Source organism: Diospyros lotus, chromosome 5 (assembly GCF_014633365.1).
Source record: "Diospyros lotus cultivar Yz01 chromosome 5, ASM1463336v1, whole genome shotgun sequence".
Classification (NCBI taxonomy): domain Eukaryota; kingdom Viridiplantae; phylum Streptophyta; class Magnoliopsida; order Ericales; family Ebenaceae; genus Diospyros; species Diospyros lotus.
Window position 1 is genome coordinate 13,767,307 of NC_068342.1, and position 144,179 is coordinate 13,911,485.

The 144,179-nt window shown below is 35.8% G+C and overlaps 7 protein-coding genes and 1 long non-coding RNA gene across 10 annotated transcripts; 5 read left to right on the forward strand and 3 right to left on the reverse strand.

Moving 5' to 3' along the window:
* Positions 1-16,616: 16,616 nt before the first annotated feature.
* On the forward strand, positions 16,617-18,888 carry LOC127801952 (uncharacterized). Its single transcript, XM_052337501.1, has one exon. It carries the CDS (start codon positions 16,721-16,723, stop codon positions 18,632-18,634), a length of 1,914 nt encoding a protein of 637 aa, XP_052193461.1. The 5' UTR covers positions 16,617-16,720; the 3' UTR covers positions 18,635-18,888.
* A 3,912-nt stretch (positions 18,889-22,800) lies between these two features.
* Positions 22,801-37,470, forward strand: LOC127801954 (uncharacterized). Of its 2 annotated transcripts, none has more exons than XR_008023234.1 (3): positions 22,801-24,266; positions 30,204-30,274; positions 37,329-37,470. It is a non-coding gene; the product is annotated as an uncharacterized LOC127801954 (long non-coding RNA). The 2 variants fall into 2 exon arrangements; XR_008023235.1 differs by having other exon boundaries at positions 22,801-24,239.
* On the reverse strand, positions 37,129-40,606 carry LOC127801953 (LOB domain-containing protein 19-like). The gene is made up of 2 exons (XM_052337503.1): positions 40,172-40,606; positions 37,129-37,685 (listed from the first exon to the last, which is right to left on the reverse strand). Exons 1-2 carry the CDS (start codon positions 40,493-40,495, stop codon positions 37,320-37,322), a joined length of 690 nt encoding a protein of 229 aa, XP_052193463.1. The 5' UTR covers positions 40,496-40,606; the 3' UTR covers positions 37,129-37,319.
* A 6,953-nt stretch (positions 40,607-47,559) lies between these two features.
* LOC127802461 (LOB domain-containing protein 18-like) lies at positions 47,560-50,478 on the forward strand. The gene is made up of 2 exons (XM_052338295.1): positions 47,560-48,195; positions 49,926-50,478. Exons 1-2 carry the CDS (start codon positions 47,821-47,823, stop codon positions 50,265-50,267), a joined length of 717 nt encoding a protein of 238 aa, XP_052194255.1. The 5' UTR covers positions 47,560-47,820; the 3' UTR covers positions 50,268-50,478.
* A 79-nt stretch (positions 50,479-50,557) lies between these two features.
* Positions 50,558-62,551, reverse strand: LOC127802460 (pentatricopeptide repeat-containing protein At1g01970). The gene is made up of 4 exons (XM_052338294.1): positions 61,818-62,551; positions 51,073-51,940; positions 50,889-50,994; positions 50,558-50,759 (listed from the first exon to the last, which is right to left on the reverse strand). The coding sequence occupies exons 1-2, from the start codon at positions 62,277-62,279 to the stop codon at positions 51,149-51,151; spliced, it is 1,254 nt and encodes a 417-aa protein (XP_052194254.1). The 5' UTR covers positions 62,280-62,551; the 3' UTR covers positions 50,558-50,759; positions 50,889-50,994; positions 51,073-51,148.
* Positions 51,980-60,643, reverse strand: LOC127802459 (uncharacterized). Its single transcript, XM_052338293.1, has 4 exons — positions 56,941-60,643; positions 56,023-56,826; positions 55,822-55,940; positions 51,980-55,725 (listed from the first exon to the last, which is right to left on the reverse strand). The coding sequence occupies exons 1-4, from the start codon at positions 57,689-57,691 to the stop codon at positions 55,222-55,224; spliced, it is 2,178 nt and encodes a 725-aa protein (XP_052194253.1). The 5' UTR covers positions 57,692-60,643; the 3' UTR covers positions 51,980-55,221.
* Positions 62,552-80,141: 17,590 nt separating the features above from the next.
* On the forward strand, positions 80,142-128,476 carry LOC127802853 (brefeldin A-inhibited guanine nucleotide-exchange protein 2-like). Of its 2 annotated transcripts, XM_052338907.1 has the most exons (12): positions 80,142-81,603; positions 102,233-102,550; positions 103,044-103,393; positions 103,503-103,921; positions 103,994-104,286; positions 105,364-105,637; positions 106,265-106,764; positions 106,860-107,181; positions 107,310-107,691; positions 107,826-108,511; positions 127,182-127,813; positions 127,964-128,476. In XM_052338907.1, exons 1-11 carry the CDS (start codon positions 80,393-80,395, stop codon positions 127,794-127,796), a joined length of 5,370 nt encoding a protein of 1,789 aa, XP_052194867.1. In that variant the 5' UTR covers positions 80,142-80,392; the 3' UTR covers positions 127,797-127,813; positions 127,964-128,476. The 2 variants fall into 2 exon arrangements, with proteins under 2 accessions (XP_052194867.1, XP_052194866.1); XM_052338906.1 differs by lacking the exon at positions 127,964-128,476 and having other exon boundaries at positions 127,182-127,911.
* Positions 128,477-129,706: 1,230 nt separating this feature from the next.
* On the forward strand, positions 129,707-130,814 carry LOC127802408 (probable calcium-binding protein CML23). Its single transcript, XM_052338199.1, has one exon. The coding sequence runs from the start codon at positions 129,714-129,716 to the stop codon at positions 130,443-130,445; it is 732 nt and encodes a 243-aa protein (XP_052194159.1). The 5' UTR covers positions 129,707-129,713; the 3' UTR covers positions 130,446-130,814.
* Positions 130,815-144,179: the final 13,365 nt, after the last annotated feature.

Consider the following 144,179-nt stretch of genomic DNA (forward strand, 5'->3'; position numbering starts at 1 on the left):
AAAATGAAAGAGTTTATCAGAAGGCAGTTAGCTTTGCAATCTAAACGTACATCTAGATCTCGTCTGGCTACAATCTGCCCCTTGTAAATGCTTGTAAGAGTGAACTGATAATCCTTCCAGAAGCCAATTTTCTCACATTTCTTTGTTGTTCTTTAGTTAGGACCGCATATAATGGAAGAACAGGTGAATCAGTGGATTTGCCGGAGTTGGGGAGTGGTGGAGGGACTTGTAGCGCAGATGATGAATGAGAATCATGATCCAAAACCTTCTCCCCGTCATGAACGGGTTGATCCCTCCCCCCCCCCTCCCCCTTCACATCAAGGACTTGAGTGATCTAGCCTCGATGATATAATGCTTAACGTTAACTTTTAACAAACCAGCATAGACAAATATGATTTATGAAAAATGTCTGATGAGTTTGGTTCCATCGTCACCACGACCAAACCTTCTCCATAGAGCTAGTTGATCGCTAATTCTAGAAACAACTGGACTTTCTCTTGTTTTTGTACATGATCATCCATTAAATCATAAATAGAATCAACAAGAAATAGGAGGGTCACCACAACCGGGGGACCGTCAGAGTGGCCTCGTACCCAAAAGTTGGGGAGGCAATGGAGTTGGACTCTGGAGTGCCATTTTGCACACATTCATTGAAGGTGCTGGCTGAGCATTTGATGACAAGTGTACATTCATTTGAGCTTCTCTTCCGCGGGCAGACATACCATGATGAGGTTGTTCTCTAGTGGAGGCGGCATATCTGCTGGCGGATAGTAATTGTCAAGTTGCCTTCGAGGTGGCACGTAAATGAGTATTAGCTCCATAGCCAGGTCCTCCACCAGCACCTGGAGGAAAAGCCTGAGGTGTTGGACCCCTTGATTCCCGTGGAGACATGGGTTCCATCTGAGGTTTTGGAGCTTGCATCTATTGAAAACAGTTTATCAGTTGGACCAAAAACAATTTATTCAACTTGTCACTAGTTAAGTTCAACTTCTTCCATTCCCATGGCAAATTAAATAAATTAAACTGATAAAAAAGATAAAAAATTAAACTCACTTGCATCTAGAAGAAACGAGTAAATTTTCCCCAAGTGAGAAGCAATTAGTTCAACGGCCTTGCGTACTCCTGCAGGCTCTGCTAGTTCTTCAACCATCCTACCATCTTGAAGTGCAAAGATGGGTAGGTCTTCTGCTGCAATACATTTCAACAGTTAGAAAGGGTAAGGCTGCCAAGCTCAAGTAACCTAATCACTGAAGAAGTAGACAAAAAGCACTGGAAACATAGGTATGATATGACTATTCCACAGAGGTGACAAGAAGATTTTGACACTATATAAATGAAAAAATTGGGTAAGTTCAACAAATAAGAATACGAGATGATGTACATGCATGTACAAGACAAAAGTAGTAGGCATCGATAGCATGGATCATCCTGTTGAGGAAAATGAAATCCGGGATATATAAGGAATACTGATCCATTAAATCCTGATGATTTATGAGAAATACCTGATGATTTCGGTTCCACTATATCCTCATCAGTTTTGCCAACAGAAGGAAGCACAGGATCGTCGAACCTTCTCCTCGGGAGCTGGTTGATTGCTAATTCTAGAAACAATTGGACTTCCCCTTCCACATTAAGTAAATCGTCAAGGGAAACAACGAGCAATAAGAGAATCACCACAATTGGGGGATCGTCAAAGTCGGAGAGGCCTCCTCGTCCGAGCCTTGGATTTGGAGTTGTCCAACCAAAGTCCGATCTACATACCAGGAACAAGGGTTGGTTGCCAAAGCTGCCCGTCGTGATGGATAATGAGGGGTCCCCGGAGATCAGCATTGTTGTCTCGCAGGAGGGAGATCGATCTACACGTCCAAGTCCATTGACAGGGGAGAGGGTTACTTTCAAACCTAACCCTAACCCTAACCCTAACCTTAACACAGAACAACCCTCAGACTCACGGCACGTTGAAGTCCATTGTTGGGGCCGAGGGTTCCTCTCATACCATGGGGGCCAAGGTTCCTCGTCGGAGGGCATTTCCTTTGACCGGAAGTCGCACTCTGCTCGGCGGCCGCCGCTCTCTCTCTCTCTCTCTCTCTCTCCTCTCTCTCTTCCCCTCTCTCTAACGTTGAATTCTTATATAACCCTGCCCAGCACCCTTTCGCTGCTAAAAGGATACCAAAATAGACATAAATAAATAAATAGCCCCTACGCTACAAAAACGGTAAAGTAGTCAGAAGCCATACAATCCAAGTCACTTTTTATTATTTGTTATAAATTATTATTTTAATTTTTAAATAATTCTATTTGTACACAGAATTTGTATTTTTTTTGTTTACTTAATAAATTAATACTTTTATAAAAAGTAATATTACATTTTCAAGTGATTAATGAGACTTCTTAAAATTTTTGTTGATATTTTTCGATAAATAGAAATCAAGAAAATTAAATAATATCTAATTTAGTAAATTTCACATGCAAAATTCTTTTTTTATTTTTTTAGAATGAAAACAAACTCTATTTTAATCCCTTTTTCTCCATGATAAATTCATAATTTGTAAGAGTCACTAACAACTAAAAAAATAAAAATTTATTTATTCATTGAAAAGATAGTTAAAATAATATGAGATTATCTTATCGTTATGCAAAGACGTCATTAAAAATTAAGTCAAGATTCATCCATCTGCATGCTCTCACGATGATATAATTACTCTTACGTAAAAAATAAACTTTAATTACAGATCGAGAGTCATTTAACAAGACTCCATTATCATAGATACATATAACAAAACTCTAATTATTTATTATCTTTTTAAAAAAAATTGATTTTTTTTAATGAAAATGAAAATAAATATATATCATTCTTCATGTTTCTCAATAAATTAGATATCTGTAAAATATCTATTGTCCCATTCCAACCCAAATAACCTTTTAAGAAGAAAAGGAAAATAACATATAAGTTATTTCTATTTATTATCGAACACTTCTTTATTTAATTTTTTTTCTTTTAAATCAACCTTCTATTAGTTATCAATCTATTTCTTTTTATCTATTATCTACAATTATTTTTTTAGATAAATTTCTCTTACAAAAAAAAAAAAATTGGTTGAAATGCACTAATAATCTTTGTATTTTAAAAAAAATCATTGACCTTATTGAGATTAACTCTCATACAACATATTCTCTAATTGTTAGCAAATATCAGTTAATTGTGTGAAAATTCCTAAATTATCCTTTGTAAACATTAATTAAAAATTAAACCCAATAGGGGATCTAGTGATGAGTTCACAAATTATCGAATCTCGAGAATAATTTTTTATGAAAATAAAAAATAAATTAATAAAAAATAGGGCATAAGAGTTATTCTTCCAAAGTGCTAAATGTGTCATTTTCTCTAAGTTAATGAACCCAATTTGGAATCAAAATTTGAGCAAACTGAATTAAATTGGCCTTAGTCCATTACTAGGTCTCATAATAAGATTCAGACAAATTTGTTGGACTTCGTTTCATTGCAAATCGTTGAGTGAATCAAGAAATATTTGCATTCATTGGAACCAATCTTAGACGACAAAACCACCAACTTGACTTTGAGCTTGAATACAATATAGAGGGGGCTAAAATGAACTCAACCAATAAAGCACTTTTGAAATAGAGGTTATAGCTAGTTCAATGGTGTTTTTGGCTCCCAAATTCGATTAACTAGGTTTAAGATATCAAGCACCAAAGTTGGCTGAAAAATATGTTCGAAATACTAAATTAGTTCTTGATGCCTAAGTTGAACTCAATTTCAAAATGATCGATCATCAATCGGAACAAACAGATGAATGGGTTTCAAAGACTACACGAAAGAAATTAAATAACTCCATAATTTTGGTACAAAATTTCAATCACAAACGAACGAAAAATTAAGGATCAAAGATTGAACGAACTATACCACAAAATAACCAAAAGAACACCAAACAACCACTAGTTAAATTAAGTCTTGCTTGGATTTGATCCAAATCTAATCTAGTTCATTTTAAAACCATAAATGGGAAGAAAATTGAGAGAAAACCAACCAAATTAAATCGATAATGGAAAGAAAATTGGTGATATATATGCGACTTAGATTCATTATAAAATTGATTCAAAATCACTACGAACTATGAAACTAGACTATGGGAGATTATTGATATTTATAATGTCTACCATTTCTTTTCCAATTTATCAATGGGAAAGAAAATATGAGATAATAATATTTTTTTAAAAAATACATTCAAGGTACCGTAAGTCATCTAATTAGTCACTTTTATTTGTTATGAGTAGGGGTGTCAATGGTTCGAATTGATCCGGTTCTATAAAAATTCAGTAATCGAACCATTTTTAACGATTGCGAAAAAATAAGAACCGTAACCGAACCATTACATATATAAAACCAAACCATGACTAATCCGTCACACCGGATCGGTTTCGATTCTATCCAATTAACATTTAGCTTCTAAACATTTTTGCAAAATATGAAATTACAAACAAATTTGTTAATTAATTAAAATAAACCCATAACTTCATTAATGCTTCAAGTCTTGAAATAAAAGTAGAACAAAATAATTCATAGACTACCTTATTAAATGATATTACATCGACCATTTAATATAGCAATAACGCATAAAAGTCTAGAAACTATAAATAAAAGAGTTCATGAATAACAATAACCAACAACAAAAAATTAAGAAATAAACAAAAACTAACAGATTAAAATTGAAGTAACATATATATACTTAAAAAATTATATAATATATATATAAGTATAATATAGGTTTCGAATCGGTTCGAACCACAATTTGAAAAACAAAAATCAATAACCAAACCAAATATATCAGTTCTTAATTTTTTAGAACTTGAACCTAATCTTTGAATCATAGAACCAATCCAAAAGGCACGGTTCGGTCCGGTTTGGTCCGATTTACCAATTTTCAGATATTTTTTGACACCCTTAGTTATGAGCTCGATTCTAAGAATTTAACAGCTTTAAATTATTTTTCTTACTTTTTCTTCAAAATAATTAATTTCCCAATTTAATCCATTATTTTAAAATAAGAGAAAAGATTACGGTCGTTACAATGTTGGCGGTGGCGATGATCAAATTCTTGAGGATTTCAAATGTGACCTGTGTTAGGACAAGGGATGAGCTTCACCTATATATATATATATATATAAATAGCGTTTATTATTCGATTTTAAAGCACCAATTTGCAAGAAGAAAGACATAAGAAATTAGTTTGAGAATGACCAAAAGAAAGTGAGAATGCAATAAGAGAGATCGAGCTAGGGAGATATCTGAGGGTGGCATCACTGGCGATGAAAGCAACTGCCCAAGTAGAAGACGGCATATGTGTAATTTCTAAAAACTCTAGAGGAGGCAGGCACAATTTTAGAAAGTTTTTGAATTTTGCTAGCTGATGCTTTCACCCTAGCTAAAACTTTTATTTTATTATAGTTTTATCCAAACAGATTTGAATTTTTTTTGTTTGTGCGCTCTAATTTTATTCAAATTTTATCATGACCTACAAGTTATTATTTATTGCATATGTGACCTTACTTGGTATTTAATGGATATTTGACTTTATAAAATTGCATATTAATCCCAAATTATTGGAATATTAACATATTTGCTTAAAATCTATATTAAATACATTAAATCTCAATTTAATGTCATTGAACATACATACATGATCATGTTATTTTCTATTATAAGGCGAGGTTCTAATTTGTTATCGATGAGTAAATGGTGTTAATTACCCCCAATTATGGTGTTACATTCAATTGATAAATGAATTAGTTTTTTTTTTTTTTGTATCATAATCCATGGATCTAATGTTCACAAGCTTGCATGTGCATGAAAAGGGATATGAGGGTGTCATTAAGTGTTTTAATTTATTACTTACTAGCTATTTTAACATGCATATAATCCAAATACCTTCAAGAGAAAGGAAAAGATTCAAGAATAAGGGAAAGATCGACCTATTTAATAATTGACCTACTTTAATTATAAGTGATTTTTAATAATTATTTTTTGTATGACGACGCTTATTTCTTAATATCTTGTATAAGTATGATTCAATTTTGGTTATTAGGTTTTGTAACCATATATATGTTGCGAAAGCTTTGATGAAATAAGAAAATTTGATAATATTAAGTACGTATAAAAAACTTATTTTGTCCCCACATGTATGGTACAATGGTAAAATATTTGGAGTTTCACATGGAATATCGATACTGAATTGATGCACTGAGTTGGAAGGTAGATTTATTGTTAAAATGCAACATTTAGCTAGAAAACAGTAGTAACGTTGGAAGGTAAATTTTGCATAAAGTGCACTGAATGTGTATAAATTGTATCCGCATCAAAATTTACCCGAGAGGTACATCAGAGGGGAAGGTCACCCATTCGTGAAAATTAGTCGGGCGAAACTCGAACACTCTAGATAAATAAAATAAAATAAAAAATATTTTCTCATAACTGCATCAATCTCCTATATTTTTCTAAATATACTAAAAAAGAACTACCATTCGCTTGGTCATGGTCGGTTTTGACTTTGCAATTTTCAACCTAAAACAGATTTTGCCAGAACCTAGTTTCATTAGTTTTGATGAAACCCAATTTTGTCTTTTTTGGAACCCACTGGTTCTAAGTTTTGTGTTTCACAAAAATCTACCCACGTGTGTTTGAACAGATGAACCCACATAGAGTGGGTCTCGGTCCTAAGATAAAGAGAAAGAAAGCGTCTTACCACTTTCTATTGTTGGAGATCTACCAAAGACAGAATATTGCCAAATATGGGGCAGAGAGGAATACATAAGAGGGACAACGGGAGAGGAAGAAATGAGAAAGATAAAGGAGGAAAGAGAATGGATAATTTTATTTTATTTTTGTAAAATAATAAAGATAAAATGGTCAATTTATATAGTCAATTAACTATAATAAAGATCAATGGTATTTTTAAAAGCATATGAATTATGAGTATATAATTTGGCCAAATCTTAAATATAATGTATGAAAGTTACTCTTTTTTTTTTCTCAAACTTTATATGTGTTTATTATTATTTTTTTTTTATGACCCATGTATTTAAGTTCGCTCAAATAATCCTGTAGAGGGTGGCAATCCTCCCTGATTCGTCATCCCAATAAATTCGAATGCAATCATAATATATACACATTTAGAGTAAATTTTTAAAAAATAATTACATTTTTTGTGGACCCCACCTTTACGTCGTGCGAACGAGACCCTGTAAAGGTAACATAACACATCATGAACTTGTCTCTACGTGGGCGACTTGTCTTCTAGTTAATACTGTATTCCAACAATAATTTTGTCTTTCAAGATGTCATAAAAATTCGAACCTCCGTTAGTTATATTCTTCTTGTACTTTACCGTTGCGTCATACCCATACCCATAAAAGCTTATACGTGTTTATTTTTTTGTTATATGTGTGTAGAGTTTAATGTAAGTTTAGATATTTAATCTTTAGACATGTATGCTATACGTTGGGTATGAACAATGTCATAACTATAGGGTATTTGATCTGTCGACAGGTTATAATGTACAAGGACACAAATATTGATTTTTATATTTTTTAATGAAAAGTAACAATTATTAATTCAACTAGGGATCTTGTGGATTTTGTGTCCACGCCTAACATTGGAGCTCTTTCCCAATGTGATGAGAAGACTCATAAATAGAAAAAAAAATATTTTAGATGGTATAGTATTATGAGATTTTTTAAATAATAATAAATTTAAAAGAAAAAATTCATCAACATTTGGCAAAAATTTTTATCAGTAAATTGCCCAAATTCCCTGTGGTTTGGAGGTTTTTGAACATATGCTCTTTGTAATTTTTAATTTTTTGTAAATAATTATTGTATTTCTCCATTGTTGCTATGACATTTTATTAAACAATATTAACAAAAATCAAATCAAACTAAAATTATTCATATTTTTTATATATTTAAAAGTCCCAAACAAAGTATTGGGCTCATGGGATTGTTAAAAAAATATAGAGAGAAAACATGATAGAAGAGAAATTTGTTCGTATTATAATCATAAAAAAAAAATTTTATTGTCGTTGTCGTAAAATCCTTATCTCTTTTTCTCTTCATTCCTTTTCTTTTTGACGTCACGACGACATTAGTGGACTTGTAAGTCTCTCTTTCTTTATTTGGGTTTTCACTATCATTAAAAATAAAATTAATTTAAATAAAAGACAACTTTTCTCTCACTATTCTTTAAATAAAAGTGTAAGAGCAAGCTAAGAGAGTAAGTTCGGAGGAGTTGGATCATTTATTGCCAAGGTGGGAAGTGAACTGATTTGAAGTCAATTAGTTTAAGCTCGTCCTTGTAAGTCCTCTATCATGACATACTGTTGGTTTGCTGCTTGGGTGCATTATTGTCTCTTTATTTTGTATAATTATCATGGAGATATCTTAAGGCCAGTCTTGAGATTTTAGGGTCCTAACCAAAATTTTTTATGGGATCCTTTATACTATATTTAAAAAAAAAATTATATGAATAAAAAAAATTTATTATATAAAATTTACAATGTTTCACTTTAAATTTTGACAAATCACTTCAACTTATTCCTCAAAGCATCCTAATCACCATAATTATTTAAATAAATATTAAAACCTATTTCTTCATAATTTTTGATATTTTCTTTAATTTTCTTTCTATTTCTTCCTAATTATCCTCAATAACTTTAAATTAAATATTTCTAAAATATTTTCTCAAATATTTCACTACGAAAATTCATAAAATAATATTCTGAAATTTCTAAAATTTTCTAAAAAATTTTACTTACCTTAATTTTATCTTCTTCGACTTCCTCGATATGCGTGCCACATCCTCGAAATGCGTGCCCAAGCTAATTTCCTTGTTAAATTCTCCATGATATTACCGATATTACCGAAACATAATTTCTTATTTTCTGAAATTTTTCTAGCATTTCCTCTATTTTTCTCCATTTCTTTTCTTTTCTTCCTTTTCTTTTTTCTTCTCCTTCTTCTTTCTTCTTTCCTCTTTCTTTCTTTCTTCTTCTTCTTTCTTTTCTTCTTCTTCTTTCTTTCTTCTTCCTCCCACCTGCGCGCTGCCTGCAACTCGCGCATGGCCGCCCGCCACCGCCAGCTCCAGCTGCCATCGCCGGCTGCATCTCACCTCGACGAACGCCCTCAGCCTTGCTAGACCGCCGCCTCCTCGCTGGTAGCTTCTTGCGGCTACCGGCCGCTTGCTGCCCCTGGCCCTCCTCGCTGGAATGTGCTGCCATGGCAGCCCCTGCTCGAGCTTGCGGCTGCAACTGGCCAGCTTTCAGCCTCGCCTTACCGGCCTCCACGAGCTTCTTTGCTCGTTTATGCTGTCTGGATCTCGCCCCAGCTGCTGTCAGTCGCGCCTTGCTTCACTCGAACTTGCGGGTCGGCCATGGCCGCTTGGTGCTCACTGCCATGGCCGAGTTCAGCCATCTCAAGCTTGGCCTCCGCTTCAGCCTCTGATCTCTCCACCTCTCGAGCTCTCGACCAAGCTCTCACGAGCTATCTCTCATTCTCTCTCTCTCTCTCTCTGCTATCGACCACAGCTCCTTGCTGCAAATGGCCGATTACTTCCTCTCTATTTATAGGCACTCAACCGCTCATCACCTCACTGCATCTAACGGCCATTCCTCTTAGCGTGAAGATCACTCAAGTGGCAACCATCAGATTGCAGGATATGGAGCTTGCAGGGCATGGCTGATTGAATTTGCAGAGGGCGTGGCCTTGCGTGCTACCACACGCATATATATATATATATATAATTATATATTAAACTATAATAATAAAAAATTACATATTTTAATCTAGAAATTTATTCCTATTTCACTTATAAAATACCCTAATTGCAAATATGTCCTCAAATACTGAATTAAATTACATTATAATATCGAAAACGCAAAATTAATAACTTTAAAGTTACTCGATTTAAACGATTTTGTCTCAGTATCCTTACCGGGCTATCGTTTCCTCTCGAAACCACTAAAGAGTTGCTTATTACATAAAATCGGAGCCCCCTAGGATTCCGTTGATTTTTTGGGAGTCTCCCATAGCAATTTGATTTTACAGCCTAAATGACAGCTGTATTTTAGCTGTACCGAAAACTGTTTCCAATCAGATTTTTTTCGATACCATAAATCCTATCTCGATACGCTCGTCGAGACCATATAATTTTCCTTAGATAATTTCACTCCAAGGCATTCCCTGCAGTCGATTCGGTACTTGTAACCAATTTTTCGATATTCCAAACTTATCGAAATTACGTGGCAACCTTATCTAAACATGGGGTATTACAAGGCGTAGTTGTGAAATCGGTTGGATTGAGGACCTATGCCTGCAGAGATTGATGACAGATGCTAATGACAATGGATGGATACAAAATTGAGAAGAAGAGGAACTGAGAAAGACGATGGAATCGCGACCACTACCAGGCGCATGAAAACAACTGTGATACAATCATACAAGGAAGAGATTGAGATTAATAAAAATACATGGAATAGTTGTGAGGGGATGGGTGTCACTGCCAAACGCATGGAAATGATATTGATTATTAATAAAAGAATATAAGAGATTGAGATTAATTAAAAATTGTAGTGATGCTTATGAAATTGATTAATTATTGATAAAAAAAAAGACGAAAGATTAAGACTAATTAAAAATTTACAATGATTTGAAATGGACATAAGCCTCTAACTTCTCTTTAATTTTTAAATATACTGTTTTTAATTAATTTTATTTTTTAATTAATTTAAAAATTAAAATGGGCATGGTCCCTAAGCGACTGCTTGTATAGCCTATACCTAGGATGTTAAGCTATGCATATCTGAAAATGTTCAAGAATAAGAGTTGTTATCAATAAAGATTGGTGTGGGATCTCAAAATAAAAGTGCCCAAAATTATGGATCGTGTCGATAAGAGATCGATATGTAAGAATTCAGGATGAGAATATTCGAGGTTAGACTAAGTCCAGTGAGCTTGCCAAATTGCTCATTGGGCCAAATAATAATGAGCCAAACAGAAATTTTCACCTTCAACGTTGCTCGCCATCACCAAAATCACTAGCCAAAATTTTGCATCTCCATTATTTTTAGATAATTGTGGAGATGTAGAGAGTTCGAAAACTTGTTAAAAGATTATTATTTATGTTTATGTAATGAAGACATCTTGTTTGTTCTTAGTTGTTATATTTGGTGTATGATAGAGTTTTGATAATACTGTTTTGAACTTTGAAAGGGTTACTTTTGTGAAACTTTTGGCACAAAAATTATGAGAAAATAATTTTTTTTATAATTAATTATAAATTTTCTGGTAAAGCCTATCTAAATAGTCCAAAATGAAACAAGACTATACTTCAACATTTTTGGTGAATCCGTGGAAATTATAGATGACATAAAAAATTTTAAGAAAATTTCATGTAATGTAAAATTAAGTCTAGTTTCTAACAAATATAATCTCATTGTCATTCAAATTTTGTAGATAGATATATGGCTTTGCTATGTTGCCCACTGCCGGGCAACATAGCATTTGCCCGACAATGAAGGGGGCATGGGCCCCATGCATGTGGGGGCTATGTGCAGTGAGCAACGTAGCAAAATTGGATAGGTATATGTCTATTTTAATAATGATTGCATAGTACAATTGTTCAGTTAGAGTAGTTAATTTTGAGACTAATTTGGAAGGATCAAACTTTCATGAAATAAAATGAAATTGGGATATGTAGTAGTTCATTGACAAAGTTACCCAATGGTGTATGGATGATAAAAAAAAAAAACAAAGAATTGGCCAGCGAAATTTTAAAAATACAAAAGTGCATTGTAATAGAAACATAATTGTGAAGGACCGATTGGTTGAAATCTCTTTTAAGGGGTCAAATGTTGTCTTTTATAGTTGGTGTTTTTCACAAAGTTGGATTATGAGCGTTTTAGTTGTTATAAAATTGTTGGGAGTTTTAAAATGATAGTTTTGCATACTTTTTCATATTTTTAAATGAGTGTTTTAGTTGTTACATATATACATATAAATTTTCATATATATATATACATATTTTTAATTCACTTAGGGTGTCTGAGCTTCGCCCGATTAATCCTCGGAGACGGGTGACCTTCTCTCGTGATATACTCTTAGAGTAAATTCGGATGCGGACACAGTTTATATATATTTAGAACTGGACATTCAGTGTAATTCATGCAAGACTTAAATCTTTTAACAAGTTTTTACACTAATTCAAACCCTGATACTTTATATGAAATTTTAAATACTTTACCACTGTAACATGCCCATAAAGCTATTTTTCTTTATTTTTAAATTGAAAACAAATGGTGAGTGTCACATCACTCACCATTTGCTTTGCCACTGTTTGGCTAGTTTTTTTTTTCCCCTTTTAAAGCCACTTTTAAGTTATGGTCAACGCTAAGGCCTCTACAACTTTATGTATTGCTTTAGGATAATGAAATTATGTGGATAGAATGTATTTTAAAATATAAGTTATATAGACATGTGTATGGCAAAACAAAAGTTTAAAGTTGTTAAAAATTATCAAGATGACCAAAAAATAAATGTCATTTTCATTTATATAAATAAATTCATTAAAAATAATTGTAATGAGGAAACATAATTAATTATACTTGGTAACAAAAGTGTAACATATATTATGACTTTAATTAATAAAATTGTATATATCAAGAAATACATTTACAAAGACCATTGCATTTATATAAATAAACTATATATATGTATGTATATATAAAAAAAATATATTTCCATGTGTGTATATATATAAATAATTATAAAATAAAATAAAAATTCTAATGTCTAGTGACGACTGGAATCAATTTCATCATGCGTAAACAACTCAATGAAACCATAGATAATAGATTTGGGGAGCAATGGGGAAAGCATTCTAGTTGTCGGCAGAATCCATAGTCAATGTGTTTTGAATTGTCGAAATATGGCAATTTGGAACCTTAAGAGGAGGAGAGAGAGATGATGCCGAGTGGCAACTACTATTTCTTTTGATAATGATACGAGAATGACAATAATGATGATAATTTCTGACAAAGAACAAGGTCAGGAAGATAAAGGGACATGAATTGAAAGTTTTAGATTTGTTTGACAGTTTTTGTCCGTATCACCTTTCAAAATCGGGGACACTTTTACAACGTCATCTATCCATCTCCTTTTAAATTTAATAAATTTTTCTCACATCTTATCTTATTTATTATAGGGTGTTTGGCTAAGTTTTAAAATTGATCAATACTCACTTTAGAATTGTTTATTGGTTTCAAAAAAAGACTAATGGAAGTCTTTGGATAACTATATCATTGCCTAGCTTTATAGTTATTAGATCAATAGTTAAAAAAGTTTGGGGGGCTAAAAATAGAACCCATCCCCGGTTTTGAAAGCTGATGCATCTGATGCCTAGTTTTTATAAATGACAAGTAATATCTATTTTATTATATTTGATTGGTGTTATGTATGTATAAAAAAATTAAATTTTATAAATAAATGTTTATTGGGTGGTTTTTGGCAATCATAATTTTAAATAAATAAATCTTAGTATAATTTTTTTTTATAAAAGGTGTACTTTGGATGATTGTATGATTCTCTGTTACTCGTATTCTCGATTTTGACAGAAAAGATAAATCATAGATGAGCCTTTGACGCTTACTAAGTCAAGTATCAAATTTGTAATCTATTAATATTAATGTCAGTATATCATTTATCCGTTACTTAACTTATGTCTGTGAGAGTTACAAGGGGTGTAGTTAGCCAATGACAAAGTGCATCCTAGTGCAAAGGCTAGGCATGCACTTGGTCATCGCCAGTATGCCTTCTCGTATATGCCAAGTGTGCAGCTAGCAAGCCCAACAAGTGGCTGGCTGAGGCCAACTCTTTTTGATCAAACAGACAAAGGGAACACTTTGGTTCCCTCTCTCTCAAGTGTATTTTAATATTTTTTTTATTTTTATTAATGAGAAAATGTCGAATTTAAGAATACAATTTAAATAAAAAGACAACTTTTTTCTCACTATTTTTTAAATAAAAGTGCAAGTGGAGGGAGAGTGAGTTTTGAGAGAATAAGATTGAGGTTATATTTTAAGAGTTTTTCTTTTGGAGTTGATCATCTATTGCCAAGGTGGGAAGTGTACTGATTTGAAGTTAATTAGTATAAGCTCGTCCTTGTAAGTCCTCTATCATGACATACTGTTGGTTTGTTTGTTGGGTGCATTATTGTTTCTTTATTTTGTATAAATATTATGGGGATATATTGGACTTTATATATGAGATATTGAGATGAAAATGCTTGAGATTAAGAGTTGTTATCAATAAAGATTGGTGTGGGATCTCTAAACAAGAATGCCCAAAGTTATGGATCACGACAACAAAAGATCGATATGCAAGAATTTAGGATGAGAATACTCGAGATTAGGTTGACTCTAACGGACTTGTCAAATCGCTCGCTAAGCCAAATAATGGCCATCCAAACGAAAATTCCCACCTTCAACTTTGCTTACCATGGCCAAAATTTTGCATCTCCATTATTTTTAGATAATTGTGGAGATGTAGTGAGTTCGGAAGCTTGTTATAAGATTACCATTTATGTTTATGTAATGGAGACACATATTGTTTGTTTTTAGTTGTTATATTTGGTGTATGATAGAATTTTGATAATACTCTTTTAAACTTTGAAAGGGTTGTTTTGTGAAACTTTTGGCACAAAAATCATGAGAAAATGCATTTTTTACAATTAATTATAATTTTTTTTTTGTAAAGATTGTCTAAATAGTCTAAAATCAAACAAGACTATACTTTAGAGTGTGTTTGATTGTACATATTTACCATAAAAAATATATAATTATTACATATATTTTCTATGAAAACAATCAAACACTCTTAACTTTTTTATAAAAAAATATGTATGGTACAAATATTTAAAGTTTATTTTCATAGAATTTATTTTTTAAGGAGGTGGGGTGATTTTTATTTTCTAGACAATTATTACTTGGAATTAAATTTTAACTAATGTAATCAAACATTTAATTTTGAAACTAGTTTTATGAGTGTTACAACATGGACAAAAAGACTATTTGGTTAATTTTTTCTTTTCTTTTCTTTTAAAAGCACAAAAAGACTATTTGGTTAATTTTTTCTTTTCTTTTCTTTTAAAAGCACTTTAAGTTATGGTCAACTCTAAGTCGTCTACAACTTTATGCATTGCTTTAGGTTAATGAAATTATTTGGATAAAATATATTTTGTATTGCTTTAGATTAATGAAATTATTTGGATAAAATATATTTTAAACTATGAGTTATATAGATATGTGTATGGAAAAATAAAAGTGTAAAGTTGTTATAAATTATCAAGATGACCAAAAAATAAATGTCGTTTTCATTTATATAAATAAATTCATTAAAAATAATTGTAATGAGGAAACATAATTAATTATACTTGGTAACAAAAATATAACATATATTATGACTTTAATTAATAAATTTGTATATATCAAGAAATATATTTATATAATTAAAAACTTTATAAAGACCATTGTATTTATATAAATAAACTATATATATGTATGTATAAAAATATATATTTTCATGTGTGTGTATATATATAAATCACTATAAAATAAGAAAAAATTTAATTTGTATTGATGAGTGAGATCAATTTTATTATACGTAAACAACTCAATGACACCATGGATAATGGATTTTGGGAGCAATGGGAAAGCATTCTAGTTTTTGGCGGAGTCCATAGTCTATGTGTTTTGAATTGTCGAAATATGACAATTTGGAACCCAAGGAGAGAGAGAGAGATGATGTCGAGTGGCTATTGCTATTTCTTTTGCATAGTGATGATACGAGAATGGCGATAATAATGACAACTTCTGACAAAGAATAAGATGAGGAAGACAGAGAGACATGAATTAAAATTTTTAGATTTGCTTGACAATTTTTGCCTGTATCACCTTATAAAATCGGAGACACTTTTACAACGACATCTATCCATCTTCTTTTAAATTTGATAAAATACCTTATGTTGTTTGTTATAGGGTATTTGGCTAAGTTTTAAAGTTAGTCAATACCAATTTTTGAATTGTTTATTTATTTCGAAAAACTAATGGAAGTGTTTAGATAACTACACCATTGCCTAGCTTTATACTTATTAGACCATTAGTTAAAAAAGTTTGGGAGGCTAAAAATAGAACCCATCCCGGGTTTTGAAAGGTGATGCATCTGATGCCTAGATTTTTATAAATGAGAAGCAATATCTATTTTATTATATTTGATTGGTGAATATTTAATGTCGATATTTTATTTTTTACTAAATTAATTTATCAATTTTTTTTAAAAAAATTGTCACAATGCTTATTCATTAATAATAAGGATAAGTAAATTAATGGTATACCTTATAATTTTGAACTTTTAGTCTAGAGGTTTTTAAAATTTTATTTTTTGTGAAAATTATTGTCTAAATTTGTTTGAAATGATGATGATGGCAGCTCTTGTGTTTGTTAAACTTCGAAGTTGGGTATTTAAATGGCATTTTCTGTAAAAAGAAAAAGACAGAGAAGGGGAGAAGTGTATGAGTCAACACTTGTAACGCTCGAACTGCGAGGAAAGGCAGAAAGCTTAGAGAGAGAGAGAGGGGGAGACAGAGAGAGTCGCCGCCATGAATCCAAGCAAAACAGAAGACGATTTGTTCCACAATCTGGACCCTCCGATCATAGACCACCGGAGCGAATCACAGCCTTCGATTATGCCCTTCCCCCTTCCTCCAATGTCCGAGATCGTCCTCTACCGGGACGACGACGACGAAGAAGACGATGACTCAGTCAGTCAAAATTCATCTGACGCCGACGACGCAGCCGGAAACAACTGCTGCCTCCTCGGCTCCGCCGTGGCGAACGAGGCCAACGAGAATAACCCCAGGGTTAAGCGGCCAGGGTACGTTGATCCCCTGCCACATGTATCGACACAATTCTACACATTCAACAGTGAATCTCACGCCCTAATGATTCGCTGTGTGCTGGATGGGCGGGTAGCGAGCCCAGACGAGATCCGAGCCGCGACACCGAAGACGGTGCTGGCGAGCTGGCGCGCCGTGTGGAAGGACCGGAACGAGGACACGGCGTACGTGACGGCGTGGAAGCGGATCCAGGAGAAGCTTATCGTCCACGTTGACCCAAACGGTAACCAATTCTTGTGCTTCAAGAATAATTCAAGTCAATTCGTTTCGCACATTGACCAGTGGCAGGACATAGTCACGAGTTTCCATGGCGATGCTGATTTGAAACACTTAGGGCTTAAAGAAACCATAGAGAGAATTAAGCAAGCGTGGACCGTAGGCGCTAAATTTTATGGAATTCCCGAGTCATTTATTAGGGCTTGTGTGGCGGAATGCCCTGTCTGCTCTGATGCCTCGGGGTCTATGCAACGGACTAAACGTAGGAGATTTGAGTACACTGAGTCATTTGATGTGCCAGCGAAGGAAGTGCCCCGCAAGTTGCAACAATTGGCAGCAAAACACAAAGTTGTGTTATGCATAAGACAGAAGTACATAAGGTATAAGCCATTTATGGCAGAGGTTAAGGATTATGCATGCCACCGGGCAGGAGAGCCAGCATCCTCAAAGAAATCAAGGATTTTGAAGAGGGAACCATATGTGTCGAAGCGGTGTGGTTGTGGGTTTCGGATAAGGGCAATTGTGCCCATTGCTAATTACAACGAGAAGGATAAAACATTTGTGTATCAAGAAGAGGGGATGGCAGTGTTTAAGTTGTATGCAGTCCATTCGGGGCATGAACCTGGGCCGTTGGATGGCAATGCTAGGATTATGCATAGAGTCGTGGGCCATAAAGGGGCATATTTGGTGGATCAAGAAACCGTATATGGAATGAGTGAGGAAATGGAGAATGGAGGTTTTGGCTTTATGGGGAAGGACGGAGGGGATATGCACCTTTCAGTTCTACAACAAGTGCAGGAATTAAGGAATGTAGTTGGAATGCTCGAAGGGAGAATTGCAAAGCTCCCCAGCCAGCAGTTGAGTTTAGTATCACAAGAATTGTTTGATGTTGTAAATAAAGTAAAAGCCATAGGAGAATACAGCTCAAAGCCAGTTGAATTTCTTTCTGACAAGTTGCATTCAGATGATGTTCTGTTGGGAGAAAGTGATTTAGCAGATTGGGATGATCATCATCATGAAAGAATATATGGTGATGGCAAGGATGCAGAATTGATTGAAGACGATGAAGATAGCTTTGGGCGAACCCTTGGGGATGTTGCATCCTGGAGTCAGATTGGAGCAGAGCATAGGAGTGAGAAGGATCTGCTGGGTGATGAATGCAAACCTGAAAAGTGGCTGAAATGCAGTGAGTTCGCTGACAAGAGCATTCTTGACTGTGAGGCTTCCAAAATAACCAAGCACATAAGGCATGATGAAAATATAGCATCTGATGTAGGTCTTACTGGTATACAGGTTGATAGCTTCTTCCCGGAGAATCCTAAATGGTATGATTCCCCTTGTGCATTGGACTCTGGTACAGATTGTGGTGATAATGGATTCAGGGATGGGGGGATTGTTTAGGATCTTATAGAGTTGGGATAACCCACTCTAATATATATAATCATAAGTACATTAGGTATTGTTCGTACCGTTTTCACATTTGAAGTGGGTTGTAAATTTATGTATGCAGAACATTGGAGTCCTCTAACATGCATTTAGATATCCATGCTGTATGTGGATCTGTAAAGTATAGCCGCTTGGCGTCTCTGCGTGTACCCTCTTTTCTAACTTTTGGTGTCCATTTTATGGCCTTCAACTTTTAAAACTTCTCAGTATTCTGGTTTTAATGTTCAATGAGATTGTTGCATATTTAAACATGATCATCAATCCAATGCATTTTAAGATACATGGAATTTTATTTCCTTTACTCCCTGAAAATTGGGGTGTTTGGAAAATATGTAGGTGATTCTCCCTTCAAGTTCTACAGATCCTTAGAAAAAAGGAAAAAAGAATTGCAAATCCTGATTGTTCACTTCTTTTTTGTTTTATAAAAGATATTAACCTTTTGATGCTAATTAGTCTGCAGGCTGTAGGTTTTTGTGCTAGCATTCTATTTGTTGGTCTCTCTTGTTTTAGGAAAGTCGTGCAAGCTGTCTTTGCTTCTTCATAGGTGATACTTTGTGCTTAAAAATTTGGTTGGTGTCTTATTTAGCTTTGCTTTTTAGGCCACCAAGAAATAATCTCGTCTTATTTGGTGCCTGCTTATTTGTTAGGAAAGAATAGAGATGTTAGATGCTGCTTGATTATGTTCATACCATCAATTTTGTACATGCTGTTTGGATGAAATTCTCTTGTTAGATAGACATGCCAAGAATTTTTGCCACTTTTTGTATCAACCCATGTTGATAGTATTTGTGTTGGAGGTGTTATGTAATCTTGCCATTAATCACTGGCAAACTCTTTCATCTTGCTGATGTTTTATCTCATCTCTGGCCTAGGTTAATGGACCTGTTAGGCAGCTGTAACCACTGGCTTCTTGTTAGAGTTGACAAAACAAATTTGTGAAGATTGAATTTTCAGTAGTTCCAATGGGATCCTTTTTCTGTTTTTATTGAAGTCTGCATTGGCTATAAGCTCTTCCATACCAATATTGCTAAAATCCTAAAACTATAAGCGAGGTTTCAACTTTCAATATCCCCTCAGTTGATATAATATGAGGAAACTTCAATGTAAATGGGACTATTTGGTTCATTGTTTTTCTGTTCTTTTCTTTTGTTTGAGGTGCACCCTTTCATGGTGATCCTCTAATTTGCATTTTTACTTAAAAAATGCAGTGAGATTCTCAAGATTCATATATTGCAGTGGAATTTTTTTCATATTTGTGAAGGTGCTTGTTGAACTGGAATGTTATTTTAATTTTTTCTTTACCAAATGAAGTGATATTAGGAAAAAAAATCTTAGGATTGCCTTGAGCTTTAAATTAACTGCAGTTCATTTATATCTTCTCTGTTCTTTATGAATAATGCAAAAATGAGCAACGATAAGTGGGCTGTTGAAGGGAGAAAATTAGCTCTTCCTTCTCTGTAACGCATTCAAAAGTTAGGAGAAGCACACTGATGATGATTTTGGACTTCTTTGGTGTTTGTTCTAGTATTTTGAACAAAATCAAATCATTACCAATACAACTCATCCAAAAAAGGAGGTTCATTACTATGATGCTCAATCTTCTCTTGTTGGCACACCAAGCATTTGACCACAAACCTTGCCATGCTCTTACCTGTTCACTAATATTGTTGTCTCAAGTCAATGTATATTCTGGTACTTCCAGAATGGATGATGTACCTTGATTTGTGAGCTTCCTCCAAAACCTTGTCATTTAAGTCACCAGGGATGTAAAACCTTCTTGGAATCTCCCTATGCTGTTAGATGATTGCTCAAAGTTAGGCCCCCCTTAATTTTCCCAATTTAGAATCTTGTCCTAGTCACCTTGTGCCTGTTGAATTTCTTCCAAGTAGGCAGGTTGTACTTCTAAGCTTGTCATCTCTATTCCTTGCATATCATCAATTTCCTTAATGCTTAGCTTCCTAAACTCTTCCATCAGCGCCCACCTTTTTGCTCACCAATCCAGCCAGAAACCTTGCTTCTTTCAGCTCAATGTGTCAGCCACCAAGCCTTGCTTGGATAATATTGGATGATACTGAATGGTGCAATCAAGGTCTTTAAGGAATTCCAATCTTTTCCTTTGTCTTACATTCAATTCCTTTTGAGAGAATGTATGTTTCAGACACTTGTGTTATCTGTGCATACCTCAGAGAAGACATAATAGTAGATTGGAAGATGAATTGAAGAAGGATAAAAAAAGAGGAAAAGTGCAAAATAGAACAGAAAAAAATCAAGTCAGAATGTGAAAATGAACTTGCATCCTAACCGAGTGAGAGTCATGGACCGACTAAACTCATAGGACTCGTAACTATGCAAGATCTAGTCTGGGGTGATCGAGATGACACATCAGAACTCTTCTGATATCAGAAATTCCTTTCCTATCGTGTGTACCTTGGTCAAAGATTTCTACAATCACCAACCAACCGAGATCGCATAGGATGTTCACCTCCATTTGATGGAGGACAATTGATCCTGTCAATGAGCATCTGCCTCCATACACAACTGCATAGAGACCACATAGAGTGTATCCCCATCTCTCACACAGGATGGTTTCGCTCAACTATAAGTCCCCGACACTAGTGCACAAGACAACTCTGTCGCTTCTAGTGCAAAGATCAAATACGCAATCGAAAGGCAATAACAGATTATTAATCCTCTCAACTATGTAATCTGTTACAGGTGTCACATTCGGTAGATGCTCTACTAACACCTAGTCACATGTCTACTATTTGCATCTCATGCAATATGGTACGTGATTCACTATCATTTTTCATTAGTATCTCATACTAATCAAATGTACCGTCTATGTGCTAGTCCATAATCAATTAATCTTAGTCCTCTTCAAAGAAATCTTAGGACTAGGAATACCTTTAAGAAATTTTGTGATATAAATCTTTGTCACATATTCTTAACAACTTAAGAATAAAGATCATCAGGATATCTGGAGACTCAATTCATATATAAATGGAGAGCTATGAATGAAGATATGACCATTTAAATAACAAGCAAAATTATATCATTAGGCCCAATACACATAGGTTACAATTCCTAATGGCATTAGGTTACAATTTAATCTCATTAAATACTTGTAACATTCATTCATTCATCCATCCATTCAATCACATTGAATCTGGTCCATGATCACCCATTTGATCTCATCAAAACAACATGCAACACAAATAATATAAAACTATGTCTATGTAATGCATGCCACTTTTTGGACTATTGACATCTCATGTCATACTTCTTTCGGTTTTGCTATCCAATGCAATCTCATTGCATTTTGGCACCTATCGAAAGATTGCAACTGTCAAACTGACAGTGTTCATAACTATTGAAGGTTTTCAAGCAGCCACAAGAAACGGTCTACTGATTTCTCAAAATGTTTGACAGTTTCTCCCGTTGCAATCAAACGACCAATTACCCGTAGAAAACTGTCGAATGTTTTTAGTGGATTTGCCAGGATTGGTTGACAATTTCCAGCATTGGTTGACTCCTTCTCTGGGTTTCCCAAAAATGGTTGACCCATTTCGAAAACGATTGATTGTCTCTCAGGGCATACACCAGAAATGGTCGATAGTACAGACAATTGGTCGACAATCTTTGCAAATCTCACAAAAACAACAAGCAACATCCACGTTCGAAACAAGCAAACCATTACACAAACACACACATAGGCTGAAATCACTGAGTCGAGGTTTTGATACCACTGAAAGGACGCAACGATTGGCAGTAGACGTAAGAACACAAACCGATTTTTAAAACTTTTTCAAAAACCATACAAATATGCAGCGAAAACGGATCGTTTTTTGCTTGATTTAATGATAACAGCCATATGCATATAAAAGTTACTGTTTATTGCATTTTATGGTTATGTTTTTATATGCATATGGTTGCTATCACTGTATCATGCAAGAAACGATTCGTTTCTGCTACATATTTGTATGTTTTTTGAAAAAGTTTTAAAAACCGGTTTGTCTTATTGCATCTATCGCTAACCATTAGCATGTGCAATCGTTGCGTCCTTTCACTCTATACCATCATTTGACTGCCTTGTTTTATTATACCCCCCCCCCCCCCCCCGGGGCCGCTTGCGCGCGCGCACACTTTTGTTTCATGGTATAAAGTTTCTTCTTTCATTACTTTGAAACACTACCCTTTCTCATAAGCAACTTGGTTTTTGTGACCTAAGTATTGTCTTTTCATGCTATTCACATTCTTACAACTTGTTTACACTATTGTGTCATTCTAGATTCCTTTTCTCCTGATGTATGTGTCGTGCAATATTGGTTGGATATTTCTTAGGAACATTCTTTAGAAGTGTACTTGCAGCAGACAAGTTAATGTTGCTTGGCAGATGAGTTAAAACTAAGGCTATATTCTTATCTATCTCTAAATTTTTATTCTCTTTAAAGCACTTGGTATTTGTTTGTGAAAGACACTTTAACAAATTAGTTACTTAGAAAGTTAGAAAATTCTATTAAAATTTGGAAGCTAAAACACTGTTAAAAAATTTCTGTGTTTGAGCTACCTTGGACAAAGTTATCTAGCTGAGGATTTGTTACATTAGGAGGCTGAGCTAGCTGTTCCAGGAGGCGAACAAGGGCTACCCATCAATTAAGTGGAAGTTATTCAGATCAGAAGCCTCCATTGGTGCTATGTACTGAATTTTGGATGGATTCTTAGAACTGGAAAGGTTCATTATGTACATGGTGCATATCATCAATCTGATGGCTTTTGATGCATTGTTTCTTTAGTATGCGTGCTAAGTAGCTCTCTATGTTTTGAATAAAGTGAAAGCTTTTACTGGTAGCTTGCAACTTTAAATATGTTTCAATCTTGTGGAAAATGTTGAATAATAGGTTTGGGAGTTAAGAGTTTGGATGCATTGTCTTATGGTTTACGAGTCACAAATTGAGTTTAGGCCATGGCTGTTTGGAGAACTATCACATGCTCCCTCTGTTGGGTTCCTGTCTCTAGTGTTTTTGTCACGGTAATGGCCATAATACATCTGCTGTTGTTTTCAACCTTGGGTTTATTTATCATAACAAGTATTGAATTCTAGCCAAGGCTTTTCAAGGGTGTTGCTTTTTTGAGTTCATGGATTTCCAACTATTTTACTTTGGCCTTTTGTAAGCTTGGAGCTGGTTTCTTGCTGTTGCCATTAAGCATCCTCAAGTTTGTATTCATTATTTTCAATGCTTTGTTGTTGATGCTAATGTTGTAGCTTCTCTTTTTTCTTTTTTTTCCTTTAATTTTAATTTTGTCTTCTTTTTTTTTTTTGGTTTTGATGTTGAGACTTTCTTTGTACCGAAGGTACAATATGTTTACCCTGTTTAATATCTCAAAGTTATGCATTTCACTAAGTATGTTTTGATCTTCTTACATTCAGTTTGTACTAAAATGTCACATTGTTGAGGTCACAGACTGCAAAATTGTATTAGCACCCAGCTTTTTCAGCTTTGAACAATTTGCACCGTGAAAGGATACTGCATATTGGAAGGACTGTGAGGATTTATGGCAGGTTCACTAATCTTCCACAAATTTACTGGTTTGTTTCACCTTGTTTCTTATGGGATTACTTATTGTGAGAATGGAATACTTTCATTCATAAATTTACACACAACAATACAACCCTAGTTATAGGGATGAGAAATTACAACATAGGAAAGATCACCTATACAAAGTTTAGGAAATTATCCTAAACTAGAATTAAGAAAGTATCCTAAACTAATTTTAGCAATTTCTAAAAAACCAAAGATTAGATCAGTTTCAAATCTTAATCCTTCCTTATCCTTTCCTTTGGGTATCTTATGGGAATCAACACTCCCCTTCAAGCTGGTGAATGAATATCTATCATTCCCAACTTGCATACAAAGTCTTCAAACCTTCTAGCAGCCAGCCCCTTTGTTAGTAGATCAGCCAATTGATTTTCAGAGAGAATATAAGGTATATGAATTAGACTTGCTTCCAATTTCTCCTTTATAAAATACCGGTCTATCTCTATATGCTTTGTTATGTCATGCTGGATAGGATTATATGCAACACTAATGGCCGATTGATTATCACAAAATAACTTGATTGGTCCATTGGTAGTGACTTTTAGATCCTCTAAAACAATTCTTAGCTATAACAATTCACATAGACTAAGTGCCATGGTCCTAAATTCTACTTCAACACTAGACCTGATCGCAATTCTTTGCTTCTTACTTCACCAAGACACCAAATTCCCTCCTAGAAACACACAATACCCAGTTGTAGATTGTTTATCAGCTAGGGAGCCTATATAATCCACATTTGTGTACCCTCTAATATCCAAATCCTATCTTGACCTAAACAAAATGCCCTTGTCTGGTGTTGTTTTCAGATAGCATGGGATCCTTCTCGCTGCATGCATATGTTCCTCGGTTAGACTATGCATAAATTGGCTTACCAGGCCGACAACAAATGTAATGTCTAGTTTGGTATGTGAGAGATAGATCAAACGACCTATCAATCTCTGATATCTCCCTTTGTCCACCGATTGACTATTAGGATTTCCTCCCAATTTAATGTTAGGCTCTACAAGGGTGTCAACTCCTTTGCCTCCTAGCAGATCTGTTTCCTTTAACAAATTTAGGATATACTTGCTTTGGAATAGAAAAATACCTACCTTAGAATAGGCCACTTCTATTCCTTGAAAGTACTTGAGTATACCAAGATCCTTAATTTCAAAAATTTGGGCCAGACTTTTCTTTAGGACTCTTTGTTCTTCAATATCATTACTTGTAACAATTATATCATCCACATAAACCAATAAAGTTGTCACCTTCTCCTTCATTGAGTGCTTAATGAATAGTGTATGATGAGCTTTGGTGATATTCCATGTGTCTCATTACCTTAGAGAATCTATCAAACCAGACCCTCGGTGATTGCTTAAGGCCATAGAGTGCCTTTTTTAAGTTTGCATATTTTACCCAAGTCTCCTTTATTGAATTCTGGTGGTGGTTCCATGAACTTTTTTCTCTAAATCCCCATGAAGAAAAACATTCTTCACATTAAGTTGTTGTAATTGCCACCCATAGCATGCTGCTAGAGATAAAAGTATCCAAATTGTTGTCATCTTTGCCACAAGTGCAAAGTTCTCTAGGTAATCGATTCCATAGGTTTGAGTGTAGCCTTTAGTCACTAACCGAGCCTTATATCTCTCCAATGTACCATCTGCATTGTATTTTAGGTGAAAAATCCACCTACACCACTGGAATAACCCCTTTTGGTCTAGGCACTAGTTCCCAAGTCTGATTCTTCTCCAAAGCTCTCATCTCCTCCCACATAACTTGCTTCCAATTTTTATCTTTTAAAGCCTCATCAACTGTCTTAGGGATGATAATGAAATCTATAGAAGTCAGGAAGCTTTTGTGCTTTTGGAAAAGATAATAATAGGAAATATAGTTAGCCAACACATGTTGAGTACAGCTTCTATCCCCTTTTCTGACAGCAATAAGAAGGTCCAAGTCATTAGGAATAGGATTAGAAGGAATCAAAGGATCAGTGATTTCAATACCTGGGCTTGAAACTAATGTTGATCCAGGTTGAGGATGCAAAATAAGTTATGATCTTCTCTTGAACACATAGGGAGAGCCTTTAAACTTAACTGGAGATGTCAGCTTAGTCAATGGTTGCTCTGCTTGGTTAGGTGAGTCAGATTGAGCAACTACTTCTGTCTCACTAGATCTCATAGGAACCAAATCCAAGCTGGGAAGAACACCTTGGTCACCACACTGTATATTCTCCCCCTGGGGACCAAGACTAGAGTACTCAAAAAAGGATTGAGATTCCACAAAGATAATATCCTTAGACACATAGAACTTTCTAGATGAAGGATGATAGCATTTGTAACTCTTCTAGTAGGGTTGTGCAAATGGTTGGTTTAGTTATCAAACTGACCGAAATTCACTAAGGGTGTGTTTGATTACATTACCTAGAATTTAATTTTAGGTAATGATTGTCTAGAAAACAAAAATCATCCCACCCCCTTGGAAAATGAATTTTATGGAAAGAAGTTTTAAATGTTTGTACCATACACATATTTTCCATAGCAAGTTAAGAGTGTTTGATTGCTTTCATAGAAAATATATGTAATAATTACACATTTTTTATGGTAAATGTGTGCAATCAAACACACTTTAACCGATTAAACCAAACCAAGGAGCAAAACCAAACCGAACCAACTGATTAACCCAAAAAATTGAACTAACCGATAACCGAAAAACCTGAAGCCAAACCATATAAATCGAAAAAAATGCAAAAAAACTGAAGTAACCGATAGAAAACACACACAAAACCGAAGGAAATGACATCATTTTATAAACATCAAAACAATATTGTTTTAAAGTTTGATCCGTTCGGTTCTTCCAACCAAAAAATTGAACCAAAAATTGAAAACCAACTTTTGAGAAAAAATTAACCGAATCGAACCAATGCAAGGAAAAAACTGAACTGAAACAGTCGGTTAGGTTCGGTTAGTTAGGGTAAACTTAACTTTTGCTCTTCCCTACCTTCTGGGTAGGAGAATAGCCAAGAAAGATACATTTAAGGGCCCTAGGATCAAGTTTATCCCAGTAATGCTTTGGAATATGAACAAATGACACACAGTTAAAGATTCTAAGAGGAAGAGGAGTGTGCAAACCAATCTTAGGAAAGTAGGAAGATAAACATTGAAGTGGACCTTGATGGTTTAGGAGTTTAGATAGAACCCAGTTGATTAAGTAGGCTGCTGTTAAGACTGTTTCTCCCCATAAATGTTTAGGAACATGATGATGGTGGAGAAGGGCTCTAGTAACATTGAGAAAATGCCTCATTTTTCGTTCGACCACTCCATTTTGTTGAGGGGTATCAATGCACGAAGACTCATGAACAATTCCTGTTTGCTAGAAAAACTGATGCAAGTATTGATTAAAGTAATCCCTTGCATTATCAGTACGAAATTTTCTAATTAGAGAGCCAAATTGAGTAGAGATCATTTTATGAAAGAGTGGTAAATCAGTACTAATAGTAGCCTTATCCTTTAAAAGATATATCCAAATCATCTGAGTACAATCATCAATGAAAGATATGAACCATTTAGCCCTAGAACAATTAGGGATCCTAGATGGTCCCCAAACATCAGAATGGATTAATGAAAAAGGAATAAAGGATAATTTATTACTAATGGGATAAGACACTCTGTGATGCTTTAACATTTTACACATCACAATGAAGATTACTAACACTTAAATCATTGAATATAGAAAGAAACATAGTTTTCAACAAAGTAAAAGGAGGATGGCCAAGGCGATAGTGCTAAAGCCATATGTTATTGAGAGTAGAAGTAGATTGAGATGAACAGCAAGCATAGGATGATCCCCTTTAGGAAAAACTCTATCCCTCTTTTAAGTAGCCCATTTTGCTTTTCAGCAGCACCAATCATCTTTCCCATTTCCAGTGCTTGAAATTCACATGTATGAGGAGAAAAAATAACATGACAATTAAGATCTTTAGTGAGCTGATGGACAGAAATTAGATTGGTAGATAGGTGGTTAGGTACATGCAGAACCTGTTTAATAGGAAGAACAGGACTAAGGGTTACCCTGGTTATAGGAATTAAGTTTCCATTGGCTATAGTGATTCTTTTGGAAGTTCCCAGCGGCTTATAGGTTTCAAACACATTTAGATCATAGGACATATGGTTAGTAGTCCCTGAGTCTAAAATCCACAAATCATTCCTATCAGTTTGTGAGGCAGTAAAAGATTCAGAGTGAAAACAAGTATCTGGTTGTGCTAGAGAGCAAGTCCCATCCTGAATAGTCCTCAATAAACTTTTGAGCTTACTGATTTCTTCGCATTCAATTGACTTAGGTCAAATGTGGTAGCCGAATCTGCCTTATCTGTGGTGGTTTCCTTCTTCTCCTTGTTTGTGAGATAAGCTTGGTTTTTAGAAGATAGACTCCTGAAGCCACCTGTCTTACTCATTATTCCCTGCTTCCCATGTAGTTTAAAGCATGTTTCCCAAGTGTGCTTTGGCTTCTTACAATAGGTGTACCACAATCCTTCGCAATTTTGTGATCTTGGCTGCAAGTCAGACTTCCCCTGCTGAGACTTGAACCTGGTTCCTTCCCCTTTATTGTCACCATGGTTGATCCCTCAAAATTGGACTCATTGAGTATAGCTATCCTTCGATACTCCTCACTTCGAATTATAGAAAAAACTTTATTAAGGGATGGAAGTTTCTCTCTTCCAAGAACTTCCCTTACTTGATCATACTCGGTATTAAAACTTGCCAAGAACTCTACAATTTTGTCTCGTTCAAGTATGGTATTAAAGGTTGTTGCATCGTCACTGCACACCATCTTAATATCCTAATAGTGATCTGGTTCAAGTCAATATCCATTCATCTTGTTATGGTAATCAGTTACCATCAATGACCCTTGCTTAGTGCCACTTATTTTCGTCTTAATCTCAAATATTACCAAAGTATCTTGTACTTTAGAATAAGTACGCTTAACAGTTTTCCAAATATCTTTTGCAAAAGATAAAAACATGTAATTTCTACTTATCTCAGGCTACATAGAACTCCAAAGCCAGAACATGATTATTGAATCCCTAATATCCCATGCTGTGAATGTGGGATCTGAAGTCTTGAGGGCTGGTTCAGTTAAATGGGATATCTTCCCTTGACCTTTTAGGAAGGTCATTATAAACTATGACCATTGAAGGTAGTTCCTACCATCTAGGTCGGAATGATGCATTCTCAGTAGCTCACTGTTAGGAGGATTTCTGGTTGGTTGATTGAATGAGAGCCTCTCCTGTTGCCATGGACAGAGTAGTCTCAGAGATTTCTGACATATTTGGAGGATGAAAGGAGATAATACGGTGCAATGAAGTTGCACTGGGATTAGGTCAAAACTAGAGGATAACACAAGTCAATCATGAAGGTTCTGATACCATGTGAGAATGGAATACTTTCATTCATAAATTTGCACACAACAATACAGCCCTAGTTATAGGGATGAGGAATAACAACATAGGAAAGATCACCTATACAAAGTTTAGAAAAGTATCCTAAACTAATTTTAGCAATTTCTAAAACACCAAAGATTAGATCAGCTTCAAATCCCAATCCTTCCTTATCTTGTCCTCTCTGTATTCTACGGGAATCAACACTTATTTTATATGCTAAAAACTTGAGCAAGCCTTTCTGTAGACCGTTGTGGACTTGTAGCATTAACCTAGCTTAAAAACCAAAATCTTCCCTGAGGAGTCATTGCCTGGTATTTAGGAACGTAAGAAGTAAAAACTACCATATTTTCTGTTCTAAAAGAATAAAAAGTCAGAAAGAAATGCACCATGGTGCATGTCTGCAAAATTTGGTGTAGTTGCTATGCTTTAATGCTGTGTTAGTAAGAAGATTTAAAGATACGTTTAGTCATAAACCTGCAAACATGTTGCCTGTGGGTTGTTTTTGTTGCAGAATTGATGATGGTGGGTTTGTCTTCATCAGTATGTATCCAGGGAAGAGAAATGGAGCTTTACCTCAACAAGGTACACTTATTTTTGTTGAGTATAGGCCTGTCAATGGTCTGGATTTAGACCATATCCATTAAGGCAATAATTGTAATCCAGATCCATTTGTATTTGGACTGTATCTCACAGATCTGAATTTGGATCTGGCGGATCTAATCCACTCTAGTTCTGCATTTGTATGTAAAATATTTATATAAGATATATAAACCATGACCATATATTTTACATAGTTTTTGAAGTTGCTTATGTTAAATAATATACACATAGAGCCATAAAATATTTTATGGTAGAAAAGTCAAATACTAAAAAATTTCACACTGTTTTGCAAGTATAAATGTGATTTCTCGTTTGAATAATTAAGTTTTAGTTTTGTTCTCAAAATCAAAAAAGATTTACCAAAACTTTCTGAGTCTTTTATATTTTGATCTAAAGTATTTGCTTTAAAGATATTTTATTTATCTTTGTTATCTGAATATTTTAAAATAAGTAAAATGTTTTACCAATAAATATTTTATGCCCAACCAAATTTTTAGGAAATAAAGTGAGAGATAAAGTACAGGAGGAATGCATAGACAGAACTTTTATACAAAAATTTTATTTAAGATGATGTGACATTCATATTCATACATTCATAATGCAAAACTCACTAGAGTTAATTTTAATAAAAAATGTAACTGCCAGGTAATATTTGGGAATTTTAGATTTAAAAATTATATACAAACGTTATTTAAAAAAACTACAAAAAAACAAATAAAGCTAGTGCTCTCTTCATCAAACATTTAAAGAATACTATGCCAAACATGTAAAAAACAATGGGCCAACTCACTAGTAGGACAATAATGGAATCAAAAAGATAATTTTAATGAATGGGGAAAAAATATTTTAAAATTACTATGTGAAATTGAATATTAAAATTAAGAAATATGGGATTATGTTTTTATTTTTTGCAAATAGCTGGTGGTTATGAGAATGTGTCTATAATAAGATATTTATATAATAAATCTAGTTGAATATCAAATCCCATCAGGGAGATCTAGATCCCTTGATTATAAATGGTTCTAGATCAGATCTAGCTGTAAACGAACTGGGTTTTACAGATCAAATATGTTTCGGTTTGGATCTGATTGAACCAATTGATAACCCTTGCTGTGCACATGTATGTGTGGTGTTGTGAGTGGTGGTGGTGCATTTGCTTCCACAAGTATGTATCCAGGGAAGAGAACTCAAGTCCTCTCTATGCAAATCTTTCTCAACTAACTGCATTCTGCCCCCCTATTATCTTGTTATCAATATGGTTACTTATGTTTGTTTGTTAATCTTTTTACCATGACTATATTCTATTTTCATTTTTGGCCATGGCTAATTTAGATGGGTTTCGGTGTTATGTTTTTTCTGTTAAATTGTTGATCATCTCATCCAAAAGTTTAAACTAGTAGATAAGGGATAACTTTATCTTTTTATATTATTATTTTTACTCTTAATATGCCCCTGCACATGTGACTTGGCTTCAATGCATATCTGGTCCCAACATGTGGAACTGTTTAATCTTGGGTTAGCATTGAGATTTGAAATCAAGACCTTTGCTTGTTCTAATACCATGTCAAGTTGTTAACCACCATCTCATCTAAAAGCTGAAGTTGGTAGATAGAAGGTTAACTTTATCTTTTTACATTATTATTATTTTTTATCTCTACATTCTTGTCAAATTATGCAAAACCTGCATCACCATTAGAACCTATTTACACATTGGGTCAAATGTGTGAATAATATGACACTTCATATTTATTTATATTTGTTAGCACAAGATAGAATTTGCTAACAGTTTCATCTTCATGGTTGTAATTTGAATATTTGGAAAGTGGCTTTACTGATATATAGTTTGTCTAGTCAACACATATAGGAGAAAGAATACAAGAGTCTCTTGTCTAGTGCAGGGTCTTCTGGAGGAAGCCATACCCCTTGGCAGATTCAAGTGTTGTTAGCTTTATGGTAAGAAGGGTTGGTATCGTAATGGGAGGTACTGGAACTAACTTGTGGCATGCTAATGAAGGTGGGTTGGGTGACAAGTGAAGGCAGTAAGATGATCATGGAAGTGTCTCTATTTTATAGAGGGTAATTGGGTCATGAAAACCAGCTCCTCCTGAGCATACCAGAGGGCATATTTGTAGAAGGGACTTTGGGGGGGGGGGGGGGGGGGGGGGTGTTATGCTCCCATTTGGCTTTGCAATCTATAGTAGAAGTGGACAGATTTGTCATGTTGGTTTTGTATGCCATCACCATGTATCTTTTCCTCAATATAGAGTCTCTTCTTGGACAGGTCCGTCTTTAAGACTAGGCAAGATAAGATCCCTGGAGACAGGATGGCATCAGTACCTTGTCAATCAGTCAACTTTAGTCAAATGAGCCACATAATGCAAGAGATTTATATGATATGATTAGGTGGGCAGACATTTTATGTCACAGTGCCATTCTCCTGGGGGTCCCTAGGCCTTGCTGTTGACCTAGGTTGGTGAGGAATTGCTGCTTCTCTAGCAGCAGTTGTTGTGGCAGGCAGGCGCCAATAAAGAAGAATAGCTGCTGCAGCCACAGCAAAGAAGAGGAAGAAGAAAGAAGAAAGTTATTTGGTGAGGCTGGTGTGCTTGATTGGATGTTAGCAGATAGCTTTAGAGATCAGCTAAGAATTTCATCTTAGATTGAGAATTCCCTAATTTCTCAAAATTAATGTGAAATCCCTATTTCTCAAAATATTTCTATGATGGGCCCTTGGGCCTTGTGGCCGAAAAAACAAAAAAGAATTATGATCTTGCTTGATCCTACTAAAATCATACTGTAATCCTGCACAAAAGTATTTTTTGTGCAATCTGGATCAATTCAGTGAATTTGGATCCATATTGCAATTTTGAATTAAACCATCCATGAGAGTGTACTCAAACCGAGAATAACTTGGTGGGGCCCATGGTTTGGTAGTCTTTGCTGAAGCAGGTATAAACCATGAGAGTATGCTGGGAAGGAATTATAAGTCTGTCATGCCAAGAAAGTCCAAACAAATTGGTGAGAGGGAGATGGCCGCTTGGGTTGAGAGTTTGGTTTTATTGTGGAAGGGAGACGTAGAGCACTCAGGAGGTCTTTGGAGATTGCCTTCAAATGCCTTTAGTACTGGGCAGCAAACTGCTTGTAGTATCTTTGACTGAGACCCTATAATGGGGAGAGGATTAACACATGGTTAGGTCTCATTGCTAGATGTGTTGGTGTCACCTCACAAAGTTGACTGTGGGGCGAAGGTATATAAAGGAGGTGGAGATATACTTACACCTTGTGAAACATTTTGAGCATCAGTTATTGGTAAGCAGAGGTTGAGTGCACATTCTGGCCTCATCTTTTAAGTTTTATCCCGATGATCAGCTTTGATCAATTGGCAATACTTTTGTGAAAGCAAAGATTTTCCCAACGTGTTCTTCTGTTAGCCTTTAAAATAGCTATGTTTTTTATCAAGCATCTTTGGCCCTGGAGGTTCTGCTGTTGGCTTTCTTTCCGGCCTCATCTTTTAAGTTTTATCCCAATGATTAGCTTTGATCAATTGGCAATACCTTTGGTAAAGCAAAGATTTTCCCAATGTGTTCTTCTGTTAGCCTTTAAAATAGCTATGTTTTTCTATCAAGCACCTTTGGCGCTGGAGGTTCTGCTATTGCTTTTCCATGCATTCATTAATTTTTTCTTTGAAAATATTGCTCGTCTTTAGGCAGGTTGGAATGGGAACCAACAAAACAAAATCAATTTTGAAAATACAAAAGGAGGGCCTCTATTTGAGTACAAGCCTTGGTAGCAATCGTAGATTGCTCCTTTGTGATTAGAAAGTTATGAATTTAAGTTGTGAAAACAACCTATTTGCAAAAATAGTAAGGGAAAGTACAAATGTTAGACTCCCTCAATTCTTACAAAGTGGGAAGTCTTGTGCACGGGTATGCGCTTCTTGAGGGGCTTTGTTTGATGAATTGAATTGTAAAAATGAAGATTTTCTTAGGGTGTTTTAGATGTACCAATTCTGTGATAATATTAAGCCCTTTTATTTGTGTAGTACTTTATTTGGAATTTGTTTCCTTCTATAATTTGATACTCAAATTACATTTCTGCCTTTATCTACAATATATACATTTTTAGCCAATTTTCAGTTCCACATCAGACATGTGTCCATGTGCATCTTCATAAGTTATGATCCAAATCGTCTTAATTCATGTTTATAGCATCTGGATCCAATGTGGGGGCTTATCTGAGTTAGATGGGGAGTAGGTAACACTATGTTTTTGTTGCTCTAATATATCCCGTTACTAATTAAAGCTTTGCCTTCCTGTCAAATTATGCAATCCAGAACTTAATGCTAGTTAGCCTGTCTCTATTATAACCACCTAGCTTCAAAGTACAGATGTTTACCCCCTAAATCAATCTTTTCTTACCCTGAATCCATGATCTACTTAAACTAGTTTTGTGGGATCTTTCTAAAATCAGAAGTTCTTATTTCTTTCTTCCCTAACAATATCTTTCCTTATTCCGTAAATCTGTTGCTTGTCCATTTATGCTGCGTGTGAAATATTTGGTCTGGTACAATCAAACAGAGAGCCAGTGAATTTGGAAAAAATTATCCTTTTGTTTGGTCAGAATCACAACAATTTAGCCTGTTTTCTTTACTTATATCATGTAGGGTGCATTTGATTGACCAAAATTTTCATGAAAAATGGCTATTTTTCACCTGAATTTCAGTTTTTGAGGTGTTTGATTGGCCAAATTTTTTAGGCAAAATATTTTCTACTTTTGGTTACGTGATCAGATTTTCCATAAAATACTGGAAAATGTTTTCTTTGGGGGGGGGGGGGGGGGGGGGGGTAGATTGGATTTTTCAGGGAACTTTGCATGTTGTCCACCACATTTTCTATCAAGTTTGTCTTTAGTCGGTTTTTCCACACAACACTTTCATATCATCTTCCACGATAGGTAGGGTTTCTTCGTTGTTGTCCGTCGCCAACCCTTCCCCTTCGTCTTGGTCGTTGTCTTTATAGAATCTATGTTTCGATTTCGAGTTCCCCTTTATCTTCGTTCACGGTAAAGTTTCCAGCAACCTCTTTTTTTGGATTTCGTCGATTCTAAGTTTCACTTCGTTTTATATTGTTAAGCCATATGAAGGTTATCATGATCAGGTTCCGAGTTTCCCTTCTATTCTGGTGAGGTTCGATTCCCCTTCGATTTGTTCTTTAGATTCCAAGTTGCCTTTCAATTTGTTGGTATTTCATCTTGGGTTTGTGTTATTATGAGTTTGTTTACTAAATCTTTATTACTTGTGCATTCTACGTATAAGCCTTCAAAATATTTCCCTTTTGATTTGTCTATGCATGTCAAAATATTTCTCTTTTGATTTGCCTATGCATGTCGCTTGGGAATTGTGAGAATTTATCACGATGGGATTTCATCGTGTGGGTTACGTCAAATTTTAAATTCAAAAGGATACAATTTTCATAAAAAATAATGGCTATCAAAAAATAAAAGTTGAAAATTTTGACTAGTTTTATGAAAATTAATGATAATCAAACACTAAAAAATAAAAAGTATAATATTTTTTAAGTTAAAATTAACTAAATCAAAACTTTTTTTTAGAATTTAAAGAAAATATTTTATTTCCATATAAATTTTATGCTTGTAATTAAATGCACCTGTGATGTTTTATGTGAAATGCTGTGCATATTTTTTTACGGGAGAAGTTTTTAAATTCTTAGGATTCATGATTTTTGGAAATGTACTTGAAATTTTTTTATTTTTAGGATTTATGTAATTTTATGTTTGGTTAAATTTAAACATTTTTAGGAATGTTAAGTATTTTTTTTTATGAATCTTATGTTCTTATATTTGCTTTAAATGCAATATCCTTGAGAATTTATGTTTTTTTTTTTAATTACTTTTATTTTATTTTTTGTTTAAAAATGATAAAAAAAAATTTACTATATAAAATATTAAGACCTACATTTTTAAAAAATAAAAAAAAATGTCATTTTTTTACATATTATGTATATATATCCGTGCGTCTATATATAATATATATACATATATATTTATATGAATATCTATTTTAATATATATAATATTTTATAATAAATAATATAAATATATTATAATATATATAAAATATGTTGATATGGGATATAATACATATTTATATATTATAAATATATAATATATTTGTATGGAGTTATAAAAGGACAAGGGTGTTTTAATCTTTATTTTTTGTTAAAATATTCTTAAGTCCATGAAAAATTTGGATTCTCAGCCTCCAATGAAAATTTTTTTGTGGACAAGTTACTTAAAAATTATTTATAAGAATTTTATTTTTTAAAATCTTTTTATAAAAAATTATACCAAACATAAGAATATATATAAAAATATACACTTCCAACTTAACATTTTCAAGAATTTTAAAATTTTTCTACGCCCCCTAAAGTTTGCCGCTTGGCATAGTGATTGTATGTAAAAATTTTAGAGAACAGTAAGGGAGTTGCTAACGATAAGTACCAGATGCATGAAAAATAATTATTGGAATAGTTATCTAGACTGATGTATTGAGAGATTATAAATAATAATGGGTGTTATTCGAACATTTTAAATTTTGTCATTTTAAAATGACACTAATTATGGGTGTTTGTTTTTTTAACTTTTCTAATTTTTGAGACCAAATCCAAGATGAATTTGGACCATATATATATATATATATATATAGTCTTTTAAGTAAGTTTGATCAAAAGTGTATAAAAACAGTGACATGAATTTGATTGATCTGTTATAATTTTCTAATTAAACACAAGCATGGCATGGCATGGGACTTGGAAGATAGATAAAAGAGACACCTGCAGGTACATTTGATTCAAACATTAGACTGGAAGCAAGCAACATATTATATGGCATGCATGCATATGCAAAATAACATGTCCAATTGATGTTCATGCATGGTAGGTGGGTAGGTAGGTAGGTAGGTTACAACAGTCAGTCTTCTGATTCAGGAATTAGTTTGATTTTATTTTAATAATCAATGCAGACACTTGGAGGCAGCAAGGATCGACGACACACTAATAACTCCTCCATCGCCATCGCCATCGCCATTTTGCTCGCTTAATTCTTGATTGATAGGGTTGCAGAAACCACCAGCGGCGGCTGCCAGTTCAAGTTCCATGGACGAGGATGAAGGATTGAAAAGTGCGGACGATCCATCGCATGCGCAAGCGCAAGCCGACAGCATGAGAGATAGCGATGACTGATGAAGATAATTATCCGTTGTTGGCCCCCAAGAAGAAGAAGAAGAAGAAGAAGAGGAAGAGGAGGAAGACGCACGCTGCATCTGCCATGTAAAAAGCTGGGCTTGCACCAACGCTAACTCTGCCTGCAAATTCACCACCTGCATGAGCCCACCCCAAAATTCAAATTCAAATTCAAAATATTTATCAACTCCGTATCTTATTGCGTCCCATCACACACTCCAAATTAAGTCCAATCCAATCATACAAATACAACTAGACTGCGGGTGATTTTTGATAAATTTAAAAATTAGAGTAGAGTTTATTTTCACAATTTGAATGCACACACCTAACATGCATGCATATATACATGCATATATAAACGATCAACTCTATTACTTTATATAAACAAGAAGATAAGATAATCAATCTGTCTTCTTTAAACTTTCAATCCCATCGGGGAAAATCTAAGAGGCTGCACCCAATTTCAAGTCCACGTGCTTTGTTTTTTTTTTTTTTTTTTTTGGGTGGGGGGGCGGTGGTAGGGTCTTTTGTAAGGATAAGGTTTATGTTTATCTTGCTAGACTAGATTTAGATTGTGATGAGACAATCATATAAATTAAAGGCTATACATATATATATATATATTCCGTGGCCACCAAAAGGTACATTCTACTTCTTCTAACATCCTTAACAACTAAAATTTTTATACAAAGAGTATTGACTATATATATAAAAAGGAAAAGGTGTGATACATGCAGCTAGCTAGCTAGCTAGCTAGGGTTGAGATAAGAAAAGGATAAAGTTCGTGTAGAAGATAAATAAACAAATATATACGAAGCTGGCAACTAATGGTTTCTTGCCTAACTGGTGTTTATCTGCCAAATTTTTCAAATTAAATAAGAAGAAGAAGCAGAAGAAGAAGAAGAAGTAGAAGAAGAAGAGAAGACGACCAATCCAAGTGCAATTAGGTGCTTGTCAGACTCTTTAACATCTGATCAATTAACTTGTTCAACCAAGATTCAAGAAACAACTGATCTTTCAATCATATCTGTTCTTATGCAAAATGAAAAGCCATCAACCATTAAATTCAAACATGCACCCTCTTAAAAACAAACCCAGGCCATTAGTTTAATCTAGTAATTGACCTCAATTTATTTAACTTGCGCGCCTATGAATATATATATATATATATATAATATTGTTTCATTTATTTTAGTAATATTATAATCATCTTCATTGACCATATTAATTATATCGTATCTACTATGATCAAACTACCTAGCTAACTAGTTACTGCGATGTGGTATTGTATATATAGAAGAGAAGGAGAGAAATTAAACACCACCCACTGAAAGTCTTAATTCCTTTGAAATTAAGCACTCTACATAGATTAAAATAAGAAGAGATGGGTAGCTACATCTTAATTCTAGTATATATATATCACTTACCAGTTTGATGCAAGAAAATTTTAATTATATACAGGCCATATCAGATATGAAAATGGTATATATATAGAGTTATGCATATATATATATGTGTGTGTGTGTAAAAAGAAATGATTGTAATATTTTTTGTTTAAATTCGAGCAGTAACTTAATTATTATTATTATTTTTTTTTGTTGATTTCTTAAACTCTTAAATTTCGTACCCTTTCTAAGAAGCCAGGAAGCAAGTTCACCTTGGAGGGTCAAAATGAATAAACTACAAAGAAAGTTGACAAAAGCGACCAAACCACATTGGTTTCTACGCGTGGAAAGACCTTCACTGCCTTAATCGCCATCTAGATGTACCATGTAATGCTTTTCTAGTTCTAGTAAATATGGCGGCCAAGGCGCATATTAGCACGAACCAGACTGAGTTTGACCACAGTTGTTATATATATATATATATATATCTTGTTTTTGGATTTACAGTTGTTGGTAGAGTAGATCGAGGAGAAGAACCCAACCCCTCTGAACTTAATTAATTAAGCTCACGCAACTATCAAAGATTTTAGACCGGAAATTGGAAAAACTTAATGAGGCGTACATTAGCAATGATTAAGGCAAACTTCTCCAGCACCCTTGTTAATTTTCTTGTTTGTTTTCTTTTTTCTTGGCCTTTTGCCTTCTGAACTCAAAACATGTTAGCAATTCCTCATAAATGCTTCTAAATCTACAAGCAACACCCGGACAGGCATCAAAACCAAGTATTCAATTACCGGCGTACGTTAGCAAAACAGCAATATATATATGTGTGTGTATATATATAATCCTCCCTATATAAGCAACAGCTTCTTTCGTCTCCCTATCCTGCAATGGTTAAGGAAACAAAATGCCAGAACTGACACCCTAAATCTCCCGAAAGAGAACTACATGCAGGGAGGGAAGTTTCTACAGTTCTTTTTCAGCCAGAAACCACAGAAGAACCAACAAACCACAGCACAAGTTAGCAAGAAAAGTTGCATATACAAGATATATATAAAATGATATACATACACAAAAAATTCATAAACATACATGATACTCTCATTTTAGGTTTTGAGTAGAAAGATATGAAGGAATTCATTCATCGTAATGAATTAAATTCTACATGAAATAATTAATTAAATTAATATATGGGTAGAGAAGACATAATTAATTTGGGGAGAGAGAGAGGGAGAGACCTGGTGTTGGAGGTCGAGGATGTGTGCGGCGCAGCCATAGACGGGGTCTCTGAGGCGAGCGAGAGCCTCGTAGCAGAGGGTGAGGGCAGCGTCGAGGCGCTTCTGCGGTGGAATTCTCAGCAGCATCTTGGACGCATTGCTGGCGCCGAACACCTTGTGCACCGCCGCGAACTGTGCGGCGCCTTGCTCCGAGTCGAAGAATGGCGCAAACACGCATCCTTTTACGCACTTCCGCCGAAGGAACTTGCAAGCGCCGCAAGGCCCACCACCACCATTACTTGATGATGAATTACCACTTTTAGCTTTACTACTACTACTACTCATATCTCTCAGCTCTCTGCTCTGCTCTCTCAAAGAAAGGGCTGTATTAATTGTGAGAGAATTGGAGAGAAGAATTGAAGGAAAGGTGGGTATATTTAGAGAGAGAGAGAGAGAGAGCGCAAGAGGGGGAGGGAAGTGTCGTAACAGTGTTATATATATATATATATAAATTATGAGAGGAGAAATGTAATGGAGGATTTGGTGGCGGGTCATTTGATGGACTTGTTAGCTGCTACGTCGGGAGTTTATCTATATAAATATATATATATATAAATTAATTTAAATAAATAATTTAAGACACTATAACTTGAGAAATCCTAACACTCCTTAATTACATCACAAAGCCCAGCATCAATCACCGTCGGATCCACTTGAAAATAGAGATTACCTAATAATCTAGATTATTTTATTTTATTTTTAGATATAATAATATTAATTAATAAAAATGCTTACTATTTGAAAATAAGATATAATAAATATACATATTGTTTAAAAATTAAAATGTATTTATTTTATGCCACCTTGTGTAAAAATAATATTACATATCATTTTGAATAAGCTAATTTGACCTATACATCATATTTATTATTTAAAATTTAAAATTCATTTTTTATTATTATATATATAATTGCTTGAATTAAACATTCAAATTAATTAAACCCAAATCTAACTTCAATTTAGACCCTAAAGAATACAATGATCTGAAAAAATACAAATATTTCTTCAAAATGACAGAATTTAAAGTCCAAATAAAACTATACATAATAATATTATTTTATTTGCAATTACAAACCATTTTAATGATCTTTTTGATTAATTAATTCCTAACATACAAAAGTTTATGTCTATTGGTATAATTAAAATATATAATTTTCATTTATATATAGAAAAAACATCATCTAATACTTACTTATATATATGCATATATTACTAATACTTCTTTAAGCATTATTTATTATGTCCATTAAAAACCCATAAATCATTCATATATTAAGTTTTTATCAAAGATTTCATACAAAATTAGCTGCCAATTCATATTACGCATTAATATTCATACTTACCTCTCTCCTCCTCTCATATCATATGCAGACAGACAGACAGAGAGAGGCTTTAAAGCCACGGCAAGGGAGGAGGGGGAGGAAGAGGAAATTGGGGGGGTTGAGCGGCTGCTTGCGTGAAGCAAACACCCAAACACACGCATGCATGCATAGTTACATACATAAGAACAGCTACATGTTTCCAACCGCCGCACGCACCGTCACTGACCACCCATCATCAGTAATGGCTATATACATATATATATATATATATTTGTGTGTGTGTGTGTGTGTTGTAATATTTTCATAAAAAAATTGGTGTTTTTAACATTTACGCTATACATATGAATGTCCTGTCAGTCGCAGTCTGAGAGTCTGGGGGGCATGGAGGTGGTTGCGGTGGCGGCCGGCCCATGTGTGAGTTAAACATCCCATCCCAATCCCATCTCTCTCCCTTTCACCTGTCATTTCCATCATCTCTTTTTATTCACAGACTTTGATTGTTCCCGACTGAGCCACCAGTCCACACACATTAACCCAGCAGCAACAGAGACACATTTACGGTCATGATATTGTTGTGTATCTGTTAATTCAGCTTTCCACGCTTTCCTGGACATCTATACATGTAATGTACTGCTTACCTATAGCCCTTAGCTACCCTCATCATCCTTACCCACAACTTAATTAAATAATACATATGTATATAATATATGTAAAACAAATAACATCTTTATTGATCGAGAATACACCAACTAATTAACTGTTACTTACAGAGTAGGAACTGAAATTTGATGTAAGTTGCTATATAACATACGCTGGCCACACTCTGAAAAGGGCCCATTAAAATACTTCTTTAATTTTAATTTCATCAAAGGTCTCTGTCCCTCCCTCTTATTTAATTTTAATTACTTCTTTTTCTTTCACTTCCTTTCCCCACTAGCTAGCTAGGTTTAGACGATTCTCACACCCCTTTAATTAATTCAATTTTATATCAATACAAGCCGTGATGTGGAAATTGCACCATCAACTTATTAATTATAAAACCATTACCTCCATCAGTAGTATTTATTTAATGAATCAAAAGTAGACTAAATATCTACTTATTGTGTGAAGGTCTAAAGTAGTGTCTTATCAATTAATTAGTTTGGTCCAAACCCTCTCTTTGACTCCCTCACTTTTTTAAGTTTCTGGTCTTTTGCTTCCATCTGATTTTAAAAGGTACGTACCACCGAAACAAATCTAATGCAATCACACAGAAGCTTAATTTACCGTATGTTGGAGGGGGCGACATCCCATCATTTTAAATGCATTATCTATCTATCTATCTCCCACCAAGTTTAAGATCAAATAACAACTTAATTATGAATCACAAGTACTATATATTCCTAGGTTATATATGACCACACGAGTGCAGAGAACAATCCCATTAATTGGATTTGGACCCACCTTTTCAAATATATGATTACAGCCTTTTGAACCAGTGAAGTGTAAAGCTAATTAAGGCCAATTTCACATCATTTATTTGGATATATAATTTTCGGAACTTTTTAATCTAATAATTTCTCAAAATTAACTCATTTATATACTATTGATCAAATGAGCTTTTGAATGCGACTAATCTTGTTGACAATATTATAAAAATAAATAACATTAGCCAAGCTAGTTAATTAGTTTAGTGATGGCAATGGAACTACTTGGACATATATTAATATATATATATATATAGTTGGCTTGGTACAATGAATGAGTAAATGAATGAATGAATGAATTAATAAACGTAATGTTTAATTATTGTTGAGCTTGGGTTAATTAGTTTTCTTTGCTTCCCTTAGAAAGGAAGGCAGTGCCAGTGGGCAGTGGGGTGTAGTGCCTTACAACACACAGACACAGCCAGAGACACAGACACAGAGAGAGTCACAGTCGACGCCGTGTGTTGGGGTGGGGATCGATGCACGTGTTTTTGCCCCTCATTTCCCATCCTTTGAATGAATCTTCACCCTCACTCACTCGCTCACTCACTCACTCTTTCTTAATTCATCATTTTCTCAAAATTTAAATTTAATACATCATTTCGTCACGTCCATCTCAGGACACGTGTCGGTCAATGCAGACCAGCGCCGTTTGCTTCCTGGTCACACCACCACCGCCACCGCCAGACAAACCAGCGGACGGCGCGGCGACTCACCATCGCCGTTGTTCACTGTTACCCCGCTCTCTTAACACCCATTTTCAATCTTTTTTCCCAATATTCATTCAATACCTACCTCGTATAATAATAATAAATGCGAAGGAAATTCTCCAGTTCGAAGGAAATAATAATAATAATAATAATATTAAAATGTCGGAAAAGGCGGGTGGGACCCACGGTACCGGCCGTCGAGTTCGCTCTCACGGCGGAGGCGTGGCAGGGTCCCACTGGTTGAGTGTACGTTTTCCTGGCCTTGACTTTTGTTAGCCTGCGTCCATGGATTTCTGTGCACTCATTGATTTATCCCTTAAGTTTTCGTGTTATTTTAGATTTCATTGATTTTTTTAACTGAAAATGTTAAAAAGAAGATTAAATAAATTTACCCTATTTGAAAATACGATTTTGCTAATTAGAACAGTTTTTTTTATTTTTAAATTTTAAATATTTTATTAGTTAATAAAATATTTTAAAATAAGATTTGCTTGCTGAGGTATATTTTATACATATTGTTTTTAGTATTGAAATATTTTATTAATTAGTAAAATATTTCGAAATATAATATATTTATTACTAATTAATAGGAATATTTAATATTAAAATGAATTGCATTTTAACTTGTTAACAAAACCCTTTATGATGTGATATATTTTTCACCAATTAATATGAGTTTTTTTATACTAAAAATAAGATACATTGAATGCATCTTAGGACATTAGTTAACAAAATCTTTAAAAATAAGATACTTATTACACTTTAATTATTATCCTTAAAGCAATGATTAAGACTTTATTTGACATGGTCCTTGTTGGCTTCTGTTTGGGAGCCATAAAAAGTTCTTTTTAAGTGTTTGGTACCTTTAAAGCTAATTTTTTAATGGGAAATTCAAATCATTTTTTGGACTTTTAAAAATACTTTGTATTGGGCTTTTAACTTCTAAACTTTTTAAAAAATAATTTTTTATTATAAAAAAAAAAACCAAACACCCTTATTAGTTAAAAGAACACTCTCAAAATATTTCATAAATCTGATATGCTGCCCGGACTAGCCAAAGATAGTGTTCACGCCCCCTCTCTTAAATTGTTCGTATTGGACAATTGTTATATTATCAAACTCGGATAATATAAAAATTTTGAAATATTTCATAAGTTGACTTTTTAAAAATATTTATAAGATTAAGACAAAATGTAAATTTAAATTAACTTTCATCGTAAATCATATTAATTAAACAAAGCTTAATATTACTATCCTATATAACTATATATATAGAGAGTATATATAATATTTAAATTTCATTTGGTACCATCCTAGAAGAAGTCTTAAGTATATTCTTGTTGTTTGAACAGTCACTCTCAAGTGTTGCTTATGTGATTTATATATGATGTCAGCCTTATGTTATAAATTGTCAATATTAATTTGCTACAAAGGGGTGTATACATATATACACATATATATATAGCTAGATAGGTTTCTGCCACTGTGAATAATTTCTTGGGATGATTATAAAACTATACATGAAATTTGCTGCAATATACAGTATAATGTTACAAAACTATACCTTAATTATTAGCTTCTTTAATCTAATATACAAATTTACCTAAAGTTTATATAAGAATTAATTAGCTGAAAGCAAATATATATATATATGAAACTTAAAACATTTCTACAAAAGTTGCATAATATATAATCAGATATCAGTCGTTGATTTGAGATTACCGTAACCCACAGGATCAACCATTTAAGTGGAATAACTATAACGGGCAAGCAATGTTCTCCTCTTTTTCTTAATTAATTATATAATTAATAATTATAGTAATTAAAGACTATTATACATGCATAGTGTATATATATATATATGATGATGATAGAGAGTTTACATAGTGCACGTAAATTATCACCAACTTTTCCGGCATTTGAGGGTCTGTGATCCGTAAGTTACATCATGCTGAGTGATTATCTCTTTATGTTGGGGGGTGGGGTTAATTGAAACATAGCTTAATTAATTGCTAGCTAGCTAGCTAGGGGTGGGACATATATAAATTACAAAATTTAAACAATTTTTATACTTTAAGAGCTAGCCATTTATATATTTTAATTACCTCTTAAAGTTAAATATATATACCTTAATAGAAGAGACTACGTTAGAAACTCCAAATGATTATTAAAATTAATTTTAAAACATATATTAAATATCACCATATATATATATATATATAAACACGTTGTAATTATTATTAATTACACTATTAAGTTAAATTTCTATAAATATAGATATCGTTATCCTTACCCGTATATGGGGGGTTTATGGGTTTAATTAATAGAGCATAAGGTAGGTAGCTAGGAGGCCACAAAATAGCTTTAATAAGATCGATCCATGCATGCTTATTCTCCAAGCAGCTTAACCAATTTCCTTAATTTTCACCAGATTGCCAACCCGCCCGCTGGCATATGTAATAATATATATACACTGGAAATTAATAGAACGTGTAATGAAAATAATATATGATCTTTTCATAGTTCATTCTTTATGTTTTTAAAAACATATATACAATGATACACAAAAATATTGACCATCATGTGCATGCATGAATTATCATGTTGAAACTATGCAAAGGATTAGGTTGAGTTCCCTTTATTATTTTTAATTTATTTTTATTTTTTAATTTTTTAAAATAATAAAAACAAATTCTCTTTATTGTTTTAAAAAATATACTTTTAAAAATATAAAAAAATTTATAAAGAAAACTCAGAACAACAAAAAGTTGTTTTGAGTGTTTTCATCCAAAACAAACTCTAAATTCAAAACGCATTTATTTATTTATTTATTCATATTTTATTATTGTAATGGAAAAAAATATTACAAAATTCATTAACTTTAAAATGTATATATTTTTTAATAATATTTTAACATTAAATATTTTTAATTTACTTAAATATTAAATTTATTGAATAAAAAAATCATTAAAAAATTATTTTCAAAATTTCAAAGAAAACGCATTTTCTAATTTTTTTTGTTTTGAAAAATAGTTTTTCAAAATGATAAAGAAAACGTGCTTTCAATTTTCTAAAAATAGACTACCAAAACAGAAAATTAAAAATGAATTTAAAATTCAAAATTCAAAATTAAAAAACAAAGAGAACATAACCTTATATTTTGAATTTGTTCTCCATTTTGATATATTGCCGAATTCCATCCCATGTTGTTTCAATATTGAAAATTAATTATTTGATGATTTATTAATAATAATGTGCTTTTAGTTATAACTTATAATAATAAAAATATTAATAATTAATAAAGACATATACATTATCTCTTTTTTCACTACTCTTGTAATCATTCTGATGCCCCAATTTCTAGTTAGAAGAAAACCCTAATTAACCCACTTTGGTTATCTACATCTCTCAATCTCTCGTCTCATTCTCTAATATCCTTCCTTCATATTTAGATCGATCGGTGATCATTATTGGCTAATTTTCGTCATCATCAACTTGTCGATCTACGCCTACGATATATGTTGATTTAACCACCGTAGCCACTATCGTTGCCTCATTGCAAAGATTGAACTCATTAGAGTTCGAGATTTCTTGAAAGTCCTCCGCTCTTAATCCAACCCAAATAAATACAATAATACTCTTATTTTTTTTATGTTTATGTAGATTAAAACTCATAGAGAGAAGGCAAAAATAGACCGTTCTACTAATTAACACATTGTAAATTCTTTGTTTATTTTTTTCCATTCAAAGGAAGCACACCATTAGCTAATGTATAAGAGTTCCAACCAAGCTTACATATATGTGTGTATGTATAGAGAGAGAGAGAGATGAATAAGGAAGGATAAAATAGAAAAGCAGTTGGCTAAATCCCTTGTTTGCTTCACGCAAGGAGAGAGTAGAGAGGCCTTTGCTTCTTCGCGTGGCTTTAAAGGCCTCATTTTTACTTACTTCTACTACTACTACTGTTGTTTAAATTCCCAAACCAAAACCCCACACAAAAACAATCCCCACCACCACCACCACCACCACCACCACCAAACCCTAATAACTCCCCCTCTCTCTATCTCTCTTCAAACACCCTTGTAACCAAACCCTAATTAATTATGTGATCCATGTCCGGAGCCAAAACCCAGAATTTCCCCCCAAAAATGAGCCAAAACAACCCCAGCAGCAGTAGCTGCGCCGCTACCACCACCAGCTCCGGCGGTGGGGTTGGCGGAGGAGGGCCTTGCGGGGCTTGCAAGTTCTTAAGGAGGAAGTGCGTGGCCGGCTGCATCTTTGCGCCCTACTTCGACTCGGAACAAGGCGCAGCCCACTTCGCCGCCGTGCACAAGGTGTTCGGAGCCAGCAACTTCTCCAAGCTGCTCCTCCGCATTCCGGTCCACAAGCGCCTCGACGCCGTCGTCACCATCTGCTACGAGGCGCAGGCCCGCCTTCGTGACCCCGTCTGCGGCTGTGTCGCTTACATCCTCGCACTCCAGCAACAGGTACGTTAGAAGAAACGCGAGACTCAAAACGATCAAAACTGTATGGTTTCGCATGCATTATATATACAACTATCGTACAGAACTATTATTTACACAGAGGCGTGACAAAATCAAATTCAAGCTCAAAATCAAAATTAAACTCAAAGCTAATCTTAATTAATCCTTAAGATCGATCTGAAGCCCTAATAATCCTTAATATGACACTAATTAACAAGGTACAATCTGTATCTAGTTACAAAACTTGTGCGTAGAAAGTTTTATATATATATTTATGAAGCTTCACCTTATTTCATACATATATACAGGGTAACTGAACTTAATTTGTATCACCAATACATATCTGATCTGCTCATGTTAATTAATTTCATGAGTTCAATTTGTATAAATCTTTTCTGGTCCTTTTCCCCTCTGGATTAATTTCAATGATAGATCTGTGTGAAAGCGTTAAAGTGCACACATATGTGAACAAAACTTGAAGGGAAATAGACAAATCAATTAAGCCATCAGATTACTGTAAGGAAGAAGAAATTAAGATTTTAATTAACAACTCACAGTCACAGTCAAAACTTCTGGCTGCTAGGAGTGTGTCTTCACAAAGAAAAAAGAATCACAGTTTAAGTTGTGGAAGCAACGTCCTTAAGTAGCGGAATTAATTATCCCTTCCAGGTTGACAAATTAAATTGCTTCCTGCGCTCCAAGTTTTATCCAGGCTTTATTTATTAGTCAAACTCAAGAAAACAAGCAGCTGATACTCATGAAGCTTACTAATGCCATAAAGTATGGGTCTTTTATTATTTATTATACTGTAAAAAGAAAATTATATATGTAATATAATTTCTTTTACGAAAATATATATAGAAATGACTTCTTTGCAGTCACATATATGAAGCATTTTTATGGGTTTTTTTTTTTCTTTTTAAATCAATAACCATCTGTAGTTCTTCATTACATATAAAAACTTTATTCCGAGACATATCACATTATGTACGTATCATTTCATTTGATTTTTTACATATAAAGTAAACATTTTGTATAAATACAAATGAATATATTTGACAATTGAAAAAAGGTGACACACGCACGAAAGTGGGGACCATGAGTTTAAATTTATAGCCTGCTGAAATGTAGAGACGTTGATTGATGAAGTTAGGATGCATGTGGTGGCCGATTTCATCCCCATTTTGTGCAGCATGATCAGTGGATGTTGCTGAATGCTGCTATTAAGGAAAGGGTCTGCTTTTAACTTTTAAGCGACTCAATGGCTGTTGCTTTGCCCAGTCAGTCACACACACACAAACACGCTAAGGTGCGACCAGATGGTTCATGCAAGATTTGTTTTTTAAATAAAATTTAAATTAAGATAAATTTTAAGTGTTGTGATAAATCAAATATTAAGAATCATGCTTGACTTCAAATTTTATTCATACTATTAATAATATGTTTGTTTATATAATAGAGTTTATGAAAAAATTAAATTAATAATATTCTTGGCTTTATAGCTTATTATATATATGTTATGATTATGAGGAGGATTACAGATTGAAACAGTGCATGGGGGGGGGGGGAGGGGGGGCTTTTTGGGTATTTCCTCTTTTTCCAAAAGAAAAATATTATGACAGAGACGGGGGAAAGTTACTTTGAAGCCATTCCTGTTTTTTTTTTTTTTTTTTAAATTTTCTCATTTTCCCAACTAATCATACAGAGAAGTACTCTGTTAATTTTCATCACAGGTGGTGAATTTACAAACTGAGCTTTCATACTTACAAGCCCACCTTGCAGCACTGGAGCTTCCAACGCCGCCGCCGCTCCTCTCCATAGCAGACCTCCCACCGGCCTCCTCCACGCCCGCCACTTATGACTTGTCGTCGCTCTTTGAACCAATGGCTCAGCCTCCGTGGACAATGCAGCACCGCCACCTCGACCCCCGACAGTTCGGGGGAACGTCGGCTGCCTCCGCCGGCAACAGCGCCGCCGGAGACCTCCAAGCACTGGCAAGAGAGCTCCTGCAGAGACATGGATCTCCGCCATTGCGAAACAGCGAGGGATCATCTTTGCCACCACGCTCCAAGTGAAAATCTCTGAGACTGACCCTATTTGACTAAAAGTCCTTCACTTTAATCTCCCTTTTACTTCCTAATCGACAAACCGACTTTAATAACTTTTTCTTTTCTTTTTCCAATTCAATATTGATTACTTGATACTTCATTCTGTTATTTTGTACCAGAAGTTGATTAATCTGGGTTTCCTTATAATCTTTCAATCACAAAAGAGCACAATTGCCATTACTACCTGATCATTTCAACAAGGAAAGTAGAAGATAGGGAAAATTAAGGCAATTTTAGATGCCCAAATAAGCAAGAAGAAGAAGAAGTGCAATCAAAATTTTCATCAATCACAGGCACAAAGCTGGCCTCGAAGCTAAAATCGAGTACCATAATTGGAATCTCCACATTAATCAGTACAACAGTTCCGATCATATCTACAAATTGTTCTCCATCTTCTTTGGTTGGGCACCATCATTCAAGTAAAAGTCAGTTTCATTGTACTGGTAGCAGCATATATCCCTGAAACACCACCAAAGTAGCCAAGTAAGAGATGTACTGGTTGTGTTTTCTAGTGCCAGAAATGGCAGTTTTTCTCTCAGACTCTTGTGCACAGAATCAAAACAAGGCGGCAGTTTAGCAACATTGTACCATTAGGAAACAGCACGATTTCCAGTTCTAGGCAGGAGTATAACAAACTCTTCAACAAGCTTCGCAGGTTGCAAGCAACAACAAACGTTCATTGCTGGATAGATGCCTAGAACCAAAGAACAAGTTTAAACCAGAGATCCAAGACAGTAGACAAAACCCAATTAGATAAGTAATCAGGGAATACCTCTAACAAAAAGGGCGCAAGTTACGGAAACATATGTTTCTTGAGCAGACAACAGAGAACAGAGCTTCAAGCAGAACTAGAGAGCAGGTTCCTTGCATTTGACTTGCTTTAAGGCATATTCTTTCAACACAAGCTCGATTTCTTCCACCACTCCTAACCTTCGGAACCACCCAACTAGTACTTGTGAAGATTCTTTCCCGAGCATGATACCATCGCTCTCCAAATTTATCAGAAAATCCAGTGCTTTGCTAAGCTTGTTCTCCTTTTCGTAAGCAGACAACATCAGACACAGACATTTATCATTGGGTTCAAGACCAGCCCGTCTCAGATTTTCAAATGCCATAGAAGCCTTCAGACTTTGACCTGCCACCACATACGCATTTATGAGGAGACCACACAACTTGATGTCAGGACTAACGCCAGCGAATTGAATTGCATCAAATACCCTTTGAGCTCCTTCACTATCACCAATCATGGAATATGCCCTCAACAGTGCTTTATAAACTTCTCTTCCAGCAGGGATCTGTTGGGATTCCATTTCTTTTAGCAAATTCTCTCCCCGGTCAAGCATCCCTGCTCGAATATAGGCCATGATCATTGACCCGTATGATCTCTTATCTAGCGGCACACCAAGCAGCTTCATCTCATCAAATGTATCTTCAGCCAATTTAAGATTGCCAGCCTTGCTATACATGTGAATTAAAGCAGTCAGGGTAACCTGATCACAAAGGAAGCCCCTTCCCTTCATGGCCAATAGGATATTTTCAGCATCTTGCAGCCTGTTTTGCTTTGCATAGCCATGAATTATCTTTGTATAATCACGAACATTGGCTTCAAATGATTCTTCTAGGAGGGAAAGTTCTGCAACCTATATAGAATGCAGTGAGCAATGAATCTCAGAAGCAAAAAGAATGCCACACATTAACAATATGCCAAAAAACAACTTGAAACAAATGCACAGTCTGCACTCACTCTTGGATCATTGGGGGTTTCTAACATCAACTTCCATTATATCTGGTAAATATGGCAGGTTTGACGCCTCCCTTAATAAGAAAACCTAGCTTAATAAATGTTTTAGTGATGACACAAGTTCAAGCACAGGCAGCCAATCCCAACAAAAATACCATAGGTTAGCCTGTATATTCTGCATAATCCACACCTCCTAGCAGATTGGTCATGGACTCATGGTGCATCATTAACTTACAAGCACCAAACAATGAGTCAAGTGGTATTAAATCTTGGAATTTGGATCAATTCTAGACAATTTAAAAAAAATAAATGAGTTTGAAAGTAGTACTGAGTGCATGTTGTCACTGTGACTTGAGGAGCTGTAAAGCATGTAAAACAGAATAGTGGCACCTTCTAATTTCCATTGGTAAGGGTAGCAATCACTTTCAGGTAAAATAGTAATAACCCTAGAGACTTCACATCAAAGCACAAGTCCTCGATCAGGACCACAATGATACTTCAAAGACAAGTAGGACCTAGCAGCTGGCTGTTAGTTGAGAGGTGATAGATCTAGCAGGGAATGGCACAAACTCATTCCAGAGTGCCTAATTTCAGTTAAAACATTAGACCTTTATTTTTTTCTTAAAAAATTATCTCGAAAGAATCATATATTTGGAGCAAGCCGCAACTAGATGCCAACTTACCATGACATGGTGAGGTCTCTTTCGAATGCAAGTAGCTTAATGACAACATTTTCCACATGGATATATTGCCTTTCTGCAGGTTTTATCTCTACATCTGATCATTCCTATTTCAACTTCCATATCTAGTTGCATGTCTTGCTAAATCTTTATGGCATAAGACTATCCTTCACGCAAAATATACTTCTTTATTTGTTCAATATGCAAGTTTATAGGAGATCTCATCTCACTCATATTGGTTGCATACGTATAAAGGCTTTTAAGAAGCAAGACCTGGTGGAACCCTAAAATCAGGAGTCTTTCCTTTACTAGAGTTATAGAGTCAAGACATTGAGAAATAAGAAATGTACATCCTAAAAAACATAATACAGAGCAATAAGATTTCAACCCACGTAGGATTAACCAGCCTGCTGAAAAAAGGCTACCTTTTAAAGAGATACAGGTGCATAATACAGAGCAAAGAAGAATTAGCCAAATCAGTTTTACATTAGCTTTTCTACTCTCCCCTGGATATCTGTGTGCATAACAAGGGTAAGTGACATCCATAATCAGATTGATCAGTTGGTCCCGCTAATTTTTCAAACCCACATGATAAGGAAAGGTTTTTAAGGCTCTCGCAAGAATGATGAATAAAAATCTCATTTATGCTCTTAATTTCAAATACATTATTATTTTATTTTGGATATTGAACAGTAAATATTATATAAATATTAAAAACAATTCCATATATCCCCAACTTTTGCATTCATATCTCATATCTTACGATTAAGGATTCAAGAAAACCTGATTCACGGAAACATATACTGGCACACCCACTGTCATCAAAATCCTTGTAAAATAGTTTGAATGTCTCTAGCAAAACTGTCTTATACTTCTAAAGCACAGCTGCCAAAGGGAAACCTTATCCAAGTTTCAAGAGGCTGGTAGCATCAATGAGACGTATCGCTAGCCAGTATTCCTCTAACAGAACCATCAGATTCCTTGCAGGGTAGGTGAAGAGATTCCAGGAAATTATCTCAAGTTGTATCCTCAAATTGAAAGGGAATTTATAAGGAATAATCATATAATTTTCCTATAAACGCAATGCTCCTTACACCAATCACAGGCTGACTAAACCTCTGGTTTCTAACATCCTTACTCTAATCATTAGCTCTAACCTTTGGTTTTTAAGCCTTAAATAACTTTCTTCCTCCTGTTAGTGTCCAGCAAGCACTTGCTGAAAAGATCCGTAGTTCTTACTGAGACAATATTCCCTGTGACATCAAATGAGTGTCAGTATGATGTGAGTAAACAACAACAACATATCCAGCCTTTATCCCACTATGTGGGGTCGGCTACATGAATTCTAGACTTCCATGTATTTCTGTCTTTTGTCATATTCTCATTTAGATTCATATATTTCATATCAAATTTTAATGTCTCTCCCAAAGTCTTCTTGGGTCTACCTCTACCTCTTTTTGTGACTAATTGTTCCATTTCATCAACTCTCCTCACAGGAGCGTCTCTTAGTCTCCTTCTCACATGACCAAACCATCTTAGTCTAGTCTCTCTCATCTTCTCCTCGATTGGCACTACTCTTACCTTATTACAAATAATTTCATTTCTAATTTTATCCTTTCTTGTATGTCCGCATATCCATCTTAACATCTTCATCTCCGCTACAGTCGTCTTTTGCTCATGCTGGTATTTGACTGCCCAACATTCTGAACCATACAGCAAGACTGGTCTTATAGCTGTCCTATAAAATTTTCCTTTCAATTTTAATGGGATTTTACCATCACATAACACCCCCAATGCATTTCTCCATTTTAGCCAACCTGCCTTAATTCTATGTGCGACATCCTCGTGGATTTCTCCATCTTTTTGAATCACTGATCCCAAATATCGAAAATGGTCTTTTCTTTGTAAGATTTGGTCTTCTAATTTTATTATAACATCATCCACTCTTGCATTTTTACTAAATTTGCATTCCATATATTCTGTTTTCTTTCTACTTAATTTAAATCCCTTAGATTCTAAATTGTTTCTCCACAACTCAAACTTAGTGTTCACTCCTTCTTTTGTTTCATCCACCAACACTATGTCGTCTGCAAATAGCATACACCATGGCACATCTGCCTGAATCATAGTTCTGAAAGGCGCGAGGCGCAGCGAGGCGCAAAAGGTCCTGGAGCCTGAGGCGCGAGGCGCACGAGGCGAGGCGCGCCTTTGCGAAGCGAGGCGCACCTTTTAGGAAAAAAACTCAAAATCTTGTAAAATCATAAACAACTATCAAATTATCAATAATAACACATTCATATCATTCATGATTCATTATCTTCAAATTCTATAAACTAACAACATCAAAGTTAATTCATTCATCATGCAAATTCTAAACTAGAAACATCATCAAAGTTCAAACTTAAAGTCTTAAACTTTACCAAGTACCAATTATAATGCAAAGTTCTAAACAAACACATAAACATTACAAGTCCACAATCAATATAAAAAAGTTTTTTAATCAATCATCATCAAGGAGATCATCAACATCAAGGTCAATATCTTCATCATCCCCTTCAATCACCCCTTCATCTTCTTCTTCATCTCTCAATTCTTCTCCCTCTTCCAAGTCTTCATCATCTTCGGTCCCTGCCTCACTTTCCTCCTCTTCAATCTCTTGAGTTACTCGCCGCTTTGAAGTCGAAGCCAAAGTTGATCCCAATTGTGATCGAGTTTGTTTAGTTCTAAATTGATAACTAGGCTCTCCAACTCCTGCAGCCGCAGCAACATTACTCCATGTCAACCCATCCCCAATGTCATCTGGAAAAACAGTTTCATCATCTTTATTATTCTCCTCATCAAGTTTTCCAGTCAACCATTCATTGCTTTCATCAATGTCGGTCAATATGATAGGGTCAATGGTATCACGCATTTGATATCGACGCCTCAATGCTCTATTGTATTTCACAAACACCAAGTCGTTTAAACGAAGTTGATCAAGCCTGTTTCTCCATTTAGTATGAAGCTGCAACAATTTATGCAAAAACATACTAAGAATAAGTTACATGAAATAAACCAACTACTAATAAAAATTGTAAGTGTATATGTACAATGCACTTACATTTTCAAACACACTCCAATTACGTTCACACCCAGATGAACTACAAGTCAAGCTAAGAATTTTAATTGCAAATTTTTGCAACGTGGGTGTTGACATTCCATATGAAGCCCACCATTCAGCTGTCCAATAAAATTCATGGGTTAGTTATTATCTATTATCTAGAATGATTATATATATAATGTAATATATATATATATGTACCTGGTGATTTCTCAGCTCTCTTTCTAATAGCCATATAGTTTCCAAAGAACCCATCTGCATTGTTATACATCGAAAGCTCAGCATCAATTTGGTCTTGAACCTTTATATCTGGATTTAACTTTCTAATGCATTCATATAAGCCGTTCATGATCTCTGGATCTATATGTTCAGCCTTGTAGAAATATTCTGGGTTCAAGTACCAACCAGCTGCGTGCAAGGGGCGATGAAGCTGAACATCCCATCGATTATCAATAATCTGAAAAATGGGTGCATACTTCTTTTCATCCCCATTAAAAGAGTTAGCAATCGCTTCTTTGACCCTATCCATGGCCTCATATATGTATCCCATAGCAGGCTTCTTCTCACCATCCACTAAGCGCAATACACGCACCAATGGACCAGCCACCTTTAAAGCAAATACAACATTGTTCCAAAATGAAGGCATCAAAATCACTTCTACAACCTTTTTAGCCCCCGCTTCTTTTACCCACTTGCTTGTCATCCACTCCTCGGAAGTAAACATCCTTCTAAGGTTGCTTTTCAGACTATGCATCCTGCCCAAAGTGATAAAGGCAGTTGCAAACCGTGTTTTTGCAGGCCTCAACAACTCTTTCTTGTCAGTAAACCTTCTAAGCATGTTTACTAGACCCGAACGAGTATAGATATAGCTATTCACCATAACAGCTCTCTCAAATGTCTTCTTCATATTAGGCAACTTGAAAATATCTTCCAACATTAAATCCAAACAGTGCGCTGCACATGGTGTCCAAAACAACGTAGGATATTTTGCCTCCAAAAATCTTCCTGTTATTATTTAGAGTGAAATTAACAAGATATTAGTAAATAATAAATATCTAATGAATATTCAAATTATTCTATTTATAAACATAATACAAATTACAAAAATAAATTTCATACCTGCTAAAACATTGTTTGAAGCACTATCGGTGACCACTTGCACCACATTTCTTACTCCAATCTTTTCCACACATTTACTTAATAATTGAAACATCTTTTCCCCAGTCTTTGAATAGCTAGAACCATCAACAGACTCCAAGAACATACTTCCTTTAGGAGAATTGACTAAAAAGTTAATCAATGTCCTTTCCCTCTTGTCTTTCCAGCCATCTGACAAAATGGAACATCCATATTTGGCCCACGCCTCTTCATGATCTTTCATCATTTCACGAGTGGCTTCCACCTCTTGTTTGAGAAGAGGAACCCTGACTTCATGGTAACTAGGCGGCTTCACACCCGGACCATACTGACCAACTGCTTCTATAAATACTTTAAAACTGTCATATGTCACTGCATTGAATGGAATGCCTGCATCATACATCCATCGTGCAAAACTTCTACAAACTCGAGCTCTTAACTCTTTTTTTGCAAAATCATGCTCACCCAACCTTGTTTGCTTTCCTTTGCCCTTGCTTTTCAACACATTAACTTCTGGGTCTTTAAAAAAAACATTAAGTGAACCTTTTTGTATTGGGCCTTTAACACTACCAATACTACCAGTACCGCTTCCACTTCCGGTAGATACATTGGGTCTTTTTCTACTTTGAGGCAGCGGCTCATCATCATCATCATCATACCCTTCACCAAATTGAATATCATCATCTAACGATGCTATATTTCGCTCATCCCTGTTATTTTTCTTCTTTTGCATGTACTCTCCAATCTCTTCTTTTACTGATGGAGGACATTTTGGACAAGCTTTAGTATTCCTAAAACCGCCCACAAGATGTTGTTTCGCCCGAAATATACCACCTTTTGTTACTTTACGACAAAATTTACATGTGGTGGTATTTCTATCATTAGGATCAGCTTCAAAATAATTCCATGCCGGGTCCGTTTAGGAAGTGGTTGACGACATTTATTGGGCTGTTGCAACACAGTTCCAATTTCATCAAAATTCTCCTAATTATAGAAATAAATTATAAAGACTTAAAAGCAAATTTCAGCAACCAGCTGCCAGCAAAATAAATTAAGCAAAAATGCAAGAAATAAACAAATAAAATACAACTAAAGAACTTACAATATGAAATTATGAATATAGGAGAAGATGTGGGCAGCGGCGGCGGCAGCTTTAGGCCCTTAGCAGCTTCAACTTGAAGAGCTCAAGAGCAGATGAGAAGAGGCGAGGAAGAGAGGAGAAGACTGTGGCGTGGGCAGACTCAGTAGAGGAGAATAGAAGAAAGGGTGCGGCTGGAGACTGGAGAGGAAGATCGAGCAAGCAGCGAGCTGGAGAGGAGAGGAAGAGAGGAGGCAGGCGCAGCAGAGAGGAGGCAGGCGTAGCAGAGAGGAAGAGGAGGATCGGGCTGGGGCTGGAGAGAAAGAGAGGAGGGGGTCGCAGCTGGAGAGGAGAGGAAGAAGAAGATCGGGCGAGGGCGAGCTGGAGAGAAGAGGAAGAGAGGAGGCAGGCGCGGCCGCGCGGCTAGGGCTAGAGAGGAAGAGGAAGAATGGAAGATCGGGCGAGGGCGAGCGAGCAGCGAGGGCCAGCGAGCAGCGAGTTGGGAGGAGAGGCAAGCACGGTAGATGCTATAGTCGGGAGGAGTGAGGAGCGAGTAGCGAGCTGGAGAGGAGAGGCAAGCGCAGCTGGATGCAGTCGGGAGGAGAGGCAAGCGCGATTGGGTTGCAAGATTTAAGTAGAAAACCTCAGTTTCATGAGGCACGCCTAGGCGCGCCTCACGCCCCAGCGCCTAGGAGCGCAAGGCGAGGGCCTCGCCAAAACCGCCTCGCCTTGGCCAAGGCGAGGCGCCAAACTCGCGCCTAGGCGCGCCTTTGATAACTATGGTCTGAATATCTTTAGTGAGTTCATCCATTACTAGGGCAAATAAGTATGGGCTTAGTGCAGAACCTTGATGCAGTCCTATTGTAGTTGTAAATGGTTCAGTATTCCCTCCGCATGTTCTGACCCTTGTCTCTACACCATGATACATGTCCTTAAGGGCTTGTATATAGGCTATTTTGACTCCTTTCTTCTCTAAAACCCTCCATAATACTTCTCTAGGGACCCTATCATAGGCCTTTTCTAGATCTATAAACACCATATGTAGGTCCTTCTGATGATCTCGATACCTTTTCATTAGACGCCTCAGTAAATATATAGCTTCCATTGTTGACCTACCAGGCATGAAACCAAACTGATTTTCTGACACCTTTATTTCCTTTCTGAGCCTCTGCTCTATTACTCTCTCCCAGAGTTTCATGGTATGACTCATTAACTTAATTCCTCTATAATTTTCATAGTTTTAAACATCTCCTTTGTTCTTGTATATAGGAACCAAAGTACTCTTCCTCCACTCATCTGGCATCTTTTTTTATTTAAGGATGGCATTAAATAGTTGCGTTAGCCAGGAGATGCCCTCTTCTCCCATGCATTTCCATGCTTCTATTGGTATATTATGTGGTCCCACTGCCTTATGATTTTTCATCTTTTTAATGCTTGCCTTATTTCATTTGAACTTATGCGTCGATAGAATGTATAGCTCACATTCCCTTCGGAGTTACTAAGATGTCCCAACCTAACTCTTGTGTCACCACCATCATTGAATAATTTTGTGAAATACTCCTTCCATCTCTCCTTAATCGCTCCCTCATTTACTAAAACATTTTGATTGTCATCTTTTATGCATTTCACTTGATTTAAATCCCGTGTTTTTCTTTCTCTTGCTTTAGCTAATTTATATATATCCCTTTCTCCATCTTTTGTATCAAGTCGTTTATATAGATTCTCATATGCTTTTGACCTTGCTTCACTAACATGTCAGTATGATGTGAGTATTTAAAATTATTGGAACCCCCCATGTATAATGAAATTACAATGGCATGTCATATCATGTGTTACATGGAATAACTTCTCGACTCTTAGACCCAAGTTCTCAAGGAGCTTATATGGACTTGCAGCTCCTTGCACACACACGAGTAATAGAAACAATGCCAAATGTACTTGGTGGGATCATGTCCAGGCAATTGATCGAAATTTTAAAAATTTTGGCATGAGGATTTACCCAATGCCAACACTAAGATTATTTTCGACTCTCCCTCTCTCTCCATCAAATGGAGAGATGCAATCTTTTTGGTTGATGTGAAGATGCTAGTGGATACTGCCTGTACAACTTAGCAGATATGCAGCTGCTTCCTGAATCCTTAGTGCTAAGTTGTCTGATTGGAGCCAATTTTCATTGACACCACTTTTCTGTTAACGAGAGGATGCCATTAGGCATCAGCCTTCTCAACTGGGAAAAGATAAGCTGCTACCTCCTGACCCCTTACCACTACATTACCTGATTGGAGCAAAGTTTCATGGTTACCACCACAAATAAATATATTTTAATTTCTCAGCTATATAGTTCATAATAAGGTCTAGACATTCAAGAAGATTGCAGGGGAGGTCCAACAGAAATCAAAAAGGAGTACAATAGCTAATCATGAGAAGGTGCTTCTAATTGCTATGCATGGAAGTTGAGGTTTTGGAATGTATAACTTGTACAGAAGAAAATGGCCCACATTTTTCTAGGGAAAAGAAATAGGTTCTTAAAGAGGCCAAATCATAAAACAGCACGACAGTCAACTGCAAATAAATCCTACAGTTTCCTTTCAAGGGAAACAGAATCAAATAAGTGTGCACAGGGTCAGTGAAACCAGAGTACTTTGTTCTACCTCGTCTCCACATGCTGAGGAAAAGTTTACAAAATCATATCCGTGGTTGGGAGACCTTCCTTTATAGAGCACATTCATAAAAGTTCAGCCAGAGAAGTTTTTTTTTAGGCAATTCTTTCCCCTCCAGGAAAAGGAAGAAACATAATGCTTCATCCATGTAACTTGATTGCGAATCATTCATGAGAAAGATGGAAGCAATAATAGCTATAATTCATAAGCCTGTGTCTTTTGGGGAAAAAGGGAATAGGAAGCAAATTAGGGATCATCAAGAATTAAGTGAAAACATGAAAGTGTAGAACCACTGAGACAACCTGTTCCTCAATAAGGGTAAGGCTAGCACACGCAACCCTACCGACCTTTCAATGGCAGGATCATCTTATGCCGGGCTGCTCATTTTGGGAAAAATGCTTGATATAAACAACACAGAGATAGAATTCAGAAGCTTTGCAGAGCAAATGGTGGACGAAGTAAAAGACAATGTTGTTAGAGATGCTTGGCAAGGATCTTGGACCCAGAGCCACTAGGTCACAAGTAGTATTTTTAAAACTCAAGCATGCTATTGGAAGCACCATTACTAGTAATTCATGGAATGCAGGAGGTCAAGGAAGCCACATTATCATGGACATAGAAACATCCAACTTAACAAAATTTAGAGAAAGAAAGACGCTTCTTAATTTTCAGAACACGGATCTACCCAATTTCGGTTTGCATACCCATCCTACCCTTCCCCCAAAAATGTCTCACAGCTCTATGTCTTCTTTTTTTTTTTTTTTTTAAGAGAATATCAGCATGAAAAGGAACAATGAGATGCGGAAGAAAGGAAACCCAGAAATTAGTATTAGATAGTTGGCAAATAAAGAAAATGGAATGAGTAGTTGCAGACAAATTGATAAAGCTTGCAGAGAAACGACCCGAATTGGTAATGGAGTATTGCAATGCAGCTGGTACAGGGAAATAAAACTATTAATTGCATCTAGTTTCAAACTTTTGCAAGTTGCAACCATATAAAGCCTTGCAAACAACTAAATTGATAGAGACAAATACAGCTACTGATATTATATTCCCAGAATCTTTAAAGAAATATGAATGATAAAACATCAAAATTGAATCCAAAGAGAAGGTAACAATACCTCAAAGTACATTGGATGATCCATCTTTGCCAATTCCTTGATAACAGCGAGCCAATCAGCTCTACTGGGCTTCATAATCTTCACCCAGGAAGCCAACAACTGAGAAATGCTGGTCTTCTCAGGAGAGAAGCAAATTAACTGCTTCATGAGGGCCTTGCACCGTTTGCTCATCTTTGGTGGGAGTTGAGAAATGGCAATTTTTTGGGCTCCCGTAATCTCAGGGCCTATCTCTACCCACTTAAACTTGGATTTTTCTTCTTCTCCAATTTCAACTTTCCCGGTCTTCTCTGCGCTTGCGGAGACCAATGGGGGCCAAAAATGGAGCTTTTGAGAGACAAGACTTTTGGGTATTTGAGACGACCAGTTTTTCGAGAAAGGGAAGCAATGGGTTCTTGTGATTTCATGGGTGTATGGGGAAATTGAATTGGAACAAGAGAGCATGGTGCAAGAAAAGAAACCCATGAACAGATGGTGGCCAGAAAAAGCACCGGATAAAGAACATCACATGAATTGACTAAAGATTGGGAAACATTTGAACGGATTGACAGAAAATTCTTACTAATGGTTGCAACAAAGTGATGGTGATGCAAAGAATTGGTTGCTATAAAGAAGGGTTTTGATTTCTTTTGGATGCAGAAGGTAAAATCTGCCGGGACTAGAGCCAAATGTGTTCCAGATGAGGTGTTAACTCGCAACCACGGAAGAGCTCGATTCTTTTTCCCCCTTTATTTGTTTGTTTTTAGAGGAAATAGCAGTTCTTTTATTTTCCTCACATTTTCTTAGTGTACTCCCACTGTCCTACCAAAACCAGACAGCCATAAAGGTTAGAGACTTTTTTCCTTTATTTTCGTCTCCCTTATTTCTCAGATGCATTTCTTGTATAAATTTCACAAATCAACTTTAGGTTTATTTAAATTACATCAATTACTTTTATAACTTTAAAAATAATACCAACCACGTCAAGATTAATGATTGTGCAACGCATGCCCCTTTATTGTCAAATAAGAATAGTTAATTTTTTTAAAATACCCTCTCATCTATCTATCACTTTTTTTCCATCACAAAAATTTAAAAAAAAAAAACCTAAAAAAACCCATATTAGATCTAGAACCTATCAACCTAGACTCTAGCCTAGGAGTTACCGATAGGTTCCAGATCGAAACCAACCATCAAAACATGTTCGAATTCGGGCTTCAAACTGAGATTGAGTCTAAGTTTAACTTATATAGAGAGAGACACACACACATTGTGTGTATAGATTAAGAAAGTAGTAGCAATGGGTTGACAATGTTTGCAAAAAGGTTGAGATAGTAATGCAATGGTGTTGCAGAAAAAGAATGATAATGATATAGTCACCTTATGGGGGATGCAATGTGTTCATTTTCAAAGACTTAGTTCAAAAAGAGTTCAAAGATGTTCATTCATCTTCAAAGTCGATTGAACCTTCTAAGTATTGTAATACCTAGAATTTTTAAGATAAATTAAAAAATTATAATGAATTATTTTGGATACATAGAAATGGGTTTAATGACAAATTCATATTAATTTGAGAGTATTTTGGGTAATTTTTCAAGAAGTTCCATTTAATTTAATTTTTCAAATAGTAGGCCTTAGATTTTTCAAAGATTATTGGGGTTTTGCATAATTTCTAGAAATTTTTAAGACTTAAAGTAAAAGCTTAAATTACATTGGGTTCATGTATGATTTACAAAAAAAATACATGTATAATATATAAAAAATAGAAGGACAAAATAAGGGGTTAAATTGGAATTTGGCAAACCTAAAGGGCAAAAGTGCAATTTTTTTAAAAAAAAATCTGCAACTTGCACTGCCACTAACAATGGCCAAATGTCGAGGATTTGGCTTAAATACGACAAAAGGGTGATGAATAGCTGGGATTTGAGGGTTTGAGCAATGTGGGCAGTGCATTTTAGCTATATAAAAAGATAAATGTTCCTTCCAGCCCAACGGATTGATCAGAATGGTTGCAATGGCGGCGAAGAGTCGTGATCCGACGATTTGCATGGTGGGATGGCTGGCACCTGCAAGCACTCCAAAGTTCAAGTCAATAAGGATAATGTCAGAGTGTGGGTAAGGCTTAGAAAAAACTTACCTTGGCCTGCGACTAAACTGATTTTTATAAAGATGAAAGTACTTTGTGTGTCGCCGGTCGTCGTGGAAGGATGAAATGCCAAGATGCATGATAAGGATAGAGATCATCCTCTAGGATCTTGGATCTAATGAGGATTATGAGCTGATGAAAATCAGTGCGCGAGTTGTCTAGGGTTGATGGAATATGTTACTGGCGCAAGAATATCACCTTAGATGGAAACATTATCCGAGCTCTTAAGCCTAGATGTAACCTGGGGATCGGGCTAGGTGCCAAGTTGTAGGCTGGCTTAATAGATCAGTACAGTCCCGAACCCCCCAGGTCGCATGTTCGCAAGGGCAAGCATTTGAGCTCGGAACGTAGCCGAGGTCGACCAAGGTGGTGGTAACACTTGAGTTTGCCTCAACCTTGGATTGAGCTTGCTAGAACCGAGCTTGCTAAGGCCGAGCTTAATGTGGATGAGCTTGATGTGGCCGAACTCGACAATTTCAATGAGTGTTTTTTGAGGTACTGACAAGTAGCGCACGCAATCTCGAGATTAGAAGTATCAAGATAGGAAGAGGAGGCGCTATGAATAAATAGGGAGTTGTTCCGTCACCTCCACTCACGGTGTTTAACGCGTGATAAGCAGCGATCTCTGTGGGTGATTGACAATTCTTAATCTTTATTGTTGGATGCATTGGGCCTTGATCTCGATCGTTGAGTGATATCTATATAAGGGCATTCATAGGTTGTTTTCCTGCTTTTTAATTCCGTTTTTTTGCATTCGTAAGCTGTTTTCAAACTTTCGTTCTTCTGCAAACTTCACACTGCTATATTGCATCCATCCTTACTCGTTAGTCAACTTTCTTCTTCGACACTTTACCGAACATCTCAGGTAATTTCTCAAATATGATTCGTCATTCCTTTGCATTTCTGTTTGTCATTGTGATTCGCCTATTACCGATTGTCATTGTGAGATCATGGGCAAATTTGGGGAGAATAGCGAATATACAACCATCATAAGAGGACTATTGGCGAGGAATCCGACGCCTTCACTAGAGGTTAGCCGCAGGGCCTTGCTATTTTGAGTTTAGGAGGGCAATTTCAAGGTATAGATTAAGGTTTTGAGGGTAGCTCGGAATAAGCATGGGATGTCGCTTTCTAATAAGTTTATTTGCGTCGGTCTTTCGAGGACATTATAGATACTACGTATATGGCTATGAAGGTGGTTATGGACGTCGTGAGTGGCAGCAATGAGGGTAGAACTGACAGAGTGGGTTTGTCTTCGAGTTTACCTTACAACAGATATGCTTAGTTAGGTGATCGAAGATGTGGCTAAGATTGCCTCGGTGTACGATTATTCTGAGATGATCATCGAGCTAAGGAAAAGGGTACTTTTGTCTGCTGCTAGGAATAAGGGCCTATTAGTGTGTCACCCATGTGGGGGGAGAGGGAAGCGAGTCCACATGGAGTTGGCTTTGAACATGGATTATAGGTCAATTTACATGTACGAGACGTTATTCACACATTTTCGGTTACGACTCTCCTTCACCGACTTCCAAAGCTCGATGCTAGCAATGTTGAACATTGCTCCAACCCAACTACATCCGAACAGTTAGGCTTTTGTTCAAGCCTTCAAAGTGTTATCTAGATTTCTAGGTCAGGAAACGAGTACGAAGGCGTTCTTCTATTTTTTTGAATCGAATGGGGTCAGCAAAGGTAGTTGGGTGTCCCTAAATGGTCTTTTGAGGAGGTGATGGTTGAAGCCCTTTGATAGCTCTTACAATGGTTTCAAGGTCAACTTATTCAAGGTGGCCTCCCGAAAGGACAAGCCCACATTCTTCCTAGGCACAGATGGCCTGCATAAGTACCCTCTGAACTGGAGGAGTGAGTCAATCTCTCTTATGGGGCTTGAATACCGAAGCCTTAGCCTAGAAAATCAAGCGGTAATAGATGTGCTAGAGACATTGATTCTCATTAAGCTCGGTGATGACCAAAAGGGGTTTGGCCGAGTATATGTATAGGCTCCTACTTTGTTTCTCTTTTCCTTACCACTAGCTGTTCTGTCTCCCGGCATGCTTACTTGCTTCTCATACTATATGTTTCATGTTTCAGACTCCATGGCTCCTAAGATAACCTTTGAGAAGGTGAGGAGATGTCTGGAGGGAAGAAAGCCTAGTTGGAGAAGATTGGTTCGGCCTTGGCTAGCAAGACTGCCAAGAAGACTCCCATCTTTGGTGTTGCTAAGAATGCCCTTATTTATGGAGCTGCCAAGAAGGCTCCTACCAATGTTGTCCCTGTCCCAGCTAAGGGCCCTAGTTTGGTAAAAAATTTGGAGACAAATTGACCATGCTTTTTAGATGGCTTTTGTGGAAGAGATCAAGAGGAAGAGATTGGGACAAAATAGAGCATTTAGCGACGGTTTTTCAAAATCGCCGCTAAATCAGTCGTCGCGAAGCATTTAGCGACGGTTTTGACCAACTGCTGGAATAACCTCCGCTAATCGCATTTTTTGCGGCGATTTTAAAACCGTCGCAAAATTAGTGATTTAGCGGCAGTTTATAAAATATATAGCGGCGATTTTTCAACCGCTATGAAAATTATAAAAAAATTAAAATTTTAATTTTAGCGGCAGTTTTTTAACTGCGGCAAAAATAAAAAAAATAAAAATTTTAATTTTAGCAGCGATTTCTGAAATCGCCGCAAAAATTAAAAAAATTAAAAATTTTAATTTTAGTGACGATTTCTAAAACCGTCGCAAAAATTAAAAAAAAAATTAAAAATTTTAATTTCTTTCACCTGCCCGCGCCCGCCCGCCCACCCGCCCGCTTGGACCACCCGCCTGTGCCGCGCAGCCACGTGGCCGCATGTCTGCGCGCCCGTCTGATCTACCAAGCTCCCTTATTATATAACCACATATATAAATTATATAGCAAAACAACCACTACTTTCCATAATTATATTTTATATTTTATATTTTTTAATATAAATTCAAAAACATTAATTAATTTATTATTTTTTAAAAGAGTAAAGGAATAAATTAAAAATAAATTAATTGAATTAAATTAACTAAATTAATTAATTAAAAATAAAAAAATTATATATTTTTAAAATTATTAAAATTTTGTTAATTTTTTTTATTTTAATTTTTTAAATTAAATTTTTAATTAACTAGTGGTGAACCCATGTGATATATGGGAAAGTTTAATTTAAAAATAAAAAAATAAATTTATTATTTTAAATAATTTTAACAGAATTGATAATTATAATTTTTTTTTAATCTTTAATCATGTTGAAAAAATTTAAGTTTATTTAATTATTCACTATTCAATATACTAATGAAGAACACTTTTAATTCAATATACTGTCATTTAATTAATGTATTAAATAATAATTAACATATTAAATAGGTCACTTGAGAAAATACTTATAAATTTTTTTTATTATATTATATTTATTTATAAATAAATATTTTCACTTAAAAATGTTCGTTATTTTCTATTTATTATATTATAATTATAAATATAAATTAAAACTCTTAAATATGAGTAAGAATAAGTTTTTTCAATAATAACAAAATTTTAAAAAAATTAATTTTGATTTCTTCCATAGTCTTAAAAATATGATACCTTAAATATTAATTAGCATTGAAAAACCCTAGCGTTTGACAACCTTAAATATTTTTTTATGAATTTGTTAAGACATCACATTTTCAAGACTATAATATAATTATTAAAGTAATTAATAATTAATTAATCACTACCTTTGATTTAATGCAAGTTTTTGAGGGAAAAAATTCACCATTGATTGACACTTGACAAAATACTTTATTTGACTATCATATTTTAATATTATATAAATATACATAGAATAAAGATATAAAAATAATATTTTAAATAAATGAATAATTTTCTATGACTTAATTAATAGTTTAAGTTGTCTATTAATATTTCTCATAAAACTCATGCAAATTTAATACAAAATAATTAGCATTGAAAAACTCGTATATTTAATGCAAATTACAAAATACAAATTATTAATGCAATAAGTATTAATTGTAAATCATTAATGCAAGTTTTGGAGGAAAATTTCTTTTTTCAAGACTATCCTACTTTTATATATATAAAGATACAAATTACAAAATATAAATTATTAATGCAATAAATACTAAATGCAAATCATTAATGCAAGTTTTGGTGAAAAATTTTATTACTACTTATTATTTCAAAGCAATTGAAAATTTTAAATTATTAATGTAATAAGTATTAATTGTAAATCATTAATGCAAGTTTTGGAGGAAAATTTATTTTTTCAAGACTATCCTCCTTTTATATATATAAAGATGCAAATTATAAAATGTAAATTATTAATGCAATAAGTACTAAATGCAAATCATTAATGCAAATTTTGGGAGAAAATTTTATTACTACTTATTATTTCAAAGCAATTAAAAATTTTAAATTATTAATGCGAATTACAAAATGTAAATTATTAATACAATAAGTATTAATTACAAATCATTAATGCAAGTTTTGGGTGGAAATTTCTTTTTTCAAAACTATCCTACTTTTATATATATAAATATGTAAATTACAAAATGTAAATTATTAATGCAATAAATACTAAATGCAAATCATTAATGCAAGTTTTGGGGGAAAATTTTATTGCTACTTATTATTTCAAAGTAATTGAAAATTTTAAATTATTAATGCGAATTATAAAATGTAAATTATTAATACAATAAGTATTAATTACAAATCATTAATGCAAGTTTTGGGTGGAAATTTATTTCTTCAAAACTATCATACTTTTATATATATAAATATGCAAATTACAAAATGTAAATTATTAATGCAATAAATACTAAATGCAAATCATTAATGCAAGTTTTGAGAGAAAATTTTATTGCTACTTATTATTTCAAAAGAATTGAAAATTTTAAATTATTAATGCAAATTACAAAATGTAAATTATTAATACAATAAGTGTTAATTGCAAATCATTAATTAATGCAAGTTTTTGGAGGAAATTTCTTTTTTCAAGAGTATCTTATTTTTATATATATAAAGGTTTTGTAATTAATTTAAATTAAATTTTTAATTTCTTTTTAATATTTTATATTTCTTTTTATTAATTTAATTTAATTTAATTTAATTTTAAATTGTTTAATTATTTTTAAATTTAGCAGCCATTAATAACCGCCGCTAAATTAAAATTTTTAATGAATTTTGTGACGGTTTCTAAAAACTCACGCAAATGTTAATTTAAATTTAATTATAAATTATTTAATTATTTTTTTAATTTAGCGACGATTTTGAAAAATCGTCGCTAAATTAAATTTTTTAATGAATTTTGCGACGGTTTTTAAAAATCGTCGCAAATGTTAATTTAAATTTAATTATAAATTATTTAATTTTTTTTAATTTAACGGCGATTTTTGAAAACCGTCGCTAAATTAAATCTTTCTTGAATTTTGCGATGGTTTTTCAAAACCGCCGCAAAATGTATTTTAATTTTAATTTTAATTTATTTAATTATTTTTTAATTTAGCGACGGTTTCTCAAAAATCGCCGCTAAATTCAATTTTATTTTTTAATTATTTAATTATTTTCTAAAATTTGTGACGATTTCTTGAAAACCGTCGTAAAATTAAATGTTTTAATGAATTTTGCGACGATTTTTAAAAACTACCTCAAAAAAATCTCCGCTAAAAATCAATTTTTTATAGTGCATGTGTTATACAATGTCAGGATGAAAATAAAGGGAAAAAAGAAAGAAAATAAAAAGAAAACGAAAGGGAAAATAAAAAAATATGAAAATTAGAAAAAATAAATAAAAATATTTAGGAACATACCAAGTGCTCAGGAATCATTTCAAGGCTTGGGAAAAATATTTCAAGCACATATGGACCACAAGTAAGAAATCGAAAATTGACACCAACATAAAGGTTTTTCCAATTTTCTCTAAACGTAATTATGGTATGGGGATATGAGCTTTTTATTTTTATAATTGACTTGAAATACATGATAGCATAACATTTTTTTTTTTTTTAACTTGTGATAGCATAACGTTATGTTGAATAATATGAAATAAAGTGTGAAAAATTGTCTTACACGTGTCAATTAATTTATATTTTTGAAAAGTTCATGCAAGATGCATTCTGTGATATTATGATACTATTTGTTGATTGTAATTGGTCTTAGATAGCATTATGTCTATAAACCATGGAAAACGATTTTACAACTATTGATTTCTATATTTTAAAAGTTCATGAAAATGTGCAATTTGGGATATTATGATACTATTCATTTGCTAAAATTGGTTATTCTTGTCATATATATTGTGTAAAAATGTTTTTTAAAAAATATATCTCGCCCCCAAATATATTTTCTTTTATAAAATGTATATATAGGTAGATGTGACGAAAAATGAATTTAATAGTAAACAAGATATGAAGATAACAAAATTTGCTTCTTAGAGTTTCAAATTCAATTGCATATTTATAATTCAAGTTTTTGAATTTGTACCTTTATCATTTTGTATTTTGAACGAATTTATATTACTATTTGAAGTAAACTTGATGTGTGTTTGTGGGTGTGCGCGCGCGTGTATATTAGAAGTTTATGCTTCAATTTATGTTCAATCCAAACTACATCTTATGCTAGACTCTGATTACCTATCTTAACCTTATTTTATTGATGTTACTATGTTAAAAGTGTAAAATAGGAAATTTTAGAAAATGTTGGGATTAAAGTGTAATTAAAGAAAAAATCTCAAATTTACAAGGTTGTAACAACCTAGAAAAACGGGTTGTACACTTGGTATTAGAGCAAATTAATGACATAAAACTCGATAATCTTGCTTATTGAAAGAAATTAGAAGAAAATTAGTTTGTTAAAGCCAACTTATTAAACAATACATAATAACATGATCAAATAGTGGGAAAGATTGTAGAATTTATATTGATCAAGAAAACACTATAAGGTAAAGCAAAGAAGACTAGAATACTAGTAACAAAAACTTTGGTTCAAGAATCAAAGTGGGTCTAGATTGAAAAACGAGGGTTATTAAGGAAATGAATTGAACTAAGAACATTCAAATCCTAGGTCATTGGGATCATTTGTCAAAAAATGTCAAGAATGTAGCATTGATTCCTAAAAATTGGATAGTTATGAGAAAAGATATGCTCAAACTTGGGTGTTGTGAATCTTAAAATGGTGTTTGGACTTGAGGCCTAAAATTTTTGCATGTAATTAAAACCAATATTGACTAGGGTATCATATAAAAAAAAATGGACCCTCAATTCCTTAAACAATAGATATAGGTTGAAAGAACAAAGAAGTGGATGATTCTTATGTGTCATGGAAACATTTTAGCAATGTCATGTTTTGACACATGCCTTGAACTTTCAATATTGTGAATGGTATATTGTAATCGAGGCATAATAACATTAAAAAAGCATAAGGGTAATTGTGAAAATAGATTATATGATGACAACAATGAAGTGAATTAACATAATAGCGAGGATAGTGAGTTGCCTAATGGAGAACTAGAGAATAGTGAGAATCAAATGGAACAATTGATGGAGAATATGATAGGATACATACACAATTATGACCAAGAAATAAGGGAGCGAATATGTTAGATCTATACCATAAACGACATCTACCGGTATTTATAGAAAAATATGTGCAGACCCTAGAATAAGTGAGTTCTAGTTATAATAAACTGAGAAATTATTTGAACATTTAGGATGCAGTGATAAAAAGAAAAGTGAATTACGCTTCTCTTATGCTTAAAGACAAAGCTGACAATGGTAGAGAATGATGAAATGAACCTAGCAAGGACAAAACCAAACCATCACTTGGGATCCTTACGAGGAATTATTCAATACGAAAATATTTTTTGAGTTGTTAGAAGATGATAAAAGGTAGGAAATTTATGGATCTCAAGCAAACATAAACAATGAGAGTAGTTTAGTACAAGTTTGAAGTTATGAGGTTAATCAAGTATATGCCCATATGTGAGACCGATAAAATCGAGAAAACCCAAAAATTCATGGATGGATTAAGGTTAGAGATATAACAAGCACTTAGCTCTTTGAATACACAAGTTTTTGCTAATATAGTGGTTCAAGCCATAACAATAGAAAACAACCTGACTCGTATGGGAATAATCAAGGTGGGAACTGAAGAATCAACAAAAAGAGATATTGGAGAAAAGTGACCCAAAGGCTAAAATCAAAAGAATTTAAGCTCAAGCATAGTAGACAATGTCCTCAGTGCAAAAAGTATCATAATGGAAAAGAATACCAAGAAAGACATTCAAGATGTTACAAATGTGGTGAGGATAAACACTTGACTTAGGACTATCCAAATAAGAAAATAGTCAAAGGGTAAAAAGGTTAATATTTCAAAGATATCACATGTTATACTTGTGATCAACCTGGCATATCTTTAGAGATTGTCCAAAAATAAGGAAGATTGACAACCAAGACACAATCTAGACAAGTATTCACTTTAGGAATGTTAGAGGCAAGGGCAATATAACCTAATTTAGAAGCTGGGTTATTTTTCCTAAATTTTTGAAGTGGTTCTTATTTCAATAAATCTTGTAACACCTTTTGTTGGTTTCAATAAGTGTCATTTTGTAATTTGCAACTTAAAATAAGTTACACCGATAACATAAAATGAGATAAATTCCTATTTATCATTGACAGGATGAATTAAAGGTAATATTTGAAGAATATTAAGAGACCTAGAAAAGTGAATCTCCTAATAGATAAGAAAGAATTAGGGATTGATGCACAAGTCTGACTAGAGTCACAAGTAGCTATAACACAAAAACTTGGGTGTTAAGCACCAACAATGGTTTTCATAACAAAAATAACTGAATGATAAGTGGATCATAGATTGTTGTTTTTTTGTTTTCCAATGAGGCCCAACACTATGACGAAGATTCGGGTTTATCTTCATAGGTTTCGACCTGGGATTGAAATATAGTCCAAAAGTACCACCTATTAGCAACCCATTAAAGAAGTCGGGCCATAAACCATTTATTAAGCCTTTGGAAGAGAAATGGATCAAGCCCATTTGCTCAAGGCTTGAGGAAGCTCGAGCCCAAGCCCATTTACTCCCCTACCTTGCTCTAGCTTTGTCATATAAAATGACGTTTTCTTTTCTAGTTGCCCTTATTGACGGTCTTTTCTTTCTATCTTTCTCTTTGCTCACCCGATAGTTTCCTTATATCGAGTTTGAAAATACAATGATTAATTTAAACCCTGCCAAAGTATAATGGGCAATTTAACACATTGTCAAATGAAAATAAAAGAATATTTTTAACAACAATATATACCATAATAATTAATATTGTATTAAATTTAAAATAGAGTACCTTATTTAATTAATTTAAATAAAATGATGAATTTAACAATTTATCCATTTAGATAGTGTTTATTAATCAAAATATGAGGTGAAAAAAGCCAGATAAGGGAAGTATTTAAAATATTTGCCATTTTTAATGCTTTTGTTAAAGTTATCTGACTTTCCTCAGAAATACCCTCATATGACTTTTTATCTTATTTTTTACAGATAAATTTATCTGGCATCTCCTCCAAATAAATTTATCTGATATTTTACAGATAAATCTCAATTTTTCATTTGCCAATTGTAGGATAATTAATGTTATTTAAAATATTTTTAAAATTTAAATTTATTAAGTCTTATTTTTATAAGAATGTTAGTTTTGAAAGAACTTATTTATTTAAGTCTTATAATTAATGTTATTTAATATATTTTTAAATTACCATACAATTTTTAAATTTTAAATTAAATTATTTATTTCACTAATTTTAAAAATTTAAATTTCTCTCTCTATATATATTTTATGATCTAACACAAATTCCTTTAACCAATTTTTTTAAATTATTTTATTCAATTCTATATTTTATTATCTATTATAAAAATATGAATTGACAATTTTTAATTATCTATGTAAAATTATTGTAATTCTATCAATAACTATTTCTACTTGCTAGTCTTTTTCAAATCTATTTTTAACATAGATTTAGAAAATAAAATATTAATTTTTATTTTTATTTTTATTTTTTTGACAATTCACATTAATCATAAAACACTATTTTTGTAATGACCCTAAATTGGGTCTAGGTGTTTTTTTTTTAATATTTAATTTTAGCTCAAGGGCATTCTAAATGTGGGTCGAAGTATTTTAACAATTTATGATGTATTGTTTTGATGGCATAACATGATTATGGATTAATATGAAATTTTCTTGATTCATGTGATCATGAATTTAAGGGTATGGGCCTATTTTTAAAATTTGGGAAATAAATGTTTTGGACTCCATTTGAATAGTTAAATGAGTTCATGGGTTTACCAAGTAGGTTAAATAAATTGTTGGGTTTGGGCTTGGGCTTGGGCCCAATGGTAGAGGGGATTTAAATTGTGTTATGTAAAAAAAATATATATATATATATAAATAAATAAATAAAAAAGAAGAAAAGAAGAAAATAAATTAAATTAGCAATTGTCAATAAAATCCCTAACAATTTTTGCCTATTATATGATAAAAATGTCATTTTGGTAAAATTTCCTCAATATTGGCATGCGATCTGTATACAGAAATTTGCAGCCTTCTCTGTGTACAAATCTTCTAATTTTAGTGCATATCATCTCTCTCTTTTCTTCACTTTTCCATTTCTTTCCTCATCCCCTCAGCATCATCTTATACTTCACCTCCTCCTTGTGTTTCTGTTCAATTCATTGTGCGCTGCTCTTTATTACATTGGTGGAGTTCTCTCGCTAGCATCTTCTTCAGGCAAGTTTCTCTCTAATCTCTCTGTTGATGCCTTGTTGCAAGTTCTTCCTACCTTCTCAGTTATATTATGTAAATTCTGTGTATTGATCTCTTCTTGGGTTATTGTCTGTTGCCTAGATGAATGTAAAATTCTATATCCCTACTAACTTCTCATCCTTCCTCCTCTTGCTATATAGCATCACTTACTGTTTACTTTCTGCGAATGGCTACCTTTGTTTCAGTCGATACAGCAGCCTTGTTCATCTCTGTATCAAAAAAATTGGCTACATGTATATATACACCCATATACATATATGTATATTCACACCAGATGAGTAGCCTCTTACTTGGATATATAGCCGTATAGATATATGCTTCATGCGGATCACCATTAGTATACGTACATGCACACCTCCACTAAAATGCCCCCTGTTTCAATCAACCACTTGACCCATTTATATATATATACACATGTATACACTTTGTTACACTTGCCATTCCAATGCCCTGTTCCTATTCGGCCACCCATATATTCATATATACATAAGCAAATCTGAATGCTCCCTTGTTCTAGCCTACCCACACCCACATATATATACTTATATAATTATATGCATCAGAGCAGCCAGTTGAATGGGAGCTCTCCCTCTGCCTCTACCCATACATATATATAATCTTATACGCTGAAAGTGTAGCTGAAAGTGCAGCTGTGTATCAGGTGTTTACTGGAAGCCTTCCCTCTCTCTGTCCAAACCACTTGTCTATATATATATATATATGTATATATGCGCACCAGTAGAGAGAGAAAGTGAGGGCATTAAAATCCAAGGAAATAAATATATATATATATATATATGTATACCCATTCATGCACCAGCTCCACAAACCCACTTATAATTATATATATATATATATACACATCCAAGCTAATGCCCTGCTCCAAGAAACCCATTTATATTTATATGTATGTATATATATATATATATGTGTGTGTGTGTACACGGCCACGCTGCTCTGCTTTAAGCAACCCAATTTCATTTATATATATGTATATATAAGCACATGTCACTGGATGCAAACTTATTTACATTCATTTATATATATATATATATTATATATTCACATTCAAGCCAAAGCCATGGATGCTCTGTTCCAAGCAACCCACTTATATATAGATATATTTATACACTTAAGTCTTTAAACATCCATGCCTCTCTTCTGAGTACACGCCATCCTTACCCACTTAATTATATTATATATATATATATATTATCCTTTTGTTATTGTTATTCCATAAATAACGTAAATCATATATCAAATATATATATATATATATATAAAACTTGGGCTCATTTAAATAAATTGTAAAGAATTCATGAGCTTCTTGGAAATTGATTAAATAAATTCTTGGGTAAATCATTGTGTCTCGTGTGCATAATTGATGTGAGTGGGATACTATCAAGTAGTGTGAGATAGACAGAAAAATATATATAAGTATAGCAATAGTTGTGAGTTGAAATTTCATGATATTTACATGGGAATGAATGCATGTCACGTTTGTACATACTTAGTATGTTCATGTTATGATGTTTCGTATTACTTAGCTTTGCGCACCTATTATTTTGCGCGGAGGGAAATGGTACCTTAGAGCACCTGGCGCGGGACGAGGTGGCCATAGCCCGGCAGGTTGGCTCCATATTTATTTGTGAGATTTTATGAAACTTATGCACTTTCGCATGCATTGATTTATGGCTTGAGAGCCAAGAAAATTGATATTGGTAATAAAATGATGTACTCTTGCATATATTGAATGATGGCTTGCGAGCCTGTGAGAATTGATAATGATATTGGAATTTTATACACAATTGCATAGTGATACATGGTGACATGATATATTAAATTGAATTGATAAATTCACGAATTATGAATCATGTATATAATTGTGGAGTTCTTGATTATTTTTTTTTGTGTCATCGTGTTCTTGGATCCTATATATTGTTCCTTGTTCCTCGAACTTGCTGAGCCTTGTGGCTCACTTGATCTTTTTTGCCATTCTAGGTAAAGGAAAGACGGTTATTGGGGGCGAGTCCAATAGGACTGCAGCCAAGGGATAGTGGTGTACAGAGACACGTCCTAACTTTAAAGATCCTAGTTAGTGATTTGGTGAGGTTTGTAACAATGAGAATTTGTTATGTTATGGGCATTTGAGCCTCTTATTATTTGGTATGGCCATTGAGCCTAGAGTTATGAGATGTTGGGAATGTAATTAAATCTTATTTAAATTTTCGCTGCTAGAAATGAAATGAGTTGAGTTCAGTTTTGTTCTATATCATCTCTGTAATGACATTCTTTCGAGTATTTGGAAGCGGGCCTTACAATTTTAATAATAAATTTGTTGTTGATGTTAATATACAATTTTGAATGAATTTAGTAATAGGGATATTTTGGTAAAAACCTTTTATCTTGATACTTATCATATGCATTTAACAAATATATAGAAAAAAGAATACAATTCTTAATAGATTCTAAAAAATTTAACAAATAGTTTGATATAAATTTTAGAATGCTTCCCAGTTTTATCTTGACCATTCTATATTTTGGATTGAAAAATATTCTAATATTATTTTATTCATTTTAAAGTAGTGTTTGTTAAAATGAATAAGATAATGTTTGAATACTTTAGCGTCTGTTAAAATAAATAAAATAAAATTGTATCATGATAAGATTGAAATATTTTTAGGACTAAGATATGAAATAGTCAAATTAAGATTAAGAAACATTTCAACATTTTTATCAAATTATTTGTTAAATTTTTTAGAATGCATTGGAAGACATATGCATAATTTTTTTTATCTATAAGATTTAAAATATACTTATCTGGAGAGAGAAAAAGATAAATATATTCAAAAAAATATAAAATAAAAAATCACATGACTTATTTTCTAAAAATTATCAAATAACTTTAACAAATATTTAAAAAAAATAAAAATTTAAAATATTTTCTATATCTAAACTTTCTCGACTTATATCTTAACTAGCATATACCCGTGCTTAAAGGCACGATATAAATAAAATTAAAATTAAAATATAGTTATAATTTATACGTATTATGTTGTAATAATTTTGTTTGTATTAAACGTTCTACAAAACTCAAACATGTAAGATTTAGAATGTTCACTAATATTGAAAATCAAAATATAAGAGCAAGTAAAAAAAAAATTGTAAACATTGAACAAAAAAAAAATTAAAATTATTGTATATTTGTTAACTTTTTATAATAAAAAAAATACAAAATCTATATAATAAAGCATATCAGTAAGTGTTCTACAATCTAAACAAATTAAATTAAAAGTTAAATATCAAACAATACATACGAGTTGTTGTCGGTAGCGATGGCTGTGGCCATCAATAAGTGAGGGGAACTCCGGTTCGGGGTTGAAAAATCTTGGATTCCTGATCATGAGTGGTCAGTAACCTTTGTGTTCCCAAACCTTAGGTTCTTCGACCATGTGTGGTCAGGAACTCTTTGATTTTTATATTATTTTAATTAAAAAAATAAAATTAAAGAAATAAAAAATAAATTCTTTTTGAATATTTGTATTTTTAAGTAATTCAATAGGATAGATTAATCAATTTCACATTTCTTTAAATATCAAATATTCAACACCTAAAGATAAAAATATTAAATTTTGAATTAAACTTCTTACTTTGAATAAAATTTTACACTAAAAGTAGCGTTTGATCATCAATGATTTTAAAAAGATATTTTTATTTTTTTTAATCATCCGTGTCAAATTCTTATACATTAAAACTTTCACTATTGGTGTTTTTTTATTTAAAACTTATATGATATTTCAAAATTTACACTGTTGATATTTATAATACTTAAAAATTAAGTATTAAATGCTTTTAAAATTAGAATATTTAAAATGATACTCTTTAAGAAAAATAAAAAAAAATCGTAGTCTATAATACTCTTTACTTTATATAGGTCGAGTAGACACAAATTATAATTATAAGTTTATCTTATTAACACATACGTAAATAGACACAAATTATAAGTGTAATGTTTCTAACTTTAAATATTTTTCTAAATTATTTTATCTAAAAATATTTTTGCAAAAAATAAAAATAAAAAACAATGGAAGGGGTCCGACTTGCAAAAATCACCCATCAATAATTTCCAAACAATACCAACCAAAGGTTTAAGTAATTCAAAAATAATTATTTTTATATCAATCAATCTAAAGGAGAAACCAACAAGCACTCACATCCGCGTCGCCTCTTTAGCTGTTTCCCTTGTGCCAAAACACACCCATCGACAATGCCATTTTTCTCAATTTTTTTTTATATTTTTTATTTTTTTTCTTTCTTTATTTTATTTTTTCCAACCCATCTTCTTCTTCCCCCTGCTTCTACTTCATGCACGGCGGAAACCTTTGTTTTTTTTTTTTTCTATATTTTATATTTTCTTTTATTTTCCTTTCTTTTCGTTCCCATCTTCTTCTTCCTTCTTTCTTTTTTCTGTGTGTGATATATATGTATGTGTATATGCATATGTGTGTATATATATGTATGTGTCAAGGACATACATATATATGTTCTTGACATTAATAAAACAAAGGATAAATTACATTTAAGACATATATCCCAATTATTTTTCTAATGGCAATTCATGATTTACACTTTTAAGGCATTATAAGCTCTCTTATAGTCATCACCCACCATCCCATGGTCTGTCCCAAACGTTTTTCAACTGTCAAGTGGATTGGTAAAGCATGGTCAGAAAGAACAGTGGGTGCATTGGGTTATCTACTTTTCTAAAACACGTGTGTATATGTGTGTGTATATATATGTATATGTGTATTTGGGGGCGAGCAATGGCGTGGGTGGAGGGTCTGCGAGAGAGAAAGAGAGAGAGACACTGAGGGTGGGAGTGAGTAGGTCTGTGAAAGAAGACAGTTGTGGATGGTTTTGGAGGAAAAAATATATAGGTATTTGATCTTAATCATTGATTCACATTCAAATTTCATCTCAACTATTAGATCAAAATATATGTTAAATATTTTTAAAAATCATTATATTTTATTATATAAAAGATAAACTATCACTATATAAATAGAGAACCTAATATGGTATTTGGAATGATCGTCCTTACGTAGATCTCTATGTTCGTGTTCTCAATTATATTAAGAAAGATAAATTGTAGGTTAAGTTTTTAATTTTTATATAGAATGAAAATTAAATTTATAATTTATTAAATTAACGTTGACATATTATTGAGAATTGAGGATTAAATCAAATTTGTAATTCATTAATTCATTGCAGGATATCACAAATAATATTGGGAATTGAGGATTTTTGCGTAAATTGAAGTGTGCCACAGTTGGACTTCTCTGAAAAACGGAGCAAAATAGTCAAAAGGCAACCCAAACCCGATCTAGCAATTGCGAGCTTCAGTTTCCCTTCACCTCTCTCGCTCTGCCTTCTCCCTCTCTCCACCAACACCAACTGCTTACTCCACCGCGATACCAATCTGCCACCGCCCGCCGCCTTTCCCCGCCTCACTCTGGCTCTCGCCACCGACAGAAAGATCCAGATTCCCTTCACAATTCGTTTCTGTCCGACCTAGATCTGAACCACTACCCACCCCGCATCGCCGCCGGGAATGGCTTCTCCGGAAGCCGATTCCGGCCTCAATCAAGTCCTAATCCCGGCCCTCGACAAGATCATCAAGAACGGCTCCTGGCGCAAGCACTCCAAGCTCGTCCACCAATGTAAGTCCGTTCTCGAACGGCTCTCATCCAACAACGCCACCACGCCATTGAGTCCCACCTCGCCGGAGAACCAGTCGGAGCCTGATCCCGCTTCCCTTCCCGGCGTCATCAACGACGGCGGTCCGATTGAGTTCTCTCTGGCCGATTCCGAGTTCATTCTCGGCCCCATCATTTCCGCCGCATCTTCCGGCAACCTCAAGATCGCCGATCCGGCGCTCGATTGCCTCCAGAAGCTAATCGCCCACGGCTACCTCCGTGGCGAGGCGGACACTGTCGGAGGAGGTCCCGAATCCAAACTCCTTTCCAAACTCATAGAATCAGTGTGTAAGTGCCACGATTTGGGAGACGAGTCAGTCGAATTACTGGTCCTCAAGACGCTTTTGTCCGCGGTCACGTCAGTGTCGCTGAGAATACATGGAGATTGCTTACTTCAGATTGTGAGAACTTGCTATGATATCTATTTGGGGAGTAAGAATGTGGTGAATCAGACTACTGCAAAGGCGTCTCTGATTCAGATGCTGGTGATCGTGTTCCGGAGAATGGAGGCTGATTCGTCGACCGTGCCGGTGCAGCCAATCGTGGTAGCGGAGTTGATGGAACCTCCGGAGAAGGCTGACGCAGATGGGACGATGACGATGTTCGTGCAGGGGTTTATAACCAGGATCATGCAGGACATTGATGGGGTTTTGAATCCCGGGACGCCCCGGAAACCCGGGCCCGTGGTCGGGGTTCATGATGGAGCGTTTGAGACTACTCCAACGGTGGAGTCTACAAATCCTGCAGATTTGCTTGATTCAACGGATAAAGATATGTTGGATGCCAAGTATTGGGAGATCAGTATGTACAAGACGGCGTTGGAGGGACGAAAAGGGGAATTGGCGGATGGAGAGGCAGAAAGGGACGACGATTTGGAGGTCCAGATTGGGAATAAGCTTCGTAGGGATGCGTTTTTGGTGTTTCGAGCGCTCTGCAAGCTGTCAATGAAAACCCCACCAAAGGAGGCATTGGCTGATCCGCAGCTGATGCGTGGAAAGATCGTGGCATTGGAGTTGCTTAAGATTTTGTTGGAGAATGCAGGAGCTATATTCAGGACTAGTGAAAGGTACATATGGTGTCTATTTTTGTTGCAGCTAATGCTTTTAGACTATATTATAAAGGTACATAATGATGTATATTTTTGTTGCACCTACACTTTTAGACTATGCTAGGTCTGGATTCTTTTACTTGCATGATCGCTTGTGAGATTTGAATTGTACGAGGATGAAAATGACTTTTGGAAATTTAAGTTTTGCAGAAATCTATCTACACATCATCATTTTTAGTGTTCCGGGCTCTCCCATAACTAGAGTTTTTGTCATATAAAGTAAGGATGAAATGGTGCAAGTGCTATTGAGATGGATAGATGAGTGATTGTCAAACTCCAGTGAGTTAAAATTGATGTTATGTTAGAACAAAGAGTTGATTGTATGAACCTGTTTTGAAGCTCTACATAGAATTTCTATAGTGCTAGATTTGGGTGAAGCAACTGGAATATTCTCTGGGAAATTAGAAGATTATTGTGACGAGATTGAAAGGTGAACATGGTTAAGAATATTATAGCATGGAAGCCGAGATAACTGTTTTGGTTCATTAGGTAAAAAAGTTTGCATGGAAAGCCTGAACTTCAATGTCCACATTGGTAGAGAATTTTCAAAGAAAATTCATGTATCTGTATTTAGAAAAAGTCTTTTAAGTGCATAAATAAATGAAAAAAGCCTACGGGAAGTGTACTTGACTTCTCTGTGGTTGCTGTGCACCTCCAAGTATTAGGTAGAAAGATACTGCGAGTTACCATAATGTTTCTACTTAGAAAGCTTCATCCATATTTTTGTCAGGAGTTCCCTCATTGAGAAGTTCAGGGTTGAGTTTATGTGTGACTATTGGCAAGAGACTGACTGTAAGAAGGTTTCTTGTATGCATGTTTTTACTATTGGATACTATTTTGTTGGTTTTTGGATTAAGATCAAATCATAAGGAGAGATGTTCCTCATAAGTGCACTAAAAGTTCTAGAGATTGTTTTTGTTTCATAGATTTTCCTAATAGGTACTTGTCAAAGAGAAAATAAGAAAGATCTTCCTCTTAGAGGTGGTTGGATAGGTTGGTCTTTACCTGTTCTGTTACTATAAACTTTCACTTTTGTTAAAAAAGCTGCCTTTCTTGACCCTATGTTGTTAATAGAAGGTTCACTAAATTCCCAGTTAAGAGCCGATGCTAACATTTGTTTTTTGTATGAAAAGTAAGGCAAGTCAGTTTCTCATTTTCATTGCCTTGATGATTACTACTACTTCACTAATTGAGACTACTAAGAAGAAGAATATTGAGATTATTAGAAAGAAATGGCTGAAAACATGTAGTGAAGTATTCTAGACTTCTAGTGTCCATGTCTAATAATCAAAATATATTAGAAAATGTATAGGTTATCATTGTCGTATAAAACCAACGAACTGTACTATTTAACTTAAGGGAAGAGGGACTCGTGGTAAATACAAAAAATGAAGCTATAGGCTATAGCAAGGTGGCTTGAGCTTATGACTTGGAGATCACTAAAGCACCATATTTTTAATGCATTAAGTATACTTATGAAAAGGCCTTTTTTTAAATGCATTAAGTAAAGAAATCATTGTCCAATGCCACATTGTAATTGATGAGGCACAAAAATGAAGAATAGGGAAAGAAGAGGACAAGAAGATGTCGAATCCCTTAGATTCGACAGAGTTCTCTCCTCTTTGTAGAGAGAATTAGGTGGGAATTGAGATGGTGGGAAGGGGGAAATTAGAGAATTGAGAATGAAATGACAGGGAGAGAGAATCAAAGAGGGAAATTGAATGAGAAGCAATTCAAATCGTATTCGATGCCTCACGATGAATTTGGGACTAGCTTATATACTCGGTCCCAGTAGGAAGTTGGCGCCAATAACGATTACTACTTCCCACATTCAAATTTACACTTACTACTAGCAATTATACTTATTATAGTAGTTCCCCACATAGGTACACAACAGAAGAGACGAAAGGAAGCAAACAAGAAAGAGGTAGTAGAGTGGAAGGTTGAAAACAAGAACGAGAATCATCCAAAGTATGCAATTTGTATATTCATGTGGAAGATATGAGTTTGATCTCTTTAACTCCTTTCTATAATCTGAAGAAATAATACAATCCAAATAGGAAAATAAAAATAGAATTCCAAAACAATTGAAAGTTCCAAGTATTGAAAGTAGTTAGCAAAAGAGGTATATAAAGACAAAAAAAAAAAAAAAAAACTTAGTGGAAACACTTAGGTTTGATATTTAAACATATGAGCCTCATAGAAGATAAGGCAATGGATGGAGAACAAGAATTCATGTCATTGACCCCACATAGTTAGATAAAGGCTTGATATGTTGTAAATGTGATGTTGGAAATTGAAAATTTGAATATTCCAATGAAATTCAAAATCACAAAATTTTGAGCTTTCCTTCCTTCTTGTTCCATAACAAGTTCAAAATTTCATCTTTATTTCTCCATGGTTGAGAAGTTGAGAAACATTTGTTGAAAGAAGGGATGAAATGCCACTTGTAACAAGTCTTGCTTGATTGTTGGGATTAAGTCGCTTTTTTTGTGTGTTCTCATGAGGGAAGGGTTTGATGTGTTCTTTATCTATCTGATAGGTAAGGTTATCCTATTCTCAATGCAATTTTATCCATTACATTTGACTACACACAAATGTTTTGACGAATCTTTTATTAACATTCAAAACAATTGTTGGAGAAGAAATACCATATTAGGTGTGTTTCCACCTTTGGCCATGGCTGGTGTGACATGCTATTTGCTAAAGTGATACTAGCTATGATTTTGGTGATTTGTCCTACTCAATATTGTGCTATAGTTTAGGTGCATCTCACTTGGATGATCATTTGAATAATTAGATTTTTTTTTTCTTTTTTGATTTTATGTGACAGATTCATTGAACCATTTTCTTTTCAGAGTTTTAATGCTCAAATTTGTTTTTGGTATTTGATATGTGTATATATATATTTCTCTATCTCGTTTTAAGTACTTACTTAAGAGTGAAGAGTATGCTTATATTGTATTAATGCAAGTGGTGTTTTGAAAAATACTAAAGGAGGAAATTTTTTATTTGGAAAGTTAGATTTTATGAGTATACACAACAACAATAATAAAGTTATTCCAACTAGGTCAAGGAGCTGCATGAGTTTTAGCTCTGTAGCTATGTCTATCCATGGTCATATCCTTTATAAGGTCATTATATTTTATGTCATATTTTAGAGTGCTAGTACCGGAGGGACTAACAAGGATAATGGGCAGAATTTCAGAAGGAATTCTTTGGTTATCGAGAAAGAAGAGAAAGAGGGAGAGAGAGAATAACAGAAAGGAGAGAGAAAAGATTAGAATATTCTCATTGCTTGATTTTCTTAGGCGTGGCCCTTACATATATATAGACGGTTAGGGTACTTCTAGAAGGTGGCCCTATTGTAGTACATCCTTATAACGGCTGAGGACACCTAATTGCATGACAAAAATATAGACAAAATATAGAAATTAGTGGCATGGACCAAACTACCCCTAGGAGCGTGACAATAACCCTTCCTTAGACACATTTCTTGTCCACAAGAAATTTACAATAGCTTGGTTACTTAGGGAAATTGCGTGAATAGCTTAGGTAGATATTCCCATGTAGTGTTGTCTGGGTGGCGGTTGGTTCATTGTACCAGCACCTGTGTTAATGGTAGGGAGTTGTGGTAGGTGACTCTCTTGTCTAGCATAGCCAAAGGTTCTGTCGCCTCCAAAGGATTTGTCTCAAACGTGGGCGGATCTGAGCTGATTGGATCGTGTGGTCCTACTGACTTTTTCAGTAGCGACATGTGGAAGACATGGTGGATTCCAACCCCTTCTGGAAGTTGCAGTCTATAAGCAACCCTCCCTACCTTAACTAGCACTCGGAATGGCCCAAAATACCTTGGGCCTAGTTTAGATGGGGCATGTCCCATGAATAATTGCTGCTGGAACCTCTTTACCTTATACACCATATCCTTTTTCTCAAAGCTCCTTTCACTTCTCTTCCGATCTGCCATTTGTTTCATCCTATTTTGTGCCACCATCAACTTTTTCCTTATGACCTACAGGGCTTCTTGCCTTTGCTTTAAGTGCTAGTCTACTGCTAACTCCACATTTGAGTAGTGCATCATTGTTGGGATCAAAGGAGGTTGTAACCAAAGAGTGCCTCAAAAGGGGATCTTTTGAGGGAGCTATGGTAATTGGAATTGTAGCACCACCGGGCAAGTGGCAGCCATTGGTTCCAATTCTTGGGTCAAAAGAAGCATACACACCTTAGATAGGCCTCTGGCATTGGTTCACTCGTTTAGTTTATCTATCTGTCTCAAGGTGGTAGGCAGAGGACACGTGCAGTCCTACTCCCAACTGTTTGAACAATTCCCTCCAAAAATTGCTGGTGAACGCCTAGTCCCTATCTGAGGTGATGGACATTGGTAAACCATGCACTTTAACCACACAATCCAACAACAATTTGGCCACCTCCGTGGTTATAAATGGGTGGGCTAAACTTAGAAAGTAACTGAACTTAGTCTTCCTGTCCGCCACTACCAAGATAGTACTCTTCCCTTCAGACCTTGGAAGCCTTTCCACGAAGTCCATTGAAATTTGCTGCCATGCCTGCTTAGGTATCTCTAGGGGTTGAAGCAAGCCAGGGTATGAAACCTGCTCATGCTTGCATTTCTGACAAATAGGGCATTCTAACACAAAGGAAGTAACCTTTTTTTTCTTTCTTGGCCAATAAAATAGTTGTTTGACCTTGTTGTAGGTGACATTCAAGCTCGAGTGTCCCCCATTGGGTGATGCTTGCAGAGCTTGTAAGATCCTCCTTCTAAGTTGGTTGTCCTCCCCAATTACCAGCCTTCCCTTGTACCTTAGCAGCCTTCCCTTTAATGTTTACCCCTTGTGCTCTTGTGGCCTAGTTGCCAGTTGAGTCATCAAATCCCTAACCTAAGATGTTTGTTTGCAACTCTCAGATACTTCCTTGATCCAATCTGGAACTACCACTGATATTGCTTGGCACTTCCCCAATTCATCCCTTCTCGACAGTGCATCAGCCACTGTGTTTTCCTTACCTTTCTTGTATTGGATAGTGTAATCCAGTCCCAACAACTTTGTCACTCCCTCCCTCTGTAGTTGCGTGTGTAGCCTCTGTTCCCCTATAAATTTAAGGCTATCATGATTCGTTTTAATGATAAAGGGATTTCCCTCCATATAGTATCTTCATTTTTCTACTGCCATGAGGACTGCTATGAGCTCTTTGTCATAAATAGTCAATGCCAAGTGTTTGGGAGCTAAGGCTTGGCTAAGGAAAGCAATAGGTTTGCCTTCTTGAACTAGAACTACCCCCACTCCTGTGTCACATGCGTTAGTTTCCAAGATGAAGGGCTTGGTGAAGGTCAGGCAGAGCTAATATGGGGGCTTGGGTCATTGCTCTCTTAAGGGAATTGAAGGCAGAGCTAATATGGGGGCTTGGGTCATTGCTCTCTTAAGGGAATTGAAGGTTGCCTCTGCCCTGTCACTCCTTTTAAACCCATTCTTCTTGAGCAGCTCTGTCAATGGCTTGCTGATCAACCCATAGCCCTTAAGAAATTTCCTATAGTTTCCTGTTAACCCAAGAAATCCCTTGAGTTCCTTGATGGTTTTGGGTGTTGGCCACTCCACCATAGCCACGATCTTCTTAGGGTCCGTAGTTACTCCTTCACCTGTGATTATATGCCTCAAGTACTCCACCTTCCTCTTTCCAAAGGTATAGTTAGACTTCTTTACAAACAACTGGTTAGACTTGAGGACTTGGAAGGTGGTTTTGAGGTGGTTTAAATGTTGTTCCATGATAGGGCTATACACTAGGATGTCATCAAAGAAGACCAAGATGAATTTTCTGAGGACAGAAAACATGGTTCATCAGTGCTTGAAAGGTCGTAGGAGCATTAGTTAGGCTGAAAGGTATAACTAAGAATTCGTATAATCCTTGATGGGTGCGGAATGCTGTTTTAGGTATGTTTGGGTAACTCATCTGGATTTGGTGGTACCCGGATTTGAGATCGAGCTTTGAGAATATAGTTGCACCAACTAGTTCCTCTAACAAATCATCTATGATTGGGATGGAAAATTTGTTTTTAATGGTGTGGGAATTAAGTTGTCTATAGTCTACATAGAATCTCCAGCTTCCATCCTTCTTCTTAACAAGGAGAACAGGGGATGCAAAGGGACTTTGGCTGGGTTGGATTTTGTTTTTGGAGAGCATGTCCTTAACTAAGTGTTCAATCTTTGCCTTTTGAAAAGGAGAGATTATTATGTAAGAGCAGACATTTACGGGTTCTGTGTTAGGTTTAAGGTGAATGGTGTGCTCTAGGAAATGGTTAAGGGGCAGGGATGTAGGTTCAATGAACAAGTCCTCAAATTCAACCAATAGAGAGTGTAAAGAGTCATCAAGAGTTACCTCGCTTGAGAAAGCGACGAGGGCTTCTAGCTTGAACCACTGGTGGTCCTCTCCTCGAGGTTTACCCTCCTTCTTGCACTCCTCTTCTACTTCCACAACATACACAGAGTGTAATTGAGCTATGGCTCATTCTTCTTGCTCAAATAATTTTTTCAAGCGACTCCTTGAAATTGCCTTGCATTCCCCTCCTTCCATACATCCAGTCAATGCCAATCTTCTTCCCCCCTTTCAAAAGTCATCTCTAGGGTGTTGAAATCAAATATTAGAGGACTCATTGTCCTCATCCAATTGACACTAAGCACTGTGATACCCCTCCAACTGTAGAATTCGCAGATCTGTTGAGAATTCGTACCCTTGCATTCTCCAGGTGAACCCTTGACACTTAGGGGGCGTTTGGAACAAGAGAAATTTTAAGATTTCTGGGAATGTTAGGTTGGAAATTTGTATTCCCATGTTTGGTACAACTTTTTTATAAAAAAAATCCTGGGAAATAGGATTCCCGGGAATGATTTTTAAGCAACTTTCCTACAAAAAGATTTTCATGGGGGGGGGTTGGGAATCCAAGTTTCCCATGAACTTGGGAATGTTTTTAACAAATAAAAAGACTAAAACACCCCTTACCCTTTTATAACCCCATACAAACATATTATATATATGTAATATATTTATATTAAATATATTATATATACATATATGTATATATATTTATATATTAAATACAAAAATATATTAGAATATATTTATATTATTTATTATAAAATATTATATATATTAAGGTAAATATTCATACAAACATATATATTATTATGTATATATATATACATACACATGCATATATATACATAATGTGTAAAAAAAATAACATTTTTTTATTTTCTAAAGATATTGTGGGTCCCAATATTTTATATAGTAGAAGAAATTTATCATTTTTAAATAAAAAATTAAATAAGGGTAATTTTGAAAAAAGAACATGAATTCCCAAAAATGTTATATTTAAACCAAACATAAGAATGTAAGATTATCAGAAAAGAATACTCAACATTTCAGAGAATGTTTAAATCTATTCAAACATAGAATTGCATAAATCTTGGGAATCAAAGATTTCCAAAAACATTCTCAAGAATCATGAATCCCAGGAATTTAAAAACTTCTCCCGTACCAAACGCACCCTTATACCTACTGATCCTTATGTGGCCATTGGCAATGGTTACTGAGAGGGGTATAGTGGCTTACAGCACACTGTCATGTACCTAGGAGTATATGAGGGTTAATGCTGTAATAGGAATATAATAAAGGGGGTAATCTTGTAATAGGGTTATAATAACTGTTAGGATATATCGTTAGCAAGTGGTTAGGATGTTGGAAGTCAATGACGCTTATATAAGGCTGCTGTTAGGAGTTTGTTGGTATGCTTGAATTGAAGAATGAATTTCAAACTCTATTCTCTCTCTCGGTTCTTCTTCTCTTTCCTCCCCATTTCTTTCTGTTTCAGTTCTATATCTCCTTCCCTTTCTGCTTTCTCTTTCCTAAATCCCTCTAAATTCCTATCACAACCCTAGCCAAACCATAGAGCTGTGACAATTGGTATTAGAGCAGTCAATCCTTGGCTGTGATTTCAATCAATTCTAGGTTGTGACTTTGGCAATTCTTATCCGAAACTCAAAGGCCAGGCGAGCTAGGCTAATTTCTGGCAGTCCACGTTCACATTTGCAATCAAAACAAGGAGCGTTGTTGCAGTTGAACAAGGAAGGAGAAGCAGAGCCATGATTGCGACTTCGATTCAAGTGAATTCCAGAGTTCCGATTAATTCCAGTGAGTGGTTCCAGTGATTTTCGGCTAAGAATCTGGAAGTTTTGTTATCAGTGTGTAAGATCCAGATTGTTAAGGCGTGCAATTGAGGCTAGTCTAGATTCTTGAACGATTGATGATCAACGGCAATTGCGATCATAGGCGAACAATTGGTCGACTTGGAGTGTTGGACGGAGATTGGGTGTGGAATCAGGACTCAGCGGAATTGAAGATGTTGACGAACAGCAGCGAATTTTAATAAGTCTTGCTCGGAATTGGCGTGCAAAGGAGAGGCCGACAGTGATACCGAGTTGAATTTGAAGTCCAAATCAGAGTAGCGCAGCAAGTATGGGAAGCTGAGGTACAAGCGATCGCGGCTTGTGATCTGGAAGAGTTGTTCGACTTTTCTTGGAAGCGAGCAGAAGGTTAACACTTAGCTGCAAATTGCAGTAAGTTTGTTCAAAGTAGATGGGCGAAGCAACTTAAGCGGAATTTAGAGACAAATCTGAACAAATCTCCAGCGACCGTCCTCCGCTACTCTTTCGTCATTCCCAATCACCTTATGGTCAGCAATTCTAGTGGTGTGATTACGATCCATATTGTGGAGGCAGTGAAGGCGACCCGGTTTTGGGAGCACAGGCTTGATAAAGACGACTCATAGGGAAGTCCAGTTGACATTGGAATTTCCAGACGAACAAGGCCATCCCAACCTTGAAGTTGTTCGCAGGAGAATTTCGAAAAAGCTGTAGCCGAGGTGATCACTGAAGGAGGAGTGAGGTAGGCGAAACTTATAGAGCCTGGCGGAATCTTGATTTTGCTGTGGTGAATTGCAAAATTGATTCCGACACACAAGAAGGAGAGGTCAGCTCGGATCTAAAGGAGAAGTAGGTGGGGTGGCTTCCGGCGAGTTTCGTTGAACATTCTTAGTCGTCGATCTCTTTGTTGAGGAAAGATAGAAGGTTTGACTGTGAAGGCGGGGCAACGGTTTGATTCTCTACTACTTTTCGAGTTGTTGCAGTAGCAGTTCAGGAAGACAACCTCAGTCATTATTGGACCTGATCGAGTGGTAATTTAGGAGATTCCGATTAGAAGTCTGACAATGCATACCAGCAAATCAGAGACAAGAATTCCACGGGCAGTGCATTGCGTTTGAGGCGATTCTAACTAAGAACCCGATTAGTTCACGGAAGAGTTGAATTAAGGATGTATCAAGCTCCTATGCCTTGGCCTTTGATTGATCCTACTCTTGAGAATTCTGCCATAACGGATAACTTGCGTATGAAACAATTGGAGTCTCCTCTACAGCAGAAGGATGCTGCATTTTCAGTGGGATACAACAGAAAACGTGAAGAGTTTGGGCTGAATCATGAGGCACGGAAATGGACATTAGACCCTTGGGTTAGCAAAATGTATGAGGTATTTGGCTGTGTAATACGAGAAGAGCTTCGAGAGTTTGCAAGGATGCTGAGTAAGGAGTATAACTACAAGTTTCCAGCAGATTTCTTCGACAAACCGAGAAGGAATGTTGCAGATGATCATTCTGAAAATTCTAACTAGAAGAGGATGGATTCCGACAACTATTCAGCAAGAGTGAATCACAGTAAGCTAAAAGAAGATGTTGCTGATGTGGAGGAGAAAAATTCCAATGAACGAGACGAAGATGTGGCAGAATTACCGACAGGGGCAGATGGTTTAATTGTTGGGGAACCTCAATACAATGATAGGAATTTCAGCATTGAGGTCTCACAGCTTGGTTATCATGACTTTGTTGAACCTCCTTCCTTATCTTATCAGAAGCTTGGTGTGAAAATGGATGGAAGAATAGGAACATAAGATAGAAATTCAGTTGCTTCATCGGCTCTAGAGAAACTGAGGTCAGTGAAATCCCAGATAGTGAAGTTCTTTAAACTTTCTGCTCTAGGTAGCCATCCTATTGGTGCTGCAACGTCTCACTATGAGGAAGAGGAACCTTTTGAATCCCTCGAGGGAATTGAGGCACAAACTATTGGAAAACCTTCACCTAATGGCGATGACTTACTGTCGGGGGTGACTAATGGGGTTGACTATGTGCCCCAATCCAAGGTTGGAGATGATACTAAAGATTTGGAATTTTTTGGCAGTATTGGAGAATTGGACTTGGGAAAAGATAGTTTCCCTTATTTTCATTCTGGAGGATCTATTAGTTTGATTTATGGAGAACATCCTCATGGGGAACAACCATCTCGAACTCTATTCATAAGAAACATAGACAACAATGTTGAGGACTCTAAGCTTCGGTTTGCTATTCAAGCACTCAGATTTGAATCTGAAGCCGTTGAGGTCAATCTGATTGCCCCTATTGAAGTGCTGGTCCAAGTTATGCTCGTGACGATTCTTGGAATCCGAAGAACAAATAAGAAGACGCTTAGAAGGAGAAAGAGGGAAAAAGAGATTGAACAGAAAATGAAGGTGGGAGTGGGATGAAGAAAGAGCAGCTCAATGATAATAAGTTTCTTAGGGACAAGAAACATTTTAAGGCGAGGGAATTGTCATGTACCTAGGAGTATAGGATGGTCAATGTTGTAATAGGAATATAATAAATGGGGTAATCTTGTAATAGGGTTATAATAACTGTTAGGATATATTGTTAGCAAGTGGTTAGGATGTTAGAAGTCAATGACGCCTATATAAGGCTGTTGTTAGGAGTTTGTTGGTATACTTGAATTGAAGAATGAATTTCAAACTCTATTCCCTCTTAATTCTCTCTCTTGGTTCTTCTTCTCTTTCCTCCCCATTTCTCTTTGTTTCAGTTCTAAATCTCCCTCCCTTTCTGCTTTCTCTTTCCGAAATCCCTCTAAATTCCTATCACAACCCTAGCCAAACCCTAGAGCTGTGACACACACATTCAAGTTCATTGGTTGTTTTTCATCCAAGAAACTACGGTCACTGAGAGGGGTATAGTGGCTTGTAGCACACATTCAATTTCCTTGGCTGTGTTTTCATCCAAGAAACTGTGTGCCCCCACTATTAGTTTCTTCTTCCCTACGACCCCTTTAATCTTAATCACCTTCTTCGAAGGGCCGCCTTCCATTGCATGAAGGGAAATTTGTCCCCCTTCCTCCCCTTCTTCAACGTCACCCTCTGCTTCATATTCCTTCGTGTCCTCTTCTGCTTCCTCTCTTTCCTCATCTTCCTATCCTTCTATCTGCATCAAGTGTTTCTGGCATTGATGTTTGGGGGTGTACTTCTCACCACACTTGAAGTATAGTCCTATTTGCCTTTTTTGGTGTAGTGTGAGGGACCTTATTGAGCAGCCTGGATTGTGGCTCTTGGTGAGTAGCCCCCCCTATTCATCTACAGGTTGCTACCCCTGTATTCTCTATTGAAGAAATTGATGCTGACTAGTATAGTGAATTACTGTAATTAGTTATGTTGTTTGTTGTATTTAGTAAAGGATTAGTTAAAGTAACTAAGTCGGTTAGTTAGTTTGTTGTTAAGAATAGCTGGATATAAATAGTTCAGCTATGCCTTATTTCATTTTTGAGTAATTCATTGATCGAGGTATTCTTCAGAATTTCTCATTCTCATTTTCTCTTGTGCGATTTTTTGCTTCTTCATTTTACATCTGAAACCCTAGTTACATGGTATCAGAGCCATTGACCTACGTCCATGGCATCTAATCAAGATTGCAGTGCCTCCTTATTACCTCGATCAAACTCTTCTTTATCTTCTGACTACTCGCAACTCGATTTTCCGTCAATTGCAAAATCCTTCAATTTTGTTCCAATCAAACTTGATACCAGTAATTACCTTTTTTGGAAGGCACAAGTCTTAGCTACCATTAGAGCCTTTGACTTGCTTCAATTTGTTAACAAGTCTCCGCCTCCTCCTAAATATGTTCCAAATACGAAAGTAGGAGGATCTGATTCATTGATCGTAAATCCAATATACACAACCTGGATTCGATCTGATCAACTTTTTCTCGGATGACTCTTTTCTACGATGGACAAGGAAGTCCGTGCACATGTGATACATTGCGAATCGTCCGAGGAGGTACGGTCTTCTCTTAAGACTCTCTACTCGCAGCAGACAGTTGCTAAATCATTTCAATTAAAACAACAACTACGGTCAGTTAAGAAGAACTCTCTTTCTATTAATGATTACATTTTGAGAATCAAAACTATTGCACATGCTCTAGTTGCTATTGGTGAACCCCTAGGTGATAAGGATCTGTTGTTAGCGATTTTGAATGGCCTTGATCATGATTATGAAATTGTGGTGAGCCTTATTACATATCAGATGGACGAGATAAACTTAGAGAAAGTTCAATATCTCTTGTTAATGCATGAACAAAGATTAGCTACTAAGAATTCATTTGATTTTTCCTCTGTTAATTTTGATTATACTGTTTCACCATCTGTGAATGTGAATGTTTCCTTTTATGTATCTAGATCTGGTAGTGGCTATGTTAATAATAGATGAGGTTTTGTATCTCTTGGGGGTGGTTATATGAATAGAGGAGGCAAGAGGCGAGGTCGATTTGGTGGTAGGAGAGTATATTGCCAGCTATGTGGTAAACTCGGCCATTTTGTAGGCAAATGTTACCGTTGCTTTGATAGGAGTTTTCAAAGAAGTTCTGGTCAGAATCAGAGTCTTGGAAATTTTGGTAGAGGTGGAGGTGGTTCTTAGTCTCAATCAGATTTGCATTGTTTTCTAGCCGGTCCTAAGGAATCTAATGAAGCTTTTATGGCTGACTCTGGGTCTACCTCTTATGGTTATTTGCCTCAGTCTATTGATACTCAATCCCAAGCCTCACCTCGTGGAGAATCTCCTTGGTTTGTTAACTCTGGAGCAACTAACCACATTACCACCAGGCTCAACAATCTTTCTCTATCCTCTCCATATCATGGAAGTGATAAAGTTGCCGTTGGCAATGGTAAGACATTACCTATTTCCAATGTTTGTGTTAGTCATTTACATACTCAAACTCACCCTAGCTCCATTATTTCATTTCTTAATGTACTTCATGTTTCTTATATGAAGAAGAGTCTCCTTAGTGTAGGCTCACAAAAGATAATAATGTTGTTGCTGAGTTTAATTCTACTTCTTGTTTGATTAAGGACAAGGACTCAAGGCTGGTGTTACTTCGAGGAACACTTAAAGATGGCCTATATTAGTTGGTACCAACATTTGGTAATGTCGTGTCCGAGTCCAAGGCTATTCTTCTTTCAAGACCTCAGAAGTTGTTGCTACTTTTTCTATTTCTTTAAATAAATGTACAAGACAATATCTGTTCTCTCTAGATTTGTCATCTAGCATAAATGTAGCCTAAACACGTAATGTCAGGCAGTAGTGGCATGCCAGATTAGGGCACCCTGCATCTCATATACTACAACATGTTTTGAATAAACTTCATATTTCTTGTTCCAAGTCTAATATTTCCTTTTGTGATTCCTGTAAAATTGGTAAATTACATCAACTTCCATTTGTTCATTGACCCATTACAACAAAACAACCTTTATAATTGGTTTATTTTGATGTATGGGGTCCAACTCCTATTACTTCTACTGAGGGTTATTGTTACTATCTTATCATTGTTGATGCCTATATAAGATACACATGCCTATTTCCCTTGAAGTTGAAGTCTGATGCCTTACCTACTTTTATGAATTTTCACAAGTTTGCTGAGTTACAATACAACTCAAAACTAAAAGCCTTGCAAACCGATAATGGGGGAGAATTTAAATACTTTTTACCCTATCTTCAAACGTGTGGCATTCAGCCTCGTTTTACATGTCCTCATACACACCAACAAAATGGTGTTGTTGAAAGAAAACATCAATATATAGCTGAGATGGGTCTTACATTGTTAGCTCATGCTCATATGCCTTTAAAATTTTGGGTAGAAGCATTTCAAACAGTTGTCTACACCATAAACCTTTTACCTTATGCTATCTTGAAATTTTTCTCTCCATTTGAGTTACTCTGTCATAAACAGTCTAACTATATTGACCTTCAACCTTTTGAATGCTCTTGCTTTCTTGACCTTATAACTGACACAAGTTTGATTTTTATTCTTCCAAGTGTGTGTTTCTTGGTTATAGCCATGTTCAAGCGGGGTATAAATGTTTACATCCTTCGGGTATAATATATGTCTCTCGGCATGTTAAATTTAATCCAGATGAGTATCCCTATCCTAGGTTGTTCTTACCCTCAGCTTGTTCCTCATCTGCAATTCATTCTCATGGTACTTCAACCTCTATCCTTCATTTTCTTCCTTCTTTTTATTCTGATGTTCCTCGAGTAGCACAGTCTTCAGTTCCTTCCTTGTCACCTTCCAATATTGCTGATTCTGTCCTATTATGTCTTCAAAGCCTTCTTCAAATCAGCAGTCTTCTTTGCCTATTCAGCCCCATATTCCTAAACATAAACGTGCTCCAGCACCCTCTATTTGTCCTATGATAACTCAATCTAAGTCCTAACAACCTGTTGCTACCTCTCCCCATGTATTAATGAGTACCCTAGAACGTAATTCAGTCCATGAAGCCCTCTTAGATCCTCATTGGATTACGGCTATGAAAGAGGAATTCTCTACATTACAGCACAATCATACATGGGATTTAATTCTGTTTTCATCTAATATGAATCTTATTGGCTGCAAATGGGTATTTAGGGTCAAGTATAAGTTTGATGGATCAATTCTCAAGCATAAGGCTCGTTTGGTAGCTAAAGGTTTTCTTCAAACCCCTGGAATAGACTATGCGGAGACCTTTAGTCCTGTTGTTAAGACTCCCACCATTAGAGTTTTATTTTCCTTGGTAGTCTCTTTTGGTTGGGACATTCAATAAGTGGATATTAATAATGCATTTCTCAATGGGGACCTAATTGAAGATGTATACATGTCACAACCTGAGGGCTTTGTTGATTTCAAATTTCCCTCCTATGTTTGTAAGCTGAAAAAGTCACTCTATGGTCTCAAACAAGCCCCTAGAGCTTGGTACACCAAATTAAGGGCAACTTTGCAAAATTGGGGTTTTGTCAGGTCTGTTTCAGATGCTTCTTTGTTCATTAAGAGATCCACTAAAGCTGTATTGTTCATATTGGTGTATGTTGATGATATTCTTGTCACGGGATTTGATCCTATTGTTCTTAAGGCCTGTATTCATGATTTGGACACTTATTTTGCGCTCAAAACCTTAGGTTCAGTCAATTATTTCCTAGGTTTTGAGTCTCGTAGAGATGCTAGTGGTATGTATCTTACACAATCCAAATACACATTGGATTTGTTGAAAAAGGCAAGAATGCAAGACTACAAGCCTTGTGAGATACTAGTGAATTTGGGCATTTTATTAACTAATGAAGGGGATAGTCTTTTTAATCCATCACTCTATAGAACCATTATTGGTTCTCTCCAATACTTGACCTATACCTGACTATATAGCTTTTGTGGTTAATAAATTGAGCTAGTTCCTATCCTCTCCTAAACTGCAACATTGGATGGCTTGTAAATAGCTACTTCGATATCTCAAGGGCACAATAGGTATGGGGTTGTTGTTTGCACCTACCGCTAGTGAATTGTCCCTAACAGTTTACATTGATGTAGACTATGTTGGCTGCAAAGTAACCAGGATGTCTACCAATGTATTATGTGTATTTCTCAGCCAAAATTTGTTGGGTTGGAGCTCTAGGGAACAATCCGTGGTGGCTTGTTCTGTGGGAGAAGTAGAGTATCGTGCATTAGCACAAGGAGTGATTGAAATCATATGGTTAGAATCTTTGTTTTCTGAATTGGGCTATCCATTAGCCCATGTTCCAGTCTTATGGTGTGATAACCTAGCAGCAAGGAGCATAGCGGAAAATCTAGAGTTTCACTCACGTACCAAGCATATTGAAATAGATGTGCACTTTGTTCGGGAAAAAAGTGGAAAATGGAGAGATTGAAATTCTGTTCTTACTCTACATCAAGTGGCAGACATCTTTACCAAAGGACTATCAACGAACAAGTTGTCATTTTTGTGTAACAAACTTGGACTTAGGTTATCTCCTATATATTCTCATGTGCCAGCAGTTTCAGACAAGACAAAGCTTACCTATTCTAACTCGGTCAGGAGGTCTAATCTAAGGGGGAATGTTGAAGAAATTGATGTTGACTAGTATAGTGAATTGCTGTAATTAGTTATGTTGTTTGTTGTATTTAGTAAAGGATTAGTTAAAGTAACTAAGTCGGTTAGTTAGTTTGTTGTTAAGGATAGCTGGATATAAATAGTTTAGGTATGCCTTATTTCATTTTTGAGTTATTCATTGATCGAGGTATTCTTCAGAATCTCTCATTCTCATTTTCTCTTGTGTGATTTTCTGCTTCTTCATTTCACATCTGAAACTCTAGTTTCATGCTCCTTCCATAGGACTCTACCCACCCCCTCTCGATCCTTTTGGGGAAATCTTATGTTTCTTCACAAAGGCTTCCAGGGATAATTCATGTAACTGGGCCTTCTTCACTGCTTGCCTCACGGTAGTGGGTTGCAACATCTTCACCATTGGCCTAAGTTCATCGTTTAATCCACTGAGGAAGCTCGATACAAAGTAATGCTCATCTAATGTTGGATGAGTAGCATGACTGAGATTATAGACTTGAGCTCCTCGAATTGGGCCTGGTATTCTTCCACCGTCCCTTCTTGCTTTAACTTGTTGAATTGCTCAACTATATCTGTTAAGCTACTCTCCCCAAAACAGGCACACAACTCCTCCATGAATTCTGGCCATCTCCGTTCATTCCCGTCCACTCCAACTCTGGAACCATGAATCTGCTACATCGTTTATGTATGCAACCGCCATATTTACCTTATTCGCCTCCGGCACTTTGTAGTGATAGAAGAAGTGTTCGCATCTTCTGATCCACCATTGAGGTTTCTCCCCTTTGAACACCAGAATCTTCAGTTTAAGCATGGAAGCGTTAGGCTGATTCACCCCATTTCCTCTTAGTGTGTTTTCTGCTACAAACTCCATCCGTTCTTCCCTCTCCTATCTCCCTCTAGCTTTGGGAATGATCGGCACTGCTCTTGGTGGGAAATCCCTCGGCAAGCTTGCATTGGGTTGCCTAGAGAAGGTGGCTAACGCAACACTCAACTGCTGGCTTAGCTTGGAGAATTCCTCCCTCAAACGTGAGAAATCCTCCCTTATGTTCCTTTTGACCTCCAACACGTCAGCTCGGATGCGGCTCACATCCTCTTGGGTGTTTCTGACCCCCACTTCTACTGTCTCCAACCTCTTGTCAACTTGTTCATGGCTCTGCCTCAAACTAGCTTCTATGACGTCCAATCATGTTTCCATATGCTTCATGCGGGTTTCTTCCGCCATGTTTTTCGGCCGGTGATCAACGGATCTGATACCAATTGTTAGTACTGGGGGGACTAACAAGTAATCGGCAGAATTCCAAGAGGAATTCTTTGGTTATCGAGAAAGAAGAGAAAGAGAGAGAATTGAGAAGGAGAGAGAGAATAACATAAAGGAGAGAGAAAAGATCAGAATATTCTCATTGCTTGATTTTCTTAGGTGTGGCCCTTGCATATATATAGACGGTTAGGGTCCTTCTAGAAGGTGGCCCTACCGTAGTATAGCCTTATAATGGCTGAGGACACCCAATTGCATGACAAAAATATAGACAAAATACCCAATTGCATGACAAAAATATAGACAAAATATAGAAATCAGTGGCATGGGCCAAATTACCCTTAGCAGCGTGACAGAGAGTTTCTGACCAAATTGTTTTTTTTTTCTCTACCTTTTCTTCTACAAACTTCCTTCATTTCATCCACTTACTTCACAAGTGCGTTTATTGGTCTTGTTTTCACTTGTAAGAAGGATTATCTATCATCCTGATGTGAGGAAAAGGTCGATAGGCACATTTGTAAGGCAAGTAGAAGAAATGGAAGAAGCACAAGTAAAGAAAGAACAAAGAAAACTTGGGGGAATTCCTTAAACATGGCATAGGTCATAATTATATTGATACTTGATATGAGATTTACAGATCTGCTCATGATGAATTTGAATTGTGATATAGTCCTGGTTCAAATGTCGCTTCTATGATGCGCAATACTGGTGATTCTATAGTTTTCATTTCTTAATACAAATGATTTGGAATATTTAGGAGGTTGGGCATCAAGTGGTAAAGGAATGTGGTCATTGGGCTAGAGATGGAATACAACCTTGAACTCAGAAAAGGACTTTTGTGATCAAGATATCATAAGCAAACTTCAAGGCCACAATATTGAATCCTATTTTCTTATCACCGGCAGTATGTCTATTGCAATTAACATCACCAGTTTGCCCATGAAAAAGGTGAACTTAGTGCACAGGCTCCCGTGTTGCGGGTTTTGGGAACAGCCAATTGTATGCAACCTTACCCTTGCTTAGCAAAGAGGTTTCTTGATTTGAACTTGTGACCTCTAGTTCAGAATGGAGTAATATTACTGTTGTGCCAAGGCTCACCTTCATTGGTTTGGAATAAAAAGTCGAAGAATTTACTTAAAAAAAGAGTTGAAGAATCACATTTCATCCAAAAATAACTGATATGTTTAACATTATCCACTATAATAACTACAATGATACCATGTCCTCTACCAGTTTTAGGCAATTGAAGCACAAAATATATGCTAACACTCTTTCGAAACTTTTGGGATAGGCAAGAATTTGTACGACCCTCCCATGTTCCTCATAAAGTGGGGAGCCTTGTACACTGCAGATACCCTTTTTAAACTAAGGAACACGTGCAAAATAGTAAGATAATCATGACAATATCCCTTTTCAAGGATGATTTATAAACATATCCTTAACTAGGACGTCTCATCTCTACCAAGTTGTCCAGCTAGACCTCTTATGTGCAATTCTTCAACTAGGAAGCCTTTAAGTGAAATGTGAGGAGTGCAATGCCTGGACCATCTAAAGAAGTAACATTCTTCAAGCACAAAGTAGGCATATGTTAGCTTTTAGCCAAAAAAAAGGGCATGTATGAGCAACAAGATGAATAATGCCAAATTCAGGGAAAGTGGATTGGTAAGATGACAGCAAGTATACTTGATGCATGAACAAGTCTGTTCTCAATGCTCATGCAGTGATTAAGATTGAAAGTATATTCTTGAAGTAATTCACTCAGGACAGCATTTTTAAAGTTCAACTTCCTCTGAATACCGATACCTCAAAAGTATTGTACAGCCTCCTTGGGTGACAAACTCTCAGATTTATTTTCTTCCCTCCCTCCTTGCCTCCCTCTATTTGTGTGTTCTTCTTTATTCCAATATCTGCTTTTCCTAGTTCTTTCTAGCAAATCTACCTGTAATTGTTCTCTTCTTCTTCTCCTTCTATTATCTCTAATATTCTCTTTAATCTCTTTGTTCCTTTCCTATTATAAATGTTATACATTTATAGAAGGGAGGCAGACATATTAGTCTCATATTTATCGATGGACTATACTGACTATAGATACTGCATACTTGGTTATTCTATCTACTCTTCTATCATTCTTTCCCTTTTTCTTTTGCTTCTCCTATCTTCTTTCATTCTATCTTCTCCTTGTTCCGTTCTTTGCCCATTCCTCTTCTGTTTTGTGCTTCATCAATTTTGGTACCAGAGCATATCTTTTCCATCAGCAGCCTCAATGTTAATTTCCAACATCTATGAAAATCACCGAACAAAAGAGAAGAACAGTATGGAACTACTTTTTTGAGAATTTTTGGGATAACTTCTCTGGTAGAGGAAGACTTCTGTTTGAGTCTTGTATTTAAATGGAGTTATTGAGTTCATCTGACAAATTGTAGCCACCTCTAAGTATTGGTGAGCATTGCAGTCTGAAGAAGATATATATTGGATAATTCTTGGTTATGGTTACTTTTTGAGCCCTCGTTGTGAAAAGTCTTCTTGGTCTTCTAGATCTGCAAACTGCTTGTTACAGCTTAACTTGATCTCTCTCTGAGTTTTTTATTGGTAGATGTTATTGACCTTAGTACCTTTGTTTAATAGACATATACTAGATTACTTTTGAGAAAGGCTTTAGCATAGATTCAGTAATGTTTAGCTGGTTTGCTTCTTTCTTCGAACATAAACCTCAATTACTGATATTTAAACCCTTAAGTATTCCAGTGAATTTTATATCGATTAATGCATTTTTTTAGGAGAATTTCATAAGTTAAATATTAGATTTTCTCTAATTTGGCGCCCTTGGTGATGTTATTAACCCTGATATGGTCATAAATTATTTTGTGATTGATATATGCTTCTTTTATTTGGGACCCTTCATATATTATGTCTACTCTTAAGGACAATTGGTCTGTTTCCTTCTGATGTTGATCTCTGTTCTCTCTTTCTCTGATTTCACTTTTGACTAACAAAGTCTCTCTAATTTGGATTTGGTCTTCTGAACTTTATTATGGTGGGACAGATTTTTAGGTGCCATTAAGCAGTACTTGTGTCTGTCATTGTTGAAGAACAGTGCTTCAACTCTTATGATTGTTTTCCAGCTCTCTTGCTCCATTTTCATCAGTCTGGTCTCAAGATTTAGAGCTGGATTGAAGGCAGAGATTGGAGTATTTTTCCCCATGATAGTCCTCAGAGTGTTAGAAAATGTTGCTCAACCTAATTTCCAGCAGAAGATGATAGTGCTTCGGTTTCTTGAGAAGCTTTGTATTGATTCACAGATCTTGGTTGACATATTCCTTAATTATGATTGTGATGTAAATTCATCAAACATATTTGAGAGGTATGTTTTTGCAGCTTCACTTCTGTTTTTCACTAATGATATATGTTTTACCCATCTCCGCCGGATACGACAAGGGTAAGGGTCTGGGATATATGTACAGCACTCCTACCTAAAGCTAAAGTAGACACTTTAATCTTCCAATTTTTAATAATTTTGAAGAAAAAGAAGCTCGTTTGTGATACTGAAGAGCACTTCCAAGATTTAATCTCATTTCCATCCAAATTCCATTTAATGCCAACTGCATTTCCAAAAAGTAACATCATATATCTAAGAATGTTGTATAATACAGAATACACATTATTTTACTTCCAAACTCAATATGAGTAATAAGTCCATGTAACATAGGAAAGAGGACAGAGACCATAATATATGAACTTTTTAATTTGCTAGTGGGCACATCAATTGTCTCTCCTCTTAACGGTTATGACAGCATTACTTTCATTTTGACATTCTCAAGTACGTGCTGTCTCTTTTGGTATGTTATTGTTTTCAGAATGGTCAATGGACTTCTTAAAACTGCTCAAGGTGTCCCACCTGGTGTTGCCACTACACTGTTGCCACCTCAGGAAGGAACCATGAAGCTTGAAGCTATGAGGTGTTTAGTGGCTATTTTAAAATCCATGGGAGACTGGATGAACAAACAATTGCGCATTCCAGATCCTCATTCACTAAAGAAATTTGATGGAGTTGAGAACAGTCTTGATCCTGGTAATCTTCCGCTTGTCAATGGGAATGGAGATGAACCTGTTGAAGGATCAGATTCTCATTCTGAAGCCTCTAGTGAAGTTTCTGATGCTTCAACAATAGAGCAGCGCCGTGCATACAAGCTTGAACTTCAGGCAAGTAAATGTAAAATTTTCTCAATGGAATAAACTATGCAATTCCATTTTTTATCTGACTTTATTTTGCCAGCTACTGCAATAGAATCTAATCTGAAATTTATGACAGGAAGGTATATCTCTCTTCAATCGGAAGCCTAAAAAAGGTATTGAATTTCTGATAAAAGCAAATAAGGTGGGGGACTCACCAGAGGAGATAGCAGATTTCCTTAAAAATGCTTCTGGTTTGAACAAGACTTTGATTGGTGATTATTTGGGGGAAAGGGAAGATTTATCACTGAAAGTAATGCATGCATACGTAGATTCATTTGATTTTCAAGGTATGGAGTTTGACGAGGCAATTAGAGCCTTTCTGAAGGGCTTTAGGTTGCCTGGTGAGGCACAGAAGATTGACCGTATAATGGAAAAGTTTGCTGAGCGTTACTGCAAATGTAATTCTAAGGCTTTCACCAGTGCGGACACTGCTTATGTCCTTGCTTACTCAGTCATACTGCTCAATACTGATGCCCATAATCCAATGGTTAAGAACAAGGTATGTACTATTTTGAGTGGTTGAAAATGAACTAAAGAACTTCTCATTGGTATATTGTAATTAATTATGCAGATGTCAGCTGATGATTTTATAAGGAACAATCGTGGCATAGACGACGGAAAAGATTTACCTGAGGAGTACTTGAGATCGTTATTTGAGCGAATATCTAGAAATGAGATTAAAATGAAGGAAGATGATCTTGCTCTTCAACAAAAACAATCTACAAATTCAAACAGAATTTTGGGATTAGATAACATATTGAATATTGTGATCCGTAAACGGTGGGAAGGTACGCGCATGGAGACCAATGATGATCTCATGAGGCACATGCAAGAACAATTTAAAGAAAAAGCTCGCAAATCTGAGTAAGATCAACAACTCTTATGCCCCTATTAAAGGAATTGGTAGATACTACTGTAGTCTTGTAATATTTCTGAAGTCAGCTCATCTCAGATACTCTAGGTGGCTGTGGTACCCACAATTGAAAATTCGTTGATGATACATTTTTCTTATCTATCCTGTACTATATCTAGTATATGAAAGCAAATTGAAAATTCGGTGATGATACATTTTTCTTATCTATATTGTACTATATCTAGTATATGAAAGCAAAGAGATACACACATGACTTGTTTTACATCTCATTCTAATATATGATACTAATTCAATAATGAATCAACAAAATCTTATTAATTTTAGATTTAAATAATTCTCTTTTGAAAATACAAAAATGTATTATTCTTTTGTATCCCCATCCAAACCCAATTGAAAATTGGATGGACTAATTTTATCATATAAAATTTGAATTCCATACATAAAAAATTCAAATTTTATATGATAAATGATATAAAATTTTATCATATAAAATTTGAATTCCATGCATAAACAATGGAATCTTGTAATATTCCATTTCAGAGACATGTCATATGTTGCAGCATGATCTATTATCACTCTGATCCGTGTCAATTAAATGATTCTAACGCATCAAATAATTGAATGCTAGGTAGTACAAGACATTTGAATTACATCCAAGGCTGAATTTATTCATTCCTTGCCAGCTGCCCTAATCCTATTTCGGGTTCTGCCTTTTTAGTGCCTTGCAAGTGTTATGCATATCCTCCTGTTATGACTACCATCGTGCCTTATCTCGTGTGATTCAATTAAATGAATGCTAGATACTTCTGGACATTTTTATTATACCCGAACTCAGCTTCTCCCAAATACCATGGGTGGCTGGGTCTATTTTGTTTGCTGTCTCTTTGAGCTATTCTATTCTGTTGAATGGGCCATGAGAATAGATTAATATAACTGAAGGTCTTTAGTTGCAAGTGAGGACTACTCAATTTTCCCCCCTCACCTCCTCTTTTTAAGCTTAGGAAATTATATTTCTGAAAAGTATCTAGGTCATGCTCTTGATTTTAAGTTACTTTTCTTAATTGTAGGTCGGTGTATTATGCAGCAACAGATGTTGTGATCCTCAGATTTATGATTGAGGTGTGCTGGGCTCCTATGTTGGCTGCCTTCAGTGTTCCTCTTGATCAAAGTGACGATGAAGTGGTAATATCTCAATGTTTGGAGGGTTTCCGTTGTGCAATCCATGTTACTGCAGTGATGTCCATGAAGACGCATAGAGATGCTTTTGTGACTTCACTTGCAAAGTTTACTTCTCTACACTCACCTGCAGATATCAAACAGAAAAATATAGATGCTATCAAGGTTAGTATTGCCCCTGAATTTGTCATTTTGGATGTGAGAAAGGATAGGAACAAAAGAAAAGAATAAGAAGTATGAAATACGATAAAATGCTTAATCATCCAACCCTAATGAAGGGCTTGTTCCTTGTCTGCTTCCTCACTTACATAGCTAATAGAAAATTGCCAATTGCAGTTGGTGATCTTTAGACTTAAGGTACCCTTTTGATTTTCTAAACTGTTAACATCTTTATGAACTCCATTGGGTTGGGTAATAAAGTTCATGTGTCCAATGCTTGGAAGTCAATGGTTTTTGGTGTGGCTTTTTGTCAGGAGATGCATGCTTGTATTTAGATCATAAAGCAGAATTGAACATGGTCATCACAAGCACAACACAGGGTTATTATTCATTTCTAGATTAATCCACACAAGTGTTTGCCAAAGAATGATGGTACTGTCAGACATTTAGAATGAGGAAATGATGTTGCATATGATCTGCTCACTCATAGTTGGTTAATGAACAGCAAACATGCCTTTTCAGGATTGATTTGCTATAATAAGTTTTAATAGCTAACAACTTATTGGACTCAGAGCAGCTAGTTTATGCTTAAAAGACTGGCTCTTTGATATGATATTCTTCTTTCTTCAACAGGCAATTGTTACAATTGCAGATGAAGATGGGAATTATTTACAGGAAGCCTGGGAGCATATTTTGACTTGTGTTTCTCGATTTGAGCATTTGCATCTATTGGGGGAGGGTGCTCCTCCCGATGCTACTTTCTTTGCTATTCCTCAGAATGATTTTGACAAATCCAAACAAACCAAGTCAAATATCCTTCCGGTACTAAAGAAGAAAGGACCTGGGAGGATTCAGTATGCAGCAACAGCTGTGAGAAGGGGTTCATATGATAGTGCTGGTATTGGTGGCAATGCTTCTGGAGGAATTACTTCTGACCAGATGAACAATTTAGTATCCAACTTAAATATGTTGGAACAAGTGGGTGAGATGAATCGCATATTTACACGGAGTCAAAAGTTAAACAGTGAGGCTATAGTTGACTTTGTCAAGGCTCTTTGCAAGGTATCTATGGAAGAATTGCGATCTATGTCTGATCCACGTGTTTTCAGCCTTACAAAGATAGTTGAGATCGCGTATGAATCATCTCCACTTGTTTTGTTCCTCTCCCCTATTGTTTTTGCTTTCAAATTAGTAGGAAGGTTTTTACTTGTTCTTTTCTTTTGAACAGGCACTATAACATGAACCGTATCCGACTTGTGTGGTCAAGCATCTGGAATGTGCTCTCTGACTTCTTTGTTACAATTGGCTGTTCTGAAAATCTTTCAATTGCAATTTTTGCGATGGATTCTTTACGCCAATTATCAATGAAATTTTTGGAGCGGGAAGAGCTGGCTAATTACAATTTTCAGAATGAGTTTATGAAGCCTTTTGTGATTGTTATGCGGAAAAGTAGTGCTGTGGAAATTAGAGAATTAATCATCAGATGTGTCTCTCAAATGGTTTTGTCTCGTGTCAATAATGTTAAATCAGGATGGAAGAGCATGTTTATGGTATTAAAAGCTTCCATTCTCTGTCTCTTGCATCATCACTTAGAAGTATCTATTATCAATATAATGGATTACAACAGTGTTTCTGAATGCATTGACATTCGGCTTGTTATGATGTGAACATTTTTCAGGTCTTCACCACGGCAGCATATGATGATCACAAAAACATTGTTCTCTTGGCCTTCGAGATAATTGAGAAGATTGTGCGGGATTATTTCCCATATATTACTGAGACTGAAACTACCACTTTTACGGATTGTGTAAATTGCCTGATTGCATTCACTAATAGTAGGTTCAACAAAGATATTAGTCTCAACGCTATTGCGTTTCTTCGTCTCTGTGCGGCAAAACTTGCTGAAGGAGATCTAGGTGCCACATCAAGGAACAAGGAGAAGGAAGCTTCTGGAAAGATCTCTCCTTCTTCACCTCAAAAAGGAAAAGATAGAAAACATGATGCTGGAGACTTGGCAGTTAAGGAAGATCATCTCTACTTTTGGTTCCCTTTGTTAGCTGGTAAGTAGAATGTCTGACTGGTAATGATTGTGTGGCAAAGTGATTAAGTTTTCAATACTCCGTGCTTTAAACTGTATGCAAACTTGTCATTGAAGCATCTTTTTCTTTTTCCTTTTTCCTCCTTTTTCCTGCAGGATTGTCAGAGCTTAGCTTTGACCCAAGGCCTGAAATCAGGAAGAGCGCCCTTCAAATACTTTTTGACACCTTGAGAAACCATGGTCATCTTTTCTCTTTACCTCTGTGGGAAAGAGTGTTTGAGTCAGTCCTGTTTCCAATATTTGACTATGTTCGTCATGCTATTGATCCATCTGGTGGAGATTCATCCAGCCAGGGGATTGACAGTGATATGGGTGAGCTTGATCAAGATGCATGGCTCTACGAGACATGCACTTTAGCTCTCCAACTAGTTGTAGATCTTTTTGTTAAGTTTTATAACACTGTCAATCCGCTATTAAGGAAAGTGTTGATGCTGCTAGTTAGTTTTATCAAACGTCCTCACCAAAGCCTTGCTGGTATTGGGATTGCCGCATTTGTTCGTTTGATGAGCAATGCAGGGGATCTCTTTTCTGATAACAAGTGGTTAGAAGTGGTTCTCTCTCTCAAAGAAGCAGCCAATGCTACACTTCCTGATTTCTTCTTCATTGTTAATGGGGATGCTAAAATTTGGAACAATGAAGCTGCGTTATCTTGGCAGAGTAATGATGATACTGCTGGGTCTGGTATAGCTGAAGATGATTCAGACAACTCAAGGAGGGATGGTTTTTTTGCTGCTATTTCTGATGCTAAATGCCGAGCTGCTGTCCAACTCTTACTCATTCAGGTAGAAAATGTCTTCAGCTCTGGGTGTAGTGTGAAATTTCCTGCTAACTTGTGTTTTTGTACCCAAGCGTGCCACGTATGATCAGCTGGTAAAGTAGGTTGTCTTTTCATCGTTATATTGTGTGCTTTCTGAAACTTTTTTGGAGGGTTACCTGGTGGGTTTGAAGATTGTCCGGGGCACTGAGTTCTGCAAGGGACCAAATACTTCTGTGTATGTTCTAGGTAAAGAATCCAGAAATGCAAAATGCCTATACCAAAAGAAAGGCAACCTTAGTGCATGATTCTCCTTGCTTTGTGATGGTTATTTTTGTATGTAGCCTTATCCTTATTTTGTAAAGAGACTGTCTTTATAACTTGAACCCATAACTTTCCAGACATGAAAGAGCAACCTTACCCTTGTCACTAAGGCTTACCTCAAAAGCCTAAATCCACAAAAGGGGGAAAAAAAACTCATTGGTAAAACAAACAAGAGACTCCTGTCTAAAGGGGAAATGGGAATGGTTCCCTTCAAAATAGCTTATATGACTTATCTATACTCACAAACACCTTGCTATGAAGTTAAACCTTTTTTTTTCTTGGTCAAGTTAGCTTAACAAACCTAATTACATTGAGCCTTCAATTCAGCCATCTACACCTCCAAGAATGCATGAGGTCTGAAACTGAAGCAACATTACCTGAAGAAACTCAAAAGAAAGAAAAGAGAGGCTCAAACATCTTTGGTCACTGTGTAGTGAACAAGAAGATGATAATGTGACTCACTGCTACTCCTACATATAATTGACCTAAAACAATCTGTATCTTCTTTTTCAAGTTATCCAAAGTGAGATTTGATCCAAGGGATGCAACAACATTGTCAAAGGAAAGGTGCTGGGGCCCTTGCCTACTGCTAGGTGAGGCTCCTTTTCACTCAGGCGTTGCCTAGGCAGGTGCCTCTGCTGAGGCTTTGAGTGCCACAAGTGCTTGCCTAGGCTCTAACAAATCAAAATAAAAAGAAAAATTGAAGGAAAGGAAGGGTCATCTGCAGAAGGCATGCGAAAGGTCTGTCAGTGTAATAGGAAGAGTAAAATGAAGAGGAAATGAAAAAAGAAAAGAAGAAAACCAAACGCAGGGCTCCTCCGTTCACCTAACCGATCAAAACCCACAGTGTGAGTTCCTCCACTTTTGTTGATTTTTGGTTGCTTTAATTGACCTAATACCATAGATCTTAGGGAGGTGACTTCAAGAGCCATTGCTGGAGGTTAGTCCAAGTTGTCATGTGCTGGGAACCCTTGGCATGTGACTGTTCATTTCCAATCCTTCTAGCGACTGCTCACCACCAGCAGCTCGCCTGTGAGAGGCAACCCTCCTGACCATCCCTGCTCTATATAACCCTTTAGTTTGGTTTATTGTAGTGATAATCTCTGCATGCACTGTTTGGTACTTAACTTTCCCTTTAATTGCTGCAGACTTGTATATGTTTGCTTTAACTGTGAGCCTGTAACAATGTAACTCATAACCTTATTATAATATTGTTTGAGTTAATATTTTATATTATAGAACTTTAAATTAATTATAATGTAACTTATATTTTTGTGTTAATATTATATATTATGTAACTTTATATAAATTATATAACTTATTGTATTAATGTTCTATATTATTTTGTTTGATTATCCTTTCATGTGAAATATTATTATTATTATTATTTTGTAAATTAACACCTTGCTTCAGTTAGGCGAGCACTTTTTTAGCGCCTAGACTTAGGTGATATAAGGTTCATAACGCCTTTCACCCTTGGCTACCTTGGGATGCAGTTCACACAAAGATTATGACCCTAACCCTATTTCTGGATTGGGGGTAAGAAAGAGGAGCAGATGGTAGAGGCTTACCATTGTTTGAATTTTTTACTACTCAGTAATAAGTTAGAATGCATTGTAATTAAATTCAACTTTTATACTATTACATGTCTGTGAAGGGCATAGTTGTCATTTTATTTTATTACTTTATCTTTCCTCTCTTCCAATTCTCTATCCAAAAAAGTAAAGGCTAATTGCTGTCCTTTATGTTCCTTTCCAGAATGGGCAGAATAACAACTTTACATAACTTCCCTTCACCCTTCACTCTTTTTCATTATATTCCTTTCCCTTCCCTACCTTACCTCTCTCCGAAACAAAGAGGGAGCCTCAAATTCCAATAGCTTGCCAAGGGAAGCTAGACCTATGTTTCTCACATAGAGCCTTGACAAGTGGACTGAGAATGCCCTTGCTCTTGGTGGTGCCAAACCTGAAGGTCCTTCCTTTTGTATAAGGTAAATGATAAAGAAATAGGTAATGGAAGTCTCCAAATTAATCCCTTAATTGTGGAGGTTGCCCTAAAACTGAGGGTTTCATACTATGCAAGCTCTTGCCTATGCTCACTCCCTTGTCATCACAAGCAAGAAGAAACAAAAAAGCAATAACTTGTGAACCAGTCCATGGAAGGCTCCATTGTCTGACCAAAATCTTACAAAAAAAAAAAACCCCTAACAAACACACGCCAACCGTATTAAAGATCAAGCTAATGACTCATCCAACGCTCACATGATTCTCAGTAGGTACTCCTCTTAGGAGGCAAGTCACCCAGCCTATGCTACTCCATAGACCTAACTCACCAATAACAAATCTCGGGAGCCACTTCCTTGAAATGGTTTTGTTACTAAATCCTAGCTTCTGATGCCCAATTCACCCCTTCCTATTGGGAGACAAACTTCCCATCCTACCAAGTGATACATAAACTTGTCTCCAAGGCAGCCCCATATGATGTTTCTCTGTAGTTTCTGAAGTCTATTAGCCATTGGAATGAGCCTTGTCAAGAATTACATGGCATAGGTGGGAAAACTCAAAAGAATGCTTTTAATAAGTGTCAAAATTGAATCTAACAAGGGGGTATTCTCCTCTTTATTGGGGAGAATTGTTGGGAATTGAAGGAAAGGAGGGAAAGAACAAAGTAATGAGAGGAAGGTCGAGAGAGAGAGAGAGGCAGGAATGAGATCAATTATATTCCAGGATGTTCCAATGGAGTGGGATCAGTTGATCTTTATACTGATCCTGTCTTGGGAAGGTTGCTAATTGGTTGCCTAAAATTCAAATATTACATATTATTTGAAATTCAAATAGGCCACAATTACCAAACTGCAATTCTTGCCATTACAACCTTTGTCCCATGACAATTCCCCCCTCCCCCCCACCCACCACCTAGGACATTTCTTGGCCTCAAGAAATTCAGAGTAACCCCGCCACCTTTGGAGATTGGGAGAGCAGGTCTGGGAGGTACTCCCACGTGTTGTTCTCTAGATGTAGATTGGACCAACATACTAGAACTTGTGTCAATGGGGCTCCTTGCTGGTACATAACCCTCTTATTGATGATGGCTGAGGGTTCTGACTTTCCACGAGCTTCGGTGAGTAGGGAGGGTAAGGCTGCATTGTCCAATTGATCCTTTGTGTAGTGACACGTGGAACACTGGATTTATCTGAGAGCCCTTTGGTAATTGCAGCTTGTATGCGACTTTTCCCATCTTTGCCACAATAGGATAGGGACCATAATACCTGGAGCTTAGTTTAGAGATCTGAGCTTGTGCTAGAGCCTTCAGATGGGCATGCCTTAGTTTTAAGTAAACCTTATCTCCTACTGCGACTCATCTTTTGATCTGCAAACCGTTTTGCTCTATTTTTAGCATTAGCCAATTCCTTTTGAAGCAACTTCAACACATGCTGTCTTTGTTATAGATAGGAGTTCATCGCAGACATTGTTGTGGGTCCCGGGATGGTGGGCAATAGGGGTGGTTTATACCTATATAGGGCTTCAAATGGGATCATCTTGACAGAACTATGGTGGAAAGAGTTGTACCACCATTGGGCTAAGGACAACCATTAGTGCCACCCCTTTAGTTGTAGGAAACAGAGACATTGCAAGTAGGTTTCTAAACATTGATTGACCCTTTCTGTTTGGCCGTCTGTCTCGGGTGGTAGGTTGATGACGTGTAACTTCGTACCCAAACTCCTTAACTCCTCCTCCCAAATTAGGCTGGTGAATACCTTGTCTCGATCTGACACTATGGATTGGAGAGCCCCGTGTAGTTTAACCACTTTGTCCAGAAAAACCTGGGACACCTCTTGTGTTGTGAATGGGTGCGACACCCTTATGAAGTGGGAAAATTTGCTGTGTCTGTCCACTACCACTAGTACACATTCTCTCCCTTTTGATCTTGGCAATCCTTCTATGAAATCTATTGACACGTTGGACCATGCTTGTTTTGGGGTAGCTAAAGGCTGTAGTAGCCCAGGTGTGGCCACAGTCTCATCTTTACACCATTTACATGTATTACACTTTATGACATACTCTACTACCCATTTCTTTAGTTTTGGCCAATGAAATACTTGTTTAACTTGATGGTAAGTGTTCTACATACTTGCATGGCCTGCGTGAGGGGATCCATGCAAGGCTTGGAGAATTTTCCCCTTTAGTTGCTCCCTGACCCCAATTACCAATCTCCCTTGGTACTGCATTACCCTATTGCTTAGTGTGAATCCTAGCCTACTATTTGGGTCTATGATGAGTTTTTCCAATAATTCCTTAGGCCATTCATCCTTCTCATAGCTAGTAGTGATTTCTTGATATCAATAAGGAATGATTGAGGTAATTGATGCCAAGGTTCCTTCCTCCACACATCGAGATAGGGCATTAGCAGCCTTCTATTCCCTTCCCCTTCGATATTGGATTACATAGTCTAATCCCATAAGCTTCGTCATTCCTTTCTTCTGTAGGTGAGTGTGTAATCATTGCTGCAGCAAGAATTTCAAGCTTTCGTGATTAGTTTTGATGATGAACTGACCCCTTCCAAATAATGCCTCCACTTATCTACGACAATCAACATTGTTAGCAACTCCTTGTCATAAACACTCAAACTTTGATGTCTAGGTGCCAGGGCTTGGCTAATGAATGCCAAGGGTTTGCCCTCCTGTGTAAGTACTGCCCCCACCCCTGAGCTATTTGCATTTGTCTTTAGTATGAATGACTTAGTGAAATCATGTAGACTAAGAGTAGGTACTTCACTCATGGCCTTCTTAAGCCGTTCAAAGGCCTTCTCTGCCTTATCGCTCCAAGTAAATCCATCATTCTTTAGTAAATCTTCAGGGGCTTGTTGATCACTTCGTAATCCCTCACAAACCTCTGGTAGTACTCCCAATCAAACCTAGAAACCCCCTCAATGCTTTCACATTGATAGGTCTTGGCCATGCTGTCATGGCATCCACTTTCTTCAAATTAGTGTGTCACATTCCAAAGGGTAGGATAGTTATTATAGCCATAGTGTGTAAGCTGATTGTACCTAGTTGGTTAGAACCTTGTTGTACCGGGTGTACATTCCTAGTTAGTCATGGTAGAGGTGGCTATATATGTGGTCGCAGCTAGGAATGATTGCATATGCTTGAATACACAAAATCTGATTTCTCTCTCTCCCTCCCTTTTTTTTTTCCTCTCATTCTCCCCCAAATATTCTTCATATCTTCCCCCAAAATTCTTCAATTTCTAGAAGAATCTCCCTTATCACCTATCTGCGCTGACAATTGATATCAAAGCAGTTCCGACCCAGACCCGAAAGCGATTCCGACTGGTGCGTTGCAATGTGTTGCCCACTCTGATCGGAAGGCGATTCTAACCCAAACCGGTGAGGCGAACCTAATCGAGGCAACTAGAGGACAAGGCGGAGGGGACAAGGATAAAGTAGTTCGACACACGCTTGGACACCTTGGAGCAGGGAATCTGACAACACCAAGAGCAACTTGATAAGATGGACCTAATGGACATCGGCCTACGACAAACCCAAGAGGAGTTGGGTCGGACGAGAGTAGAGGGTGCGACCACGTAGGAGGAAATCACCAACCTCCGAGTGGACGTTCGGGGGCCTTAGGGAAGAAGTTGCTAGAATCGGTTAGCAGCTGAGCACCATGTTGAACTTGTTCTCATGGTTGCCGAACGCTAGCCTTCCGATGGACTTTCCTCCAAGGCTGAACACAACCCCAATCTTGACGGGAGCAAGGGACAGACCCCAAGTTACCAACCTAATGGGCATGGATGAGCGGCCATAGAATTATCAGAGAGGACCCCTTGTGACCTTGAACCGTATGCCAATGCTGAAGCTAGAAATTCCATCATTTGAAGGGAGCAAGCCACATAGGTGGGTCTGGCGTTGTGAGTGATTCTTCTGTCACTGTTGAGTGGAAGGACATAGGGTGAATCTGGTTGCCGCTTACTTGAATGATGTAGCGAAGTCGTGATTCCAAGGTTGGAGTAGCAGGAGGACTGTTTTGGTTTGGGAGGAGTTTGTAGCAGCTTTTTGTGTCTGTTTTGGAGAGAGAACCATGGTTGACATAGTGGAAGAATTCAACAAGTTGAGGTAGACCGAATCAGTGGAGTATCAAACCAAATTCGAGGAACTGAAATCGCTGCTCATGATTTCTTGACCTACCTTAGATGAGTAGTATTTCGTGTCGAGCTTCGTCAGTGGGTTAAGCGATGAATTCCAACCAATGGTAAAAATGTGGCAACCGATAACTATTGAACATGCAATTAAAAAGGCATAGCTACAGGAGTTGGCCTTAGAGGCAGTGTTTAAGAAACAAAGGAACGCAGCAAAAGGGTATGCTGGTAGTAGCTTGTAGAGTGGGGGTGTAGGAGTTAAGTCTGGCCACCAAATAGGACACAAGGGGAATCTACTACCTAGGGGTCCCTCTAACCCTATTCTGGAGAAGTCCCTATTGGTGGAACGTCAAAGACAGTTGGGATTGTGTTTCTGCTGCGGTGAAAAGTATTTTTTGGGGCATCAATGTAGGAAGCAAGTGTTGCAAATGGAAGGCCTAGAAATGGAGGCAGAAGAAGCAACAGTGAATGCTGGTGAGGTGGAGGACACATGCAATGGTGAGTCCGGAGAAGATGGAGGGGAGATATCTTTACACGCCATAGAAGGCTGTCCCTCAGAAAAGATAATTAAGGTAAAAGGCTTAGTGGGTAAGAAGAGAGTGGTGGTCCTCATCGATAGTGGAGGCACACACAGCTTCCTAGACAAGGACACTGCCCACAACTTGCAGTGTGAGGTGCAGGCTGCTATGCCGCTTCCAATTATAGTTGCGAATGGAAGCAAAATGGTAAGTCAGTTTAAGTATCCATCTTTCAAATGGACCATGCAGGGTCTTGAGTTCATGACTGATTTGAGAATCCTTAAGTTGGGTAGTTGTCACATTGTACTAGGGGTAGATTGGATGAAAATGGTGAGCCCTTTGATTTTCGATTTCAACACATTGGAGGTAACCTTTGAATTGGCAGGGAAAAGGGTAACATTAACAGGGAGCATGGAAGAGGGAGACTGCAAGTTATTGACAGGCTGAAGGATGCAAAGATTATTTCAACATGGGGAAGCTGATATAGCTCAACTGCACTCCCTGTATGCAGTAGAGATGGTGATGGATGGGGAAGAAGTTGACAGCAAACTGGTGACAGAGGAAGGCGATCATTCGTGGCTTAATCCTATTCCTACTCTACATTCCTTGACTGAGGTATCTACTTGTGATTCTTTACATTCATTGCTGATTGAATTTGAGGAACTGTTTGCAGAACCTATGGCCCTACCCCCAGCCTGCTTTCTTGACCACACCATCCTTTTAAAACCCGATTTAGAACCTTCTCAAAAAGCCAAAATAGAGAAATTTATCAAGGATATGCTAGCAAAGTCCATCATTCAGCTGAGTCAAAGTCTATTTGCTTCCCCCATACTTTTAGTTAAAAAGAAAGATAAGATGGAGCATGGCGGTCTTGTGTTGATTACCGCCAACTGAATTCCCTCACCATCAAAAATAATTTACCCATCCCAATTATCGAAGATCTCTTAGATGAATTATCCGGAGCCACCATCTTCTCAAAGCTCGATTTAAGGTTGGGATACCACAAAATTAGGATGAATCCAATCGATATTCCTAAAACGGCCTTTAGAACTCATCAAGGTCTTTACGAATTTCTAATGATGCCATTCAACTTAACTAATGCCCCTGCCATCTTTCGAATCTTGATGAATCACATCGTCCACCCTCACCTTAGAAAATTTATCCTCGTATTTTTTGATGACATCCTAGTGTACAACCCCTTTTTGGACCAACATTTGAACCATTTAAGGACCACGTTCAACATCCTCTGATCTAATAAGCTTTATGTGAAGAGGTCCAAGTGTACCTTTGCCGAGAAGAAGGTAGAGTACTTAGGCTATGTAATTACAGGGGAAGGAGTAAGTACCGATCCAAAGAAAATTGCAGTGATGTTAGAGTGGCCGAGAGGGATTAAGGGGATTCCTAGGCATCACAGGTTACTATAGGCAATTGATTAAAAATTATGGTGTGATCAGCAAACCTTTGACATAACTCCTCAAGAAAAATGGTTTTGGATGGAATCCACAGGCAGAGGCAACTTTCCATGCACTTAAAAAGGCAATGACACAAGCTCCTATATTAGCCTTACCCGACTTCTCGAAACCCTTTCTTTTGGAGATAGACGCTTGTGAAATGGGGGTAGGGGCTATGCTTATGCAGGGTGATAGGCCTTTGGCTTTTCTTAGCCAAGCCTTTAACCCCAAAGCATCTGGGGCTCAACATCTATGAGAAGGAGTTCATCATCATATTGATGGCTGTGGAAAGGTGGAGATATTATTTGGAAGGGAACCAGTTTGTGATTAGAACCAATCATGAGAGTCTCAAATTCCTGATGCAATAGAGGTTGCACACACAATTACAAAGAAAAGGAGTAACTAAATTGTTGGGGATTGACTATGCTATACAATACCGCAAAGGGAAGGAAAACATAGTGGCAGATGCCCTATCCTAGAAAGAAGAGAAGGGAAACTGTCATGCCCTATTTGCAATGGTGCCTGACTGGGTAAAAGAGATAATTGCTAGCTATGAACGTACTCCTTGGGCCAAGGACCTCATGGCGCAGCTAGCAATCCAAACCATAGATTTAAAGGGGTATACATTATCAGGCAGGTTGCTTAGATACAAGGGAAGGTTGGTGATCAGAGATGATGACCAGCTTAAAGAGAGGATATTACATTCACTTCATAGCTCACCGGTAGGGGGACACTTGGGATTGAATGCCACATACCATAAGGTGAGACAATTATTCTATTGGCTTGGACTTAAGTGGGGTGTAAACGCATATGTGATGGGGTGTGTGACCTGCCAACGTTGTAAGCACGGGTAGATACCTTAGCTAGGGTTTGTTGCAACCACTTAACATCCTTGGATAGGCATGGGAACAAATTTCGATGGACTTTGTGGAGGGATTGCCTAAGTCAGAAGGAAGGAGTGTCATATTGGTAGTAGTGGACAGGTTAATGAAATTCAGTCCTTTCCTAAGCCTATCTCACCCCTTCACAGCCTCAGAAGTTGTAAGACTCTTACTTGACTCGGTGGTGAAGCTAGAGTTGGCAATGGTTCGGTTTGGTTTCGGTTTTTGTCAAAACCATAACCAAACCAAACTTAAATTACTAAAACCAAAACCGAACCATTACCCATTTGGTTTTAAAAATTTAAAACCATAACCAAACCATTCGGTTTCGGTTTAACCATGGTTTTTTTAGTTTAATCTATATCAACAAATAAAGACAAATAGCATTCATAAAGTTTTTTGATAATTTCACAACAAACAAAGATAAATTCTAATAAAGTTACCTTATTCTTGCATAAAGTTACAAAACTTATTGGATATAAAATCACATTTCCAAACCGACAATTGTTAAGATCAATAAATTAATATGTGCATAATTAAATTGTAATTTAAGCTAAAAAAAATTAGCTACGAAAGTTAATACCTTCATCAACAACATTAATATATTCTTCGTAAATTGATGCATATCCATCTGAAATGAATGAGCTAACTCCATCTAACAAAATTATAAATATAAAAAATAAATTAATATGAAGAGAGATGAGGCAGAGAGCGAGAGGCAGCGAGGGTGAGAGAGATTAAGGGCGAGCGAGAGCAAGAGGGGCCGAGCCCTAGCGAGAGCAAGAGAGATCTAGCGAGGGCGAGTGAGAGAAAGAGAGATGCAGAGAGCGATGGCTACTGGCGAGCTTGCGCGGAGGAGCAAGAGAAAGGAGGTAGAAAGGGTGAGAGAGATCGAGGGCAAGTGAGAGCATGGGCCGAGCCCTAGCGAGACCAAGAGAGATCCATCGAGGGCGAGCGAGAGCAAGAGAGATGTAGAGAGCAAGGGCGAGGGCGGGCGAACGAGCGAAAGGCGGCGAGGGTGAGAGAGAGTGAGAGCGAGAGCGAGGTTGAGAGATGAAGGAGAAGAGAAGAGGAAAAGGGTTTGCAAGTAAGGCAATTGGGCTGGGGTGGGCTAGGCTCGGGTGGGCGGGGTTGTATATAATATATATTATATATACATATTATACATATTATATTATATATATATTCGGTTCGGTTTGGTTCGGTTACCCACCATTCGGTTCGGTTTCGGTTCGGGTTTTGGTTTGGTTTTAGTGAAAACCATAACCAAACCATACCCATTGAAACAGTGTTCGGTTTTTCCCCGAACTAAACCATTACCCAGTCAAACGGTTTTTAACCGCGTTGACCGGTTCGGTTTCGGTTCGGTTCCTCACGGTTTCGGTTTCGGTTTCGGTTGCAATTGCCATCCCTAGGTGAAGCTACATGGATTACGTTTGTCCATTGTGTCAGACTGAGACAAGATATTTACTAGTACTTTCTGGAAGGAACTTTTTAAGAGTTTAGAAGTTGGGTTGCACATGTCTACGACCTTCCATCTTGAGACAGATGGAGCGGGTGAACCAATGTTTGGAAACTTGCCTAAGGTGTGTTTTCTTTTCTAAGCCAAGGAGTTGGAACAAGTGGCTACCATTGGCTCAATAGTGGTATAACTCCAATTACCACAACTCCCTAAAGAGAACTCCTTTTGAAGCCTTATTTGGGTATAAACTACCCCTAATACCTGCTATCAGGAAATACTTAAGTACTAAAATGGCAGTGGATCAATACTTAAGACAAAGGCAAGAAGTTATGCAAATTATCATAAGAGAACTAAGCCTAGTCCAAAACTGAATGAAATAGATAGCTGATCGGAATAGGAGTGAAAGGTCGTTTGAAGTAAGGGACTGGGTATATTTGTAAGTTAAAAGATTTCAGCAACAATTGTTCTCTGCTATCCCCACCTCTAAATTAAGCCCCAAGTACTATGGACCGTTCGTAGTGGTGGCCAAGGTAGGGGAGAGGGCTTATAGGTTTCAGCTTCCAGAAGGAGTGAAGATTCATTCGATCTTCCACATCTCTCTCTTGAAGAAGTTAGTTGGGCTATAGATTTCGTTAGCTTGGAGATTCCCCCTACCGAAGAGGACATAGCCGTGGTAGCAGGACCTTTAGCAATGCTAGATAAGAGGGTGACCTACTGGAATTCTATTCCCTTGACACAAGTGCTGGTGCAGTGGATTCACTTGCACCCAGATCATACCATGTGGGAGTACTTACCCGACCTCCTCAAGTAGTTTCCAAGGGTTGCCCAGCTTTTGTAAATTCTTGAGGATAAGAAAGTTTTAAAGGGGGGTGTTGTGCTAAGAAAAATGGGGGCCCCACCAAAAAAGGAGTTTCTGGGCACAACAAGACTTTCCAAGCAAAAGGGTTCTTTCCAGGCATAAGGGACCTTCTAGGCAGATGGGCGACCTTCCAGGCAAAAGTGGACTTTCCAGGCATGAGGGCACCTTCTAGGCAAGGAGGACCCTTACGGCTAAAGCGAGGGTTTTCAGGCATGTTGACCTTTTCGAGCATCAGGACCTTTTTGGCCAAAGCGAGGGTTTTCGAGCATGCCGACCTTTTCGAGCATCAAGGAGTTTCCGACCAAAAGGAGGGTTTCCTGGCATGCTGACCTTCTGGGCATTGAGGGGATTTTCGGCCACAAGAAGGCTTTTTGGCATCCTTTACCTTTCAAGGCATTGGGGGTTTCCGGCCACAATGGGACTTTTCGAGCATAATATACCTTTTCCGGCCATAAGAAGGGTTTTTGGGCATCATGTACCTCTTCAAGCAACTAACCCCTTTTGGGCAAGAATAGTACTTTCCGAGCAAACAATCCCTTCTAGATTATTGACACGTGTCCCCTAAAGGATCCTCAGGAATTGTGCCCTATAAATACCCAGTTACAGGACCAACCAAAGGGACTTTTCACTTCTGGTAACCTCTAAACACTACTTTGATTTCTGTTGCAATAGTATCATCTTTCGAGTACTAACTTGATCGTCGGAGGGTCTTCGCGGGAGGACACCCTCACAGACCTTCTAACCTGTTTCGTGGTTTTTGGCAGTATTTCCTTTGGTGGATTTGTTTCAAGGCACACCTTCAGGGCACACCTTCAGGATATACCTTCAAGACATAACTTCAGGACATACCTTTAGGGCACACCTTCAACGCATACTTTCAGGATATACCTTCGGGGCATACTCTCAAGGTGTACCTTCAGGGCACACTTTCAAGACATACCTTCAAGGCGTTGACATTGTTTCAGGACACTGATACTACTTCCAGACAATACCCTATCACCCCGGATCCTTCCCACTTCACAAATTTCTATTATTGTATTTGGGCAACAATAGGGGGAAATTTTGTCTCATTCCAAAGGGTTGGATAGTAATTATAGCCATGGTGTGTGAGCTGATTGTACCTAGTTGGTTAGAGCCTTGTTGTATCAGGTGTACGTTCTTAGTTAGTTATGGCAAAGGTGGTTATATATGTGGCCACAGCTGGGAATGATTGCATATGATTAAATACACAAAATCTGATTTCTCTCTCTTCTGTTATTCTCTCTCCCTCTCTCATTCTTCCCTGAATTTTCTTCCTATCTTCCCCTAGAATTCCTCAATTTCCAAAAGAATCTCCCTTGTCAGCTATCAGAGCTAACACAGTGCTCACCCCAGCACTAGATATCACATGCCCTTGGTACTCCACTAGCTATTGTGCAGAAACACTTTGATTTCTTAATAAATAGCTGGTTGAATATAAGGACCTTTAGTGTGGTTCTCAGGTGGTCTAGGTGCTGTTGGAATGAAGGGCTATACACGAGGATATCATCGAAAAAGACTAGAATGAATTTTTTGAGATATGGCTTGAAAATTTGGTTCATTAAGGCTTGGAATGTCGCAGGGGCATTGGTAAACCCAAAAAGCATCACCAAAAATTCATAATGCCAGTGGTGAGTGGTGACGATTGTTTTAGGTATGTCATTAGGATTCATGTGGATTTGGTGGTAACCCGATCATATGCCTAATTTAGTGAAGATAGTGGCATGTTTCAATTTATCTAATAAGTCTTCTATGATAGGGATAGGGAATTTGTTTTTGACAGTTTGGGTGTTTAGTTGTTGGTAGTCGACACAGAAACGCCAACTACCATCTTTTTTCTTGACAAGGAGTATCGGTGAGGCACAAGAGCTTTGACTGGCTTGATAATGGACTTTTAAAGCATGGCCTTTATCATCTTCTCAATCTCTACTTTTTGTTTGGGAGGGTGTCGATAGGCCCTTATGTTAGCTGGTTCAGTGTTGGGTTTAGGGGTGATAAGAGTGGTCAAGGGGTCTTCTGGGAGGAAGAAAGTTAAGTTCCACCAATAGGTTATCAAATTCAACTAGAAGTTTATCAAGTGAATTGAGTTCGCGTAGCTTCCATTGCAGTGGAGGTTGGCTGTTGATAGACAGCCTCAAATCTCCTTCCTGTTCTTTATCATCTCCCATTTGCTCCACTGCATGGATCAAAAAGAGTTGAGCCACCTGTCCCCACTTGTTCTGAATATTTTCTGCAACTTCTTTCCTGAAATCATCTTGCATACCCCTGTTTCAGTGCTGCCATTAAGTGTCATTCTTCTACCTTCTTTTTCAAATGTTACTTCCATCTTATTAAAGTTAAAATTAATGGGGCTCACCCCCTTCATCCAGTCCACCCCTAGGACAATATCACACCCCCCAAGTTTGAGTAATCTCAGGTCAACTTCGAATGTCTCTCCATGCATTTCCCACAGAATCCTACACAAGTTGATTTACACATCACCTTGTGGCCATTTGCTACTGTCACCAATAGTGGTTGGGTTCCCATTAGCTCGTAGTTCAATTTCTTAGCTGTACTTTCGTCTAAGAAGCTATCAGTGCTCCCACTGTAGATTAAAACCATAAGTCTGCAGTCCCGAGCTTTCCCCTGTACCTTGATGATCTTGCTATTGGTTAATCCCCTTAGGGTATGGAGTGAGATCGCCACATTTTCATCCCCTTCTAATTCCCTAGGAATTATAGCCCCCTCATCCATTGCCTCTGTCTCTTCTTCTCCTTCTAATAGTAGGAGCTGTCTTTGACATTGATGCCCTGGAGTATGCCTGTCCTCACAACAAAACATAAGCCTGCTTGCCTCCTTTGTTCTGCAATTTTCCCATAGGTTATTGGAGCAGGGATGATAGCAGTAGAGTTGCTTACTCCTTTCACCCCTTGGTTATTCTTTCCCCCTTTGTTAAATCCTTTGTTCCCATACTGAGTGACACAAGAATTCATTCCCTTCATCTGCCATCTCTGTTTCCTCATCAGAGCCTCCATTGTCAATTCTTGCAATCTCGCCCACTCTGGGGCATGTTTTATAGTTTTGGGCTATAACATCTTCACAGTGGGCCTCAATTCCTCACTCAAGCCACTTACAAAACTAGAAACAAAGTACCCTTCCATCAAGTGAGGGTTCAGAATCAACACGAGAGACTTGAGCTCCTCAAACCTCAGTTGATATGATTGGACCGATCCTTTCTGCCTTAGCTTATTGAACTCCTCCACAACATCCATTATATATTGATCTCCAAATTGTTCACACAAATCCTCCACAAATTTAGCCCAATAGCAACCTTCCTTTGCTCCCGTCCATCCTTGGAATTATGCATCTCCGGCATCATTGAGATAGGCAGCAGCGAGAGTCACTCGTGGCTGTTCAGGTATATTGTTTACACTGAACATTCTCTCACACCAGCGCACCCACCACCTTGGGTTCAATCCATTGAACATTGGAATTTCTAACTTTGGCATTGGAAAGCCAGGCTGATTATGAACAGCTTGAACTCCCTGCCTCCTCTCCACCGTGTTCTCACCTACAACTGGCAGATTGGCCTTGAATTCCGAAGATTCCTCAATTCGGTGGGCAGGTCCATGCCTTGGCAAGATCAGATCCGATTTCTCTCGGGGGGAAATTCAGGGGAGAGTCTGACTTGGTTGTGGCTTGTGAACATCCGCATGAATTGTTGCATTTGATCTCTCAATTGATTGTTTTGTTCGTGGCTCTCTTTGCGCCATCTTTCCATAGTCCCATCAATTCTTCTCTCCACCACCGTTTCCATTGTTGACTCCATATTTTCCATCTTGACCTGCATGTCTGCCACCATTGCTGTGACTTGTTGCAATTGTGCCTCCATCTGTTTCATGTGAGTGCCATCGGCTATCGTAAGAGAGAATGGAAATCATCCCCCGAGACTGTGCTCTGATACCTAATTGTCAGAATTGAATTTGACAAGGGGGTATTCTCCTCTATATTGGGGAGAATTGGTGGGAATTGAAGGAAAGGAGGGAGAGGACAGAGAGTAATGAGAGAGAGAGAGAGAGAGAGAGAGAGAGAGAGAGAGAGAGAGAATGAATTCGGTGGGAGAATGAGATCAATTCTATTCCAAGATGTTCCAATAGTGTGGGATCAGTTGATGTTTATACTGATCCTGGCTCGGGAAGGGCACCAGTTGGCTGCCTAAAATTCAAATATTACATATTATTTGAAATTGAAATAGGCCACAACTGCCTAACTGTAATTCCCGCCATTACAACCTTTGTCCCATGACAATAAGCATAAGCCTACCCCTTTTCCAAGCAGCTGGCCATTCTCTCACATCATTCCACAACCCCATCCCACAACTCCCCTTTCTCCACTACAAACCATGACCTAATCATGCCTGGAAACTCAACGGTTGAAGGCTAATAGTTCCTCTGACTAGAATAAAGATGAACAGGAAGAGGGGATTGCCTTTTCTTAGACCTCTGGAGCACACAGTAAAAACCTTTCACCACTCAAAACAGTTATTTAACAAAAAAAAACTTCCACCACTCAATTAACCAACACAAAAAAACCAATAAAGATGCAATGCTTCATCCACTCTGTCCATTTAGCCCCAATATCCATCTTGTCTGACATGTGTAAATGAATCCTTCATTTTGATATAATCATATGCCTTCTATCTGCCTGAAGAGAAGATGTGCATGGTGATTCTTCAACCTGAAGTTGCCATAATGTTATGCTTTGATTGTGCATTTATAATTTTTCCTACCTCTAGAAAGGTGTTCTAACTTCTGGGACACCAAAACTACCACTCATTGGCTTCCTTAAGGCTTGAAGACAACAATTCTTTCAGGATCGTTATGCACTCTGTGCACCATACTTATCTATTTGAAATCCTACAACTGCGCCCCATACTTCCTATAACCATAAAAGGAGATTTTTGCCTTTTTTATATTTTATAGAACAATTAAAGTAATTTATGTTGGGAATGAAGGCCTTAGAAGTAGAGCTAGTGTGACCTACCAATACGTTGGCTTTAGGAGTTGTGGGTAGCATTTGTGTTCCACGTCCTGTGATTAACTGTCAAAAGTAAATCAATAGAACTCAAACAGAATATGAACTGGTTGTGGAAGCATGAGATGAAAACTTCATATTAATTATCCATTTTAGTAAACTTTAATGCTGGAGCTGTGTAATGTCTAAGCTGAGCACATTGCTTCCATAAATCAGTAGAAGCATACAACAATTTTAATGCTTGAAATGTGAGGTGTAGACCATTAACTATTGCTGTATGATGACAGCCGCTGAGTACATAAAAATTCTGGTTGTGGTCCTAAACCATGTTCTGTGGATAGTGATCTGGATTTAGTTTTGTGAATCTTGGAATTTCTGAAATCTGCTAGTTTTTGTTTTTGTGTGCAACAAAGGACCGCCTATTTCACTTTTTCTCTGATTGTTTTTGCGGAGATTAATGATATTGAGCTTCCCAGTGTCTAGAGAGGGTTTGAAATTAAATGAAAGTTTCACCATTAAAGAAGTTGAGGTGGTAAATCCACAGCCTGTTTGTATGGGAAACAGCCATCCCAACTTGATAAAAATTGTTGGACATGGAGAATCACTACATTCATTTCAACTTATTACAGAATATAGCACTTGGCCATTTCATCTAAGATGTCTGATATAAGTTGTGGATGCTGCACAACGTATGACTTAATTGTAGCTACTGAATTTTGGGAGTTGTCCCCCTCCCAAAGCAAATGTTTATTCTAATAAAAGTTATCTGCTAAATTGATCTTTATGGAAATTTAGTTGATACCTTTTGGACAAAGATATGGTCTCAAAATTAATATCTGGTCAAAGATAAAAGTCATCTTACATTGTTGGTTATGATTTCTCATGGTTAAATTATGTTCATTTTAGTTGTATTTAGTTATAGATATAAGCTAAAAGATTGCTTGTTCTCCAGTCGAGTTGGGAGTTATTTGGTTAGCTGTTGTGTACACATGCATGAACCCAAACATTTACATGACTGTAATTCTTTGAGTAAATTGTAATAATCACCCTTGAGGTTTGCCTTAATTACAGAGATTACCATCCATTTTTTGAAAATGGCAATGGTCTCCCCTGACATGAAAAATTGGGGATATGAAATGACCACTGTACCCCTGCTCTCCCCCTCTCCCCTTTTTAAATCAGAAAATACTCTTTCTAATCTAAAAAAGTGTATAGAATATATTTTTAAATAATAATTATGTTTAAATTATATGAAAATTAAAAAAATTGTCAAAATCTGCCCCTTGAGATTGCAAAACCCCATTGCAGTGATGGGGTTGTTGCAACAGCAACCCTATCTCTGAGGTGAGGTTTGCTGGAGGTCGATTGAACATTTGAGAAAGGGAGGGAAGGAGGGAGAAAAGAGAGATGAAGGGTGAGGGTTTGACCAGGGTGGCTAATCCTTTTGTTGAACCAGAGGTAGGGAGAACAGAGAGTGAGATATAGAGAGAGATTGAGATGTATATATATATATATATATATATATAGAGAGAGAGAGAGAGAGAGAGAGAGAGAGAGAGAGAGAGGGGATATGTATATATATAGAGAGAGAGATAGAGGATATAAATATATATACACAGGAGAGAGAGAGAGGCATTTTTGGGATTTAGAAGTCTTAATGCCCATAAATTAATGGCGTGGGAAAATTGCAGCAAGGTTTGTGTAGTTAATGGAGGTCATTGTTATTTTCAGAACCTCAGGTACTGCTTGGTGAGCTTATTTTTCCCTATCTTTTTTGGTTGAACTGGTATTAATGTTAAAATCATTGTCTAGAGAGCAAGTCTGTGGTCATTGATGCCACCAGACTAGTATAACTACAATTCTTGAGCATTGTTTGCTTTTCCTTACATTTGGGTTCTCTTTTGTTTTCTTTGAGAGGAACTTAACGTAATTGCCAATTTCCATTGACTTTCTTTAGCTTCCCTTTCTTTCTAATACTATAGACATTTCAGCTTTTTAGAAAACTGAACTGAACTTGAGGGAATTTTGGCAGGCGGTGATGGAGATATACAACATGTATAGAACTCAGCTTTCAGCCAAACACACTATAGTCCTCTTTGATGCTGTACGTGCTGTCGCCCTTCATGCTCACAAGATAAACAGCGATGTGGCCTTACGGTCAAAGCTACAGGAGTATGGATCTGTGACTCAAATGCAAGACCCTCCATTGTTAAGGCTTGAGAATGAGTCTTATCAGATTTGCCTCACGTTTTTACAAAATCTCATACTGGATAGGCCAGCAAATTTTGATGAGGCAGAAGTGGAGGCTTACCTCGTTGACCTTTGCCAAGAGGTCCTAGGGTTCTATATCGAAATTGCACGCTCTGGACAGATGGCCTCCGAGTCCTCTCTTGGTAGCAGGCTACACTGGTTAATTCCTCTGGGTTCAGGAAAACGGAGAGAATTGGCTACGCGCGCACCTCTTATTGTTGCGACTTTGCAAGCAGTATGCAGTTTAGGAGATTCTTCGTTCGAGAAGAACTTAGCTCGCTTCTTTCCCCTGTTCTCGAGCTTGATAAGGTGTGAGCACGGATCGAACGAGATTCAGGTAGCCCTGAGCGAAATGCTGAGTGCATCGGTTGGTCCCATTTTGCTTCGATCGTGCTGATCCTCGTGGGCTGAGATGTATGATTTTTCTTCTTTTCCTTTCCTCTTTGTTGTTAAAAGCCTATTTGTGATCATTTTAATATATGAATATATATAGTTTTCACTGTGTATTGTTAGAGGAGGAGTTAGAAATGAGTTTTGATTTAAAGAGTTTTTATCATCTTTTAGATGGTGGAGCAGCAGCAGCCGCCTTAGCCTTTGCCTTAGCCTCCCTTGATCAGGAATTTTGATGTTGCATGTATTTGTTTGTCTATTCCTCCCTTGCTGCTGCTACTTGAAGAACAATATTTTCATATTAAAAAAGAAGAAGAAGAAGATGAAGAGTTACTCAGCACAGGACGTCTAGTTTTCTCATATTTCGATAAATTGGTGGGGGGGGGGGGGGGGGGTTGGTTGTTTGGTTATGTTATGTATGGGGTTTGCCTTTTAGAAACAGAAGATGTTGGCAACAACGTGGTACGAAGCTGTCGCTGTCTGAGTATGTCCTACGCTGGCACCCACCAAAGAAGGCGTCGCTACCATTGCATTGCAGCCAGTTAATGGGAGCTGATAAAAAATAGAAGTTTTTGGAATGATTTATGTGTTGATTTAATAAATACTTTTCAACGTAAATGTAATATAGTTGGGAATTAGCATCACCTGATACCAAAATCAAAGCTAGAGATGGAAAATTTTAATGTAGTTTGGCAAAGAAAGAAAAATGTATTTCATTGTAATTAACAAGATGAGAAAATCTCTCAAACCCTGAACTGAACCCAAACAGGCCATTCCAACTCTTCACACACACACACACTCTCTCTCTCTCTCTCTCTCTCTCTCTCTCTGGTCTTTTAAGTTTAAGGAACTGAACTGCTCGCGTGCACGTTAGGTTGTACGAAAATAAATGAGAAATATTTTTGATACTAAATTAAAATTAGAAAATAGTATTTTTTTTAAAAGTAAGAAATAAAATTGTGGTAAAGTGTAAATTAAAAAAATATTTCAAATATAATATATTTGCTTGAAAATAAATTCATAGAGTTCGTTGAAGCAAGAACTAAGAAGCATTGAAGCAAATCAAACAATTGGTGTTGCAAATCAAGCAATCGACGACGAGGCAAGTGTGAAAAGATGGAACGACTGACCAAAAAAGAGAACGAGGACCTTCAACGAGGCTCGATCTTTGAGATTTGACGACGAAGGAGCAACAAGAAGCAATGGCGAAGGAACGATGATGATGATCTTGGGAATTTGTAAACGCAAAGAAGAAGAAGAAGATTGAAGAAGAGAAGTGTTATTGGATCTTGGTTATATAGTGGCTAGTAACATAATTGATTGTCGAAAACACATTTCTAATAATTTTTTGTAATTTGTGAAATGCATCCGAAACATTTCACAAATTACAAAAATAGTCGAAAAAATATTTTGGGTCATTTTTTATCGTTTTCGTGCATCAGAGCATACACATATAGAAATTGTGTAGAATGTAGATATCCTAATTTTCTCCACATAGGTAATTATATTGCTAGTTTTTAAATTTTACATTTCAAAATAAATTGGGTATTATAATTTTTATTAAAATTCAATCTTCTTTTAATTTGTTTTATCAAATTTTGTTAACAAAAATTGGAGGTGCATTGCATGCATTATAACACAAAGTTATAAAATCACTCTATACTAAAATTAACTTAAACTTCATGAGTAAATAATTTTGAAGATTATTATGCTAATTGTCTCGTCAAGGTTGTGCGAACTTGGAATTATCGTCCTTGAGCGGTCTCTTGCCTCTCGAACCCTTAATTTCAACAAATAAAGTAAATCATAGACAAATATTTAACCATTATTTAGATCGAATATTAAACTTATAATTTACTAGTACTAATTTCATATCATAGTATTCCCCACCACCAATGTATGGAACAGATTGTGGGAACTTGTTATGACTGGCAGTGGCACCTACAGCTACCCAATCATTCATTCAGTCATTCATTTCTCTTTCTTCTTCTATTTCTTCTTCTCTACTTTTCATCCATTTTTTGTTCAGTTTTTATCATCCAATTCCTCCCTTCACTATTACAGTTCCAACACCAATCTCTCTCTCCCTCTCTTCTCCATGGCCGATCCTTTCTGTACTTGCTTGACCAAAACAGTTCAACAGCTCAAGGCCTTGCGCCGCAGGCTCAGGCAACGCAAGAAAACGAAGCCCGAGGGTAGCCTCCTCTCCGATTCCAACCAGCTCCGACAAGTTTTCGACTTCTTTGACGCCAATGGCGACGGCAAGATCTCCCCTCTGGAGCTGCGCCAAGTCCTGCTCCGCCTGGGCCACGACCACTCCGCCGCGGCCGCCGAAGCCCAAGTCATGGTTTCTGAAATGGACGGCGACGGCGACGGCTTCGTCAACTTCGACGACTTCACCAAGGTCGTGAGCTTCGACGACAAGGAGGGCAACGAACTGGAAAGCGGCCTGGTGGACGCTTTCCTGGTCTTCGACGCCGACAGGAACGGCTTCATATCGGCGGGAGAGTTGCAGAGGGTTCTGGTGGGCCTGGGAATCTGCCGGAGGTGCAGCCTGACAGAGTGCCGAGAAATGATCAAAGGGGTGGATAAGGATGGCGATGGGTTCGTGGATTTCGAGGAGTTCAGGTCGATGATGATGATGATGGCAGCTTGAGCCTTTGTGAGGATTGGAATTTAATTTAGTTATCAGTGTAGTGTTTGTGTTGTATTGGGTGTACGTAAACTGTTGACTGTTCCTTTGGTTTGTGTAGTAGTAGGAGGAGGAGGAGGAAGCGGCGTCCGGCGTCCGGCGTCCGTAAATAATTATTAGGCAGATGGAACTGTCCTTTTCTTTTGCTGCAACACTGCAAAAATATCTAATGAGCTTTCCCCCAACTTCCCTTTCATTTCTTCTATTATTTGGATAAAGTTGAAAGATTTTTATGTAAGCTTAAAGCAGCAGCCCACATTGTCTTGAGTTTTCATGTACCCATGTGAACTTCTTGTCTGGAGCAGAGAGGTAATAAGAACCAAGTAAGTGTACTTGTGTGAGAGATGACATATCAAATGAAGGGGAAAATTCATTCATTTACACTCATATGAATTCTATTTCAAATAAGAGAGTCATCTTCTAATAATATGACTAAATATCAGATTTAAATTGAGACCCCAAATCTCAAGGGCACAAGAAGAAGAAAATTAATCAGCAAAATAAGATATATTCTAGATATATGTAGTTTCACAACAAAAACACTCACTCACGGTCGTGCAAATTTTCTGTGATTTCCTCTATATTCATTCAGTGTGTAAATGACTTGGTTTCTGGGCCACTGGAGGAAGGTTTGGGCTTGGGCTTGGGCTTGGTTTTGACAGTCATCGACAAAAAGCCCATAAATAAATCCTCCTGAATTATCTACGGCAATGGCAAACGCTATTTTTACAAAACTTTTATTATTCTAAACATTCTAATTCTATCTCAAATTTTGATACTAATACCTTTACAATCTTTTATTATGAATTTAATTTTTTTTTTACTTTTTACTTTTTACTTTCCAGTGGCCAGCTGTAATTTTTAAAGCATTAAGTCGCCATTTATCTGTAACATTTAACTAAAAGCCATTAAAGATGAATTTGGTAGCCTTTTTGAAATCTTCAATTCCAAAATATATATATATATATATATATATATACACTAAAATCAATTGTTGCTAATTTTTTATTCAATTATAATTTTTCTATAAAAACTTATCACGCCAATATTAAATGTGCACATGACATGATCTAAACTAAATATATGTGTAAATTTTTCATTTGATGGCATATGTTACAGCTATTATGTATTTGTAAGTTATTAATTTAATTACTAAGGAAACAAGCTCTTGTGTTTTTCTGATTTTCTTTCTTTCTATTTATTCCTCAAATTAGTCATTGTTTTTTAAATAAGTCAATACTACCAAAGGATCATGGGGTATAGTTGAAATTAGATTTAGCTGTAATCTCACCCATGAGGTTGGATCATCAATAATATCAACAATATTAGTTAAGAATGGCTTATGCTAAAATATAATAGTATTTCTGTAAATCAAAAGGAAAGCAGTTAGAAGGCTGGTACCATCAACCTAGAGAGTGGGTATAAAACTTGAAAATCATTAAAGGATCCAGCATTCTTATAATTTAATAAATATTCTTCATTCTTGACTTCACACATACGTCATTTTATTAATATCATAACCGACTTAGGCATCAAAAGACGAATCTGAAGATGTTTTTGGGCAGCTAATTACTTTGCTCTGTAATTGCAAATTATTTGGTCGAATGACAGTCCAAAATTAATTTGAGAGAATTAAAGTGAAACCAATTAAAACTTAATAATTACAGTAAGGAAAAGAGCAACTTGGCCGGACATCAAAGCATACCTTCCAATCAAGTATCTGGGCTCCCATTTTATCTGAACAGAAGACAGAACTATTATTAATAAAAAAAATTGCAGCTTTTCAATATGAAACCTATGCTTATTTAGAAAAAAAATATATTGTTGTTTTCTTGGGCATGTCAAGAAAACAATCCCAATAGCTATATACATATATAATTATATTTTCTATATTATTAATTCCAAGTGGGTTGATCCATTCCATTGTCCAACAATGAGTATTATTCTAAAGTAAGCACAAAAACCTCAATTTGCTGCATTCAATAATCAAGATTATATATTAATTATAGCAAAGAACATGTAATGTTGTTGTCTGCAATCATTTTGTTTTCTTTGAACTGCTTTAAATATTAGGTTTAATTGTGTTTTCCTTTCTGGTCTCCTCATATCATATGGTTATTTGTATATTAATGTTACAAGACATGAAATGAAACATCTTTTAGAGTAGTGTTTAAAGGAGCATATAATTAAACAATTCCTCAACTTATAATGATTAGAGACAGATTATATATACATATATTCTTCATGTACATCAAACCAATGCCGGACAGATAAAGTTTATTTTTTCTGTTTTGTTTTTGGCAAGGAAGATAAAGCTTATATAAATTGTTTAACTTGATGGGTAATTAAAATATATACTGATAACTTTTCCTTAATTATAACGAATTCCTAGTATAGTCTGATGCAATCAATTGTAACTACCCAAATCTTTATGCCTGCTGTTTAAAATAACAATTGAAAATTCCAAAAGGGCAGGCAAACCATTGTTTTTTGAGTTCTTACTTAACATAGACATATATAGATGTTTCCAACTGCTATTCTATTATTTCTGTTGAATTAGAATTTAAGGTTAGAGGCCAACATAAAGTACATGGAATGGGATGCCTGATGCCTGGAGCCAATAAAGTAAAAAAGAGAAATTCTGAGATCGACCTGGAAACAAAAGAAACAGACACATCATCAAAGGTTAGAAGGTAAGAAGAAGAACCCAACCAATCAAGGAGGTGACTCCAGAGGGTTGCTATTCTAATTTTAAGTAATAGTATAAGCACTCTCTGTTTAATTAGTTGACTAGGGCCAGATATCAGATAGCATATATATGAAATTAGAAATCTTTTGGATTAAATTGCCATATCATTTTGATTGATCCAGGACTAGAGACTTTGTAGAATTTCAACAAATATCGATCAATCGACTGTGTTGTGACTTTTGAGAAAAACCATCAAAGGGATGTATTTATACATGAAAGGATTTTATGGATATATACATCATTGCATTGCTGCTCCATCTACTGCCCCATCTAACGTTGTTAGGAATATGAAAAATGATTAGTAGATTAACTTTTTGAATATTTTGAAATTAAGATAATCATTTTAAGATGTTAATAATGTCAAATAAGGAAAATGATCAGTAAAATTGGATAAAGTGGCACCAAAACTGTGCTCAATAGATGTGGGTTTTTTCAGACCTAATGTCTTGACCTAACCATTCCAACAACGCTTTCCACTCCTACAAGCATCAAACCCCTCCTTAACTACAAAACTAGTACAGGCCTAAGGTCCAATAGCAGATTCTTTGTTCCCTTGCATGCTCTTGTTCTCAAATTGCTTCATCTTAGATAGTCTTTCTCTCATAGAGCATTCTCTCTCTATGATTTTAAGTCAAATGACTGACTTTCAATCATCCATGGCCCAACTGTTATTTTAGGTCAGTATCAATTAATTGTTAGGGACTTTTACACATTAATATTATTTTTATAAATTTATATTAAATTGTTAACCATCCTCCCATTCAAAGAATTATATAAAGTTGTAGAGAATGACTTAGTTAACTTCATATATTTTTTTGTGTTATTACTTTCACTGTGAACAAACACAACCCCTTCGCTTAGAAAGATGAAAGTGACTTGATGCTTGCAACAACTAAAAAATTAGTACTAATTAATCAATGGAGGAGACAACTTAATCTCGGATCAATCCAAAATCTATGTGAAAGCAAACAGTTGACATAATGGCAGCCAATTGCATTAGCATTTGATTTGAAATTAATTAAAGAGGGTGGGAGGAGCAGCAACTGGGTGGAGAGATGACCAGATTGATTCCAAACCAATCCCCATCAGTGATCACGTGGTGACCTCAATTTGGTCGGCTGTTTAGGCCCTAAAGAAGTCCCAAATTCCAATGCAATTTGCATTAATTAACTCCACCAGAAAGTGACTAAAAACTTATTTTATATTTTTAAGACATCAACATTACTAAAGAATTTAGGTGTCTTAAATTCATGAAATGTTGTCACTTGTTAGAAATAAGGATAATTAAATTTGTAAATATTTTTAGGAGTTCAGGTGATTATATTTAAATTTAACTTTATCATGATAATATTTCATTAGTGGTTCATAAATATATATATATCTAAAAGAATAAATGAAACATTTCTTTAGTTTTAAAATAGTAAAATTTTCAATTAATGTAATATCTGGAAGACACAAAATAATTTATAAGAAAGCTACCTATTGGACAGAAGAAGAAATGGGATGCAACATGCAACTTTGTGTTGGATTCCAAGTCTTATTAGGTGCTCATCACATGAAGGTAATGGTGGTGTTTCTTGGTAGTGGACCATGCTTTTCCTAGATTGGCTTCATGATATAATTCTTTATTGGGAGAAGGTAATGGGTTTGATTTGTTTAATGAATCGGGGAGTTGATTAAGATAAGCATGGCGAGTTTTTTATGATTTTAATCATTTTTTTTTCTTTCTGACTTCGTCTTTCTCGAAAACCTTATATTATAGTATCGTTCATAACATTTAACTTATATATGAGTAATTTTCTTCAAAATTAAGGATTTATTTTGTTTATTTATGTGTATATATATATATTTACTTATGGAATTTGTGAGTGCATATATCTTGCCTTAATTTTGGAAACCCAATAATCTTTTTTTCTTGAAAAACATATGAAAGAAAGATTAGATATAATAGTTGAATGACAATTAGGGCAGTGGCCTACGGAATGACATCTTATTGGGTTTCTAAAATAGTTTTGTGGGTAAATTAAGGTCAAATAAAAGAATTAATGGTCATTTCTCGATCAAAGTTAATTGCTTTGTTCATTGTTTGATCTTCTTTAAACTTTAAAATACTTTTACGTATTTATTTATTTATCTATATATCGAGAAGTAAACTCATATTTAAGTAATAATGATACCAAAAATATGGAATTAGAAACCTTTTATGTATCAAATGCCATTTAGATGTATTCCAATTGGCTCAAGAAACATTTGAAATAACAATTGGAATATCGATTATTAAGTGCATGGCCACCAACAGTACCAAACATTCATCAATCAAATCAAATTAATGAGCCAAATCTGGAAAATCCACATTTCACTCACTCTTACTTATGACTAAAAAGGGACACAATTTTAAAACTAACTCATGAATTGATGTTTTAATATATCCACCAAACGTTGCGATATTTTTACATTTGAAAGTAAAGAAATCATTTAGACGACTGGTTGAAATCAAAATTATTTATTAATTTCTTTAGCTGCGGGGCATTAAAGTACCCAAAATGATGATATGCAGTGGTGGTGTAGTAGTCGATGGTATTGAAGCATTATGAGTTCATGAATTTCAGTGCATCCGCCAGTTTGTCGGTACCATCTAACCAATAATGAGAAAGAAAGCTTGAGATGGTTCCATGGATGCCTAATTAAATTCCGATTCCATGTATTTGCTTTGCATTGCATTACATTCAAGGATGTAAGATAAGAGCCAGTCAGTTGGATGAGGATACACCCCACCCCCAATTCATTTTATTTTTTTGATTTATTTTATATTATATTAGTGAATATACCAACATATATCATGCATGTTCCCATTTAAAATAAAGTAATGATTTATTGTTTGATGTAGTGCATTAATTAATTCAATTAGATGAGTGAGTAATACTCACTTCATGTTTGTTTTTGTGAACAGTATTTTTAGTGATGATGAGGATAAAATGAACATTTTATCTACAAATCTAATTGAATTAGAATCCTCATCAAATAACGAATTATTGCCCTTCATAATAATATATTTAAGAAAACTTTACGTACTAGAAGTCCCTTGAGATGGTTTACTTGATTCATTTTCCCTTTAACCTTATGGAATGCATGACATTGACCATCTAGGGTCCAATATTTAACAGAGTTGCCAATTTTTAGTTTTTATTTAAAAAAAAAAAAAACAAGTGCAATGAGATGGCCTTTTAAGTAACTTAGATATAAGGACTATTTGGTATTGATGTGGTGCATTGTCTTTTGATTGCTATTTTTGAGTAATGTTATTTATTTTTAGTAGAGATGAATATTGGTGATGTGACATTATATGTAGACTGTATAATTTGTCTGAGAAAGATGAAAGGGTGTTCAAAAGATTTTATTTTTATATTTTAAATAATTTTTTTATGCTAATTATACAGTTTACATGAGTGGTTACATCACTACTAGAGATGAATAATATTACTCTACGTTTTTTTGGTGTTGTGTTGTGTTGTAAAAGCAATGCCAAAAGGTAATATTTTGAGAATTGAGTGTGTTAATGTGTTTATTAATGTTTGGTTAACATTTAGTACATAAACTTTTGAATTTAGTTCATTTAGATTTTTATTTTTTAGTTTAAATTCATCTATGAACTTTTTAAAATAGTTTAATTTAGGGTGAATTTGAGAAAAAAAAAAACTAGCAATTTTAGGGACAAAGTAAATAGTTCTAAAAAATTCCAAAGTGAATTTAAACCCCCCCCCCCCAAAAAAAATCAAGGTCTGAATTGACCAAAATTGAAAAATTCAGGGGCCAAATTATTTTTTTTCTTTAATATGATTTGAATATTTGACATTTATAAATGCTACAACTAATACAAGTCGTTATAATTTTTTTCGTTCAAGATATAAAAATTGCCGAAAACAGCCTAGAAATAATTTTAATTGTTAATGGGGTTTACTTTTATCTTTCTTAGATCAATTCAAAAGGGAAATTTCATTCCTAAAATCATTTCGAATGCCATTTTTCCACCTATCCCAAAAGCATTTTCTCAATATCTTAACCAATCACTATCATATGTTTTAGGGACCCTTTATTTATTTTATATAGTCTTTTATAGACTACTATCCGTGTTTTTAGGACTATCAATGGGTCATTGATTAGAATAGACAAAGTTTATTTGTTGGGATTTTATGGATCTATCTCCATTTTGATACGTTTTGACTACTATTGCATTGATGGCTATATTTTATTGTAGTTTTGGTCATAATTTTTCTTTTACTTTTTTAGGGTGAAGTGCGAAATTAACTAATGAATTTTAAAATAAATCAAATAAATTACTAAATTTGAAGAGACTTAAACTGTCATTTAACGACGTTAAAATAAAAAATTATTTAATAATTAACTAACGTAATTTTATTTATAAAATTCAAAGACATATTTAATTATTTTATAATTTAATGACTAATTTAACACATCTTCCGTTCTCGTACAGAATGCAACCTAAAAATCATCCAGGGACATCCGATTAGACGGGGATGTGAATGCCAGAGAAAGGGCACCGTGCTCAGCCGCAGGCGGCGGCGGCCCACCACCCAAACCTTCTTCATTCACGCCCACACGGCCTGGTTTCGTATTCAACAGCACACTCCCCACAATTTGGTCAAACCCTCTCGTGGCTTCTCAAAGCACTAGGCAACCCCACCCCTCCTCCCTTCATGCTCTCTCTCTCTCTCTCTCTCTCTCCAACCCCAAGATTATCAAAAGAAAAGAAAATAAAACTTCCATCCTCAACATAATTATCATCGAAAGAAAGAAAATTTTAACCTTTCCACCACCACCTCCTCTCTCTCTCTCTCTCTCTCTCTTTCTTGGGGTGTTTCTTTTAAGAAACACATTGATGCCATTCATTGCACACCTTCTTGGGAACTTAAACCTTGTTTCCAATCTTTTCTTTGACTCGTAAGAATAATAGCACATCATTTTGCTAAGGTTCTTCAATATTTTACAATTTGTTTTATGAGCTTCTCATTATTACTTAATAATGTACTTGCCTTCACCAAAATTATATTCTCCCACAATCGGTCATGGCCTCACTTTGTAGTATATTGCCCGGAAGCCCATTGAATTAAATTTCCCTTTTAATGAGGTGGTATTTTGAATTTAAAATTTATTTAAAATGTTAATGATTTACAAATTAGGGGTTCTCCAAATTTTGTTCACCCATGTAACGCATATTTATCTATTTGGTGTGGGGAGAAATCTAGTTGCCATGATCCCAATATATAGAATCGATAATAGGTTGAAGTTGTATTTGTTTCACGTTGCTAAATTACTAGATTGTTATGTTGTTTATATGTAGTTTGAGCATTCTCTTCCTCTAAGTTAACTTTTTGAAGTGAGTTTTACACAGATCCATTTGACATGGTATTAAAGCAGGTTTTTGTTTGTAGTGTTGGGTTTGGACCTTGTTCATATGTATTTGCATACTACGCGTAGGGAGGGTGTTGAAGTTGTATTTGTCTCACATCGTCAAGTTATTGGGTTGTTATGTTGTTTAAGAATGAGTTTTACCTAGACCCATTTGACACAACACTTGAGAATATATTTATAATATGTTAATTAATTTTTTTGTGTAAACAAAAATTGTATCAAGCAAAAGTATCACAAAGCGTTTATAGCTTTAACAGGGGCATATCCCAGGTTTCACAACAAACCAAAGAGGCAAAATTACCAAACAACTAAAGAAATCTTGTCATGAGTAGAGGCCAAAAGATAATCAACAAGACAACAAAGACTCCTTAGCTTGAAAACAAGCACCATCTGCAATATATCAATCGACAGATTAATAGAAGTCCTACAAATTATGCTAGTTTTGGTCATTCAAAGTTCACTATTGTGCAACCAATCCTGAAATACTTACTAGAATAATCACACAAGAAAGATAGGATATATTTGGTCTCATTGTCGAAACCCAAATGGTGTTCATCCTCATGGTCTTTTGTATTTGTTGAAAATGGAATGAGTTTGCTTGAAATTGCACCTAGATCATTCAATTTGGTTATAAACTCTCATCATTTGGGTTCTAGATATTTTTTGATTGAAAATTCAATTTCCAATCTTTAAAAAAAAAAATAGAGAAAGAAAGAAAGAAAGAATTGAGTTTTATAGATTTGAATTCTTTGGTGGAAAGAGAGATAGAGAGTTGGGTTTTTGGTGAGATTTCGTTGAAAACCCATCACCACCAATGGTTTTTGATAAAAAGAAACACTACTTACCAAATTGAACCCAACAAAAAACCCCACCACATGATGAGTTTTTTGGTTGAGAGAGATAGAACTTGGGAGTTCGTGGTTGATGATGGTAGTCAGGCAAGTGTGCCCCCATCGTCTAGTGGTTCATGATATCTCTCTTTCAAGGAGACAATGGAGATTCAACTTCCCCTAGGAGTAGGGTACTATGCAAGGAAATTGATCATGGATTATTAATAAGTTGAAATTGGATTCTTCCAAGGGTTGATGCTCAAGTGGTTAATGGGGACAGACTATAAATTCCTTGACAACATGTTGACGCTAGTTCAAATCTAACTTAGCCCAATAATTTGCCAATCTACCATGAGATAGAGGTGTCAAAAGGGTCGGGCGGCCCGCGGGCCGCCCGGCCCAGCCCGTGACGGGCCGGGCTTTGGCCCGGCCCGTTACTGTTCATACGGGCCGGGCCTGGCCCGGCCCCCATTGGGGGGCCGGGCTGGGCCAAAGAAATTGGGCCCACGGCCCGGCCCGGCCCGGCCCGTTTAAGGGCCCGGCCCGTGGCCCATTGGGCCCTTATGGGCCGGGCCCATGAGGCCCTTATGGGCCAGTAAGGCCCTTACTCATTTTTTTTTTAATTTTGTTATTATTTAGTAATTATTGATATTGGATATTAAAAAATTTAATTTCGCAATATATATAAATAATAACCATCAATTAATTTATTTAAAATTTTGAAGTTAAATTTTTTATATATTTAAATTATAAATAAACATTCTCCTTTTGATATGTACATTATTTTTCATATCAATTCACAAAAAAAATTATAAGGAATATAAATTAATGAAATAATATTTAAAACTTAAGAATTAAGATAGAAAATATTTTAAAAAGAAACAAATTAATTTTTATATATGTATATATTATGTGTATTATTTTTAAAAAAATTATTTAAAAAAAAAGAAAAAAAAGGGCCGGGCCCACCGGGCCCGGCCCGTTAGGCCCGTGGGCTAAGGGCCCGGCCCGGCCCTCTAGCCCATGGGCTGGCCCGGCCCGGCCCGGCCCAGCCCCTTTGTAGGGGGGCCGTGGGCCGGGCCGGGCCCTATCAATGATAAAAGGGCTCGGGCCCGACCCGGCCCTTTTAGTAAAAGGGCCGGCCCGGCCCGTTTAAAAAGCCCGTGGGCCGACTCTGGCCGGACCGGGCCGGGCCGGGCCGGCCCTTTTGACACCTATACCATGAGATAGTAAAATCTCTTGTCCTTTCGGAATGCCTAATACAAAGGAATAAAAAAGATCACATTTTCTGCTATATCCCTTATCTCTCTGGGATTGTAGTTCAATTGATTAGAGCATCGTCCTATCAAGGCAGAAGCATTGGGTTCGAGCCCCATCAATCTCGACGGATTTTGATAAATATATCAATTCAACTCTTTCTTTTCTATGAAAGGTTGGACGGGGCAAGATAGGATTTCATTCCCAAGGGATTTCGCCAGTTGCAAGCCACCAAAGAGGGAAAAATTGTTTATATCCAAGGGTAAAAGGGAGATATGTGTCACATTTAAAGACACATGGCTAATTAGTGTAACTTTAAATAAATATTACGAATGATTTGTTAAATTTATGAAAAAAAAAGGTACACTAAAATATGTGTATGAACTCATCTCAATAAAAGTTTGAACATTAGTCCTGGAAACAACATTAAATATTAATATAATTTCTTAAAAATTAAATTATAATAGAAACAACATTATTAGGTCCCTCTACTTCGAACGCTTTCCTTTTGTCTCCCTAATTCACTATTTAAGTCTTGCATGGATAACAAATTAAGATATTCCAAAGCTTTTTCTTATGTTTTATTAGTAACAATTACCTTGAGGTTGATATATTATAGTATTCATATCAATTCATTCTTTTTTTTTTTTTTTTTTGATGATCTAGTTCCAGGCTTGCACTTGACTAATCTGAGGATAACAACCCCGACCCTTCAGTGCTACTACTAGGTAAACTGCAGGATGTGCCTGATTGATCAGTGTTTGAAGTTGGACCTACCGATATCACTACCAAGGTCCTTCTCTAAAAAAAAGTAAATATCCTCCCTCAAGAATCGAACCCATACTGATCGTCTCCAACATGACTTACAATTCTCTCCTCTACCACCCCTTCAATTCATTCTTTTTTATTTGCTAAAATGCTTGTTCACAGGAAGATGTCTTTTGTTCTTTATTAAGACAGATGCCAATTTGGGACCTATTATTATTATTATTATTATACACATTAAAGGATTAATTAGAATGGCATGTTTTTTTTATATAATAATAATTATAATTATATTTTAAATATGACACTCTCTAACAATAAACACCTCTTACCATTACTACTAATTTGTATTACTTAATAATTAATTTGACTCGTCATGTTTGTTGTATAGAAATTTTTGAAGAAAATGAAGCATTACTAACCTAACCCAACCAATTTATTATTTTTTAAGTTGTGTTATTTAATTAAAAATAAAAAATAAATAATTAATAACCTCTTTAATAACAACATAAAATTGATATAAAAATAAATTGATGGTCCAAAACTTTGACTTTCTGATTCAAATATCTATAAACTTTATATTTTAATATATTGGTTCTTGATTTTGTTTTTAAATTAATATATTATTGACGTTATCATACAGATACAGTCTCTTAAATCATTTATCCTAAATTTTGAAGAGAAGAGTGGGAAGTGACAAGTGAGTTGATGGTTGTTGAGAGGAGAGGAGAGGAGAGGAGAGGAGTCGTCAAAGTGGGATGTGAAGTAGATTAGACATCACTTGTATTTGAAGCGTACTTGTATTTGTGCTTCTTCTTCTTCATCGCCTTAATAGGCTTAGGGCTGTAGAAAACATCAAATCACTACTTCAACGGAAAGCAATCAGACTGATGAGAGAGAGACAGAGAGAGAGAGCAGCTGACGATTCAAGCATCATCAGATCACACTCTGCCCATTTTCATCATAATGCAGGTGCCCAGTACTGCACGTGCACACACCCTTGGACGTATCACATTTGCCCTTGACCATTATTATCCTTTTTTAATGCTACCAATATTTCAAAATTATATTTAATATATTATGTATATAATAATATTGAATAGTATATTATTTAAATTTTCTATCTTATATTAATAAATAAAATTTCACATTTCCCTATGTTCCTTTGAAGGCCTTGTCATTTGTCAATTGGGTTCTATCGTTTTCATTTTTTTATTGAGTTTTTTTTCTAAAATATATATGAAGTAAGGGTGATGCAAATAATAGTTAAGTTTTAATAAATATATTTTATTTTTAAAAATATATATTATTTTAAGTCATTTTAGTAATTGATGATAAATGTAATGTGTTCTATGACCTAATAAAATGATTTTAGAATTAAAAATAATACTCATTATTTAATAATAAGATATATTTATTAAAATTCAACCTAAAAATAATAATTAACATTATGTATAATGTATATAAAGAACACTTTCACCTTCTAAGTAGGTTCACTATAGATTTGGCTACTATATATATATATATATATATTCGATGAAAACAAGGAGAGACTTTTAATACTTTTACACATGTTTATGATAAGATGTTAATTATTATTTTAAGGGTATTGATTAAAGTATAATAAATATATTTTTTTAGCTCAAAAATATTTTTATCAGTTGATCATAAAGATATAGTGTTTTTTAAAATTTTACCAATTAATACAATTGTTTTGAAATAAAAAATAATATGTAATAAATATATAATATCTAAAAAATATATATTTACTACAGGTTAACCATTTCGTTAAGGACATGATTAGCACTACGTACCCATAATAATATATTTAATATTAGGGTAATACTAATCATTAAGGTAATAGTTAAAGTGCATGAGTACATTTTGTTGTTAAACAACATATATTTATTTTGCCGCCTTGTTTTTAACGTCTAAATAATTTAGTTGTTTAGTTAAATATTTTAAAATATAATATATTTATTATTAATAAATTAAATTATTTAAATATTAAAAATAATATTTAATTAATACACATTATATAAAAATAAAATACATATATTACATCTCAATCAAAGTCTGACCATGATGTACGAGTCATATTTTTAATTGGGTAAATGAACGCAAAAGTCTTTTTAACACATTTCTCTTGGTCAAAGTTTTGGTATACTTGCTTACTTTCATCTCATGATTAAATTAATTAGTTGAATACTTATATCTATTCTTATATATATATAAGCAAATGGGAATTTTGATATTATTTTTTTGTTTTTTTTAAAATACTTTTATTTATTTATTTTACTAAAAGAAATGAAGTTTATTTGTAACTTGAATCAATAACTTACAAAACATAATAGAACAGGTGCAATTTTACTATTGTGCCAAGAGTACTCAATTTTATCCAAAACTTGCCTAAAAGACTCAAAAGTTAAATTAGAAATGCTAAGCGCCATCCTTAAAAGGTGAATTTTATTTTGAAATTTTATATTTTTTTATTTATATGTGCGCGATCATAGTCATAACACAAACTAATTAATATAGTTTCCATGATATTCATCGAGCACTTGTGTTTCTAGCTCTAGTTGATCATCGTATCATTGATCATCCCCTGTTTTCTCTGCCTTTGTTATTTCTCGCCTCCCCCTTTTTTATTGACTCATCCTTGTCATT

Bases quoted from the DNA above. Each gene is read 5' to 3' on its own strand.
- LOC127802460 (XM_052338294.1), bottom strand. From the start codon at position 62,279: ATGGGTTTCTTTTCTTGCACCATGCTCTCTTGTTCCAATTCAATTTCC. The intron at 51,941-61,817 runs GTATTGTTACCT...CATTCTATATAG, and splicing joins ATCATCCAATGTACTTTGAG to GTTGCAGAACTTTCCCTCCT.
- LOC127802408 (XM_052338199.1), top strand. From the start codon at position 129,714: ATGACTGGCAGTGGCACCTACAGCTACCCAATCATTCATTCAGTCATT.
- LOC127801952 (XM_052337501.1), top strand. From the start codon at position 16,721: ATGAATCCAAGCAAAACAGAAGACGATTTGTTCCACAATCTGGACCCT.
- LOC127801953 (XM_052337503.1), bottom strand. From the start codon at position 40,495: ATGAGTAGTAGTAGTAGTAAAGCTAAAAGTGGTAATTCATCATCAAGT. The intron at 37,686-40,171 runs GTCTCTCCCTCT...GGGCTCATGCAG, and splicing joins TCCTCGACCTCCAACACCAG to GTGGTGAATTTGCAGGCAGA.
- LOC127802461 (XM_052338295.1), top strand. From the start codon at position 47,821: ATGTCCGGAGCCAAAACCCAGAATTTCCCCCCAAAAATGAGCCAAAAC. The intron at 48,196-49,925 runs GTACGTTAGAAG...TTTTCATCACAG, and splicing joins TCCTCGCACTCCAGCAACAG to GTGGTGAATTTACAAACTGA.
- LOC127802459 (XM_052338293.1), bottom strand. From the start codon at position 57,691: ATGCAAAAGAAGAAAAATAACAGGGATGAGCGAAATATAGCATCGTTA. The intron at 56,827-56,940 runs GTATGAAATTTA...AAATAATAACAG, and splicing joins TTCAAACAATGTTTTAGCAG to GAAGATTTTTGGAGGCAAAA. The intron at 55,726-55,821 runs GTAAGTGCATTG...AAATTGTTGCAG, and splicing joins ATTGGAGTGTGTTTGAAAAT to CTTCATACTAAATGGAGAAA.
- LOC127802853 (XM_052338907.1), top strand. From the start codon at position 80,393: ATGGCTTCTCCGGAAGCCGATTCCGGCCTCAATCAAGTCCTAATCCCG. The intron at 103,394-103,502 runs GTAAATGTAAAA...TATGACAGGAAG, and splicing joins CAAGCTTGAACTTCAGGCAA to GTATATCTCTCTTCAATCGG. The intron at 103,922-103,993 runs GTATGTACTATT...TTAATTATGCAG, and splicing joins ATCCAATGGTTAAGAACAAG to ATGTCAGCTGATGATTTTAT.